Genomic DNA, 113,126 nt, shown 5'->3' with positions numbered 1-113,126 from the left:
CCATGTTCTGTCCATTTATTTAAAAGCATTATACAAATGTCTATGACAAAGACTATAACTTATTCTACTTACAAAATCACATTAACCAGTTCCTTGCTGTTCTGTCTGTTCATATTGAATTATGTGGTGGGTAGGTCAGACCTGCTCATCACGGACAACATAAATAACTGTGTTAACCTAATACTGATGTTTTTATTATTATCCAGGGCGCATGATAGAGGGGAGAAACTTAGTTTAAGTGACTTTGTCTGCATAAGGTAATAGAATAGGATCTCAAGAGGGTTAAATGCAAGAATATTATGCTCAAATTATGCCCAGTTTAACAGGGACAATACACTGTAAAGGGTTTACAGTGTTTAATGCACGGTTAACTGTGAAAATGGCTTTCACTAGCATTGGCCGGCCCTCCTCCTCGTTACACCGTGGTTTGAGACCAGCCAAACACTGAAGCTGACACGTGAGACGAAAGTGTTATTGAAATGACACAAAATGACACGGTTGCGTCAGAAAATGTGCTTTGCATGCTGCATATGCTTTTACAACACTCGGGTTAGGTTTAGATTTTGGTTTAGGTAAAGTATGTCTGTTTTGTTTACCTCTCATTTGCTATTGTAACACTATTGGTTAGGCTTAAGTTAAAGTTGTAGTTTAGGGGGTGTAGAGCCGAGGAGGGCGGGGCCGGGCTGGAATGAGACACACCCGGTCCCCAATCAGCCTGATGTGGCATGCGAGGGATAAAGGCGGCCGGGGACGACAGTTCGAGAGAGAGAGAATTACAGGCAGCTGTACTGTGTGTTTATGGTTGTGTGTTTGTTTAAGTTATTTATTAAATTATTATTTAAGTTGTCAAGCCGGTTCTCGCCTCCTCCTTTCCACTGAACCCCCTTACACTGGTGCCGAAACCCGGGAAGGAGGAGGGATTCCCGTCGCAGAGTCCTCGACACTGCCATCCACCCAGGGGTGCACCGCTGCCGTCCGACGGGGGACGGAGTAGCCCGACCACCCGGACGCGGGTAACGGCCGCCGTCCGCGAGGCGAGTGGGGACGGGACTCCCCGACCGCCTGGAGCGAGGGAGCCGCTGCCGGGGGTGGAGGAGTGCCCTGCCATTCCCCGGGAACGCGGAGGGGTCGAGAGAAGACCGCCGTCCGCGGGGGGAGGAGGGAAGCGACTCCCCGACCGCCTGGACTGGTAGGGCCGCTGCCAGGGGTGGAGGAGTGTCCCCACGGGATGCCGGGAACACGGAGGGGCGTTCTGTCCGCTGGGGGTCGGAGGTCTGACTCTGGTCCGCCCGGGGAGGAGCGGCTGCAGTCCGCCCGAGAGGGTGGAGTAGTGATCGAGGACCACGCGACGGCGCATCAGAGAACCGGTGAGTTTCTTTTTCTCTCTCTCCTCTCTCTCACTCTGTCGCTCCATGTTGGCCTTTCCCTCGCCATTTTGTTTTGTTGTTTTTCCCCTCCTGTCTCCTCCCAGGTCGAGGAAGGCGGGGATGAACCGCCGGCAGTCGGGGCATAAGGCACGCCCCCCCCGGAGAGGAAGGGTGGGGGATGTACGTCATGCCGGGGGCTCCCCGGCCTGAGGCAACGCTGGGAGGAGTGTAGAGCCGAGGAGGGCGGGGCCGGGCTGGAATGAGACACACCCGGTCCCCAATCAGCCTGATGGGGCGCGCGAGGGATAAAGGCGGCCGGGGACGACAGTTCGAGAGAGAGAGAATTACAGGCAGCTGTACTGTGTGTGTTTATGGTTGTGTGTTTAAGTTTTTTATTAAATTATTATTTAAGTTGTCAAGCCTTACAGGGGGGTATGTTAAAACCTCCATATACTCACCTTAAAAACTTTGTATGGTTAAGACACCATTTCACTCGCTTTTGGTGCCCCCCGCTGGACATTTCATGAGGAAACTTCAGCGCAACGTTTAATGAAGAACATAATTTTGTTTTGCAAAACTGTTGCCGTGGTCACGTAATGTTCATGAGATCAGGCTGAACTTATTCACAGCAACACCATCTTTGAAAACGAGGCTGTGAGGGATTGACCTGCTGTCCTTTCAATGCCATGCACTGTATAAACTATCAAAAAGCTCCAAGATCACATATTTTTTTCCACAACTCATGTTGTCTAGAGTTTTTTTGTCTACTGAAATTTCTTGGAAATATATTTTTTCAATGTTTCATCAGCGGAACGGTCCACAAACACTATAAACAACTGTACAATCCAATGAAGAAAATGTACGTCTATCCCTCACAGCCTTGTTGTCATTCCCGTCAAAAATCAAAGTTGTGAATAAGGTCAGTGTTTTTCTTAAAGGGGTCATGACATACTCTTTGTATTATCTTCCCTGAGGTCCACTTATGTCAGTAAAGTTTTTTTTTTCACCAAAACAGTCATAATTTAGTACAATTTTCCACCTTGTCTCTGGACCTCTGTCTGACGTGTCACGTGACTACGTTCACCTTTATGCTTTATAGGACGCTTGGCAGATTTGGTTGGATTTTTCAGATTGATGGAAGAGAAGTTTGGAGCAATGTACTTATATGTACTTTTTAATTATGAACCGATCCAAAATCATGCGTAATTAATAGGGATGTGCACGGTATTCAGATATCAAAATCAATATTCTGTTATTCTGCACGTGTTTAGAGGTCTTCAACCCAATCTCAGTTTGATGGTACCTGACAAACATACAGGTTTTGTGCCAGGTTCGGGTCACTTTTTCAAGTAGGCTATAGGGCGAGTTACGGGCTGTTCACACGCTCATCGAGGCCATGTAAACACGCACTGGACGGACGTCTTTAATCGTTGTGCCACAACTCACTGTTAAGTTTAAAAGAACTTAAATATTTATAAACGCATCTCACGACACCCGTGTTCTGTTTTACAATACGTTGTGCAGAACTGTCACATTATTTTAGACAATGTTAACTTAAAAATAATTTCAATATTTATTAACGCATTTTAGAACTACGCATTTTTCATTGATTAAGAATAGGCCTACTATGTTGCAGGCAGTGACAGAGATTATTTTTGTTCAACTTTAATGTGATTTTATCATTTGAAGATCTATGTTTTGTGCTATTTAGACTCATAGCTCACTGTGCACTTTATTCCCGGCTAATCTGATTTTGTGTTTGACGCATCATGGCAATAAATGTTCTTTATTCCCGAGTCCCGACAAATTACATAGTAACCTTTCGTGAACTCTTGTGGTTAACCAAATATTACAAAAGGTTACCATGCACATATTTAGGGTATTAAGGCATCTTTCGCTTTATAATTAAACATTAAATGCATGCAGGACTTAAACATTTTAAAGTCCTCCAAACTGTTGCACGAATTCTTTTGCTTATACGAAATTTAAACCATCAGCTTTGTACACAGCCAAGGTAAACTGCACCTTATCTATTGTTGGAACACTGATATACAGTATATTATATATCAGTGGTTTGGAAGTGTTTTGTAAATCAGACGCTGTTCTCTGTAGTCCTACAATTAAGCGTGCAGCACCTGTGACACGCAGATTCCCAGAGCACGCACTCGAGTGCAGGTGCTCACGTTGCTGTCGTCCAGCATGCATTCGGCCGAACAAATGGTATTTCACATAAGGCTGACATTTACATGGATCTATAATAGATATATCAAAGTAAATAAATAACTGATTTAGGTCTCAGGGCCCTTTGGGTTTAGAGGCGCCTGGGCAATGGCCCAATCGGCCCGGTGGTTAATCCATCCCTGCCGGTAGTGGTGAACCTCCGGCAAGCCTTTGGCAACAATAGACAATTTGCTGCAAGTTTGCCACAAAGCTCATTTAATAAATAATAATAATAATAATTCCTTACATTTATATAGCACTTTTCTAGGCACTCAAAGCACTTTACATAGTATAGAGGGGATCTCCTCAACCCCCACAAGTGTGCAGCATCCACCTGGAGGATGCGATGGCAGCCACCCACCACACACCAGCTACTGGTGGAGAGGAGAGTAGAGTGATGTAGCCAATGCAGGGATGGGGATTATTTGGAGGCCATGATAGATAAGGGCCAATGGGGGGAATTTTGGCCAGGACACCGGGGTTACATCCCTACTCTTTACGAGAAGTGTCCTGGGATTTTTAATGACCACAGAAAGTATAGTGTCCCCGTCACTATACTGGGGCATTAGGACCCACACAGACTGCAGGGTGAGCACCCCCTGCTGGCCTCCCTAATATCACTTCCAGCAGCAACCTTAGTTTTCCCCAGAAGGTCTCCCATCCAGGTATTGACCAGGCTCAACCCTGCTTAGCTTTAGGGGGCAGCGAGAGCTGCAGGGTGAAATGGCTGCTGACAATTTGAATGTGAACATTATCTGTGGCGAATTTGCGGCAATTTTGTAAGGGCTAAGGTGTCCTGTGTAAGTCCCCTTGCTGTAGATGAATCTCCCATGACAGGCTCTCTCTCCTCTTCACCTGTGACTGACTGAGCAGCAGTGGGTGGGGCCAAGGGTGCAATGCCGAAAAATAGGCATTGGTGTCTTGCTGAAGAGGCAGTCGTATGCAGATGTATTTGGTCCTTGTGACGTCACAAGTTGCACAAATCCCAAATGAGTCGTTTCTGGAGGTTGGTGTAAATAAATGCTCTTTTTGTATTAAGGAGGAAGTTTTCAGTTCTGACACTTACAATATGTTTTTATAGTACAATGAACTCTTACATGTCAAAAGATCAAGGGAAATTGATGATGTCATGACCCCTTAACTCATGGGGTTTGTAGCAACTGGCTACAAAGTATTGCTATTGTAGATAAAAGCCTTTAGTTGAGTGTGTCTTTGACCAAGTGTTTGATCATGGGATGCTGGTGTGTTGGTGTCCACCAGAAGGATTTGAAACTAGATAAACCAATCAGAAAACCATGCTGGTCAACCAGCTTCACCAGATTGGTTGATGTAGATGATTTCATTCTTTAGACTGGCTGAAAGATTATGATATTTGGCGGTGACCACACACTACTATCCTAGCATTGTGTTGTGACTGCAGTCCACAATAGGGACATTCCCCAGCTCCATTCATTTGATGTCCAGCTAGGTGTGGGAAACTGGTGGTCCATGATTATCTTGTGTTAATTACTTGATTGGTCTTCCCTGGAAACATCCTGGACTATCAGAAATATTCTGGACTGTTTTTTCAAGTCATAATGAAACCAAAGTTGACCATACTTACTTTCTTAACACATGTTCCTGGTCTTGGTGTGCATGTGCACAATTTATCGGTGCCACTGAAATGACTTTACTTTTCAGCTCACCAATTCCTCTTCTTTTTCGACCTCTCTCCAACAACCTGGCTCCATTCTGCAGAGAACTCCCACTTTTAGCCTTTAACCTTTTTCCGATGTATACATTTTTTTTTTTTCATTGAATATCATGTTTCACTCGGAAATATGACAGATTATGCAAGTAAAATGGGTTGTGAACTGAACAACATTTCATGTTGACTTTAAGGTAAAGTACAACAGCACACATTTGCAAGAAACCACTTAATTGTTGGATGCGGCCTCATGGAAGCCTCAAAGAGTTCTTGGGAAAATTACATTCTCCTCTCTTATCTCCTCAAATATGGCAAATCTGTTTAATCATTTAATCCCATTGGCATTGCAAGAAAGAATGCTTGTTTTTATTCCAGTTACGTCATGGAGACTAACTGAACCAAAGGTGCTATAATGTCAGAAAGTTGTAATCACCAAAACTAATTCAATACTAAACTAAATTCCTTCCAACAATTACAACATTAGATTTTCACAGAATCTGGGGTGAATTTTCGTAAACATAGTAGACGGCCAGTTGCCAAGTATGTAAGGAACTGGAGCAAAAAGATGCAGTCCAGGTCGATTTTAATTCATCTTAAGGCTTGAGTCTAGTGTAGGGTACATGCACATGGGATTCAAGTGAATAAGGCTATGTTCAGAATGGAATACAAGCATACTGCTTTCTGGATATATACTCACCGACCACTTTGTTAGGAACACTATGCTCAGCATCGTGGGAGACCTGGGTTCAGATCCTGTGTTAAAACAATGTAATCGTGTTCACATAATCAGTGATGATTATCTGTTTTATTCTGCACGAGTGAGATTCTGAGGTTGCATTTTTCCCTCTAACATTAAAATTGTACTCCACTGATACTTAGGTGTAGGTTTGGTGTTTGGGTTTGGGGGTACAGTTTATTTAATATGCATTCCTCTTCACTGTATTAGATCCAGTATTGCTGAAAACAACTCGCTTTACAACTCGCTTTTTGGCACCCCCCTGTGGATATTTCACCCGGAAAATGGAGCTCACACGTGTCTATAACACCAACAACACTTATAAACCGCTTTGGCCACTGGGGGCAGTGTTTCGCATTTCAGGAAGCACAGCAGACCAATTTTAACTAAAGAAAAGTCAACCTGCTGTTTCCGAGTTTACTATGAGATCAGTCTGCCTCATCATGTTTAACTTAAGGGCATCCAAATCAAATAATGTGTCAAGAGATGTTAAAATCACAGCTGATGTTACTGTACTTCCAAGTCATTCGTCACACTTGAAATGGAAGGTCGAACACATTGCATTGTTGGATACAGCACCCATGCAGCACAGTGTGATCTGTTGTATTCTGCACATTTTGACAAATGTAATCCAGGTATTCCATACAGATAGAAAAAGTGCATGCTGTGCACAGTATACACACTATATAGGGGAGACCTAGGCTAGTTGTCACACTTTTTACTCCAATGAATATTTCTCAGTGCCGATTTATTTTTTTAAAGTTAATCTCTGCATAGTCGCTTACTTTAAAGTCTTACAGATTAGCTGTGGAAAATATCCCAATTATTGCCCAGGAAAAAGATACATTTCATTGAACACTTTTTGACCTTGTGTGACAACTTCCCCTGGGGCATGTTCCCCCGTCATTCCACCACCACCAAAACAAAATCTCCACCTCTTTAAATTTACACCAGCATTAAACAGCCTTTTATTGGATTTTCTGCAACATTTAAAAACTATTATGAAAAGACTCATGAAAAAACTAAAATGGAAAAGGTATCGTACAAAAATATCAAACCATTGTTTTAAATAATGTAGATTAAGACAAGGTTTTCACCATACATTTTTGACATTTACGGGACAACCTGCCTTGATTAAAAAATAAATAATTCTGCCTTCATAATATAGTTGACCTTTGCCTTAATGTATGCCAGTGTGGCTTGATTATGTTCGCTTGTTTCTTCAAGAGCTAAATAAAATAAAATAAAATAAAATATGATGGGGAAAACATTTTTGGAGGGTAGAATTCACCAAAAAAATATTCTCATTTAAGAATGATTTGATCTCGGTGTTTGAAACCAACATACAAAACCTGCAAAACCACATTTGCGGACTTTTGAAGCATTACCAAGATAGCCCTTATGACAATTTCCCCATGTGACAACTAGCCCCAATCCATATGACTCCAGTAGTTTAATTCATGTCTTCAGAAGTGATATGAGATTGTAGGTGTGGGTGAGAAACAGATCAATATTTAAGTCCTTTTTTACTATAAATATTGACTTTCACTTTCACATTCTTCTTGTTTTTTTTGTTGTTTTTTTTGTGGTGATTCAAATTCTTCATGCATATCGCCACCTACTGGTTCGTGCTGGAGATTTATAATAAAATGGACTTAAATATTGATCTGTTACTCACCCACATCTATCATATCACTTCTGAAAATATGGATTTAACCACTGGAGTCTTATAGTTTACTTTTATGCTGCCTTAATGTGCTTTTTGGAGCTTCAAAGTTCTGGTCACCATTCACTTGCATTGTATGGACCTACAGAGCTGAAATATTCTTCTAAAAATCTTCATTTGTGTTCTGCAGAAGAAAGAAAGTCATACACATCTGGGATGGCATGAGGGTGAGAAAATGATGAGAGAATTTTCATTTTTGGGTGAACTATCCCTTTAAGTAAGTCAAGAGAGTTGTACAGCACCAGCTAGATAGAGATTTGTCACCCTCTGGTGGATAAATTGTGAACAGCTTGTTTGTGTTAACTCGCTGCTTGACTACGTCAAATGTCTGCGCCACCATCACTGTCACAGCGGGCACATGTTGAATCAGCACCGGTGAGGCTGTTTGACTAGCAGCAGAGCAAAACAAACAGATTAATATGTCGGTATTTCACGACGAGGTTGAAATCGAAGATTTTGAATATGACGAAGAAACAGAAACATATTATTTTCCCTGTCCTTGTGGGGACAGATTCGCCATAACGAAGGCAAGAGTACAATTCAATGGAAAATATCTTAAATATTTATAGGTAATATTTAAAAAGTATTTATCAGGCTTGTGTGTTTGATGAGGAAACTTAAATCCTTATGGTGTGCAGGAGGATCTGGAGAATGGTGAAGAAGTGGCCACCTGTCCGAGCTGCTCACTAATAGTGAAAGTAATCTATGATAAGGTGAGATGTTTAGTATGCTTTTGATATTTATGTTGTGAACTTGCTTGGTTTTTGATCTGTTATGCTGGACTGCCTAAAAAAAAAAAAAAAGGTTATTTAGTACAAATCACACCAGGCGTTAAAGGTTCTGTAAGTAAGTTTTTTTTTTTTTTTTTTATGCAAATTTTTTTTCCTCCTACTCGTAGATATTAATGAAATAAGTGTACTGAGTTATCACCGATCTCTGTGACAGCTGTAGACTTATGTGACGCTTTTCACCTGTCAATCATTGTGCTCGTTCTCATAGTATTGTATATGAAGGGTGGGGTTTTGGAATGAGGGGGCGTGACTAATTCAATGTCTCAGTCACATGAATTAGAATGCTAAAATCACTTACAGCAACTTTAACCCTTGTGCGTCAATAAACAAAAAAGTTACTCGGAGATCCTTCAAGGACAAAAATGTCCACGTCAAAAAACTGCCATAATAATATTATATATATATATATAATATATATTTTCAGTGAGATAATTATTTGAACCAACATCAGTCCTGATCATAACTACCAAATATTCATTCATTTTCAGGATTTTAACCCTTTAAATGTCAGTTGGTTTACATAATGCCACTGTTGTTTTTTACACACACACACACACACACACATTTCTCAATACACACATACAAAGCACACTCTGACATCCATACCAACACACACACACAATTTTATCTGCATCATTTATTCAGTTGTCCTGCAGTGCTCTATAATACAGCAAACAGAGAATAGGGGAAAAGCATGTATTTGCTCCATAGGCTAAACATGAGAAAAATGGTGCCATCTGGTGGAAAATATTAAAAATGTAAATTTTGAATCCAGGGCTCCAGAATGAAAGCATAATATCATAGAATTCATGATTTTATGCTTTAATGGCACTGGGATCAAATATTGCAGTTTTAATGGGTTTCAATGGGGACATTTTTGTCCTGAAGGTCCTGAGTGTAACTATTTTGTGTACACAGTGTATTATAGATGTATTATAGGAACTGAGCTTGAAATATCAAAATTCCCCCAAATATACACACCTTTGGCAAAATTTATGCCATTGGCATTAACACAGTCAAAATGATCGAAGAAACAAAAATGAAAAAGACAAAAATGTCCTGAAGGTCGCACAAGGGTTAATAATAATAAAATGGAAATTCTGTTGTAATTTATTGAAAGTGAATGGGGCAAGGCTCTCAATCTCTAACATTCTGACTAATGTCTCCTTTTTATTTTACATGAATGAAAAAATAAGGAAGTATGCTTTCACTGGAAATGTGGCTTTAATCGTGGTGTGAATTTTTTAGGTTTTGGAGAAATAAGATGTCCACTCTCCCTTTATATCTTTGGTTGCTCATGTCTATCAATAAAACAAAGGATAAAGAATTGTACAAAGCTTTAGTAATAAACAAGCTGTAAATCCACTTGACATAAAAAAAAATAAAATAAAAAAAAATAAAAATTTGTTTTACAGAACTAAAATGAATTGGAAAAGTGAAGGGCACCAGATGTAACAAATAATGAATAGTTAAGGAAAAATAAGAACCCTAAAGAGCTGCACTATAGGTCAGGATATTAATATACAGTGCATTCATAAAGCATTCAGACCTCTTTTTTTTCACATCAATCTGCACTCCATATTAACAAGCAAAAACCATATTTTTCACAACTTTGCAAATTTATATAAAAAAAAAAATGAAATATCACATGTACATAAGTATTCAGACCCTTAACTCAGTACTTAGTTGAAGCACCTTTGGCAGTGATTACAGCCTCAAGTCTTTTTGGGTATGATGCGACAAGCTTTGCACACCTGGATTTGGGGATTTTCTGCCATTCTTCTCTGCAGATCCTCTCAAGCTCTGTCATGTTGGATGGGGACCATCAGTGGACAGCCATTTTCAGGTCTCTCCAGAGATGTTTGATTGGGTTCAAGTCTGGGGTCTGGCTGGGCCACTCAAGGACATTCACAGAGTTGTCCCTAAGCCACTCTTGTGTTGTCTTGGCTGTGTGCTTAGGGTCATTGTCCTGTTGGAAAGTGAACCTTCGGCCCAGTCTGAGGTCCTGAGCACTCTGGACCAAAATTTCATTAAGGATATCTCTATATTTTGCTGCGTTCAGCTTTCCTTCAACCCTGACCAGTCCCCCAGTCCCTGCCGCTGAAAAACACCCCCACAGCATGATGCTACCACCACCATCTTCACCGTTGGGATGGTATTGCGCAGGTGATGAGCGGTGCCTGGTTTCCTCCAGACATGACGCTTGGAATTGAAGCCAAACAGTTCAATCTTCATTTCATCAGACCAGAGAATACTGAATTATTTCTCACAGTCTGAGAGTCCTTGAGGTGCTTTTTTGCAAATTCCAAGCAGGCTTTCATGTGTCTTGCGGAGAGGCTTCCGTCTGGCCACTCTGCCATAAAGCCCAGATCAGTGGAGTGTTGCAGTGATGGTTGTCCTTCTGCAAGTTTCTCCCATCTCCACACATGATCTCTGGAGCTCAACCAGAGTGACCATCGGGTTGTTGGTCACAGCTCTTACCAAGGCCTTTCTCCCCCGATTTCTCAGTTTGGCCAGGCAGCCAGCTCTAGGAAGAGTCCTGGTTGTTCCAGACTTCTTCCATTTAAGAATTATGGAGGCCACTGTGCTCTTGGGAACCTTCAATGCAGCCGAAACTCTTTTGTATTCTTCCCCAGATCTGTGCATCGACACAATCCTGTCTCTGATCTCTGCAGGCGGTTCCTTTGACCTCATGGCTTTGTTTTTGCTTTGATATTTATTTTCAGCTGTGAGACAGGTGTGTGCCTTTCCAAATCATGTCCAATCAATTGAATTTGCCACCGGTGGACTCCAATCAAAGTGTAGAAACATCTCAAAGATGATCCAGAGAAATGGGATGCACCTGAGCAAAATTTAAAGTGTCATAGCAAAGGGTCTGAATACTTATGTCCATGTGATATTTCAGTTTTTTTCTTTTTAATAAATTTGCAAAGTTATCACAAATCTGGTTTTTGCTTTGTCATTATGGGGTATAGAGTGTAGATTGATGTGAAAAAAATAATAATTTAAAGCATTTTAGCATAAGGCTGCAACATGAACATGGTGGCACTGTGTATGTGGCAGCCTGTTGCAGCAGCTATGTGTAGTTTTTATGTTTTGTTTTATGTGTTTTAGAGTGTTTTTAGAGTGTTTCTTTGTTTTTAAGTAATTACAACTCCTAGAGAAGCAATAATCATTTTGAATGAGATTAAAATGGACATTAAATTGCTTCGCAACTCCCGAGGGAGACTCAGCAGACCGAGCAAACATGACTCCATTGTTTACACCAGAGGTCAGCTACTCAAGTTGCAGAAAGTAGCAGCGTTTATGGGACTAAGAATGGAAATTCCCAGCGAGTTAAAGAAATGTACAAGGGGATGCATAGCGGGGGTTAAGTGTCGGAAGCAGAGAAGGAAGTTTAAACCCACTCTGCCTTCAGTTATTACTAGAAATGTAAGATGCCTCTCTAATAAGATGGAAGAGTTCATGACGCTGATAAAGAGTCGGTGGGAATATCGAGTGCAGTATTGTTTGTTTCACAGAGACTTGGTTGAATGGACTGATCCCGGACACAAACATGGCCATTGAGGGCTTTCAAATGGTGCGGGCAGATTGGAAACCTAAAGAAAGTGGTAAGAGGAGAGGAGGGGGACTGGCAGTGATTGTTAATAAATGGTGTAATCCAGGGCACATCACGGTCAAAAACAACTTTGTACAGAGGATATTGAACTGTTAACGGTAAGCCTGCGGCCATACTATCTACCCAGGGAATATTCGGATGTGATTGTTACTGCAGTGTATGTACCACCTACAGCCGATGCAGTCTTGGTGTGTGATGTTATTCATAACCACGCAGCTGGACTACAGACGTAGCATCCACAAGCACTTTTCCTAATAACGGGGGATTTTAATCATGTTTCACTTGCATCTGTTCTGCCAACTTTTACCCAGTTTACAACCAGAGACAATAAAACTTTGGACCTTTTATATGCTAATCTCAGTGATGCATACAGTGCCTCTCCACTCCCACCGCTTGGCAAATCTGATCATAATTTGGTTAATTTGCTATGTAGATATAAGCCACTTGTTCAAAAACAGCCAATTATGGCCAGAACAGTGAGGAAATGCTCGAATGAGGCGAATGATGCGTTAAGGGACTGTTTTGGAATTACGGACTGGAATGTTCTCTGTTATTCTCATGGAGATAATATTGATGAGCTCACTCAATGTGTCACTCAGTTTTGCCAACAAAGACTGTGCACTGCTTCCCAAATAACAAGCCATGAGTCACCAGTGAACTTAAGGCCCTCTTGAATGAGAAGAAACTGGCCTTTAGAGCAGGTGATAAGGAGGCACAGAGAAGGGTGCAGAGGGAGCTGAAGGTGAGATTTAAAGAGGGAAAGGAGGCATATAGGAAAAAACTAGAGGACAGGCTTCAGAACAACAATGTGAGTGAGGTGTGGAATGGAATGAGAAAGATTTCTGGATATAAAATGTTAAGCAGCCAGCAATGAGAACAGGGTCTGGACAGAGCCAATGAGCTGAATATGTTTTTTTAATCAGTTCAGCTCTGATACATCTATTGGCTCTGTACCAACCACTCTGTTACCATCACGTATTCCACTAGAAATGCCACCTCCCTCCTCCTCTCAAATATTGACATCACATTTACTGATACAATCCATTCATTCCCCACTCCCCATATGGCCTGTACATTACAACTGACCAGGTGGAGAGGGAATTGAGGAGGCTCCATGCTGGAAAGGCAGCCGGCCCTGATGGCATAAGCTCAAGGGTCCTTAAGATATGTGCCGAACAGCTGAGTGGAGTGGTGTTGCGTATGTTTAATATGAGCTTGAGTCTGGGAAAGGTTCCGGTCCTCTGGAAGACTTCCTGTGTGGTGCCAGTGCCAAAAATTGGGAACTGTAAAGATCTGAATGACTTCAGACCAGTGGCGTTGACATCGCATTTGATGAAGATACTGGAGAGGATGGTCTTGCCCCACCATAAATCCCAGGCTGGCACTTTATTGGATCCCCTGCAGTTTTCCTACCAGTCACAAGTGGGAGTGGAGAATGCCATCATCTACCTACTACACAAGGCTTATCTACATTTGGAGAAGCCAAGGAGTATGGTGAGATTTATGTTCTTTGATTTCTCGAGTGCTTTTTATTTTATACAGCCACGCTTACTTCAAGATAAGTTAAGGGCAGCACATGTAGATGTACCTACTGTAACATGGATTATGGACTATGTGACAGGCAGACCGCAGTATGTGCGTCTACAGAACTGTATTTCAGATTTGACAGCAATGTAGGTGTGCCTCAGGGGACTGTTTTGGCACCATTTCCATTCACTTTTTACACCTCTGATTTCAAATATAACACAGAGTCATGCCACCTCCATATATTTTCTGATGACTCTGTGATCATGGGGTGTATTAGTGAAGGATGAGGTGTACAGGAGCCTGGTGGAGAACTTTGTGGACTGGTGTAAATGGAACCACCTCCAGTTTAACACCAATAAAACCAAAGAGATGGTAGTTGATTTCAGGTGGGCAAAACCCTCTCCTGTCAGTATTCATGGGGAGGACATTCAGATAGTTACCTCCTATAAATATCTTGGAGTGCATTTGGACATTAAGTTGAGCTGGGCCACCAACACAGACATTCTATATAAAAAGGCCAGAGCCGACTCTATTTTTTGAGGAGGCTAAGATCTTTTGGAGTCTGCGGGGTAATGCTCCATTCCTTCTGAGTCTGTGGTGGCAACAGTACTCTTTTATGCTGTTGTGTGTTGGGGGAGCGGCATTAGGGCTGGTGACTTGAACAGACTGAACAAACTGATAAGAAAAGCCAGCTCTGTTTTGGGATCAGTCTAATTATATTTATTATTGTATTATGTTGCATTTACTGTATTGTTATTGTTCTGTTTTATGGTATCTATGTCTCTGCTGCTGTAACGCCTCAATTTCCCTCCGGGGATAAATAAAGTAGTATCGTATGACAAAATGTGAAAAAAATGAAGAGGTCTGAATACTTTCTGAATGCACTGTAGATCCTGGAGGCTTCCTGCAAACTGGTAGGCTACTGTAATAAAAGTACCAGACTGGCTAGTGAAAGAAAACAAAAGGTAATGTAAACAGGAACACATTTGCATGGTATTTTTAACTCGAGGAAGGCTCTGCATATAGATACAACATTAATTAATTCCCAGATAATAACTAGGCTCTTTGCTCCGAATGCTGTGCTCTATTGGCAACCAATTAAATTGCATGTTAAGTTGCATGTGATCATGCAACTCAACCATACCATGTTCAGCATTCAAGACTGAAAGGACTTTGTTTCCGCATGTTGAAGATCTAACTGGAATCTCCATAGAGATTCAAAACTATAGCAGCATTGCAGGCCTCACATTGTGTAATTACAAACTGTAGCCAGGATTATACAGTATGTCTGGTTTGTCAACTTCAAGCAGTCAAAACAACAAAGAGACAAAACCAAGTGCTGACGTGACATACCCAATGTGACTTAAAGAACATTTAAGGTTAAATTATGTGAAATAATGTTGCTCAGATAGACTTAAATATGTGCTCTCTTTGCTGTAGGAGCAATTCATGTGCGGAGAAGTGATTGAAGCACCAAAAATGTCCGAAAACAAACTGGAGCTGGCCCAGAGCTGAGATGTTCACAGAACTCCTGCACCTGACTCTAAGATATCATAATGGATTTAAAACACACATCTCTCATTTCACAGAGTTCCTGCTAGGTTTGCAGATCTTTTGTGAGGACAACTTACTGGGCCTCAGTGACTCAAGACACTTTTAGCACCAAGATTTTGCACATGAATTATCAGTCTGTTGTTAAAACTATTTATTTATTTTTTTAAAAAGACCTTTTTAAAAATATTCCCTCTGTTCTCATTTGAAAATAAATGTTCAGGAATTTTAATCACCTGGAGCTTGTTTGCAATGTAATCTTTAAAAAGATTTTTATTCATGCTGGTCATTGGAGGATACACTACCAATCATACGTTTGGACACACCGACTCTTATTTAATATTGCTGTATTCCATAATGAAGGTAACTCACAACTCAAAAGACTAACGGTTAAAAACAAAACACAACTTCCACTTCAAAATCAAATCAAAAAATGATTGCCCATGTAATGTTAAACTCAAAATCAACAGCATGTCATGCTCAGACTCCCGCTTTCCCAGAGCAGCATAATCTCTGTGAGCAAATTCTGCAACGTGAGCTACATGCTTTTGCTTTTTGAACACCAGGGTGTGCCATTGGTTCAACAACACTGATAAAGTAGTGTGTACAGAAGAATTCCCTATTTCACTGTAGGGGGAAGGTATGACACCAGTTTGAAGTTTACTAAATAGCCTAAGAGTAGCCCAGTTGCAGTGGTTGAGGAAAATATTCTGTGGTCCGACCATTTTTAATAGTAATGGTAGTAATAAAGAAATGAAATTCAAAGTAATATGAAAAGGATGAGGCTAAAATCACATTGCCCACACAATACCTACAGTGAAGTATGGCTGTTGTAGCATTGTACTGTAAGGTGCTTTTTATCAAAAGAGAAGGGAGCATAAATGCACGAAAGAATTTGTTTCGGTTCGTTAAACAACTGATGCTTGATAGAAAGATTATCTTTCAGCAGGACAATGATCATAATACAAGGCCAAATTAAGATTGAAGTGTCCCAAGAACAAAAAGGTAAACGTCCTATATGCCGATTCAAATGAAAATTTGTGCCACTAATTCATAATTCAAACATTCTGTAGCAAATCAGCCTACCTGGGAGAAAGGGCTGATACCATTCCTGCATATTATGCAAAGCTTGTACATTAAAAGCCCAAATATTTAATGCTGTAATTGCTGCAAAAGGAGGCTGTCCCAAATGTAGGGATTGTATTCTTACACAAACAGCATATTTCCGTTGTTAAGGGTAGTTCCTCAAAATTATGTCAGATTAAGATTAATTTAGAGTCTGAGCGCTTTGAAATAGATTTAGGGCTAACCCGAACCCATAACAAAACATATATTCAAGATGTGTAATTGTATTGAAGCAAGAGAATTCTGTATGCACAATGTAAAGTATAGCCAGTAACTTTAATATTATAATTATTATAATGATTTTATTATTTTTTTTTCTCCCCAATTTGGAATGACCAATTCCCAAATGCACTCTAAATCCTCGTGGTGGCGAAGTGACTCGCCTCAATCCGGAGGACGAATCTCAGTTGCCTCCGTGTCTGAGACCATCAATCCGCACATCTTATCACGTGGCTTGTTGAGCGCGTTACCGTGGAGACGTGAGCGTGTGGAGGCTTCACGCTATTCTCCGTGGCATCCACGCACAACTCGCCACATGCCCCACCGAGAGCGAGAACCACATTATAGTGACCACGAGGCGGTTACCCCATGTGACTCTACCCTCCCTAGCAACCGGGCCAATTTGGATGCTTAGGAGACCTGGATGGAGTCACTCAGCACACCCTGGATTCAAACTTGCAACTCCAGGTGTGGTAGTCAGCGTCTTTACTTGCTGAACTACCCAGGCCCCCCATTGTTTTTATTTTTTTTAAGAAATATATTTTAAGGTTAAAAATTTTGCACCTTTTTGGACCAGAAGGTCCCCCTTGTGCCACCAAAACAGCACCAACCCGCATCTCAGTATAGCATTCTGAGATAATATTCTTCTCACCACAATTGTACAGAGCAGTTATCTGAGTTACCATAGACTTCCTTTTGGTGTAAATTCTAGAGACTGTTGTGTGTGAAAATCCCAGGAGATCAGCAGTTACAGAAATACTCAAACCAGCCCATCTGGCACCAACAGTCATGCCACGCTCCAAATCACTGAGATCACATTTTTTCCCCATTCTGATGGTTGATGTGAACATTAACTGAAGCTCCTGACCCGTATCTGCATGATTTTATGCACTGCACTGCTGCCACACGATTGGCTGATTAGATAATCACATGGATGATTACAATTGTGGTGTGAAGAATACTATCTCTGAATGCTATTCTGAGATGCAGGTTGGCGCTGTTTTGGCGGCACTAGGGGGACCTACACAATATTAGACAGGTGGCTGATCGGTGTGTGTATATATATATACACTATATTGCCAAAAGTATTCGCTCATCTGCCTTTAGACGCATATGAACTTAAGTGACATCCCATTCTTAATCCATAGGGTTTAATATGACGTTGGCCCACCCTTTGCAGCTATAACAGCTTCAACTCTTCTGGGAAGGCTTTCCACAAGGTTTAGGAGTGTGTTTATGGGAATTTTTGACCATATTTCCAGAAGCGCATTTGTGAGGTCAGACACTGATGTTGGACGAGAAGGCCTGGCTCGCAGTCTTCGCTCGAATTCATCCCAAAGGTGCTCTATTGGGTTGAGGTCAGGACTCTGTGCAGGCCAGTCAAGTTCTTCCACACCAAACTCGCTCATCCATGTCTTTATGGACCTTGCTTTGTGCACTGGTGTGCAGTCATGTTGGAACAGGAATGGGCCATCCCCAAACTGTTCCCACAAAGTTTGGAGCATGGAATTGTCCAAAATCTCTTGGTATGCTGAAGCATTCAGAGTTCCTTTCACTGGAACTAAGGGGCCAAGCCCAGCTCCTGAAAAACAACCCCACACCATAATCCCCCCTCCACCAAACTTCACAGTTGGCACAATGCAGTCAGACAAGTACCGTTCTCCTGGCAACCGCCAAACCCAGACTCGTCCATCAGATTGCCAGATGGAGAAGCGTGATTCGTCACTCCAGAGAACGCGTCTCCACTGCTCTGGAGTCCAGTGGCGGCGTGCTTTACACCACTGCATCTGACGCTTTGCATTGCACTTGGTGATGTATGGCTTGGATGCAGCTGCTCGGCCATGGAAACCCATTCCATGAAGCTCTCTACGCACTGTTCTTGAGCTAATCTGAAGGCCACATGAACTTTGGAGGTCTGTAGCGATTGACTCTGCAGAAAGTTGGCGACCTTTGCGCACTATGCGCCTCAGCATCCGCTGACCCCGCTCTGTCATTTTACGTGGCCTACCACTTCGTGGCTGAGTTGCTGTCATTCCCAATCGCTTCCACTTTGTTATAATACCACTGACAGTTGACTGTGGAATATTTAGTAGCGAGGAAATTTCATGACTGGACTTGTTGCACAGGTGGCATCCTATCACAGTACCACGCTGGAATTCACTGAGCTCCTGAGAGCGGCCCATTCTTTCACAAATGTTTGTAGAAGCAGTCTGCATGCCTAGGTGCTTCATTTTATACACCTGTGGCCATGGAAGTGATTGGAACACCTGAATTCAATTATTTGGATGGGTGAGCGAATACTTTTGGCAATATAGTGTGTATATATATATATATATATATATATATATATATATTAGTATATATAAGGTCAGAATGGGTATAACAGGGTTACAAATTTAGCCCAAATAAAGCTTTCTCTCAGCTAGTTTGGGACCAAATGGAGATTTGTAGTTACAGTATAAACTTATATTTTGTCAAATTAAGGAAGCATATTTGATAACTTTTCTTACAGTAAATTTAGCAACAGGATTGAATGGTGAAGTTGTATGCAATCAACACTACTGCTTTGCTGTAGAAAGTTCCATGTAAAAATATTAATATTTTAATTGGACCAAAATAATGCATTGGTTGTGTACACAGTGTGGGAGACTTCCTATTCTATACTTACTTTCTATGCTATATACACATTTATAACCAATAGTTTGTATAAACATTTTAATAGAACATGGGCTTTGTGCATTTATTGCTTTAAACAAGTGTTGTGACACCAATTTGTATCCAATGCATGGTGCCTTTGAAAACAATGTTAAATATAATCTTTGAAAAGTAATTCCTGTATACTGTGAAAGTCATAAGTCCAGACCTGGACCAGTGCCATGAGTTCATCCTTTTTTGTGTTTGCATCCGGTATATTCACAAATAATATTTTATCTTAAATTGATTTTCTGTCATCTAAATTTTGTTATTTGGCTTGTCAACAGTCAGCCTTGGTGTGAGTGCCTGGTATGTGCGTGAGAGAGACAGAGACTGCTGTTTGCTGTCCTTCAGATGGTATTGAAAGGCCCATCTCTCTGATGACTGTGGCATCATAAGCCAGCAGCAGGATTTCTGCACTCAGTCAATAGTATTTTAACTCTGTCTCACTGAGCGAATCAGGAAAATGGGCCGCCACACACACACACTTCAGTTCTGACAAAGTCAAGGGTGATCACATAGACTTCAACAACATGACAAAAGCACATGCTCTGCTTGGACAATTGCCTTTAATGGTGACCTTTCTCATGAAACATGCTCTGTTGCATATATACAGATTTTACCAATTGCATGGACCCATTTGCTGAAACTTATTACACATTCTCAAAAATATAAACCCAAAATTTAAGAGTAAATCAAACTTTCTTCTTTAAACTGTTAACCTGACACAATTTAAATCGAACACAAAATACACAAATACAGTACGAGAGAAACACATTGTATACATAATGTAAAATCACATTTATTCTGGATCAGCATCATATCTTTGGTCTGGGTCCTCTCAATTATTCAAGCGAAGGTGTTGCTTGTGCTTTTTCTGCCATACTGAAGCATGGGCCAAATTTGCATGGTGAAAAAGAACAAAGTTGCATGTGAACAACACCTCTGAAATGCTTGTTTGCAACATGCATTTTTGCAGAATAGTGTCTAGAATTACTGAACAGGTGGATGAGGATTTATCTGATACACTGACATTCTTTCAATGCAACTTCAAATCTATAAAAATTCACAATTACAAATGCACAATTGTATTCATGTTTATTTTCTATGCAGTGCATATTCCTGTGCAGATACAAACAGCTCAGCATTTATTTGTGGATTAAATACCCTGTGTGTATGTGCGAGTTGTATTGTGGGCTATAAATGCAGTGTATCGATTTCAGTACACACATAAACAGTAGATGATACCTGGAATAGTTACTAAAATATTTTATATTTTTATGATGTATTGATTGTAATTTTATAATTCATATAAATATCGAGAACATGTATAAAAAACCTCCAGGGGCTTCTTAAGATTAGATATGGAGTCTTTTCCAGTGGATATAATTTTTTAAGGCTAAGATTGCATTGCTCAGTTATTTTTTCCCAATGTGTCTCTTTGAAAGTTATTTTGCATGTTCTCGGGGTGCAAAACCCATGCATACCAATATATATCAGTGTACCCACGGTCATGGAAAACCTGGAAATATCAGGGAATTTTAAAATTGTGATTTCCAGGCTTGGAAAAGTCATGGAAATTAATAAAATCTTCAAAGGCATGGAAAGATAATGGATTTAATTTTTTTTATAGTTCATATATTTTTTATTTATTATACTCTGTCCTAAAATATTGAATCGGGCGTTGCACTGGATTAAAAACACACGGTGAAGAGTTTAAAATACATCATGTTATTTATAATACCTGACCAATTAGAGACAATGACGTTCCGCTAATCCCCGCCCATTTTAGGATTCATGTTTTCAGGCTAACTGTCATTTTCCTGCTTATTTCAGTGAAGTGAGTCTCTCTTTGCTAATTTTCACGTAACCTACTTTAGCATGTAAAGTGAGCTTTTACAACTAAGTTTAGCATGCCAGGAAAGTGCACCTTTAACAATGCCTTGCTCAGCATGGCCAGGTATGAAAAATGGCTGGCAAAGGATCGGGATTCTACAGTGCCCGGGAAGGGACAGATTCGGTTCACTTCGTTTTGTCATTGCTACATCATAATAACTCGTGGGAACGTGATAATATGTTGTGGCCACTAGATATTATATTGAGGGAACGGCATCCTTATCTCATGGCCACAAGAAAATGATCTCGTTCCCTAGACAAAATATTTGTCCCATGACTTTGCTGATGTAAAGGGCTAAAAAAGACCTACTGTATATGAAGTGGGGTAAAGTTAGTTTTAGGCTCAATATTCGTTTTCTTTTAAAACAGCGACAGCTGGCCTAAAGTGTATGTAACTGTACTACAAGGGCCATAAAACATTGTACACAGTCAACACTTGGTGTGGCTGCAGAATTATGACTGAACATGCACAGATGTGCTTTCATTGCCTAGCATACTTAAGGGACCATCTGAAAATTCCACCCACTATGCTGTGTACGTGCAAGTTAACATATATAAATAAAAGCTAAATGTTTGGGCATGAAAATTAGCTTTCAGGGAAATTCATTGGTTGAAAAGAGTACAAACCCTGATATATGCAATGCATAGGGGTGCTACATAAAGGGCCTTTTCTTATTTGTGTTCACATAATGTGATTTTTCTACACAAGTCTTTTATTAATTGTGCAGCCATAACTAACCACGAACAAAACTTTTACAGCATTTATTAATATTTGTTCATGTTAATTTCAACATATAGCCTACTAACACATTTTTAAATCAAAAGTTGTATATGTTAACATTTAATGCATATTGAACTAACAATTAATTGTATTTTTATTAACTAACATTGCCAAAGATTAATAAATACTGTAATAAATAAATAAATAAATTTTATATATATATATATATATATATATATATATATATATATTGTTCATTATTAGTTCATGATAACTAATGCCTTTATTAATGTTAAATGTAACCTTATTATAAAGTGCACCAGTTATCCACCTTATTTCTATCCGTGTATCATTATTTCTCCTAAATCATTATTTATGCGATTTAAAATTATTATGCATTGTCATGTTTTATGTCCTATGTCCAGAGCTGGTCCTAGCCATTTGGGGGCCCTAAGCAAAAACTTATGTTGGGGGGGGGGGGGGGGCTACGCAACTTGCTTTGTTTGCCTATAAGGAGGACCACTGCCTATATCCTTAGTAAGATAGCAGAGATGATGATGATCCTTTGCTCCTTCCAACATTGCCTCTGTACACAGAAGCATATTCCAAACTGCTAAATTGTCATCATGCCAATAAAGTGTCGAATCTTGCATGCCGCTCGAATTTGAATCGTGAACAGCTCGCTGAGGGCAGTCCTGCCCTGGCAGCGGTGACGTCACCGAGCGCTGAGTTGGGCAGGAGCGAGAGATCGCTGCGGACGAAGGACCGGGAGAGCAACGAACGGCTCGCTAAACGGGATTTTCCACCACCTTCTTTTGCATGCATCCACTCCGAAGCTGGTCGGGATAAAGACCGTCTCCGTCTGCACCCCTTCTTTTCACCCGAACTGTCCAGATTCAACCTGTAAAGGTAAAGCAAGACGAGCGCATAAAGTTGGTGCGTGAGTGTGTGGCAGCTTTATTCTGTGTCTCGCGGTTCACTATTATGGAGGTTTCGAGAGAAACAGTCTATGCGAACAGCTTGTTTAAGTCACTTATAACTACTAAGGAGACTCTTGAACTCACATACTGTGACTGTATCTTCTCTTGTTGCTGGTGCTAAATACTGAATGACGCTTTTGTGTACCGACGCCAGTACAATAACAACGAGGTCAATAAGAATCGAATCTTCCCTCGCAGTGTCCGCGAATCAGCGCGCGCCGCTGTTGTTATTGCACCGCAACTAGTTGACATTTTGTAATATTAAGTAATATTGTCTTTTTTCGATTTTTAATAAATTGCATATATACATATATATATATATATATATATATATATATATATATAATATTTATTTATGATTATTTATGTATTTATTTCTTGGTCATGTTGATTATAATTATTGTAATTATTTTAAATTATTATTATTATTATTTACATTATTTCTGTCTGTCTTTCTGTTTAGTTTCTGTTAGTCTGTCCCTATCCTCCCATGGTCTTTTTGTGTAAGGGAGCATCCCTGGCTCTTTTTTTATAGCGTTCTCATTCTAGGCAGTGTGTATGCCAGAGATAAGAGAATTGGACTGCCTCTCTGAATCCTGTAATTCTCTCATTTGCTAAGACAAGGTCAAACATAGTGTGGACTGGCCTGTTTTCCTCTGTATTTTGGGCTGAAGTCGATAATGGAAATGTGGTTGGTCATTTATGCATTAAAAGGATCGTTCACCCAAAAAATGAAAATTCTCTCATCATTTACTCACCCTCATGCCATTCCAGATGTGTACGACTTTCTTTCTTCTGCAGAACACAAACGATTTAGAAAAAAATATACATAAGTCCTTTTTTTTTTTTTTTTTACCATAAATTTGCCTCCCTGACCAGTAGGGGGCGATATGGACAAACAATGCGAAGGGCCAAAAACACAAGAAGAATACTGTGGAAGTAAAATTGGACATTTATAGTAAAAAAGGACTTTAATATTGATCTGTTTCTCACCCACACCTATCATATCGCTTCTGAAGATATGGATATAACTACTGGATGCTGCCTTTATTTGCTTTTTTTGTTTTAAAGTTCCAGCCACCATTCGCTTGCATTATATGGACGTACAGAGCTGAAATATTCTTCTAAAAATCTTAATTTGTGTTCAGCAGAAGAAAGAAAGTCATACACATCTGGGATGGCATGAGGGAGAGTAAATGATGAGAGAATTTTCATTTTTGGGTGAACTATCCCTTTAACTAGTCGGTATCATAGGATTGAACGGTATTAGAGTTCAGTTTAGGATACTGTCAAACCTGTTAGAAAGAATTAGGTTCGAAGTAGGCATGGTTTAATGTGCTTCTCATATGACATGTATTAGAGTAACAGTGTGCCGTGAAATCCACATAAAAAAAAATAATTTTAGTGCATTTTTGAGATTTGCACATTTTAATTTCATAACAGAATTCCATCAAATTGAAATAAGAAATATTTTACAAAATTAAATGTATTAAACTTGAATAAATTAAAGTTGTATTAATACGTTAACGATTAATACGATTAATACTGTTAAGGATTAATTTGATGGAGTTTTGTTATGTAATTATAAGGTATAAATCTTAAAAATAGGCATATATATATATATATATTTTTTTTTTTTTTTTTTTTTATTTATTTATTTTTTTTGGTGAATTTTCAGTCAATGGCTCATTTTGGATTTCAGCGAGACATTAGCATCCCATAGACAGCACATAAATTAGCTACAGCTCTTTATTATTCATAATTGGAAGTTTTCTCTGGCACATTACAACAGGACTGGATCTCACCCTTATTCCAATATAAATGCTGAACTGTGTTTGTTAGGCCAGTTGAATGGAGAGGCACACATCACTGTCAGTGTCCTCTTTCTTGGAGGGGTTTCTTGCTGTTTCTTGTCTCTGTTGGTGTCAGCTCTGCCAAAAATAACATCTTATCCCCAGGTTTGAACTTTGTATTCTCTCCCCTGTTGGGAGTTTAATTGCTGATCGTGACATAGCATTTCAACGGCTGTCCTATTGATCTCAGATGATACTAATGAATCGGTCCACAGCAGTTAGGATACTCCTGAGAGATTTATTTATTTACTTATTTTTACCTAGAATAAAATGACAAAGGACATCTGCACATATCGCTGTCTTGTGAAGCTTATTGACTTATTCCTTGAGTATTATTTCCACATTATTTCCAGTGTTTTCTCTGCTCTGCTGAGCTATTCTCTGCCCTTCTCTGTTATTAGAACATTAGATTTCATATAGCAGTGTGTGTAGAATTGCTGTGAACTGTAGGTTATAACCTCATTAAGGAAAGCCTGTGTCTTTATATTCTAATATTGTCCCCCATGCAGCGCAGGAACGGAACAGTTAGCCACTCAGCGTGGATGATGCATAGTTTATTAACAGTCTGGGAGAATGTAGCATCTCAATATTTCATCAGAGCACAGCTTGTCATCAGTGCCAGGAAAAAGTATGAATCCCTCCAAAAATAGACGCTGTTAAAAGTTACTGCAAGGAGGACAAATGACATAAGTTCTGGCTCCTTGTCTCTCTGACAGGGCATTATTAAAACTGGAGCTCCTGAATAAGCTCCTGCTGAGCAGTTATCTTAGAAAAGACCTTGAGAAGAGCAAATTCTAAAACTCAGTTTTTTATTGCTCAAAATACTTTGAACGTAAAGACATCATAAGGCAACAGAGGCTACAGCAGCAATGTCTTATTCACTGTCATACAAATCATGAGTAAAACAGCTGATTATTACTTTAGAGACCCTATAAAAACTGCATCGCCAGTTTTATTCACGCTTTCTTTGTCTTTTTATGAATTTTTGCGGTTTATTATCATGCAGTAATTCACAGACATAGTGACTGATATGTGCCATCTTGAAATCAGAGACCCTCCCATTGAAATCCGATCACAAGTGGTCACAAGAGATGAATGTAAGCGACTAGGTGTAAACAGCGATGTATCTCGCTAGACCACATGTGATCGGATCACCCGAGACGCATCTTAATACCAGGTTTAAACAGCGGCAATGTGTCATGAAACCCCCCTAGTTCAGGCTAGATGGGAGGGGGTCAAGCACAACAATTCACTCACTCACAATAGAAATGGCTGAATCATGGGACAAAAGTATAAAAGTGAGAAGAGTGAAAATAATAAAATAGATTGCAAATCAAAGATACAAATATTTTGTTCAAACTTTTGAGAATGAAGTGAAAGCAGGCATTGCCACCAAAACCAGGACTGCTCCAAGACCTAATGTAAATTCATATATTTACTTGTACAGTGTAAATATAGGAAGTTGACAGTGTTTGAGGCATAATCTTGATTATCGCAGAAAATAATAATAATTTTCTTTTTCTAAAGAATAAAAATTGCATTTAGTACGGCATAATTAATGTAGACGGGTCAAATATGCAAAACATTAGCTATACACTGTTTCAAAAGTACATTCGCAATACTTAAACATAGTATGTGTTAACATGACTCTAGTGTGATAAAATTGCTTACTAACCTCGTCATTGTAAAATTGTATCCCCTTTTCTCCCAATTTGGAATGCCCAATTCCCACTACTTAGTAGGTCCTCGTGGTGGCGCGGTTACTCACCTCAATCCGGGTGGCCCGTCAGTATCACGTGACTCGTTGTGCATGACACCGCGGAGACTCACAGCATGTGGAGGCTCATGCTACTCTCCACGATCCTCGCACAACTTACCACACGCCCCATTGAGAGCGAGAACCACTAATCATGACCACAAGGAGGTTACCCCATGTGACTCTACCCTCCCTAGCAACCGGGCCAATTTGATTGCTTAGGAGACCTGGCTGGAGTCACTCAGCATGCCCTGTATTTGAACTCGCAACTCCAGGGGTGGTAGTCAGTGTCAATACTCGCTGAGCTACCCAGGCCCCTGAGTTATCCAGTATTTCAACTTTGTTGTCTTGGCAATGGAGCGCCGGTAAACCATGTAGGCCTGAATCCCGGTAACTTTGGCACAACTACTGTCCATTGTGATTAGGGCTGCAACAAATAATTGCTAAAAATGTATAATTATCACAAAAAAAAAATATCGATTATCATTGATAGAATTCTTGCTTTAGCCATTGTGGCTAGCAAAAACAATGACATCCATGGCAGTGATTAACCCACAAGGGCTTGCATGATGGAAAGTGTCTGTGGTCACATGAGAGATTATCCCAGTTGCATGCTTGAACCCATGAACAGATCACAGACCCAGTAACACAAAGTGCTGCATTACAAAGTTTCACTAGTATCAGAATAGTAGTATCCAAGACAGATTAGAGTGCAACAAGAATATATATATATATATATATATATATATATATATATATATATATATATATATATATATATATATATATAAATATATTTTTTTTGTGACTGTTTAAGTGCTCATGGAAAAGATGAGTCTGCTTCACGGATGGAGTTGGGAAGGTCATTCCACCAATGAGCTACAGTGAAACCGAAAGTCCAGGAAAGTGTTTTGGTGCCTCTTTGTGTTGGTACAACAAGGCACCGCTCATTAGCCAACCGCAGGCTTCTGGTGGGAACATAGCTCTGCAGAAATTATTTTAGGTATGCTGGAGCAGACCCAGTGACTGTCCTGTATGCCAGCATCAGAGCCTTGAATTTGATACATTCGATTATGTTTTCGTTCAAATGAAGATTGTAAAATCAATATTTTTTTTGAACCAGTCCCACATCTAACTAGATACATTATGAAAATATACATTTACAAATGTTATTTTATAATCTATTTTATTGTAAAATATTTGCTTTTTAAAAAATTCCATAAATCCATAAATCCCATTAATATGTATGATGCTCTCTCTCTCTCTCTCTCTCTCTCTCTCAATATATATATATGGGATGGGATGATATGGTTATCTCACGATTCGGTTCGATAAACGATATGAGGTTCATGATTTGATGTTATCTCGATTGGATAAGATAACAATTAAATGACAATGTATGGCAGAATTATTATTATTTTTTTTTTTAAATGTTTGTGCAAAATGCACATTATAATTTCTCATGAAAATAAAGTTCTTTAATACACAATATAAATGCTCAAAGTCTAAATAATAATAGTTTCTCATGTACTGTACTTTTCACTATAAGACAAGATCACAAAATAATAAGCCTTGAAAAATACTGGGCTATATTCAGGCTGATCAGGTGCAGAACAAGCAACAGAACTGAACAGAACCTGTCCCGAAAAAATATGTGAAAGTGTGTATATATATATATATATATATATATATATATATATATATATATATACACTATATTGCCAAAAGTATTCGCTCATCTGCCTTTAGACGCATATGAACTTAAGTGACATCCCATTCTTAATCCATAGGGTTTAATATGACGTCGGCCCACCCTTTGCAGCTATAACAGCTTCAACTCTTATGGGAAGGCTTTCCACAAGGTTTAGGAGTGTGTTTATGGGAATTTTTGACCATTCTTCCAGAAGCGCATTTGTGAGGTCAGACACTGATGTTGGACGAGAAGGCCTGGCTCACAGTCTTCGCTCAAATTCATCCCAAAGGTGCTCTATCGGGTTGAGGTCAGGACTCTGTGCAGGCCAGTCAAGTTCTTCCACACCAAACTCGCTCATCCATGTCTTTATGGACCTTGCTTTGTGCACTGGTGCGCAGTCATGTTGGAACAGGAAGGGGCCATCCCCAAACTGTTCCCACAAAGTTGGGAGCATGGAATTGTCCAAAATCTCTTGGTATGCTGAAGCATTAAGAGTTCCTTTCACTGGAACTAAGGGGCCAAGCCCAGCTCCTGAAAAACAACCCCACACCATAATCCCCCTCCACCAAACTTCACAGTTGGCACAATGCAGTCAGACAAGTACCGTTCTCCTAGCAACCGCCAAACCCAGACTCGTCCATCAGATTGCCAGATGGAGAAGCGTGATTCGTCACTCCAGAGAACGCGTCTCCACTGCTCTAGAGTCCAGTGGCGGCGTGCTTTACACCACTGCATCTGACGCTTTGCATTGCATTTGGTGATGTATGGCTTGGATGCAGCTGCTCGGCCATGGAAACCCATTCCATGAAGCTCTCTATGCACTGTTCTTGAACTAATCTGAAGGCCACATGAACTTTGGAGGTCTGTAGCGATTGACTGCAGAAAGTTGGCGACCTCTGCGCACTATGCGCCTCAGCATCCGCTGACCCCGCTCTGTCATTTTACGTGGCCTACCACTTCGTGGCTGAGTTGCTGTCATTCCCAATCGCTTCCACTTTGTTATAATACCACTGATAGTTGACTGTGGAATATTTAGTAGCGAGGAAATTTCATGACTGGACTTGTTGCACAGGTGGCATCCTATCACAGTACCACGCTGGAATTCACTGAGCTCCTGAGAGCGGCCCATTCTTTCACAAATGTTTGTAGAAGCAGTCTGCATGCCTAGGTGCTTCATTTTATACACCTGTGGCCATGGAAGTGATTGGAACACCTGAATTCAATTATTTGGATGGGTGAGCGAATACTTTTGGCAATATAGTGTATATATAATTTGTTTTTATTGATTATTATAATCACATTTTACTTTTTTTAATATAATAATTCTACTTTCTATCAATTAATATTATTTCTTGAAATTTAATATATAATAATAATATGAGCTGTCAATGTTTGAAATAATGTGTACAATTTGTGGAGTGCAGGATCTCATCTTTGATGGACACACATTACACGGAAGAAATGGTCCATTTTAATCTCAAGCACTTTCAACAAGGCGATTTCCCAGGTATTCCAGTACTTACATTTTAAGAGCTAAATTCAGGCACTTTAAGAACTTCAAGGACCTTGTGTGAACCCTGTAAACAGTGTAGGAAAAAAGTGCAGTAGGGGTAAAATTAAGCAATACAGAAATTATAATGTTTGATGGGTCATTTTATTTATGATCACATGGACCGAAAGCAATGTTTCAAATTTTGAAATATTGAGTTTTGCCTCGATATGGTTCGTCATTTTTTTTGGTTCGCGATATATCGAAATTCTGAATAATCATCCCTTCCCTATATACAGTATATATATATATATATATATATATATATATATATATATATATATATATATATATGTATGTATATATGTAACAGGGTTCAATGGAAAGGAGGCGGGAACTGGACGAAGCATCAAACTAATGTTTAATGAGAGATTAAACAAAAGCACACGAACATAAACACATACAGGGCAGCTGCCTGTAGCTCTCTCTCTCCTGAACTGCCACCTCCGGCTGCCTTTATCCCTCTCATGGGCTTGATTAGCCTGATTAGGGGCTGGGCGTGCATCATCACGGACCGGCCCCACCCTCCTCCTTGCCACAATATACTATATACATATATATGCTATTCTAAGATGTCGGTTGGCGCTGTTTTGGCGGCACGAGGGGGACCTACACAATATTAGGCAGGTGGTTTTAATATTGTGGCTGATCGGAGTATATAATGTATGTTACATGTTGTACTATTTACAAGTATTTACTTTGATTTGTAGTACACATACTAAACCAGTACTGTCTCTTTAAGAATAATGGAAATTCAGTGAGCATCTGACAGAAGTGTTTTAGTTGAGCGCACATTAACGAATGCATGCGGTGCTAAACATCTTTACTAATATACTACTCAATTACTGGTGAGTCGCATATGCGAGTGATATATACGCACTTAAAATGGATGGTTCGCACAAATAAGATCGCAGTGCATCAGAAAATGTATACATTATTTTTACATCTAACTGGAGGTTTCCTGCCCAGATATGTGTTTGTGTGACCACTTGCGCAGAAATGGTTGAGAATATAACCACACCTGGAGCAGAAGGGCCTTCTTCGGATGTTGGGAGGACTGAATAAATACACAAGAGGAGAGAGACGGTACAAGAGGTCTTGTCAGATCGTAAAACAGCCTGTCAAACAAAATTACAGCTTGTCTCTTTGGCTGGCTGTCTCTCCCACTTTTTCTGCTCCTTCTTTGATGTGAAGAGTTGGCTGGCTGCTGACTCTTTAAATGACTTAATTAAGTCAGATGACCTTAGCTCTTCCTGTGAAATCAGACACGGGCATTCTGTTCAGCTGCAAAAGCATCTCATCCTCTTCTCTCTTGATGATGTTTGACAATTTAAAGGCCTGGTGCTAGATCTGTCAAAATGATGCTATCATGCTAAGGCTAGAGCGCCACTGATTCCTGACATTTCCAGGAAAATGGAAACCGCAGAGGTTCAGCAGAACCCACGTTTTGGGAAGTGTTCATCATGTCTAAAATTTTAATGTCATTCTTTTTGCTCAGTCAGTTTCAGTGTTGGCAAGTAACTAAAAGTAGCAATGCTACTAACTTGTCTACATTTTTTCAGTAGTGTGGCAGTAGCACATCAAACCCAAAGCAGCCCCCTCTCTAATATGTAGCATTGTGAATGTATTCAAAACCCAATTCAAGTCACTGACAGGCATCAAATTTTTTTCCCTTGATGAAATATTTACAGTATGTTAAATGCTGCTGATCATTACTATGTTCTCATCTCAGTTATATAACTTAGGGTAGTTTCTGTTGTTGTTGTTGTATGTAATCGACACGATCACAAGGGAAGTTGGTATGTTGTTTCCGAGAGTTCCAATACCCTGAGATCGGCCACATTATGCCGACTCACTGAAAATCACCTATCAGACTTTTTTTATTTTTTTACTACAGACACTCCAGGAAGTGCGTTGCGTCAGCAGTGTGGGACGTATCCCGCGTTGAAACCAGGAAGTAATCGTGTTTACATAATCAGTGACAAGCATGATTCTGAGTTAGCATTTTTCCCTCTAACATTAAAATTGTACTCCACTGATGTTTAGGTTTGGGGTTTGGGTGTGGGGGTACAGTTCATAAAATATGCATTCCTCTTCACTGTATTACAGCCTGTACAGTTGAAAATAGCTCTCTTTTGGCACCTCTCAGTGGATATTTAACCCGGAACATGGAGCTCTCATGTGCCCGTACTCCCAACAACATTAACCGCTTTGGTCACTGGGGGCAGTGTTCCGAATTTTGGTAAGCACATGTAACTGGTCTTGCTCGACCTGCTCTGAGTGGGATTTGAACCAGCATCAGCTGGCATGGTGGGCAGGTTAACGAGGATGCTAAAGGCTACAGCCCCTAGCGTCAGTCGCTAGTGCACCTCTTGAAGCCAGTGGAGTGAGGTTTACACATACCGCACAGCTATTACGTACCAGCTGGCTTCCGTTACACTCACCCCCCTAAACCTCACTCCCATCCGGGTCACGGCACCACTGTAATGGCACTTTTCCATTGCACGTTACGGTTCGACTCTGCTCGCTTTACTTTTCTGAGCTTGCTTTTCCACTGCAGTTTAGTGCAGCCTCAACGTGGGTGGGATTATAGGCTGATCGTCATAGTTGCGCCGCCTCTACTGCCATGACATCATCTTAAACGCGACACAAACACACAACAAAGGAGCAATGGAGGATATTGTTCTTGATTCTCGGCATGTGGCTGTTTTTCACAGCATGACGACAAACTTTGTTTCAAAAGAAGCTGATGGCAACAAGACAAAATACCGCTAAAAAAAACAGGAGAGTTTGGGAAATCATACACCAAAGCGCAGACGAGGACATCACTGTGTTAGCTCAAAAGCGACGCACGATGGTAAGCTAACCTGCCATCTAGCTTGTAGATTCTCTCTGACCAATCAGTGATCTGCAGGGTTTGGAAGTCACATTTACTATCAGCTCGGCTCGCTTGGAACCTCGACCGAGGTGGTACTAAAAAAAGTACCAGGTACCAGGTACTATCCACTGTGGAAAACCCCCAAAAAGCGAGCAGAGTCGAGTCGAGCCGTGCAGTGGAAAAGCCCCATAACCGTTCCTGCTCGACCCGCTCTGAACTAAAGGCTACAGCCTTTACCGTCAGTCGTTAGTGCGCCTCTTAACACATACCAGCTGGCTCCCGTTACACACAGACCGATTTTAGCTAAAAAAAAAAAAAACTCAACCTGCTGTTTCTGATTTCGCTGTAAGATCAGTCTGATTTAGTGTAAATTGTTCAAGTTTAATGCTGTCACCCTAACTGAGATCACTTAGCTACTTTTTGTTGGAAGCTTGAAGTGTAGCTAACTGCTTTTTGCAATAGGATAACCTGACAGTTGTTGAACTACTTTAAATTATAAATAGCTTCAAAGTAGCTTCCGCAACACTGGTCAGGTCAAGTGTGGGAATGTCTCTGTAATGCTTGTGTGTTCATGACATTGTGATTCTACTGTAGAGTAGTAACACTGTAATAGTAATAATGTGGTGGTAAATATTTGCATAGGGTGTGAATAAAGTGTATTTGTGTTTGTGAGCAATGTGTGAAATATGTTTTGATTCTAAATGTGATCTTTTTGAAACCACAGCAGATGCAATAACCAGTTACAGCACCGGTGGTCATTTGTTTTTGTTTTTTTGTAAAATAAAATAGGATTTTGGCAGAGCTGTATACAACATACAATCATTGTCTTAAAACTAGCTGTTGAAATACAATTCTACTCTGGCAGCGTTCATTTATTTGAGGACCCTTAACTGTAAGTGGCTTTTCTGGTCACTCTCTTTTGTTTTTCTCTAAATCTAAAAGTAATAGTTTCTGTCTCAAACACCTAAATGCTTTATCTGGAGTGTTCATTTCAACACTAATACTTTGAGGAATGAAGTATATGAATTAAGACATATGCATATGTGAGAATGAAGCGAGGCAGGGGCGTTGATGGATAGGTGCTGTTCTGATTACTGTGACTAAGAAGAGTTCCAGCATTTCAGCGGAGGATTCTACACTACACTACTACTGCATTTCGACCAGCTTCATCATTTTTTTTCTTCTTTTTCCCCACTCAGTCATGTTGTTGCTGTATTTTTACCCACTTGTACAGTCTTAGACCAGACTAGAATGGAGAAGAATCGTCACCCAGTCTTGAATCACCCTGATGTTCCTCTTTCTAGTTTATTTCAGGCAGCTGATTTCTTCATTAGTTCACATTAAGAATTCACTAGATCTAAATGATAAATCTTGTGAATCATTCTATTCTGGGATCGCCCTCATACTTGCGTGACTGAACGATTTCCTAAACATGCTAGATCTTTTTTTTTTCTTTTTTTTTTTCTAATTTCAAATGATCTCAGGCACTTTTTCATTTGTTCATCTGCTCAGTAAACATTAATTGTTGGCATGTATGGCGGCGTTGAGGGGTGATTAAAGAACTACAGACCTATTGAATTAATTTCCTATTGAAAAGACATTTAGACAGAATGTATTGAAGAGCTCGTCCCTTTTTATATAGAACCATGATTTGTTACATACTTGTTGGTCGCAGGTGGTGTTAGGGGGAGGGTCATTCTTATTTTAGAGAGCATTTGATTGGACCAAATCTGTGTAGTTGGTCTGCTGAGGGTGCTGACGACCGTCATGACAACCCTAACTCGCACACTTACTGGAAGGCATCCAATTGTCTTTACTCATACAGATATTCTATAGTCCTAGGCACACATGCATGAACAGTATGTTTGCGTTTAGTAATCTAATGCTTTCCAGTATGTTTAAGTGTTTTGTTCTGATGTGGCCAGCTGTTATCGTGGACATTTAAGAGGCAACATGTTCTGCCCGGGGGTATGGTCCGCTTATGCCTTACTCGACTAAATGCAAAAAATTGGTCTCATTTAAAAAATAAATCAATAATACATTAAAAAAATCAAATTATTCTAAAATAATATTGTATGTGTTTATAATCTTATGATAAACAGAAACTTTTTTTTGTTGTTGTCCCAAGTTTTTAAACATGTAATTCTGGTTCTGTTCACTCTATCTCTCTTTGAAAAGTCTTATTTTGTTCCATTAGATGGCAGAAAGCATTTGTTTCTCCATCACATTCCATCACAATATACAGATCTGTAATGTAGGTGGCGCTCTAACGCATTTTAGCCCTCACAGATGTGCTCGTCCATAGACATTCAATCTAATTTTCAGTTTATGCACCACCCTCAACGTTTTATTGAATATCTCGGCCTCTGAGTGGACTAGAAGCTCAATCTAGGAGTCATTAGTAAGCTGAGATCCTCATTTTTGCGATGATACAACTTTTTATCATCAAGTCGAAAACATTTTTATGATGATTTATTTAGCATGCTTTTCCTACTGAATGAAATAATTTGTTCTGGACATCTAAGATATAACTTTGGATTATTCAACCAAGCTTGTCACTGTCAAGTAAAAACTGCTTAAGATAAAAGCAGATATAAATTTTGTAGCAATTTGGGGCTTACAGAAGCAATAATCGGTGCATAAAAGAGACATATGTACAGTATTTGATGATTACAGAAATTATATTTAAGTTTGTGATTCTTTTGAAAATCTTTTCACATTCCTGAGAATGAGAGCTTTCATTTGATATATGACTTGTCCATTTATGTGCCATGTAAAAAACTTTTATATTCAAATAAATATTTCTACCCCATTACCTCTAGGGGGCGCTAATTTGCGACGCAAATATTTTCAGGCCTTATTTTGTTATTTTGTGTAAAATGAATGCAAAAGTGACAGTATTCTGAAAAGTTCAGATTCATCTGCCTGATCTATGTATACAGAGACTTTAAAGTTTGAAGTGAATTTGTTTTTCGTGATATAGCGCCCCCCTGTGGACCCGAACTTCAGAGTTTAAGGTTAAAATGTGAAAATCCTCCACTGACTTCCATTTCGCCATTCAAAATGTTATGACAACAATTATATAAGTGTAATATTTGCATATTGTTGGTCTTTCTTAAATCTGTTTGCATGCTGAATTGTGAATGTCTTTTAAATGGCTATTTTGGCATCCAATTAACCGTATAGTCACCTTTACACTGCAAAGAAAATGTTGCATTGTGTGTTGATTTTATGCACAGCCCGCAGAAAGAAATGAAGACAATGGCAAAGTTATACTGATGCAACATTTTATTTACTCAGAATGGACTGATCGCACTCTGAATTCGGCAACAGAAGATCGAAAGTTCTTCTGCTGGAATTGGTTTGTGCTTAATTGAAAACGACTGCCCCCAGTGGCCAAAGCTGGAAGTGTTGTTGAACGTATGGGCAGGCGTGAGGTCCTGTTTCTCGGTGAAATGTTCACAAAGTGGTAAATGATGTAGTACAGTTACCAGCAATGCATATTTTAATAACCCTACTCCCTAAACCAAACCCCAACCCTAACCATCAGTAAAAATGTCATTTTAAAGCAAAAACACTAATTCTGTATTGAGCTCACTATTGTTTGTGTGGACATAATTACTTCCTGGTTTCCAAGGGACCAGTAACCGTGTCTCAGAGGTTGTGCCATCAGTAGCACCACAAGATGATGGACCCCAGTGAATTCTGACAAACATGTCTGAAGGGGGACAGAATTTGGCAGAATGGGGGTGATTTCAGGGTACATGAAACATTTGGAAGCAGCATGTTGATTTCCTTTGTGAACATGTTGGAACCAAAGCCTAAAATCTTGGCTTACCTAAAATTTTAACACAATAAATAACAGCCTACACACAAGATATGAAAGCAAGTTGGCATGCTCATACTAACTGCCCTGAGTCCAGACTGCTCTATTTAAAGAAGATACAGAATGCTAGTGTTATAAGTTCAAGATTCAATTTATTGTCATTCAGCATTTTATACAGTTATAAAAGAGAGAGAGAGAGAGAGAGGGAGAGAGAAACGTTTTACTAAGGGGCCAAGACAGCAACAGAAGAACACTTACAATACTGTTTATACTGGCTAAATACGCCTTCTTTTCTTACCGCACTCTCATTTCAACTCCTTTGTGTTTCACCCGTTGGTCAGAATCTAGCAGCTATACAACACAACTGGTTACCATTTAAGAATCAAAACTACTATCCAACATGATAGTTTATTCCAAACTTGAAATACTAAACTTTATACAATATTTAATAATGCTATTTCTCCCACTGCACCGCCAGACGGACTGTTTTGATCTGTGTCTCCCTAAAATATGGTGACGGCGCTTGTCCTGACGTCATTGGAATACTATCTATTCTCTTCCTGCCTTGCAAGCACTGGTGTTTCCTTTTTCGCAAATTATTCAAATCTAGTTTAAAGAGGCAGAAGTCGTCTGCTTTTTAGGTAGTTACTGTGATGTTTTGCATATTCTCCCCAGCAAAAGGAGTCAAGAGAAGACATTGTGTCTCACATATACGATCACAACCGTCTATTTTGTCATGAGAGGCAGTGCTTAACAATAAAATTAAGTGATGATAAAATGTACTGTAATGGCCAAACAGTCCTGTATTTCAGTACAGTCAAATGTATTTCAAACATTTTATTTGAGGTGGGAATGGATGCTCTTCGAAGCAGTTGGCAGACAGTTTTAAAGAGATAGTTTGCCCAAAAATTCAAATTCTCTCACCATTTACTCACCCTCACGCCAATGCAAGTGAATGGTGAATCAGACCTTTGTAGCTTGAAAAATCACATTAAAGAAACAAAAAATTAATCCTAAAAACTCTAAATATCCACTTTTAACTTTCACTTTCAGATTTCGGGCGCCACATGTAACTTTCAGATGTAAAAGTGAAAGTGGAGATTTAGAGAAAAAATGACTTAAATTTTGGTCTGTTTCTCACCCACATCGAAAGTATATATCGCTTCTGAAGATACGGATTTAAACCCTGGAGTCGTATGGATTACTTTTATGTTTCCTTTATGTAATTGTTGGAGCTGCAAATGTCGGATCATCATTCACTTGCATTGGCATGAGGGTGAGTAAATGATGAGAGAATTTGAATTTTTTGGGCAAACTATCCCTTTAAAACTGTCTGCCAACTGCTTCACTATGGACCTACAGAGTTTGATATTCTTCTAAAAATCTTCATTCGTGTTCTGCTGAAGAAACAAAGTGATACACATCTGGGATGGCATGAGAATTTTCATTTTTGGGTGAACTATCCCTTTAAACTTTCAAGATTAGCAAAGACATGATTGCTTTATGCATGCACTGCGGTTGCTGGAATGTTTACATTAGCTTGTCTATTATGCAAATATCAGGAGAATTGCCTATTCGTTCTCTCCTGAAGATTTTGAAGAATTTGGTAAGATTTGTTCAAATGGGCACATTTACTCTAGAACAGGGCTCTTCCACTACTTTCTTGCGGGGGGCCAGATAATCCAGATGAAAAAATGCTGAATGCTGTTGCTCGCACCTATTAATGCTTAGTTTTGCGCAGAGAGCGCTGTGGTATTTCAGACTATGAGGCAATTTTATAAAAAATCAGTCGGGGCAGGGGGGCCTGGGTAGCTCAGCGAGTATTGACGCTGACTATCATCCCTGGAGTCGCGAGTTTGACTCCAGGGTGTGCTGAGTGACTCCAGCCAGGTCTCCTATGCAACAAAATTGGCCCGGTTGCTAGGGAGGGTAGAGTCACATGGGGTTACCAACCATGGGGTGGTCACGATTAGTGGTTCTCGCTCTCAATGGGGCGCATGGTAAGTTGTGCGTGGATCACGGAGAGTAGCATGAGCCTCCACATGCTGTGAGTCTCCGCGGTGTCATGCACAACAAGCCACGGATTGACGGTCTCAGAAGCGGAGGCTTGTCCTCTGCCACCCGGATTGAGGTGAGCAACCGCGCCACCACGAGGACCAACTAAGTAGTGGGAACTGGGCATTCCAAATTGGGGAGAAATGGGGATAAAAAATAAATAAATAAATAAAAAAATCAGTTGGGGGCCAGATAAAGATGATTGGCAGGCCAGATTTGATCCGCAAGCCGCCAGTTGACTAACCCTGCCCTAGATGTTGCTGTTGAGAGCCACTATTTGACACTATTTGTGTGAACACATTCTTTTGTTGGCAGAATCATATAACATTTGCCTAAGAAGTAATTTTTTTTTTTATTATTCTTTGCTAATTGTGTAATGTTTTCATTTAAATATTTTATTGGCAGGTCAGTGTTTCGACTCAGTGAGTTACCTACTTGGACCGTTTACTCTGGCAGAAGAAAGTTTAGAGCTTTGATCTGTGAAACTGATGAGTTATTAAGGTTCATATTCATTATTGTGCCCCTATTTAACCCCAGGTTGCTTCATGGGAGGATACCTGCAGTTAGTTGTTTTAAATCAGTGCAACAGCAAATAACGAAAGTAACCAAAAAGTGTTCAAACTCCATTTCCACTGTGTTGATATGCAGGTGACTCCTGAGTCATAGAGAGAGAGAAGGAAAAGTAAACACAGGTGTTGAACATGAAGGGAGTGTCAATGTTTGCAAGTAAGGCTAAGACACTCCTGAGGCACTTCACTTCGAAAACTATGGAAATGAGTGACTGAAATAGAAAGAAAGGAAGACCAGGCACTGTTGCCAAGAGCAGTCAGCAACTTTACAGTCTTTTCACTTTTATTGGGTGTGCCACATACCGTATGTCCTATTAAAACAGAAAGTTGGAGGAAGCAGGGAATTTTCTTAAGGGGATAGTGCACCCAAAAATGAAAATTCTCTTCATCATTTACTCACTCTCATGCCATCCCAGATGTGTATGACTTTCTTTCTTCTGAACACAAATGAAGATTTTTAGAAGAATATTTCAGCTCTGTAGGTCCATACAATGCAAGTGAATGGTGACCAGAACTCTGAAGGTTGAAATATCACATAAAAGACATCATTGTTGGGTGAACTATCCCTATAAATAGGCAATAGACCTTAGTTTATGCCACAGCCATAAGCCAATAGTCATACTGGGGAAGGCGACAAATTTGTATATGTCCCTTTGTATATTTGGTCTATTTTCCAAAAAGAGAGAGACTGTAAATTTTAAATGCATATATCTGCTAAAGGGTAATTTGGTCAACTTTTAGGTGTACTCTAGTATATTGATAAACATGGATTAAAAGCCACTTTATGTCTTTTAAAAGGTAGATTATTATTAGTTCATGGAGTACAAAGCTAAGAAGCATGTCTTCTGCTTTGAAGTGTGTTCCCTTTTTCAGTTGCCAGTCGGATGCCAGCGCCCTTCCACATGGTTAATGAACAACACCAATCACAGTCATAACATCACAAATATAATTCAGCAGGAAGCAAAAGATGCAATGCAGGAACAAAGGGAAAAAAAAAAATGTGCCACTAAGAGCGTAAAGCAATCTGTACAGTGGGTACAGGGTTTATACTTATTTGTTTCTTGTCATCTATTTATAGTGTTCGACAAACCTGTTTTTCAGCTCATAGAATCAAAGAGGTCAAAACAAACAGGATCGCTCATAAAGCTTGTTCATGGAGCTATAAATGTGGCAAGACATATTTTCCTCATGAATCTCTTTTTGCAGGTTGTAATGTTGTATTAATGTGTTTTGACTCCTGCTGACCCTACAATAAAAGGGGAATTGTATTATTGCAACTTGAATAACCCCTTTTGAGGTACTGAGGGGTTATTCAGTGACATGGTTTGAAGTATTCCTCATTGCCAAGGAAATGATCTGGCAGACTGTCTCGAGACATGTTTTTATCTCTTCACAATGCCTGATTTCTATGGCAACTGCATTTCGGCGATATTTGGAAACTTGTTCAGAAATCCACAAAAGATATCTCTGAGGTATACATTGTAAACATTCACTTTTGATCAAATAAAATGCAGGAATGGGTCAAAATTCTTAGATTCAATGATAATAAAACTTGTTTAGCAAATGTTTGCAGATGGTAAATTATCCTCTCTGTTAATCGACACCTGCAGAACAAATGCTAAAATTGCATTATGACCGGGCGATACATCGAATATTCACTATATAAATGTGATGATTTTACTGGCGGTATAATATTAAGCAATATCGTGAATATTGTGATGATTGTTGTGTGCTTTTTACTTAACCACAACGTTTCCTATAGAGCGCGTCTCAGTGCTGCACAATTCATCAAAATAACACCAGAATCTCAGTATTGTCACATGTGATTATTAAACTGCAAAAGGCTGCAGTTTAATGCAGTGAATACATGGTCTGTGTGAACAGGTGACGCGCTGTTCTGTGTGCATATTGCGGGATCTTGATACGCTCTTTAAGCGGTCTGCCAAAGCTGAAGTGTTTTATTTTAGGTTTGCAAAGTTTTAAGACATTGAAATTGAGAATCGTTAACGTTAATGAATTAAAATCGATTAATCATTAACAATAACAAACTGTAAGTGCGTATTTGTCTTTAATCAAAGCTTAATTCATACAAAGTTTGACTTTTGTGTGATCAACCGTTTTAATACAAACTTGAAAATGTCAACATCGGAGAAAACATGAAACCAAGGGCATAGATTTGGCTTAAACATTGGGGGGGGTGGGTGCAGAATGAAGCATTTACATGTTTCTGTTGATCATGGTATAAATAATAGGGGTGTTGTACTTGCTTGTTTTGATTATTGGCGGGGGGGGGGGGGGGGGGTGTTACCTCCCCCCATCCCCTCTGGAATCTACACCCCTGCATGTAGCATACTGTTTAAAAATCATTTAAATAACTAATCCTTGTATGATGTTTTCCTCTTACTATATTTACAGTTTAGTGCATTTTTTATTTTTTTTTCTCCCCTTTTTCTCCCAATTTGGAATGTCCAATTCCCAGTGTGCACACAAAGTCCTCATGATGGCATAGTGACTTACCTCAGTCCGGGTGGCAGAGGACGGATCCCAGCTGCCTCCGTGTCAAAGACCGACTACTCTCACATCTTATCACGTGGCTCGCCGGGCGTGCCACCGCAGAGGCACAGCGCACGTGGAGGCTTCACGCCACCCACCGTGGCAACCACGCCCAACTCACCACGCGCCCCACCGAGAACAAACCACCTTATAGCGATCACGAGGAGGTTACCCCATGTGACTCTACCCTCCCTAGCAACCGGGCGAATTTGGTTGCTTAGGAGACCCGGCTGGAGTCACTCAGCACACCCTCCAGGGGTGATAGTCAGCGTCTTTACTCACTGAGCTACCCGGGTTCAGTTTAGTGTATTTTTATTACATTCAGGATGTGTTTTAGTATAAATTTGTAAATTCAAATCTACATTTTCTCCCAGCGATAACCGACTTCATTGTCGCTGTGGATGATACAGGGAAACCAGCGGATCAACAATGCTTGTTTTACACACTATCACGGTTATGCTGTAAATGACTCCATGTTTAGCAAGGAAGTAAAGGATGCACGCCTGTTTTTTTGTTTTTTGTTTAGTGCCCTTGACTGTATAGACAGTCTGTTCTCTATCTGCTGGCAAGATTACTAAATGCATTTGTGCTGAAATTATGGGATCTATGGTTTAAACCAGCAGATCGGGAAGCAGTCAAGTATTAAATTGGGGAAACAGATTTTACGTCCCTTGTGCATAAAAACCGTGGGATTTTGGAGAGAGGACAGGATACATTTAGAGAAGTCAAAGGCTGTATAAAAGCTGGCATGAAGTCTTACAATGTCTCAGAGTTCAACATTCTGATGATGTCTCTGGCCAATTCAGTGTCTGTTCAGATACTATGAACATTAAAGGGATTGTTCACCCAAAAATGGAAATTCTCTCATCATTTACTCACCCTCATGCCATCCCAGATGCGCATTACTTTTTTCATGTGATTTTGAAGAACCCTTGAGCATTTTGCCATCTTTCATGAATCAGGCTTATTTTGAAGTTGTCATTCACTTTCTCTTCCTGTTGCTCTCTCTCTCTCTCTCTCTCTCTATCTCTCTCTCTCTCTCTCTCTCTCTCTCTCTCTCTCTCTCTCTCTCTCTCTCTCTGACTTTCCAAGTCATTAAGGTCACATCTCTGACTCCCTGTGTGTCACACAGCTGGCCCATGTGGCTTCACTCCCCTCCTCCTCTCTCTCTCTCTTTTCTTCTTCCCCTTAGGGTCAAGGATTTCCCAGCAATTGGGTTACAAGAGTACTCAGTCACGTGATTCACCTTCACCAATGAACTCAGAAAGAAATAAGAGTATCCAGAGATGAGACTTGGGCAGCACACACACAAACACACACATAATAATCAATTATAGACAATATTTGAAACCGACTGCAGTGAGAATTTAACTCTGTGACCAAGAATGAATAGCAGTTTTTGATTTAATTCACCGATTCATTCAGTGACCATTTCTGCAGATTACATCCTTACACCAGTAATTGGTGACACATGAGTGTCTTTGGCTATGAGCGAGTCACTGACCGTGTTTATGCTCACAGCAGTACGCCCACATTTACATGAAATCATTGGATTGTTCTCTGCTTTTTACATCAAATCTTTATCAGGCACACCGGTAAAGGTGTTTACATGCACTGCAAAATTCGGGTAATAAGTAAAAATGTATGTGTGCCGATCGTTTTTTGGCTGTTTAAATCATTGAATGATCTTACACTTATTAAGCATAATCATGTAAGTTTGTGAGTGTAAAAACACATATTGACTTATTTGTTAAAAAACACTGAGTCATTCACCACCCTAACAATGGAAGTGAATGAGAATGATTAGTTTACTTAACCGCTTGTTATTTATATTATATTTTATTATATATTATTGTAACAGAGTAAAGGTTGGGCAGGGAGGAGGCGGGAACCAGCTGAACAGTCAACATAAAGTTTAACGGTCAACATAAACTTAACCAACATAAAACATAAGGACACACACACAACGTGCCTGCGTGCGTATCCCTCTCTCTCTAACCGCCGTCTATGGCCACCCCTTATGTCGCTCTCCCACTGATCAGCCGATTCATCGCCGGCCTTGCTCCATCACAGCCCAGCCACACCCTCCTCCTCGTCACATTCCTCCCCCACTCGATTCAGGCCGGGGTGCCACCGGTCTGACTAGCTCCCCCCCCCCATCTCTGGAGGGGAGCGCTGCCCCTCTGGCCATTCTGTCAGCCGGTGGCCCACCCTGCCTTCTGCGAACCTGGGGGAGAGACGAGGGGAGGTGTGGGGAGAGGGAAAGGGCAAGGGCGAGTGGAGGCACACAGAGAGAGAGGAGAGAGAGAGAAGAACTTGCTCGCCAGCTCCCGGATGTTTTGTAGCCCGGTCCTCAACCGCTCTTACACCCTCTGGCGGATGCCAGCTCACTCCTCCCCCGGCAGATGGCAGCGAGTCCTCTGGCCCCTGGCGGACGGAACTGCTCCTCCCCTTCTTCGGCAGACGGCCGGGGTTCCTCCAGATCTCAGCGGCGACCCTTCCGTCCCCAGGCAGACGGCTGTGGCTGCTCCCCTGGTGGATGGCAGTGGCGAGGACTCTGCGACAGTGCATCCCTCCTCCCTCCCGGGTTTCAGCACCACTGTAACAGATAAAGGTTGGGCAAGGAGGAGGCGGGAACCAGCTGAACAGTCAACATAAAGTTTAATGGTCAATGGATTTTTAGAAGAATATTTCAGTTCTGGTGGTCCTTACAATGCAAGTGAATGGGTTCCAAAATCCACATACAGTAAAGGCAGCATAAAAGTAATCCATATGACTCTGACATTGGCTAAGTCCATGTGTTCAGATAGGTGTGGGTGAGAAACAGATCAATATTTAAATCATTTTTAAAATAAATTCTTCTCCCTGCCCAGTAGGGGGCGATATGCACGAAGAATGTGAATCACCAAAAATAGGAGAACTTGAAAGTGAAGGAAAAAGGACTTAAATATTTATCTGTTTCTCACCCACTTATCATATCACTTCAGAAGACATGGATTTAACCACCAGAGTCATCTGGAGTACTTTTATGTTGCCCTTATGTGGATTTTGGAGCATCAAAATTTTGGCACCCATTCACTTGCATTGTATGGACCTACAGAGCTGAAATATTCTTCTAAAAATCTTTATTTGATTTCAGCAGATGAAAAAAGTCATACACATCTGGGATGGCATGAGGGTGAGTAAATGATGAGAGAATTTTCATTTTTGGGTGAATTAACCCTTTAAAGTGAATGAAGCACACATACACCTAAAGAAGCATGACAATTAATCGACATATTCGTGAAAACTCTTAAACAGACAATAAATCGCCCTAATCTCAAATATTTGTTTGACAATTAATCATTAGTCAGATTTTATAACATTTGTAACAGCCCTATTTGAGGTATTTTGGTCACTTCCAGAGCTGGATTAGTGTTCTAGTATTATTAGTATTGTGCGGTCTGTACTTGTGTAATAGTAATGCAGATCTCAAACAGATTTACAGGGATCTGAGAGCATCGTCATCTGAAAAGCATCTTTTTGTGCCTGTATCTGACAAATGCTAGATTATCTCTCTCTTCTAAAAGAGATTTGGCTGCTATTCAACACACACTCCACATCCCACATGGCATTTCTCTAACTAAAAGGGTTGAAGACAGCAAAACTCTCTCCATCTCATTTTTCACATTTCTCCTTTTATTTGTTTTCTGTGGTTTTCCTTCCATTTTTTAATGTTTTCACATTATTTCACAGATTTCACAGTAAAGTGCTTCATTGTGTATGCACAGCAGTTGAATACTATGGAGGCGTTCACATAAGAGCAGGTGTTTGGAGGAGAATGAGATGCCAGAAGTTATTTGTCTGAGAGCTTCTTTGCTTCTTCCTGATGCTGTGAGGCTGGGAAAGACTCTTTTTGGGGGAAGCTCAAGTGCTCTGTTGAGTTGTCGAGGTGATTGCATCTTCCAGGCCTTGCGAGGGACATCTGCTGAAAACATGAGCAGAACCAGAGCTCGCATAGCATCTCTTTGGTTCTACTCGTGGATACATTAGGAAAAGACCCGCGTGATGCTATAGGAGGAGAGATTACTTTGGATAAATTCGTCACACTTTTAGTTATTTAAAGGAATAGTTCACCCAAAAATTTACATTTTGTAATAATTTGCTTGCCCTAATGTCGTTACCTGTTGGACTATCTTTCTTGTGCAGAACAGAAAAGGAGATGTTTTAATAGCTCTCCATCTTTTCAGTACAATGGCAGTGGATTGTGCTTCACTTTAAAGTCTAGAGCTTGGTTTTAGGGCTAAAAAATGTGAGTTCTAATGTGAACGAGCTTCTCTTTTGCCGCTCATGAACGAGCAACGAACATCAAGATTTTTGCAAAAATAAATTGCATGGTTCATTACGCATATTGCATCATGTCCAGGTGGAATGTCCACTGTGGCACCAAAAGCGAGTTAAATGTTCTCCCAAACAGATGAGGTGAATAAGTTTACTGCTCAATCGAATTTTAGCAAAACCTCCACCCGACCCTAAATCTTAAACCTAAACCTAACTATTAGTGTCATTAAAAGCAAATTATGAAATGAAAAACAGATGAGGTTTTAAAGGTTAATGCTCTATCGAGTATTAAATCAACAAAATAGACCTCCCTACCCTAAACCTTAAACCTAAATCTAGCAAATAGTCATAAAATCAAATGTGAGGTGAAAAACACAATTGCTGAAGCAACCACATCATTTTGTGTTGCTTCAAGTACACTTATTTGGCTAACGTGTAAACTCGCATGCTCTGCGGCATTTATTCCCTGAGCCTTCGTGTTGCATGTACAACGCTCTATCAGTTGAGCTACCGCACACTTAAATAAGCTTGTAAATGTTGTTGACTGTATAAAACAAATGTTAAAATGTCGAGGTGATACCGATAACCTAGGTGTTTACCAAAGTAAGCTTGTTATAGCCTATATATTCATTAAATGAAGGGTTTTGTATATGTGTGTGTGTGTATGTGTGTGTGTATATGTTCACACCGCACATGAATACAGCATAATAAAAATGATGCATAGAAAACCGTGTCGGCATTCTCAGTGAGTCGCAGAGTCTAGTGACAACAAGTGACAATGTTGTTTGCTGTGTGAATGGGGCATTTGGCTTGCTTGACGGCAGCAACTGCACAAGATGTGTCACGGCTGCGGTGAGTTTGCTGGTTTGTTTTGTATGTTTTGTTATTTTCTCTCCCTCATGTCTCACAGGCGCGGCCGGCATGCATGATCTGTGTTTCCATGGGAACATTGATTGTTCCCGGGGGAACGCTGATCATGCCACTGATTAGTGTGCCGAGCAACACCTGTTCTCCTCTAATTCACTCCCTTCTTAAGCCCTTCGTGTTCTCAGTATCTTGGCTAGATTGTTGTTTGGTGTGAAGTAACTAACCTCACTCTCTCTGCCTAGTTGGTCTTGTCTTGTGTATCTGTTGGTTGCCTGTGTGTCGGGTGTGTGGTTGCCTTCCAGTTCGCTGCATGTCAGCTGGGTTTCCAAGGAGGATACCTCATCTTTGCCCGCGTGTCGGGAGCTAGATCGTCCTACCCTGCTGGGCATCTGCACCTTACTAAGCTTCAACGGAGGATTCCACGAATCTATTCTTGACTTCCACAACGCACACACTCATTCTACGATCACACTTTTCAAGGATTGCCCCGGGCGCGGCCACAGCACGCGTGCTTCTCTGTCATCTCTCCCCGCTGCTGCAGCCGGTGCCAGGATCCTCGACATCCACAGTGACTGCTCACATAAATAAATCCTTTGAACTGTTCGTCTGCATTTGTGTCTGTTTGTCTCGCTGTCGCTCGTTACAAGATGAGAATGTGTTCCTGCATTTAAACACAGCTGGACGGAGCGCAATGCTGAATGCAGGGATCTTGAGATGTGTTTTATAAGTCTCAAACTACGTTAAAGCTGGCACTGTGACCTAAAACAGTATGTTTATGACTCAGTGCAACCAAAGTAAGATGCTCCAAAAGCATCCATCTGAAACTTTTACATGACTTGTGCTTAGAAAAGCCCTCATGATAGATTGACAAATTTAATTGCTAAATAGATTGCTGTGAACATTTGTATTTTCTTATAAATTCTTTATTTGTCTGTCACAATAATGTAATGCATTTTATTTATCTGAATTAATTATTATATATATATATATATATATATATATATATATATATATATATATATATATACTGTATATCAGTGGCGGGCCGTGCATTTTAAGTCTAGGCCTTCAGTGTGATTCATACCATTAAGAAAACACAGTTTCACAATGAATAAGACACCCTATGCCTTTGGGCATCATACATTATGTCGCAGCTAACTAGTAATACCAATTGACATTTTAAAAACACGTCCACGCACGAAAGCCAGAACTTGAAACAACACATAATGCTCAAGCAAGCCTAATTTTAACTGCAGCATGACTGTTTGTGAAATGAATGTCAAAAATCATAATTTTTCATATGATTCTACCAAGGAGGTCTATAATACCTGGAAAAATCTATCTAATAATATCTGTGATTTAAATGTTGCTTGCAATAAATTTTGTTTCATCAGGGTACACGGTTATGCTGCGTTCCATTCAGACTGGATGTGGGATATTCCTACATGATATCTCCGACCATAAATGCATTCCATTCCCCGATATTCGGAACTGCAACGCTCCCGTTAGCTTAGCAGGGGTTTGACTCTCATTAGAGACGTCTCCTAGCAACCCAACTGATAAACAACGCTGCAGCGCTAGCATTTGTGCTTCAGATGTACGATTATCAAAAGAGATTATAATGTTTTATACATCTGTTTCTGCAGGCGTTTGTTAAACAAGCTTTAATATCATGTCATGTGGAAACGAACTCATTTATCGATATTACTTAATAAAGTGAATGTTCATCACTTTGTATATCTCCCTGAGTGTCGACATGTTTGTGTGACATCATGCCCCTGCATCTCGGCGAAATCAGAGTTGAGAATTTCTGCACGAGCCTACAAGTTGTAATTTTGACTTCAAGATGCATCCATTGCACTTTTCCTAGTAGTAAGTTGTAAAATCCGACTTTCCGAGTTGAATGGAATGCAGCACTACTTTTCAAAACTTGATCCGACACTGAATTCTCAAGCAGCCTAATTTACACTTAGAAAACTCCTGATGTTGCTATAACAATGCAAAAAGGTTTTTAAATCCATAAGGATCTCTTTCTCAATGGCGATGACAGCCGACTCGTCAGCAAGATCTCGCGCTCTTCGCTTTCAAATTACGTACATCACTTAAAGCGTGATTGCGTCACTCAAGGCCAGCTAGAAAGCCTAGACTGGGACATATCCTAAAGACCACACCCACAAGAACAAATAAATCAATCTGATTGGCTGATTAATCTGACAGTCTGACATTAGATGCGCATTCATTTGCACTTTTGAGGGATTCTGTGGAAATTCTGAAGGCCTGAGGGGGTGGAGCTCAGACTGCTTCAGCTAATGATCTCGGCTTCGGGCATGTGATTTGTGAAACAGTTGTCACACTTTGCTTGTAAGCATCAAGGAATAAATTCTGACTGGATAAACTTTTCGTTTTGCTCTATACAGTATGTTTGTAGATTAATTAAGGGTGGAAAGTGATTAAAAAGTGATTGGCATGTTAGGCCATCAGAGAAGGTTTTGCTGGCCCTGAGAATTTGCCACTGATATATATATATATATATATATACAGGGTTGTGAGGGTTACTTTTGAAATGTATTCCACTACAGATTACAGAATACATGCTGTAAAATGTAATTTGTAATGTATTCCGTTAGATTACTCAAAGTCAGTAATGTAATCTAAATACTTTGGATTACTTCTTCAGCACTGGTAGATTTTTTCACTTGTTTTGACTATAAAAACTCTGTACAGTAAGACAAAATACACGTTAAAAATACATTCTCTGAAAAACTGAAATATCTTATGCAGTGTTGTTTCTAAAACAAGATAAATCAAACTGATCTTGTTTTAAGGATTTTTAGATATTTTTACAGGAAAACAATACAAACATTTTTTGTCTTACTAGAAAAAAAGAAATTATGATCCAATGTGAATTTTCTTGATAAAAAAGTATGATCGTGCCTGGTAACGTGCATGTAAAATGTCTAGAAATAGCATTTTAGCTCAGCGTAAAGCTGACAATTTACACAAGGTTTATTTCTATTTCTTCTGCTCCAAACTTACTTCAAACGTACTTCTCTGTCTGCTCGTATGAATGTAACACATCATAAGAAAGTGTTTCACCGCTGTTCAAATGCACTTTGGATCACATCATTTATATGTATAAATGTTTTCCATCTGAAAGGACTAAATATTAAATGAAACAAATGACAATAAAATGCAAAGTAATCTCTTCAGTAATCTAAATACTTTTTGAATGTAACTGTATTCTAATTACCAATTATTTAAATTGTAACTGTAGTGGAATACAGTTACTTATATTTTGTATTTTAAATACATAATCCCGTTACATGTATTCCGTTACTCCACAATGTGTGTGTATAAATATATATATATGTATAATGTATATCACCAGATGACATTTAATGAGGAATAAAGTTTATTATTCAAAATGCATGAAGATGAAGACACAATGTTTGTGCTGACATGGGATGTTTTCATGTAGTCGCATTTTTCTTTGCATGCCCTCGCTTCAATTTAAAACACATTTATAGTCAATGTTGAAAGATTTAGATACAGCAAATCCCCATAAGGTGTCAGAGATTGCTTTTATTTTAAATCTGCCACTTTTATAAGGACTGTAGAATCGTCCAGTACTGACCACACTATAACATGGAGGAAAAAAAAAAAATACTATCAGCAACGATCGGCATATATTTTTGAAGATATCCGGTTGTTCCAAAAAGCAACTATCAGCACTGATTAATCGGTAAAACAGAGATATCAGTCTACCTCTATTAAAACATATTGCCTTACAAGTCATGTACTATAGTAAAAGTGTTTTGATTTCATAAGATAGCAATGTGTGAGGAACAGAGTGTAAAGTAAGTGATAATGAATTGATAATCTGCATATTTACTTTTTATATGAAAGTGAATAAAAGTTGTTGTTGTAGCGCCTCTCACCACGAAGCTGTCACAATATGTACAATGAGCCATGTACAACTCATTTTGCAAAAATGTAGTTAAGTGATTTTTGAGACCAGCTTACAAATATCCTGTGCCAGTTCAAGACTTTGATATGACACACAATCTCACAGACTACATTGATGTTAAAGCTGTAACTCTGTATTGAGGGAACAGGAAATTATTGGGTAGAGAGAGGCAAATGGGATCAGAGTTCGTTGCAGGTTGAACCGACATCTCCCACATGAGCACCATGGCTTAACTTCTCTAGAGCATGTGCACTAACCACTAGGCCATGGCTCTGACATGTATGCTGTGTTTAGAGGTAATGGAGATTGATCTAACAATACCACCTTGCCAGGAATGCTTTTAAAGTGTGGATTTTTGGTCTATAATCATGTTGCTTAACAGGTTTATGATTTAAGAGAACGTGACTGTTTGAGCTTAGCACCATAGTTGAATAACACTGCATTTCAAGCATCTAATGACCTCTGTTTAACCACATCCTATATGAAGGATTTTATGTACACTTTAGTTTGACAGGCGAGTGTCAGCCGGTAGAAAATAGAAAAGGTTTTCCGCTCTGCGCTTACGGTAGGCTTCCCTTTCAACACCACACAAGGAATGGAATGATCTCAGAGGGAGTGTGTTTATTGAAGACGATTTTATCCCTTGCTGTTTAAAATGCTGCTTGTGAGGCAGTTGTTGCAATTGCATCGCTTGGTGTTGACAGATGTGACAGGTTTATCTGCAAGTCGACAGGTTTCCTTGGGGAAATGGAGAGAGTGGAACGTGGTGATCTTGAAGCAGTCTTGGATGATGACTGCTATGTTTGTTTGCTCTTAAACTTCTAAAGTAGTAGTTTATATCTCTGTCATTTTGTATCTGCCCCTAAGTATAGTTAACAAGCCCTGTGATTTGTGGCGATACGGCCAACATACCACTTTAACACACTGGCATGTCTGGGGGTTTTTTTGTGTGTGTGTGCTGGCATTATGGATGAGGTAGGGTCACTGATATGGGGGCAAGATGGTGTTATAGGATCAGTTCACCTAAAATTGAAAATTCTCTCATTATTTACTCACCCTCATGATATCCCAGATGTGTTTGACTTTCTTTCTTCACCAGAACACATTTGAAGAAAATAAAAATAAAAAATATCTCCACTCAGTAGGTCCTTAAAATGCAAGTGAATGGAGATCCAATTTTTGAAGCTCCGAAAATCACAGACAGTCAACATAAACGTCGTCCATACGACTCCAGCTGTTAAATTAATGTCTTCTAAAGCAATACAATTGCTTTTGGTGAAAAAATATCAATATTGAAGTACTTTTTAACTATAATCCAACTGTTCCGGGAAGCTTTACGAGTGAGTGGAGATTGCGCGGTCTCTCGTGTGACGTATTCAAGTTGCCATGATACTGACTTAATCTCACGTTCTCCTCTCGGTTGAGACATTCAGGATAAACACACAAACGCACCATTGTGAGTAAAGAAACAGATAAATACAGATCTAAACCAAAACCAACCAAGCTACTGTACAGTAGTGTACACTACTGTTCCTCCTTCTCACTTGTAAACAGCGCTGCTCTTCCGGCTGTGATGCACGTGCTTCAGTTCTCGCGTGAATATGCCAATGCGATTACGTCACACGTGCATACCGCTGCTGACCAGAAGCATGATTTAGAGTTAAAGTACTTAAATATTGATCCTTTTTGCACCAAAAGCGATCGTGTCACTTTAGAAGACATTAACCGCTGGAGTCGTACGGATGATGTTTATACTGACTGTCTGTGATTTTTGGAGCTTCAAAAGAGAAATCTCCATTCACTTGCATTTTAAGGACCTACTGAGCTGAGATATTCTTCTGTTTTTCTTCAAATGTGTTCTGCAGAAGAAAGAAAGTCAAACACACCTGGGATATAATGAGGGTGAGTAAATAATGAGAGAATTTTCATTTTTGGGTGAACTATCCCTTTAAGCAATGAAGTGGTCAGTGTTTATGTATTGTATCATGATGTATCCACTGTTCCCTGCGACTGCCGTTTAGTTTTGTGTGTGTGTGTGTGTGTGTATGGGGGGGGGCAGCTGTCAGAGTGATTGGACGGCAACACGCTGAGTGTGCCCGGAGCAGGAAGCAGCCCTGTCACAGCACCATCATGCACCAATAAAGCCTCTTTCACTGACCCCCCCCCCCCACACACACACACACTATTTGCTTTTCTCTCATTTTTTCTTTTCTTTCTGTTTATCTGCTACAAATTGTGGTAAACTGGTTTCTAAGTTGCAAAATGTATTACTTATTCCTTAATTGTGTAATGTAAAGTATACAAATAATACTTTAATTGCAACTTATCCCACTAGCAGGGTGGGTTGTAACACTAATAGTTAACAACATTTTTTTAACTTGTGCATTAATTTATTGTGATGATCAAATGTATGAGTTCAAATGAATTAGGTCTAGGTGGTTCTCTCAAAACATGCTAAGAAAATGTCCTGGTAATATTTAACCCCAAATCAAATATGACATTTTATTACACGGCTCTCTGGAATACTTTCTGATTGGTCAATGGTGCCATCCAGTGGTCAGATATCGCTCTGTAATAACCGCATATCCGGGGATTAAGACGTATCAGACCGCTTATCCGGGTTCTGCGAGCCGTCTTTCCTGCTTCTCAGTTCACTGTGCGATTTCTTCAAATAAGCTAATAAAATCATTTCAACTCAAATCAATGTTTCATGTGCATTTATTTGTTTATTTGGCAAGTAGTCTTGTAATAGGCTGAATATTGAGGAGTCAGACGGTCATTTACAAAATAAACACCAACAGAACTCCGACGCAAACCGTATGTTGATTTTAGCTGTTCAGCGATTTCTTTCTTGTCAAATTACATAATTTCAATGCAAATCAATATTTTATGTCCATGTATTTATTTATTTGGTTAGTAGACTTGAAATAAGTGGGATAATATACAGCCAGACTTTTGACAACATGTAAGCGTAATGCAACTGAACTAATATAAATATAATCATATATAATATATACAGTATACAGTATATTTTAGTTTCCTTATAGATGATTTCACACAATCTATCATGCAAGATTATACGTTTTATTTTCATATTTCACTTTTGATCCTTTTAATCACATTTTAGCTTGTGTACAAATTTCACATTCTATCAGTTTATATGATGTCATGAATTTGCATATTTAATTATGATACAAGCTGTTGTCACTGTTTGATATTTCATACAAACTGAAAGGTTGGAAAAAAGGTTGGAACCTAATGAAAATAGAATTAATAATGATATTATAAAAATAATAATTTAAGTGCTACTATATCAAAAATACTATGCAAAAATTTTATTTTTTATATTTTTTGCCAAACCCTTGCATAGATTTGTTAAAGATTTGTATTTGTTAAATTCTTTAATATTTAGTGTTTTTTGAAGTTAAAATATTTCATAATGTATGATTTTGCCTTTTAAATATTTATGAATTTACACATTTATTAAATTTACTACATTACTATGTTTTGTTGAATTTTTATGTGCACTTGTGCGATTTACATTGAGTTTACATTGATATGAATAACAAGCACTAAATTGGTACTGTCTGTTTATTAGAAGTGTTTACGGTTGAATGAGCCCAACACACATTAACGAAAGAGAAATTGCACGGTTGTTTTTCCCTCATCCGTGCAATGTATGATTAGAAATAATGTTTCTTTTTATCTTTTTGATCATCAACTGACTGCCTAGGTCTCGTCTTTGGATACAAAATACACAGAATGAAGCAAAAGGAAACTTTTACTTGTATAATGTGGATGACTTGCTTGTAAAAATACTTATTGCACACGTTCTCAAATTCAAATCTACAAGCTCTCGAGTTTTGCAACACTTTTACCTTCTAACAGATGTCCAATAGTCACGTAACTGGTCTGTAGGCATGTTTTAATACGGAGAATGATGTGAAAACAGTCCGTGGAAAAGTTTAACCAAAGTCAGAGATGACATCGTTAAATGCAATGTCAGTGACATTTCAAGGCTCAGCTAAAGTGATGGATTCAGCGCGATCATGACAGATCCGGACACACTGAAGCCAAATAAGGTCAACTTCCTTCAGGGCACGCGCTCACGAGACACAACACGCTGTAAAAGATGAGACTGAATCCAGCTTCCTAATCGCCAGTTTCTTATTCACTAAAACGATCGTGGCGCTCATGTTCTTGTTCGCTATTACACAACTCGCAACTGGCTAATAAAATTCATATTTTAGTCTCATAGCATGAAATTTGGTCACATATGCGATGATTTACTCGCTATATAGAGGGCAGCACTGCTATGTTATAATAGCAAAACACTCTATACAACACGTGTAAATACAGACCCACCAACATTTACACACATATTCCAATGCGATTAGCTTCTGCAGTAGCTCACCTCATAGAGTGTTGGACTTTGAATTTGGAAAGCCCAGCCAAGCACATACGTGAGAAAAAAAGTATCTTAGAAGCGACACAAAATTGCGTGGTTGTGTCAGAAAATATTCTTTTCATATCGCATTTCCTTTTAGGACACTAATGGTTAGGTTTAGGTGTTGGATAAGGGTAAGAATGTCTGTTTTGTTCACCTCATTTGCTATGAGGACACTATTGTTTAGGTTTAGGTTAAAGTTTTAAGTTAGGGAGATACATTATACTCACTAAAACACTTTACTCATCTAAAATTAACATTAAAAACCTCGTCTGGTTACGACACCATTTTACTCACTTTTGGCGCCCCCTGCTGGACATTTCACTGGGAAACTGCAGCAAAATGTGTAATAAAGCACATCATTTTGTTTTGTAAAAATGTTGCCACAGTAACGTAATTTTCAAGAGATCAGGCTGCATTTAACATGATCGTAAATCAATTTAGAATCCAATTTAACTTTTTTATTTACCTCATTACCCCCCCCCCCCTTTATAATTTTACTCAGAGACATAGAACTTCTACTGTCACCTCAGGAGGGCGGTGGACATGTACTGTAGTAGTATCTCGCCTGTATCCTATTTCTAATAGGTTAAACTGATGGTGTTACAACATCAACCTATTTTACAACACTCCCTGGTGTCCCCTATTCCGACACATGCATGTTCACTCCCTTTCTTTCTGTCCCTCTCGCTCTCCTTCTGTGATTCTGTTGAATAATTCACTGTATTTAAGATGGGATGGTGAAAAGGGGAATAGCTTTAAAAGCTGTTTGAGGGCCACAGGACTTCCTGTCACTCAGCCCTGCCGGCGCAGCTCGGTGTTTGGGGATTGCCAGGCAACATCTATCTGGAGTACAGCTGCAGGCTGCACACTAGCTAGGCAATCTACACAGATATAGCCAGGCACTCTCTTTAGTCAAATAGCTTTCCTTCTGCTTGACGACTTGCTGAAAACATGCTGATGTTGATGGCATGTATGCATTGATACTTTTTGCTTTTTAGTATCTTATTTTTTTGGAACTGGCAGGGATTCTGATCTGTCTTTATTTTTATTTCAGAGGGACTCCATGAAAGATGTCAGAGGAGGCGATTGTTATTGCCAAGTGGGACTATACGGCACAGCAAGACCAGGAACTTGACATTAGGAAAAATGAGCGACTGTGGCTCCTGGATGACTCGAAAACGTGGTGGCGAGTACGAAATGCTTCCAACAGAACGGGCTATGTGCCATCCAACTATGTCGAACGCAAGAACAGTCTGAAGAAAGGCTCTCTGGTGAAAAATCTCAAAGATACCCTTGGTAAGAGACTTATCTATTTTGACATTTTTTTAGTGTTTTGGTAAAGCAAGAATTATCCAGTGTTGAGGATAGAGGTTGTCACGTTATGAAAATAACAGCAATCAATACCAATACCTATTTCTGTACCACAGCAAAAACTAATAGGTCTTGCCTTTCAACATTTTTTTTAATGTTTTTATGCATTTGGAATGCCCAATTCCCAATGTGCTTTTAAGTCCTCATGGTCGCCTAGTGACTCGCCTCAGTCCGGTTGGCGGAGGACGAATCTCAGTTGCCTCCGCGTCTGAGACCATCAACCCGCGCATCTTATCACGTGGCTTGTTGAGCGCGTTGCCACGGAGACATAGCGCGTGTGGAGGCTTCACGCCATCCACCGCGGCAACCACGCTCAACTCACCACACGCCCCACTGAGAACGAACCACATTATAGTGACCACGAGGAGGTTACCCCATGTGACTCTACCCTCCTAGCAACCGGGCCAATTTGGTTGCTTAGGAGATCTGTCTGGAGTCACTCAGCACACCCTGGATTCAAACTATATGTTGATATTCATGACTCAAAAATGCATGATATTTGTAAAAATGAATATTTATTTAAAAATATAATAAAAATACAAATATTTATTGTCTTAAAGTATGTTTGAAAACTTTTTTGAAATTAATGATTAAGTTGTGTACACTTATGTCACGTTTTTTAACATGTCACATGTTGACATGCTTTAAATAAAAAGGTGTCAATGAATACAAAATAAATAAATATATTAGTTGTTTCCAGTAAAAATAAATCTGTCCCATTTAAGACAAACCAACTGTGTTTACCTTTATTCCTTGCCAAGACAGACATTATGAGACAGCACATGGGCACTGTATTGATTTGCTACTCAGTACTACCAATACTGTAGAAAGACTCAAATTTAAATAATTTTTCAAAAATTATTTTAGTATTTACTTTTTATTGACGTACCTTTATTTTTCACATCCCTTGCCCAGGATGGTGTTGAATGCATGAGAAAACATTTGATTTGCAAATCAGTGTATTCAAAATAAACCTCCCTTAGTCTGAATTGTTCCCTCTTTTTCATGTGAGAAATCTTCAGAGATGCAAAAGGAAAACAATTCAACATCAAGGGTGTTTCAGCAGGAAGTTGTAATTTAAAAGCTTTTGTTGTAAAACCTAATTAGGTTCCCAACCCGATAATCACACAGGGTTGAGAGGTGAACAGCTCGATCAACCATGTCTTGAGGCATAATGTATGTGTGAGTTCAGAGTAGTCCTCTTCAGCTCTCCAGACAGTACAATGGGGACTAATGTGTCCCTGAATTCTCAGTTTTGATCATGCGACTATGACTTAGCAAGCTGTTATTATTGACATCAGAGTGATGACTGTTAATTTGTTGAGGACCATCATTCGGCCCCCCACAAACCTCACTTGTGATGCAGTGTTCCGCCCAGTGGTTTTGTTTTTGTAGAAGCACGGTTATCGTTGTTATTGTCGTGGAGAATGTAATTGTGTGATGCTTATGGTTGAACCACCTGGGACAAACAAGCTAAATGCAGTTGATATGCCGATGGCAGGAAAGGAGGCATGCTAATGGGGTGCCATCTTTTCCTCAACATCTTTTTTTTAATCTTTCTATTAAGCACACTGAAACATATTTCATGGGTAAACTGAATTGAATTGGTGATACTGTTGATTTGATTGGTCTTCGAGTAGGGATGTCAATTTTCTGACATTTTCATGATTGATTGTTGTGGAAATTAACAATCAATTAATTGTTAACGTAAATACCGCAAAACGCAGATGGAGGACTCCAAATAATGTGTACATGTGGTTAACTGTTTAACCTCGTATGTCCCCGTGTCCTCATGCACGCACATTGTGTTTTGTCTTCACTATATGCTATGCATCATTTAATTTCATTTAAACTGACTGATCTCAGTTCAGGACAGTCTGGGCTGTCAGTAAAGATTTAAAATTTCGACGCACAGAATCATGTGACAAAACAACATGGTGCCGATCTCAGCGGAGTTTGTCTTTGGGAGAAACACCAACAAAACTACATCTGGTAAGAGACATTGAAACCTTTTTGTATCAAAAGAGTAACTTCTCTAGTTTCATCCGATATGCTGAGCCCTGTCCACCACCGAAAGCGCCTACAATGGGCACGTGAGCATCAGAACTGGACTATGGTGCAGCTGAAGAAGGTGGCCTGGTCTGATGAATCATGTTTTCTTTTAGATCATATGGATGACCGGGTGCGTGTGCATTGTTTCCATGGGGAACACATGGCAGCAGGATGCACCATGGGAAGAAGGCAGGCCGGCGGAGGCAGTGTAATGCTCTGGGAAAACTTGGGTCCTGGCATTCATGTGGATTTTACTTTGACATGTGCCACCTACCTAAAGAATGTTGCAGACCACGTACACCCCTTCATGGCAACGGTATTCCCTGATGGCAGTGGCCTCTTTCAGCAGGATAAAGCATCCTGCCACAATGCAAAATTTGTTCAGGAATGGTTTGAGGAACATGACAAAGAGTTCAAGGTGTTGACTGTTCCTCCAAATTCCCCAGATCTCAATCCAATTGAGCATCTATGGTATATGCTGGATCCATGGACGCCCCACCTCGCAACTTACAGGACTTAAAGGAGCTGCTGCCAGATACCTCAGGACACCTTCAGAGGTCTTGTGGAGTCCATGACTCGACGGGTCAGAGCTGTTTTGGCGGCACAATGGTTACCTACATGATATTAGGCAGGTGGTTTTAATGTTGTGGCTGATCGGTGTATTTGCTCTTTATATATATATTTTTAATTTTATTTATTGCATGTTTATTAGGTTCTACTAGTTACAAATCAAAAAGAGAAATGAAAAACGCACACAACAGTCACGCGGTGGTCTCAGGAGGTTAAATATAATTTAAATGAATACACTGATGTAATAGACGTTTTGACACTTTCCTCTTTTAATATTCTTAGTGCGGTTTATTTTAAGATATTTAGGCTATGAATTTGTGAATCGCATAATTACTGTTTATGAATTACTGTTAATAATAACTTTTATACAAAATGCATATTTGAGTTCATTAAAACTTCACGTGGTGGATTGTGGGATATTTCTGACCTTTGGACTTATTTATTTATTTATTTATTTTTTTTTTCATTTGAATTTAAGTCATAACATGCTGCGTAAACACGTTACTTAACATACCACTTCTCTGGTGATGGTGAGATGCCAGCTGAATGTGCCTTCATGCTTTCCCGGCGGTCACTGACGTAATTGTAGTTTGGGATGAAATGAGGATCGAAACAAGGATATCACTGTTTTCAGAAAACAGTGTTCATTTATAGAGAAATGCTCCAACCCTGATTACATCAAGCCCGCTTCATCTTGTGTTTGGTTCTTCTTGTGTGATGCGGACATGCAGCAGATCTAGCGGCGGATGACAGTATAGACAGTCTTATCCAAGTCTGCTGGTATGATTGTATGGTATGCATGGTATGTATGGTATGCATACTGCTGGTATGATTACTGAACACATTTGGTCTGAAATTAATTAACCGACAGTTGATAAGGTTAATCGATCAGATTATTAATGACAATTAATTGATTATTGATTAATCATTAACAACACAGGTAGAATGCTGTGAGGCAGGTGGATTTGGAAGCCACACAAAAACACAGAGAGAATGAGGCATTTGTGAGTGAAAAATCATCCTTTTCGGACACGGGCAGAGTAACGGAGCATCGTCCACTCAAGTTGTTTTTTTTCAGATGACAGCTATTTTAAAAGTGCACACATACAGACACTGTACCATTCGTTGCTTGTCAGGCTAAATGGGTCCCAGCTCTCAGCCCCTTTGGCCTTGATCTCTCAATAACATCTTTCACCCCCTCCTTACTTCCCTTATGAAGTATTTTACAAGATACACTGAAGTACTGACACATGAATCTCTGCATGGACTCCCATGTCCAGGAAATACAGGAAATGGGAGGATGGTGGGTGAGAACCTCTGTGTTCTTAACCCCGTGAGACACTGCAGGCTCTGTCACTGTCCCTGGTGCATTTTAGACAGATGGATGTTTTGATGATTCGTGGTCTGTTTTTGGATCATTTGGATCAGTGGCAGACTGAGAACACGAGCTGTTTAAAATGTTTTGAAGCAGAGGCTGTCCTGCTTAATTATATGCCACCCAGGGTTTTACAGTTTGTACCTTAAATCTTGTATATTCAGTTTAAAAATTCACATGAAGCTGTAGCACTGTAGTGGTGGTTTGGCATAGCTGGTAAAAAAAAAATCTGGGCTGGTAACTGAAAGATTAGGTTCAAACCCCACATGACAAATCTAAATTAATCCCATGTTACTCCAGGGAACTGTCCTTATAATAGGCTAAGTACTGTATACTGTATGTTACTTTTGATACATTTATTTATTTATTTTACCTTGTGTTTCACCTTAAGGAGCTTTTTTCTTCCTGATCTGACTCTTCAAAAAATATTTTAGTTTCAGTGTAACTGTACAGTCAGGTCGATCACTAAATGGGTATTTACATGTCCAAGTTTATATCCATGGCCCCATGAATTTAAATTCCCTGCATTAAGCAAGATTTTTTTTTTAGGTTACCTATTTTTACAGTGAAGTCAAAAAGCGTTTGTGTTGTACTGACAATAAAAATGTAATCTGACGGTAATTTACCAAAGTATTTGCGGTTTTCTAGAGCAATAGATGTGTTGTGTATTAGGCAGAGAGCTCAGAGTCCACTCTTTTACCCTGGCTCTTTTGCTTCGCACTCAAAGCGAGGCAACAGCGTGTCATGACCATTGAGGCAGCCTCAATGCGTGGCCTCGGGTGTTGTGCTTTAAAAGCACATCCTTTTCACTGGTTTATTGGTTGATCGATCCTCACTAGACAGAGCTGTAGGTCCAGGTCATGCTCTTTGTTCTTTTAGCGTGCTTCGATTAACACTCTCATCAGCTCTCCATGCAGCAAGGTGAGACTCAGGTGTGTTTATGGGCTGCATAGATGAATACATTGATGAGGAGCATACAGTAGATGAGGTGCATAGATGAGTACACTCACACACACACACACACAGATGTGCTGATGGGGTATTGGTGTTTTTCACCTGCTGGCTTCATCATCCAACTCATCTCGGCTTATGTCTGAGGTCATTCAGTCAGTGCTCACGCAAGCATATAGTTACAGCCTTCGTCTCTGCTCCTGACTGGCTGTTGCCAAGGTTACCTCCCCTCTGCCTATCCATTGTGACAAGGTTACCCTTTCTCCAGCAGCCTTTATCTCTATAACACCCCACCCCCTGCCCCTCTCTCTCCTTTTCCTCTGTTTTTAATGGATAAATAATTTCTTTCCTCTGTATTAGAAAAGTTTAGCTCTCAGTAGGTTCAGAGATGGATGTGTTAAAGGTGAGGTGTGTAATTTTTGTGCCACAAGTGTCATCAAAAGGAATTACTGAAATGATGATCTTAACACTTCCCTGGGCTTTTATTGGTTGGACAAATGGGCACTCCAAACTCAATGGTTGAGCCAATGTTGCTATGTGAGGTTTGGTCAGGATGCTCAAACAGATCAAGGTTTTGCTAGTGCCACAGTGGGAACCAACCTACGAGTGGCTCATTTATACCTATTATAGTATTAAAATGGGAGAAAGTGTTTAAGCATCACCTTTAAAGGGACCGTTCACCCAAAAATGAAAATCTGTGATTAGGGCTGTCACGATAATGAAGTTTGGCTGACGATTAATTGTCAAACAAATAATTGCAATCATGCCGATTAATTTTCTGTTTTAGGGCTTTTACGATTAATTGTCATATAAATTGTCATTTTCAAATTACTTCAAATATATAAAGCAAATAATAAAATAAGGCTTTAAAGGCTTTAAAAACTTATGAATGACATAAAAAATAATGTTTTAACTATCAAAATATTTCTAAATACTTAAAATATATCTCTCTTTTTGGTCAACTTTTAGTCTTGGTCAATTTTACATTTACACTTGTTTTTTGAACTCATATATTTCATAATATTGATATTATGTGTTATTATATTATGCAATAGTAAAATATTTTTGTCCAAATTTCTTCACTTTCACACGTTATTTTAATGCTCTGATTAAACCCATGAGCCCTTATTTGTCACGAAGCAAAACCTTTGAGATTACGTTTCAGGAAATAGAAGAAGAATTCATCTCCTCTGAGTCACTGCATGTATGACCCAGGAACATTTGCCTTTACACAATTGTTTAAAGTGAAACGGGAGTGCTTTGCTTTCACTACTAAAGTTTATACTTGTTCGTTATATTTTCGCAGGAGTTTGGCGTGCGCATCACTGTACGCTTCAACTACCGTGAAAGAAATCCACTCAATGCCGCTCGCAACACTAGGGAACAGCTTGCTCCGCGCCACTCTCAATCCCACAATCCACCTAACGAGCGTGGCGCTCGGCTTCCATAGGAATGAAGTAAAAACGCTTGCTCAGCTTCGCACACAATGCGCCACTGGAAACGTACAGAGCACTTGAGAAGCTCTTCATGTGCTCTTCCGGACAAGAGTTGGTTGACATCCACGGTGCGGACTGAATGACACACAAACATGCTGTTCATGGCATTTATACATTATATTCGCTGATTTGGGAAAATGTGATTGGAATTGGAATTCCCAACGATCGCGGATATCTCAAATAACTGCGGTTAGGTCATATAACCGTGATCAGATGGTTATTTAATAATCTAGACAGGCCTATCTGTGATCCTTACCTCATCCTCTTACCATTGCAAACCTGTATGATAACTTTCTTTTGTCTAACACAAAAGGAGGACTGTTGTGAATAGGAATGGATGATGTCAGCCTCAAAAATGCCAAAAAAAAGGGGCCTGGGTAGCTCACCGTCTATTGACCGTGATTACCACCCCTGGAGTTGCGAGTTCGAATCCAGGGTGTGCTGAGTGACTCCAGCCAGGTCTCCTAAGCAACCAAATTGGCTCGGTTGCTAGGGAGGGTAGAGTCACATGGGGTAACCTCATTGTGGTCACGATTAGTGGTGCTCGCTCTCAATGGGGCGCGTGGTGAGATGCACGGATTGACGGTCTCAGAAGCGGAGGCAACTGAGACTTGTCCTCCGCCACCCGGATTGAGGTGAGTAACCGCGCCACCACGATGACTTACTAAGTAGTGGGAATTGGGCATTCCAAATTGGGAGAAAAGGGGATAAAAAACAAATAAAAATGGCAAAAGAAAAAGTACCATAAAGCAGTCCATATGACTTGTATATTCAAAGTTTTCCTAAGTTATACTATAACTTTAGCCTATGTGAAGAACAGAAAGAAATTTGTCATCAGTGACAAATGGTCATGGGTATGCAGAATAAGTTTTTTTTCTGCTAGTCCAGGATTTTTACTTGTCCTGCCAACATTTGGTGCAAAACCTCACAATTTCAACCCATTCTAATAACTGTTGCTTTCAAGACTATCATTTCAAGTCATCTATAGATTAATTTTATTTAAATCAGCCAAATTTCACATACATTTTCAATACATCACAAAATTCCAAATTTTTTAATTTGGCAAGACATAAAAACACAAGCACATGATCTCCAAATGTAACATAGTGAAAACACAGTACTGGCCTGATGTTGTAAGTGACAGTCCCATCAACTGGCCGCTAATTCTCTTACACTGGCCCGGGCCATCTCTTCTGCTAAGCTCTGGTTTGACGTTAGTGAAGGATGGTTACGGGACATGTGAAAACCAGAGATGTTTGATGTCATTGATGTCAAACCTGCCGAGGCATGTCTTGGTGTGCCATATTTTGATTTTCACTGTCATTTTATAGAAAACAGGTGCGGGACATTCTGCAAAATAACTGTCGAGCTGTGTAAGAATTGATGTGCCCTATTTCAAAAACGAAACTGGATATTGTCATAAATAGCAGATTATAGAGTAAATTCTATACTTGACCATTAGCTTTGTTTTTTCTTTACCCAGATTTTTTGGAAGCCATTCGGGTTTCATTCTTTTGGTTTTTAAGTGTTGTGCATACAATCCAAACACATAAAAATATACTCATTTTAGTATGTTTGGAGAAGCTCTGTTTTATGCACATTCCTTTTGTAAAATAGTGCACATTGTCATGAATAACATTACTGTTAAAAGCTCCAGAAGTATTATGAAAACAGCCTGAGGTGAAGGTTAATTTTCTCACCCATGTTCTGTTTTGTTGAAAGAGCAGTTTGTCCTGTTTGTCTCCACTCCTGCTGGGACATGCGTGACTGACTGCTTGCCTCTCTTCTTCTACATATACCCTTTTACCATGGATGCATGACACACCGCTTCAAGAATCGCCTCTAGATTCATAGCCAGTCATATTCATAAAGTCCATCAATCACGTGAATCAAAACCATTGTGGCTCATGTGATATGAGGTTTTTCAAAAATAGGTGCCAAGAGGAATTATGAGGAATTCAGCTGATTGGAAAAGTCTGCCAGATGACGTGACTAGAGAGAACAAGATATTGAATATACGGTAGCCATCTGGCAAACTACAGACGGCTTTTACACTGGCTTTGTGTGACTCAAAAGTACACCTGTTAGACAGAGTCCTGCTGTCCTGAGAAACCGTTTCCGTGGAAAACTTTGACCTTAAAGCCTCATAGCTGCTTTCTTAAGTGGATTCCCACTCTTTATCTGTTGTATGGGCCAGCAGTTTCTCATGTCACCGTATACTAATAGAGAACATAATGGCTCTAATGAAACATCATCACAGAAGCTGAGGGACAACATGTTTGAGGATTCTCATGAGAGTGTCGAGTGTCGGCGTCCCCTGGGAAGAGAAATATGCTTCACTCTCACTTGTCTCTTTCTTCTCTTCCTGTTTCTGTTATTAGTGCTAAAAAAAGAAAGCTCTCTGTCTTCTCATTCTTTGAGAAATGTGAACTAGGGTCAACCAGAGCGTAAACAAAACCATAATGGAGATTTGACATTGATCTGGTAGAATTTATAATTTCCTTATCCATTCAAAGGTTGTTAAACTAAAACTGATTCTGGATTGATTTTGAGTTATCAGTAAAATTGCATTTTAAACATTATATATACGTTTTTAGTTGTTTTACCTATTGTTTTATTATAACCTGGATTTCGCCATTAAAATAGCCATGGAAGCTGGCATGATTAGAAAACAAAAACATCAAACCTTGTCCTTTAATTTATTTGAACCAAAGTGTGCATTTCTGTGTCACTATGAAACAGAACTGCAAAAGGGTTATCCCGTGTCAAATCAAACAAATCTCAGAAACTTCCCCAGCTGATATTTTTAATTTTGTAAATACTTTTTCTGTAGAAAGATACACGTAAAGGATGATCAAAGTCAAAATATTAAATGCCACGGATGAATATTTACTAGTGATCAATTATTTTGTAGCGAGGGGTAAAAAAGACAATTGTTGCCTGTTTTAGAGGGAAAAAAAGGTGGAAGTGTCGTTATTTTATTTTATGGCAGTGGTGGCTCAGCGGTTAAGGCTCTGGGTTACTGATTAGAAGGTCAGGGGTTCAAGCCCCAGCACCGCCAAGATGCCACTGTTGGGCCCTTGAGCAAGGCCCTTGACCCTATCTGCTCCAGGGGCGCCGTATCATGGCTGACCCTGCACTCTGACCCCAGCCTAGCTGGGATATGTGAAAAAGAAGAATTTCACTGTATATGTGCAAATGTATAATGTGTGATAAATAAAGAAAATTATTAATTATTATGACACTTTTATGTGTTGTTTTTACAAAGTTGGAGTGCCTAAAACTCCAAGCGTATTAATATATTCTGGTTCAAAACAAACTTTCCTTCGGCATCTTCATATTTATAACCTTAAACTTTGCAAAAACAACAGTTTTTGTTTTTTATTTGATTTGATTTTAATTTTATGTTTGGTCGCTAGTTTTTCTTCTGTTGTTTGGCAAGGCGAAAATTATCATTTTCACCCACTCTACAAATTAATGGATTACTCAGTAAATATTGAAACATGACATTTAATGTTTTATCACCATTTATGTGTTTCTTTCACCAGGGAAAAAAATAAAAATAAAAACCAAATATTTGAGCCAGGGCCCTTTTGATTGAGTTGACATGAAATGACCTAAAAACAATTTTCAAGCTCAATTCCTGAACACTTCCCTATCTTCTATTGCTCAGCAAAACATAGTCCTGCCCTAAACATACACAACTGGGCTAGTGTCGGTACATTGAGCAGGAATCTGCAAACAAATAGAGCATTGTTTTGATTGCGAGTTCTCATAGTGTTTATACTTTTGAGAATATCACCCGTTGAATGGCTTTTTTTTTAAATTGTCTGTGCATTTTAATATGGGACACAAGAAGGTATTCATACATGAATGAAAAAATTACACACTGCAGCTTTAAAATTCATTTTTAAATAAAGCATTTAAGCACAGGTGACTAGATTTAGCACTGTTTGAGTGAGTCATTCTCAGTGCATTACTAAGTAATTAATTACTGTAATTAAATTACTTTTTCATTTTAAAAAGTAAAGTAAGGGATTACTCTTATTTTTTCAGTAATTTAATTACAGTTACTTTTGATGTAATTGCATTAAATACTGTATAGACTTTAGAACAATTCTATATAAAACAATAGTGAATTTAAAATCGAAATTTAACGTCTAATGTTCAAATAACTCTTTTCTAATTTAACGCTGTCCCTTTAAATCCTTTGGCCAGTTCATGAATAATTTATTTGATTGTATATGATTTATTTGAAAGAATTAAAAGAACAGTTTCATGTCTATCCTTATATTTTTCATCTGGTCGAGGTTGATAAGGGTTTTAAAAAGTAATCTTATTATTACTTATTATTAATAAGTAATGCAATTACTTTTCAGACAGAGTAATTAGTAATCTAATTACACTATAGTATATGTAATTAGTAGTTAGTAATTCATCGCTTCAGTAACTTACACAACACTGGGTTTTCCACCTCATTTGACAAGTTGAATGAAAACGTTTGAATGTACACCCTCATCCTTGGCATTCCTGTCTCGTCAGTCACCACACAACACACAAATACTGTATACACACATAGTATATCACACTGCTGTTTGCAGCTAAAACTAGGCCACCTTCACTCTTTCTTCAGTCGAGCGGACACCTGAACACCTGCTTTCTTTTTTTCTCTCTCCTCCTATTCTTTCAGCATAAAGAGGAAGTCATTGTCATTTAGTATGCTTTGCAGGTGTGTATTGAGACTGGGAGGATTGTGTGTGTGTTTGTTTACTGAGTGAGGCAAGAAGTGGTGAGATGAGCCATGTGTGCAACCGGGTGCAAAAGAGTGCACATTAAAGCCATGGATCATATGCTACATGAAGGAAACTGCTTACAGGGTACTATTATATGTGTGAGTGTGTTTATGTGTGTGCACGCCTTTGCATGTGAATGTGTATTTATGCGGTACACATTTAAGTCAGAAAGGTATTTTTTACATGCTTTGTAATGGGATCCCATAAAGGCCTCCAGTCTGTTGTTCTGCTGCTGTGATGATGAGGCTATTTCATGGTGGGTCTGTGTGCTTAACATCACAGCTAATGCTTTGATTGATTGTGTGTTTTTGGCTGTTTCTCTAACTAAGGGCACTTTCGGCCCTGTGGACTTTTACAAAAAAACAAACAAAAAAAACCACAGTTAACAAAAAACTGTGGACTTAAAAAACACTTTTTTGGGGGGGATTTTTTTCTCCCAATTTGTAATGCCCAATTCCCAATGTGCTTTTAAGTCCTCGTGGTCGCATAGTGATTCGCCTCAGTCCGGGTGGTGGAGGACGAATCCCAGTTGCCTCCGCATCTGAGACCGTCAACCCGCGCATCTTATCACGTGGCTTGTTGAGCGCGTTGCCACGGAGACATAGCGCGTGTGGAGGCTTCACGCCATCCACTGCGGCAACCACGCTCAACTCATCACGTGCCCCACCGAGAGCGAGAACCACATTATAGCGACCACAAGGAAGTTACCCCATGTGACTCTACCCTCCCTAGCAACCGGGCCAATTTGGTTCGAACTAGCGAGCTAGCGAACTCCATGGGTGGTAGCCAGCGTATTTTACCACTGAGCTACCCAGGCCCCTCTTAATAAACACTTAATGCTCACACTTTGTGTTTGTGTGTCTTTTGTGTGTCGTACATGCAACATTGGAGAATTCTGTCATTTTGTCATTTTTCCTAAAAGTCATGATTTCCATTTAAATTCCATCTTAAATTATGTTTTATGTTTAATAGCATTCAGTGATGGAGATGGCATTTTCAACATTTTTGGAATAAAATTACTTGCTAAGGCTTATTTCATAGGTAGCAATTTACATGCATGTATCTTAAATACAATCAATTTTAATTCATTTTACAGTTTTCTTACAATAAATTCTGAAATGGTTTATGTTCTCCTTTTTGTCATAGTTTTAACCCTTGTGTTACTTTTGTGCTCACGGTCAAAAATGACCGGCCCACTAAGATTGTTTATAAATCTCTCATATTGCATATATTATCACAAGATATTGCATTAGATCTTTTTTTTTTTTTCAGCAACTTCTTTTTATTAATTATAACAGGTTTTGTACTCCTTTTTTAAAAGGTGGTGGTGTAGTGGACTAAAGCACTGAACTGGTAATCAATCCCCACAGCCACCACCATTGTGTCCTTGAGCAAGGCACTTAACTCCAGGTTGCTCCAGGGGGATTGTCCCTGTAAGTTGCTTTGGATAAAAGCGTCTGCCAAATGCATAAATGTAAATGTAATTGAACTGCGCTTATACCGAGCCAGTGGGGCTACTCCCAGAGGAAAAATAATACAAATAATTACATAATAAATGAATAACTACTTGCTTTATCTGAACAAAATAGGTGTCATTTTAAAGCCTAGAATGTGGACAATGCATATAGCTGATCAAAAATAATGCTTTTTAATTTGCTGACAAATAAGAACTATTTCATTCTCATCATTTGCAAATTTGTTCTCACAACAATTATATTCAGAGTTGGTAAAACCATAAAAAAGATGAGATAGCCATGTGTTGTATATCGTTAGAAAGGTCTCAATTAGTAGAATGCAATGAGCAAATTTGATTCAGTCAGAGGCCAAACTGCAGTGAGTTTTAGTGTATGAAATTCCCACTGACACACATAAAGATAATAAACAGGAGTGTCTTTTTTTTTCATGTCTTTTCTTATTACTTCCCAGAGCATATATATATAACATAGATAATGATGTAGGGTAACTTACAGCAGACTTTACTGATTCAAACAAGCCCAAACACAACATAATATGATAATTAGGTCTTGAAATATTCCTCAAAGAGTGTGGAAAAGACAGTGGAAAGACAATGCACAAAAGGGGCGCTCAACACACATTGTGTGTTTGTGTGTGTGTGTGTGTGTGTGTGTGTGTGTGTGTATGTGTGTGTGCGTATGTCCGAGGAATTTGTGTGTGCAAACACACATCCACATATGTGCTCATCTAAAGGATTGGGACACTCCTGAACACTTAATATTTCTGTATTTTGTAGTCCATTCATTTCCAATGGCTGGTTACACAACAAGTGTAACAAAGTGAAATAAAACCAAAAGTAAATAAATTTATTTTAATTATTTTAATACTTTATTATAAGTTTCTGATTTGTTAGTAAATGCATTAGGTATCATGAACTACAGTATCAATAATGCTATGTAAATAATACAACCTAATTGTATAGTATTGCTCATGTATTTACGATGGTTTTCATATTTTAAGAGTGAAAGACTGGTACAAGAGTAAAACAATAAAATCTCTACATAAAAGGCATTTAAAAATAGTAAAAATAAATGGTGAAGAAATGTTAAAATGTTTCCAAGACAAAAAAATAAATAAATGAATAAACAAAAAATTTCTTCAACTCTGTGGTTCGGTTCCAGTCTGGCGCACAAGCTGACACGTGAGACAAAAACGTTTCATAGAAACGACACGGAATGACGTGGTTGCTTCAGAAAATGTGCTTTTCGTGTTACATTTTCTTCTAAGACACTATTGGTTAGGTGTAGGTGTTGGTTAAGGGTAAGAATGTCTGTTTTGTTCACCTCTTATTTGCTTTAGGACACTATCGGTTAGGTTTAAGTTTTTGGTTCGGGAGGTACATTTTACTCATTAAAACCTCTAACACTGACCTTTATAACCTTGTCTGATTACGACACCAATTCACGCGCATTTGGCGCCCCCCCCCTGGACATTTCACTGGGAAACTGCAGCGAAACATATGAAGTATGTTATGAAATCTGTAATATTGTTTTGCAAAAATGTTCCTACGGTAATGTGATTTTCATGAGATCAGACTTGAATTATACTTGGTCTGGTGGGCTGCCGTAATAGTATCCCATATCTCTCCTTTCAGCAGGAAATTATTAGTATTGATGAATTTACAGCACTAATCAATATCCCTGCTATTTCTCTTATATTTCTAATTAGCAGAGCTCAGAGGCTTTAGTTTTGATTGCTGTGTGTTCACTGAAATGTTTACCTAATGACTGTGTCTGATGTCTAATGCCTGTCTTTCTCTTTCACAGGCCTGGGAAAAACTAAACGCAAGACGAGCGCACGGGAAGCCTCTCCCACACCCAGCACAGATGAGTACTCATCTAATGGAGGTGGGGCCGAACGAATCTATGACCTGAACACCCCAGCAGTGGTGAAGTTTGCATACAACGCTGAACGGGAGGATGAACTCAGCCTGGTGAAGGGTGCCCGGCTGATGGTGATGGAGAAATGCAGCGACGGCTGGTGGAGGGGCAGCTATAACGGTCAGATGGGCTGGTTTCCCTCCAACTACGTCCTGGAGGAGGAGGTCGAGGACACCTCGGTCGACGTCCCCGTCTTCTCCTCACCGCCGGGCCTCAGTAATGGACAGGGCCCCAGGGTCCTTCAGACTGTTCAGACACTCTACCCCTTCAGTTCCGTTACAGAGGAGGAGCTGAACTTTGAGAAGGGTGAGACGATGGAAGTGCTGGAGAAGCCAGAGAATGACCCAGAATGGTGGAGGTGTAAGAATTGCCATGGGCAGGTGGGTCTGGTGCCAAAGAACTATGTGGTTGTACTCAACGACGGTCCGTCATCGACTGCCTCAGGCTCCCACTCCCGGCAAAACAGCCACACAGGGCCCTCCCACACAGTGAAGTTTGCAGGAAAGGACTGGTACCATGGCAACGTGACACGGCACCAGGCTGAGCGCGCTCTAAATGAGAGGGGGGTGGAGGGAGACTTCCTCGTGCGAGACAGCGAGTCCTCTGTGAGTCGGGTGTTTATCTGGATCTTGTCAAAAGGCGATGACCAGATAACTGCTTTTAATAGATGCAAATGGTCATTTAAGTGCTGTGCAATTTCTTTTTATGTCCATAGTGTCATGTCGCGTAATTGGGTCTAAAGACAGTGACCACTGTATAATAAGAGTCTTGAGCAGTGTTTCTCAACTGGCGGGTCACCACTCAAAAATGCATTCCAGGTCTGTCCTTGTTGGGTCGCGGATAGCAGGGGAAAACAATACTAAATGCAGATAATTAAATGCAACTAATCACATAATCATGCAGAGCTAGGATAGCAAAACAAATAGGCTTATCAACTTTTAAACGGGAGAAGAAAAAGATTTCCATATTTTTTGTTGTTGCCAAAGGCTGTGCGTCTAAGGTATTTTAGAAGGCAGCAACAGGTGGAAATTTATATCATTACCCAGCCCTTTATTTTAGTGTAGAGGTTGTGTGTCATGCATTTATCCTTAAAAAATAAATAAATAAATAAATAAAACCTGACCCAGGGCCGATGCAGTTCATTGTAATATTAATACATTACAGTGTTTGATTTTAAGGATGTCTTTGGCTACGTTCACACAGTCAGTGTTTGGGTTTGACAACCATATTTTCTTACAGGTGTGAGTCTTGAAATGTCCCGTTCATACAACAGTGTACATTAGCAGTTCGAACGCTCTCTGTTTGAACAAACAACCGAAGTCACAACCATATTCTAACAGCTGTAACCATAATGACAGTGACCAGTAGCGGTTTTAACCACCACGCAATTGCATGGGGCACCGGATGTCGGCGGGGCCCCCGCCCTGGTAGGAAAACTTGCTTGAGGGGTGACATGATGTTCTGGGTACACGTGCGAATACGCTGTTGTCAGTGCTCTTAGAGTGGTTCACGTTAGAGGTCCACCAGGTTCGGGACAGTTTTTCAAGTAGGACTTTGGGTTCGGGTTTGTAATTTATGAAAAAAATATACAGGACTTCTGAACATGTTTCGCCCATGAGTTAGGGGCCGTTCACACTGAATGCATTTTTGCGTGCGTCTGCTCTGTTTTTCCATAGTTTTCCTATGTAAACACGTGATGGATGAACGTCCTTGACTGCTGCACCGTGTCTCGCTGTTTCTTCAGTTTCTCACGCAGGAACGGCACATTTTTAGACACTGTGTCAAGTTAAAAATAACTTCAGGTCTCAAAAGCACGCGTCGAGGGGCCCGGGTAGCTCAGCGAGTATTGACGCTGACTATCACCCCTGGAGTCGTGAGTTCGAATCCAGGGCATGCTGAGTGATGTCAGTCAGGTCTCCTAAGCAACCAAATTGGCCCGGTTGCTAGGGAGGGTAGAGTCACATGGGGTAACCTCCTCGTGGTCGCTATAATGTGGTTCTCGCTTTCGGTGGGGCATGTGGTGAGTTGTGCGTGGATGCTGCGGAGAATAGCGTGAAGCCTCCACACGCGCTACGCCATGTGATAAGATGCGTGGATTGACGGTCTCAGATGCGGAGGCAACTGAGATTCATCCTCCGCCACCCGGATCGAGGTGAGTCACTACGCCACCACGAGGACTTAGAGCGCACTGGGAATTGGGCATTCCAAATTGGGGAGAAAATCCATGTCAAGACACCTGCGTTCTGTTTCATTCGTTGCGCTGTGTCTTGATTGTTTTTTAGTGCAGGTGTCACAAATATTTAATGTTTTGAACAAGTGTAAAGAGGTGACTGTTACAATGTTTAACATCATTCCAGATTATTCTGCACCAAGCAAAGTTTCAGCACTTGATAAACAGCAATTTTTTTCCCCTTCTGCTCTAGTGTGCTGAGGGGCGTTCGTGCCTTGTATGTTTACTGTTACTGTTAAGAATGTTGCCTATAGTGCTTACATAATATACAGCCTCAGGTTTGCAGAGAATGCGGTTGTGAGACCTGAAAATTTGCGGGTGTCAGTTCGGTTATAGAATGCGGTTGTCACACCCGTAAATAACCGTCCTGTGTGTGAACGTAACCATATTTAGCACTCAAAACAGGTCTGACAACCGTATTCTGCTGCTGTGTGAATGTGGCCTGTGTTTACTTTAGTACAATAAACCATTTTGGTATGTTTGGGTTACCCCTTAATGCCCAATGTCAAATCTGGTTCCGAAAGCAAAACCAGTTGAGAAGCTCTGGTCTTGAGCAATGCAGGACACAAAAGTCATTGTTGATTCAGGTCTTATAGCAGTGCATTAAAATAAAATGTTCTCTTTTCTCCCCTTTTCTGTTTTCTTTCTTTCTCTAGCCGAGTGACTTCTCTGTTTCTCTTAAAGCAGCTGGGAAGAACAAGCACTTCAAGGTGCAGTTGTCCAATGGGGTTTACTGTATCGGTCAGCGCCGTTTCAATACAATGGATGAACTGTTAGAGCACTACAAGAAAGCTCCCATCTTCACTAGTGAACATGGAGAAAAGCTTTACCTTGTCAAACCCCTCCAATGACCTTCCACACAAAAAAATTAGCCTTAGGACCAGACCTGACTGGACCAGACCAGATCAGACCTTGCATTGAGCCAAGTGTTATCTACAAATCCTGCTTAACACTCATTTCTCACCAGCAACCAGAGGTTGTTTTTTGTTTTTATAGAAGAGACTTACCAAGTACCAACTCAAACAATGGGGGTTACTTCAGGATTTAATGCTACTTTGCAGATTTAGAGAAATGGTGCAATGTGTCTTTTTTCACTGAGGTATCCTTTCTTTTCCTGCATCTCCATACTACTACTAGCACTGGCATTCTTCGTAAGAAGGGTTTGTAAAAATGAACATTGCCTTTTCTAACTTGCCTTGGCAAACAGCCCATTTTCTAGCCTTTATCTGCAGAAACGATTTCATCAGCACAATCCTCAAATCGTCACGAAGCAAGCACTGGTCCTTAAGAAGACTACAGACACAAAGGAATTACAGGAAACTGTATGTACATAGGAGTTGCCAAAGAAAGAGTTGATGACAGACAGAATGGTACTAGTCGCACCCTGGTGGATGAAATGGGAAATGCCAACATGATGGTCTTGATAAGATGAATGTTTTGTAGATGCTTAACCAAATGTGCCATCCTCACATTCAAGCACTGCTCATCTGATATATAAGAGAACTATATTAACCTCATTCCGATTCACTATTTGTACCAACATCAACATGTTGGCATAGACATATTACAGCAAACACTGTTAGAATTTCTGTTTCAAAAGGGCACCTTTCGAAGAGAATGGTTTTGTCTATTTACAAATGAATCCATTGATCGTTTAGTTTCTGAGCTTTTATCAAAGTTCAATATGTCTGTATGGTACTGAGCATTATTATTTAAAACCATGTTTATTTAACGGAAAGAAAAGTGCTACAGAGGAGGAAAATGTAGTGAGCTCCACATCCATGAAAGCTGTGCAAAAATGTTGAAGTACTTTTGTTTAATTAAACATTTTGCAATTGTAATGGCCAAGTAATGTCATTTTATTGTTCCTGGGGGTCATGTTATATTTCTTGTATATTTCTTTGTTCGGAATGGAGTGCTAGTGTACTACAGTATGTACTGCACTGCACACTATACTATTTTTTTTTTAAATAACACGTGGAACAGTATGCAGTATGGAACGCTAAAGGTTTCAAACAGTATGCAACATTGTCTCCATCACCTCACGCATGTTTAATTTCAGTGAATGGAGTTGAGTTAGCAATGCTTGCATAAAGTATGTATCAGTTCTAATACATTAGCTGGAACTCCTCTCTTGGTTTTACCTCGCGCTCTGTCTGTCTATGTGTGTGTCTGTCTGTCTGTCTATCTATCTATCATCTGTCTGTCTGTCGTCCCTCTGTCTATCTGTCTGTCTGAGACCGAGGATTGAGCAGGTTATGGAGCTGGTCACAATTGATCCCAAGGCGTTTCTGAGCCTGGATCCCCACGATGATGACTGTACATGTGACTCATTGCCCTGGTTTGGAGCTTCTCCCACACTTTTATAAACGATTATGGTCCAAGGTGCCTACTGCATTGAGGTCATCGTCTGGAGCACCTGGTAATGTGGTGGCTTGATGCTCTTCTGAGAGTGGGCAGAGGTCTGCGCTTGTGCTTCTGATGTGAAGTCCACAGTTGAATCAGGGAATCTGTTGAATCTGTCCTGAAAATCTTAGTGGCAGAGTCAGGCGATGGCACGTCAGAGCTCTTCTCTCAAATGGCTTCGATGATGGCGTCAGGTGTCGCGTCAGCTCTGTTCTGGGTGTTTCTTTGGCCATTGTTCCAGGACAGAGCGACTCTCAAAAGCCTTTTGCCCACAGTGTGGCTGTTCTTAAACAAAAAAAGCCTTGCTGGTATCATCACGGAAGGAGAAGGTGACGAATCCATAACCCTTGCTCCCATCTCCATCACTATAGCCCTAGTGATGCTCCCAAATGAACAGATCAAGGTGTGGAGCTCCTCGCTGCCCACGCGCTACGGCAGATTCTGGACATACAGACTCAATCCAGGGTGACTGATCTTGTTGTCCCTCTCAGGACTGGCCAGTCGCTGGCACCACATAATTCTCATGGGCTCACCCAAGAGGTGCTCAAGCATCCAAGTGTCTAATGCTTGTGCAGCATTGGCCTGGAGCACAAAGCTGACGACACCATTCCCCAGAGGGCGGTTAGTCACCCTGCATCTTCACAACCGCACAGCACTGATGGGACCAGCTGGGCTGTAGGTGGTAACCTGCAAGTCTTTGGTCACATTTGGGTCAGCCCCTGGTTTATGGTCCTTTTATAGCCTGAAAAATTCTAAATGAACATCTACACTATGACATTACAGTAAAAGTGCCATTCTGGTAATGTATGTTCAATACATTCAATACATCATTAAAGAAAAAAACTACTTTAAGTTCAGATAAATTACACATTAAAATGAATTAAACCTTTGAAAATATATTTCATATGTTAATTAACATTTAGCAAGTTATTATGCTTATTCACCCTAAAACATCACAATTAGGGTGATTCACATAATACTAAAATAAAACCAAAAACAGACAAAAATAATCAAAAATAAATCAGGCCCTAAATAATGTCATAAATTATTACATTGAAAAATAAAATGAGTAAATACAAGCCTTTAAAAAATAAAATTGGTAAACAAAAGCCTTTAAAATTGTTAATGTTTGTTAAAAGTTCAGTTATCTTTTTTTTTTATTTTTATGAAACACTACAGTCTTATAATGGGAAAGAAACAGGCAACATTTAATCTACAATACCCTTCTGGCAGTAAGTGGGACCCTGAATTCACTGCCTAATAATGGGGCTTGAAAACTGAAGACTTCTTTTGTAGATGATCTTTTGTTACATGAGGTATCTCAAAAGATTCTGGATTCTGGAAGAGGTACTGTACATAAACCTTGGGAGTCTAACCATGTTACCATAGCATTAACAATCACTGACAAATGGAGCAGCCTCCAGCTCTCAATATTTGATTTGATCAAACATACATTAAAAAGTCATAATCATTTGATTAGATGAAGATATGTAAGATAATCTTTAACTTTAATTGGCAAACGTAACATCAGAGCCCTTTTCTCCCAATTTGGCATACCCAATTCCCACTACTTAATAGGTCCTCGTGGTGGCGCGGTTACTCACCTCAATCCGGGTGGCTGAGGACAAGTCTCAGTTGCCTCCGCTTCTAAGACCGTCAGTCTGTGCATCTTATCATGTGACTCGTTGTGCATGACACCGTGGAGACTCACAGCATGTGGAGGCTCATGCTACTCTCCACGATCCACACACAACTTACCACACACCCCATTGAGAGCGAGAACCACTAATCGCGACCAGAGTCACATGGGGTTACCCCATGTGACTCTACCCTCCCTAGCAACCGGGACAATTTGGTTGCTTAGGAGATCTGGCTGGAGTCACTCAGCACACCCTGGATTCAAACTCGTGACTCTAGGAGTGATAGTCAGCGTCAATACTCGCTGAGCTATCCAGGCCCCATCAATGCATTTCTTAATAAATCTTAAAGCAAGATTAATTGTTTAGTTAAGCAATAAGGTACAAGAGGCATCTGCTGTGACTATATTCACAATATGGTACTGCCTCACGTGCTCTATTGCTTTCATGAAATGGTTACCACCACAGAATAAACATTTTGAAGACACAAATGTTCGTTAAATTATTATTTTTTTTTTAAAATGAAATCATTATATGCCATCCTTCCGGTATAGTACCTGAAAGTAAACAGTAAACAGAACGTTTTATGCAACAAAAATAACCGTCAGCTATGGGTGCTGCGCAGTGATACAAATAGAAGCTCGGTGAACAGGGCATAGCTGTGCTTTATCATAACATTTATATAGTAACATTTATGGTTTATTTAAACTGTTAAAATAATATTTAAAACTGGTCAGGTGAAATAAAATAAACTGATAATTAATTAATTCAATAAAAAAGTTGAAACTTCTGCATAGGATGCACCTGTGAATCCACACCATAGAGGATTTTTGACCCTATTTAAGAGGGCTTCTTCTCCACCCCCTACAAATCTGTGACTTTACAAACAGCACCAAAGTGTTATACAGTATTAAGCGGCACTTGTTTGAAGCGAGACTGCTTTGGTGGCGTTTCATACCTGTAAAGACTGACTAAAGTGTGAGATCATATCATTAGTTTGACCCACTGAATGAATACGCCCCATTTCCTCATTCGCTTCGTGATCGAGCGAGGATCAGCGACAGATGTCTCTTTTGACTGATTGAAGGAATGGAGGAGGGAGATTTCTTGTTTAGTTCAGTAATCTCGTTTAATATGGAGAAAAAGGGGCTGGATGAATTAGTGAAAGTGGGGGGTCTGGGTAGCTCAGCGAGTATTGACGCTGACTATCACCCCTGGAATCGTGAGTTTGAATCCAGGGCGTGCTGAGTGACTCCAGCCAGGACTCCTAAGCAACCAAATTGGCCCTGTTGCTAGGGAGGGTAGAGTCACATGGGGTAACCTCCTCGTGGTCACAATTAGTGGTTCTCGCTCTCAACGGGGCGTGTGGTAAGTTGTGTGTGGATCGTGGAGAGTAGCATGAGCCTCCACATACTGTGAGTCTCCACGGTGTCATGCACAACGAGTCACGTGATAAGATGCACGGACTGATGGTCTCAGAAGCAGAGGCAACTGAGACTTGTCCTCCACCACCCGGATTGAGGTGAGTAACTGCGCCACCACGAGGACCTACTAAGTAGTGGGAATTAGGCATTCCAAATTGGGGAGAAAAGGGGAATAAAAAAATAAATAAAAAAGAATTTGTGAAAGTGATTAATGAAATTATGTTTTGTTGTCATTTATTTAAACACACTGCTGAAGTCTCTTAGTAGTCACGCAGAGTTTTATAAAGTATATTTAGCCTCGTTTCAGTTATAAACGAGGTGATTTATCAGTAGTTTAATGAGTTACTCAAAACACATAAAAGGTGTGGATTGGTTGCCACCTACTACATAAAAGTGTGATTACAAAAATGCTTACTGAACAAATAAGTGAACAAATCTGAACTAATCTTTTTTTATTTTTTTTATTTTACACCTTTATTATATATATTTATATATATATATATATTTATATATATATATATATATATATATATATATATATATATATATATATATATATATATATATATAATGGTTCTTTAAACGATTTCAGTTATTATTATAATTTTTTTTTCTTTATAAGTGTATATAAGTGTAATAATATTTTGAATTAATATTAGCTGGATTTCTTGAATGATGTAAACACAATGATAATAATAAAAAATAAAAAAATCTATGCTAATAGGTGAAATACATGAAATGGCCACATCGTGTCATTGGGGGCTGAGCCCCCCCTAAGATCAAAATCCTAGAATCGCCCCTGATCCACACTCCTAGCCCCTCTGGAATCTTCCCTTGATGTCTCCTCTGTCCTTGCCTCCTCCCTGATTAATTGATAAGAATTTATGTACTTCATGATTGCTGGCTTTAGTCAATTTCTGGGCAGTGTTCAAACTAAAAGTTAACAAAACTCTTGAAAGAGCATATGCAACCATGTTTCTTATGTTGTGGGTACTACTGGAACACACTGTTAATTCTGTCCCTCAATAACCACCTTGCATGTTTGCCTGAATTTCTCAGTGTGATTCGAACTTGAATGAGAAGGGAAATATTCACAGTGTTACAACTGTACTCTGTACTCAGTCTAGCCTGCTTCTGGTTCACACAGGAAATTGTGGGTTTAATCGTGACACACTGCATTGTTGGAGACAGTATTCCATGCAGCGTGCTCTGTTGCATACAGCACATTTTGGCAAATGTAGGTCATCCAAGTATGCTACACATACAGAAAACGTTTATACCCTGCACAGTATACATACTACATACTGTAGAAATAATACAAGAATGCTGTTCTGAGCTTTTGTCTCCATAGACATCTTTGCGTTTACATGGGCTCGTCACTAGAGTGCGCTGAAGTATTCTGGCATTGTAGATTCATGTAGGATTAGAGCAGGGGTTGACAACCATTTGTGACCTGTTTGTGAACCAGGGGCGCTAATGCAGACTTTCAGCCAAGCCTGGGACTCATGGATTCACTGTGCCACTGCCATTGCCTGACAGAGAGAGATTTACATTTGTTTAATAATGGTAACACTCTAAAAGGAACTGAATCAACTAGAGAGTAAATAAGAGTTGTTGTTTTTTTCAACTATACATTTTATATATATATATATATATATATATATATATATATATATATATATATATATATATATATATTAGTATTATTAAGAAATTTGTGTTACTAGAGTTGCAAGTATGTGAACCCTTTGGACTGACCTATAATTCTGCATAAATTTGCCATAAAATTTAATCTTATCTTCAACTAAGTCACAACAATTAAATGCACACGGAGAGTAGCAACCGTGCTGAGCATTTAGACAGGGGACTTCAGCCTTTTTCAGGTCAAGGATCCCGTGGTAGAAAGTGAAGGGACCTCTTACATACTTTATACTGAGTGTTGTATTTTAGGCTTGGCCTATAATAACATGCATATACTGTAGACATGCTTATAATATCATGTGTATTTACATAATGTATGATATTTATATTGTAATTTACGATACTTGCATTGCAAAGTTATGTACTAATTTGCAGAGGTGGGACCAAGTCATTGTTTTACAAGTCACAAGTCTCAATTCTTTGCATTCAAGTCTCGGGTCAAGTCATAAGTCCTCAACTTTAAGCTTCAAGTCTTAAACAAGTCATTAGTGCTTTTTGCACAAATTAGTGTCTGAGCATGAATTACTATAGTAAATTTATACTAATTTATATCAGGAAGGCTTTTAAAGTATGTTCATCACTTCCCAGTTCAATTTCTTGTGAGAATATAGACTATCTACAGAATCTCTGTTCAGTTCAGTTTTTGTATAGAAAAGGCCAAATAAATGGACATGAAACATTGATCTGAGTTGAAATTATTTTATTCACTTGTAGAGACTGCACAGTGATCCGAGAAACAGGAAAGATGATTGGCAATACCTGGATGACCGGTCTGATACAGCTTTATTCCCGGATGTGCAGCTGTTACTCAGAGACATTAGACCACTAGATGGTGCCATTGACCAATCATAATGTAGTACTCCAGTGTAAAGCGTTACATGTTATTTATTATTAAAGAAATGTTCAATACAAGTTAAGCTTAATCAACAGTATTTGAGGCATTATGTTGATTACCACAAAAAAAAAAAAAACATTTTTAATAAAATTGTATTAAAATAATGCAGTTACAGTAAAACACTTATAATGGAAGTGAATGGGGCCAATACATAAACATAAAAATACACACTGTTTCAAAAGTAAAGTATATCCAGTATTTCAATTTCATTGTCATGACAATGTAACTGTGGTAAACCCTGTAATCTGGTAAACACCATAATGCCAGTAAATCCCTGATTTTACTACACTAAAATCTTATTAACATGTATAATGTTTACATCTAGTGGCTATACTTTTGAAACCGTGTGCATTTTATGTTTATGGACGCCCTCTTTAATTTCCATTTTTAAGTGCCTTACTTTAACTGCAATTTTTGTTCTTCTTTTTTAAATAAAAAAAAAAAAAAGAGTTAAAATAATTTTGTGGTGATCAACGTTATGCCACAAATACTGTCGACTGAGCTTAACTTGTATTGAGCCTGGAATATTCCTTTACAAGGGCAAAAATGGCACTGTCACTTTAAGGGAGCAATGAACGTCTCATAAACTCATGTAGTCTTGGTTTATTAACGAGAGATAAGTCTCTCTTTATTTTAGCGCATCCATGCTATTTGTGATTAAAATGTCTATTTTAATACTTTTTTATCTGACTGCAACAGAAAGGATGTTAAAAGACACATTATTCAGTGTGGAGTGCGGGATTTCATCTTTGATGGACACACATTACACGGAAGAAATGTTCTGTTTTAATCTCAAGAACTTTTCAACCAAACAAGGCGATTTTTCAGGTATTCAGGTATTATTTTTCTAAAAAATAAATTCAAGCACTTTAAGCACTTCAAGGACTTTGTGTGAACCCTGTAAACAGTGTAGAAATAAGCACAGTAGGGGTAAAATCAATTTAGAAAGGTTATGATGTTTGATGCAGATTTACCGACAAACCATATTGAGCCTCGATGGTTTGTCATTTTTTTTTTGGTTCTTCATTTTTTTGTGATATATCAGAATTTGATATATTGTCCCATCCTTAGTAGCTAGCTAGCTAGCTAGCTAGCTAACCCAGCTAACACAATAAATTAAATACTACTGAACCATATCTGGCATGTAACAATTAATAATCTCAACATACCTCTGTCTGTGGGTTTTCAGACGCTTCACAAATTTGAAGGTTGTTGTTAAAGCGTCTGTAATTTTGCCTTCGATATTGTTTTGTTTATATCCAAATTATATAACCTTTTATGTCATTTTGGCTGTGTCATCCTTGAATGCGCGATCTGCAAACTTGGTCCTGCTCTCGTGAAGTTGATTGGGTGGTTGTGTGATTGGTTGAATGTGGAGTGTGGAAGTACAGATTTGAAAATCAAATGAATTGTTTATTGGGGAAATGAATCGTTGATTTGCTGCAGATTTTTAAATGTACAACTCTGATCTTTGGTTTTAGAAGGTATAAAGTCTTTCCAAGTCATAGTGCTAGTCAAGTCACATGTCTTTGTTGTCTAAGTTGAGTCGCATGTCTTCTTTGATTATGTCGAGTCGAGTCGCAAGTCATCAAATTTGTGACTCAAAACCAAGTCAAGTCCAAGTCAGGTGACTCGAGTCCACAACCCTGCTAATTTGAGCTTTGATTAATATTGTATTTTTGTTAAATTCAGATATGGGTGTGTGTGTGTGTGTGTGAGTGTGTGTGGTCTAAATATATATCTAAATGCATAACTTGTGATAAAATTTTGAATTACTACACAGTAGGCGACTGTATAGAATACTGCAGCCATCTACTGGCTATTATTGTCATAACATGATTTTTAAGTCATGTTATTATTATTTTTTTCACCAGATGGCAGCAATCTGCCCTTAATACATGACTCATTGTCATACTTGCTTTATGTTTCAAATTGTAGAAGTGTCGGGTTTTACTGTAGTGAAGATAAATGGGCTAAATTGCATATGCAAACGAATGGTGAATTTTAGAAAAGTAAGTAAGATCTAAAAAATATAAAATCCCAAATGAAGTGCATAATTTTATTGTATTTACTTCAGGGACAAAGAAATGTTATAATTTCTTTAAAAAAAAAAAGAAGATATTACACCTGTACTGTGTCCAGTCAAAAATGTTCGCGAACACCAAAGTAAGCGGCCCTACTCGACCAGAATAGGAGGGTTAAGGCAAACGGCTCTGACGGACACCTCTAATTACGTCTCATTTATTAGACTCTGGACTCTTGACTCCAGTTAGCATCTGGAGAAGTCATTAGCCCCACATTGTGTGTAATGTGTTTGCCTATGATTAATTTATGTGGAAATTGCTGCTAAGTTAGGAAAAAAAAAAAAATTCCTGCAACTGTGCAGACCCCCTGTCATAGCACCGTGGGCCCCCAGGGGCATGCGTAGCAAAACCCAGGGTTTAGATAACCATCACTTCAGAAGAAAGAGTAGCCGCTGGAATGAGAACTGTCTAGCATCAGAAAATATATCCTGCTCTTTTTGTCGAATTATACCATTAAACACACCGCCACTTTCATAAACTGTCTGTGCCTTAATCCACAGTCAAGCCTGTGTGCTTCTTACCCAAACGAAGATGAATACACATGTAACATATTGTTTAAATTTCAAGAAATAGGTCACCCAAAAATGACAATTCTCTCATCACTTACTCACCTGTATGTTTTCTTAAACTCATTTGACTTTCTTCTGCAGAGCACAAAAGAAGATATTTTAATGGATATATGATGTCTTATTGTCCATACAATGCAAGTGAATGGTGACCAAATTTTCAAACTCCAAAAATGACAAAGGCAGCATAAAGGTAATCCAAATGACACTGTCATGATTCACTGTTGTTTGCCTTGTGTTTCTCCCCTGTCATCTATTCCTCCCGGACTACATTTCCCATAATTCTCTGCCCTCATCACTGCAAGCTGTCCTTGATTGTTTTCACCTGTCTTTCATTTACTCATTACCATTGTGTATATAATGCCCTGTTGTCTGCTTTAGTCCTTGTCAGTTGTTATGTGTTTTGACCTCCCGTGTATTACCTGTGCCCAACTTTGAGGTTTCCTTTGTTCCTGTGTTTTCCCATCATGGATGTTTTCTTTGCTCCTGTGTTTAACCTGTTATTCTGTACTTTGTTTATTTTATTAAATACTATTTTTGCCACACCTAGATCCAGCTCTCGTGACTTCCTTCGTAACATTACAGACACCAGTGGTTTAATCCATGTCTTCTGAAGAGATAGAATTGATTTTTTGGACGTTTACATTGAATTTTAAAGGAGGCACTTAGGCCAAAACCGAGCGTTTCAGACAGCTTGCCAGAGACAGGGTGGAAAATGATCATATATTACTACATTATGACTGTTTTGGTGCAAAAAAAAAAAAAAAGTTACTTTATCAGTGGACCTCAGGGAAGATAATACAGTTTATAAAAAAAGAGTATGACATGACCCCTTTAAATCTTGACATCAGCAGTCTCCGTGGCAATCATGATTTCAAGTTCGATTACACTTTCTAGTGCCTTCAAGCGTTCTGCACATGTGTCAAGCACTAAGAAGTGTAATCGATCTTAAAGTTTTCACCCACAACTGATTGGATTGCTTCTTATGGATTACCTTATAGTTTGGACAACATTCACATGCATTGTATGGATAAACCAACATCATATCTCCATCAAAGAAAGTCATACGAGTTTGAGACAACATAAGGGTGAGTAAATGATGAAAGATTTTGCGGTGAACTAGCCCTTTAAATTCTCATAAGTGAGGTTATTTTGTTAACTTTTCTTGCTACTATGGAAGGAGATTTTACCCTTAAGCTCACATTGAAGGATCAAGTAGGAATCAAAGGTTTTTCAGAGTGGACTGCATCATACTATAATATCAAGAGACTGAAAGACTAATAAGGTTGTAAACTTTTCAGTATTTATATGGTGTAACAGCCCTGTTTTTCTCCTAGTGCCATTCTGTAGGCGTGTATTGTTTCAGGCAACCTAGTCTCATAGAATGAGCGTTACTATAACTACATTTTTGCAAACTGACTTTTATGTGCCATGTTTTCAGTTTTGTTGCAGTTTCCTGGTGAAATCAACACTAGAGGCACTCCAACAACTGCATTGAAGCTGACATGTGAGACGAAAGCGACACAAAATAATGTGGTTGCTTCAGAAAATTTGCTTTCTTTTCTTTCTTTTTTTTTTTTTTGTGGATTTTCTCCCCAATTTGGCATGTCCAATTCCCAAAGTCCTTATGGTGGCGTAGTGACTTGCCTCAATCCGGGTGGCGGAGGAAGAATTTCAGTTGCCTCCACATCTGAGACAATCAATCCGCACATCTTATCACGTGGCTTGTTGAGCGCGTTACCACGGAGACCTAGCGCATGTGGAGGCTTCACGCTATTCTCCATGGCATCCATGCACAAATGACCACGCGCCCCACTGAGAGCGAGAACCACATTATAGCGACTACGAGGTGGTTACCCCATGTGACTCTACCCACCCTAGCAACCGGGCCAATTTGGTTGCTCAGGAGACCTGGCTGGAGTCACTCAGCACACCCTGGATTCAAACTTGCGACTCCAGGGGTGGTAGTCAGCGTCTTTACTTGATGAGCTACCCAGAACCCCCCAGAAAGTTTGCTTTTGATGTCACACTTGCTTTTTCCACACTATCGGTTAGGTTTAGATGTTGATTTAGGGTAAGGATGTCTGTTTTATTTAACTTTCCTTTTTGTTTACAACACTATTGGTTAGGTTTAGGCATTGGTTAAAGGTAAGGATGTCTGTTTTGTTTACCTCTCATTTGCTTTTAAAACCGTGTTGCTTACAATTTAAGTTACAATTTTAGGTTGGAAAGGTATGTTTTACTTGTTTAAACCTGATTTTTAGATGCACACAACTTTGGGTCTAACAAACAAAGAGAGATGAAAACAGAGAGAGGCTTCTTGGAGATCTGTTCTGTCTCTAGGTGCTTTGGACCGTAAGGTCTCTGGTTTAACAAGGGATTCTTTCAGCTTTGTGGAGGAAAAGTGTGAGAATGCACAGCAAACTAGAGAGGAGCTATAGACCAAAGAAATGAGGGGTGTATATAGATGGTCCATGTGAAAGGTAAACAAGACTGCTCCAGCCCTGAATTCGTTTTCTTCTTTAGGGTCTAGGTCTATGAAGAGACACCAGACACACACCAAAACAGACCCAGGATTAGCTGCTACAGGTAACCTCAGGCAGACAAAATAATGCAATTACTGTGAAGTTCAATTCTGTGGTTAGTTTCATACAACTGGTTTATATGGGGTTTTATGTTAGAATGCCTTTGAAGACTGTTTATACAAAAGGAGCATAGTTTGAAATGGAAGGAAAATTGTGTAATACCAATATATTGAGACTGAGTGTTGCTACTTTCAGCGGGTGACCATGTCTCGTCTATGTGTCTCATTCTTCCTGTGTGTGGTTTTGCTTGGACTGCTCTGTCTCACAGGTAAGCAAACTGGACACGTTTGTAATGGAGAGAGTGAAATGTTTCATAATTATTCATTAACTCAACAGGCAAAAACTTTAGAAATTGTGAGAAAAGAGTGTGAAACATGGCTGTTTATTTATTGCTCTCACACCGTTTCCAATGTCTTCGAGTGTACAATGACATTTTGAAAAGACAAGTTTAAACATTTAAATAAACATAGAATAGACAGGGTGTGAATGATAGAGGTAGTGTGAAATTCAGAGCAGTGCTGCAGGAACTCAAGCATCAGATAAAGACTGCTTTTGTCCGTTCTGTGTCCTCTACAACCATGACATGTGTACTGCATTGTATATGTATCTGACAAGATTATTATTGTGGTCCGATGACCTCCTCTTCTTTTCTTTCCTCAGTTTTGGATGAGAGAGAGAGAGAGAGAGAGAGAGAGAGAGAACGAACTAAAACCAGATTAGCTGCAGCATTGTGTAAACCAGAGAATCTTGGCTTTGGGATTTATAGTGACCTAGCTGGGCCATAAAGCTCCTTTAGACCCTTCATCGTATAATCTGAGTTTAGATACTCTGCTCTAATCCCACAAACACTATGTGCAGGTATTAAATGTTATCTGAACAGGCTTCAATGTCCATCTTTGTGTTTGTCTCCTTTACAGGGGCAGAGGAAAGCCAAGGTGAGTTTTAAATCTTTCCTTTAAACAATTTCATTACAACATTTTTTATAATCATATGACTATACAATGATGATTTAATGTATGATCTAACGCCTGTATGCAGTGTACTAAACCTGCAGTAAACCTGAATCACAATCATGATTCTGGGCTGAACATGGATGAGCAAGGATCTGTTTTTGGATCTGCAAATTTTCCCTCTCTTGCTTGGGTTACAGCTGAATCCAGGGAAAAAAGGGGTGTGCCTAACTGGGCACTAACATCTTCAGACTTTTTCGGCTGGATTGAAGAGCTGCGTTCTCATGCTGGTTATGAAAAGATCGAGGAATTGGCCAGAACCTTCTGGGCTCACTTCCCTTCTGCCAGCCGCCTGGGTTATGACCCTCCTGCTCCAGAAGAATAATGCCACATGAGTCTGTATGTTATTAAGACAGTTTTACATTCCATGTCTTTTCTATTTAGCCAGACGTGTTTCTAGGCAAGACTAAGTTTTTGGTTGGTTAAAATGACATAAAACCCATGATATAACAACATCCAAAATAAAATAAAGTTGTTGACAAAATGATTTTCTTCTTCTTCTTTCGGCTGCCCCATTAGGGGTTGCCACAGCGGACCATCCGTGATCCACATATTTGACTTGGCACAGGTTTTACGCTGGAGGCCCTTGCTGACACAACCCCCATTAGCTGGGGGACTCTCACTCACACCTATGGGGCAATTTAGAGTCTCCAATTCAAAATTATTTTATTCTTATTTATGCAAAATCATCATTATCTTCCCAAATACTCCTGCTGAACACAGGTAAAGCTAAAACAGAAGATACCCATTGTTCAGCAGTACAAGAGACAATACCTTCAGCATGCAAGTGTTCTGTTATCAGGTGGGAATGAAGTCCAGGTGCAGAGAGATGACCTCTGAGATTTGGTCATCCCCCTCAGGACAAGTACATGCAGGAACACGGTCCTTACGCATTTGACTGAACACTGGAATCACACCAGAATACTGTGATGAACCTTTCATAAGTGTAGGTTCTTAGACAATACTTGTAATAAGGAAGCGTCACCTCTTAAAGTATGAAAAACAATGTGAATTTTACTTGCAAGAAAGTGAGTAAAACTTTGTGACTTATCTGCACAGTTTATTTTGCAATAAGGACAATCTGAAAATTCTGGTTCATTAACCCAGTATAGCATGACATCATGATTCGATAAAGGGAGAAAATCTACCATGTGTCCCACAATTTTTTTTTTTAGAATGACTAACATCTGGTGTGTACTGTGCAACTCTGGTACAGACTCTGATGGTTTGCATTAAAGGTTTGCATTTACATAACCAGGAAGCAACTGCCATATATCCATATCTTGAGTTCCTGTGAAAAAGCCGAAAGCCTTAGCTGATGTCCTACAGCGTGCTGGCACTTCAAAGCTTTGACAGGAAATTGAGTTAAAAAGAAAAAATGTTTATTGCATCTGGAGAAACATCTGTATTTTCTTTTTTTTTTTTTGCTTCGGCTTCGAAATGTGCCCTCTAGATAAAACAAGAAGAAAAAAAAGCATAAAATAGGATTACTAAACTCAGCATGATATATGTATTAAAAAGCCGGTTTGCTGTGACTGTATGGGCACAAACAGTATAGTAAACAATCTTGCTGGATATTCCTTTAAGAAGGCTATAATAAATAATGCTGTTTCTTCTCATGTGCTGTTAACAGAGCTGATTTTCCTGTTAATGGCAAAAGGGTATTGATAGTGAAGGGTGGATCGATATTAAAGTATCGATACTTCTGATACTGATGTGTATCAAGAATATCGATCCTAACATAAAAATATCGATTCTGAAGATTTTTAGTTTATTTTTTAAACTAGGGATCTTATTATTTAGATTACATGAATGCATCTCATAAGCTTCAAAGTGGAAAAAATCTTTATATTAGTGAATAGTTGCATGGCACCAGAATTGTTTTTCTTCCGCTCATCTTGACATGCAGAAATGCTCAAATACACGAGCATTCACAGACGGCGCTTATCTTTCAGTCAAATAGGGAGCAGGGTGTGACGTATTATAATGGGCTTGTATGACCATTTTTACAGGTTTATTTAAATTCAAAGTTGTTAAAACATTGATAATGATCTGTAATCCTCATTAATAAATGATACCCTTATGAACACTTACCATGGATTTACTGTAGTAATATTGTATTAACCATGACTGTAGTAATCACGACTGTAGTGACCATGTTTTTCTTTTTTGGCAGTAACCACGGTCTTGATACAATTAACCATGGTTTACTACAGCATTGCTATAGTATCCATATGGTAACTTGATTTTAGTAATAGTAACCATATAATAATATCTGTGGTTAATTTTGAGGTTTTATAAGTAATCATTTAAGTTACTAATTTTATCCAAAGAATTTGTAAAAATTCAGTTAAATGGGTATCGGCATCGGTATCGATATCAGCGATATTGCCCTAAAAGTACTTGGTATCGGAACGAAAATAAAATAAGTGGTATCGCCCATCCCTATGATAGACTAAAGACATTGATCACTAAGATTCATTATATTTCATTAGTAATATTTTACAATAAGGTTGTGTTTGTTAACTACATTATCAACCATGAACAATGACCCATACTTTTACAGCACTTATTCATCTTGGATAATGTTCATTTCATGTTACCTTTATATAATGTTACTATTACAGTTTTAAAATAGAGTTTGCTCTAAAATAGTTTGCTTTAGGCCTTCCTAATTTGCAACACTGCCCCTGAAATGATCATTGAAATCGCACCAGGTCTGTCAAACACCATGCACACTGGTATTTAGAGGGACATGGGCCTTTCTGTTGGCCTCCGTGCACATTCCTCCACAAGCGCTAACAGGTCTCCTGCTGGAATGTTTGCTTGTTCGACTGGGACGGCGTCTTGACATTCATTTTACCCGACCAAATCCTTCCCCACCACACAATCCAGCTACAGTTGATGAAACAGCAGCATGTCACTCTACAGCATCTGTGTACAAGCGTTCCTTTTCATAAGCATCCTGCCTGTCTGCGCACCCTCAGGTATGTCATTTAAGGTCATTATTTTCATACCATTTATTTGGGCTCTCAGCCAATTTTTGTCACCACATTTTGGACATGGCTTTAGTGATAAGGGTGTGGTGATTTTATGAGTCTTGTAAACAGGGCTGTGTGAAAGTCTGTAAAGAGTTTCTGTTCACCCTACAATGCTTAAACTTAACCCCACAGGATGCACATCTGGATCAAAAATGTTCCATGTTTAATTTATATATATATATATATATATATATATATATGTATATATGTATATATATTGGTAACACTTTACATTAATTTTCCCTTCATTAAGTGTTCTTAAAGTGGGTTCATTTAAGACTACTAAATCATTTACACATGCATTATGAATCATTAGTATGCGGTTATAACAGCATAAATAGAAAGACATAAATAGCCAAATAATATTTTAACTTACATGTTATAAATGCTTAATAAATACACTTATTAATACTTTAATTACAAAACATTAAATGCCATAATTGAAGATTTATTTAACTATAAAGAAAAAAGTTGACTATCGTAGTGAGATTTAAAGGAATCATTTTGCAACAGTCTGCTTTGTGTTTATATTAATTACTGTAATGCATTGACTCACTTGTGTTGTCAGTTTCCTTGTCACATTGATATCAAAAGAATGGTGCTTCTGTACTTCAAGTGCTGTCCCATGCTTACCTAGTCCTAGTTACCTAAAGTCCTCTGCAAAAAGCCTAATAAAGCCTGATGACCATTAAACCATACAGAACGTCATGTACATAGGTTTAATGTAGGTGATTACTTAAATCCTTCATACATTGTGTTAATTTTAGATTAAAATATATTTGCATGGGTTATTCTAATGTTGAATAAGTGTTATTAAACATTTAATACATGAGATAAAATGGCTAACTATTTGGCAAGGATTGCATGAAAGTCTCCATTTTTATTCATGTTGTTATTAACGTATGTCAGTGATGTATAATCATTAATGAACTCCTTTATAAACCCTTAACAAAGGGCACATTCAAGTGTTTCTTATTTTTCAATAAATCTACATCAAATGAAACAAACAAATCAACAATATCAAAATATTGGTTGAGATGTCTTTTGTTCAATTCTTAGTATTATTAATTATTAATACATGATTGAAATACATATTTATATTAATCAAATATATAAATGCCCTAATACTTTAATTCACAATTCATCCTAATTCATCAAAATAGACTATTACAGTCTATATATATATATATATATATATATATATATATATACACACACACACTGTGCATAAATTGCAGTACATTGAATCTACTGAACGTACTACTTTTTTTGTAAATTTCAATTGTAACCTTTCATTGTACAAAAATGTTACAATTTAAATGTGAAATATTAAATTTAAAAATAATCATTTTGAAATCACCATTACAGCACGTGCAGTGAATCAATAGGGAGGCTAAACAAACACAAACAAATATACTGAAAATATTTATTATTAATATTGAGCTGACCCCACTGACATAGATATTACAGCTGACACTGTTGCTTTGAGCTTTGAGGTGGGTAAAGGAGGCAACAAGAGAGAAAGAGAACCGTGGTATGGCTAAATGGGTTCTAAGAATCAGACCAAAATATGGAATAACCTACAGTCTTATTAGGGATCAGTCCTTGATCAGATCCACAGCATTTCTTGGTTAAATAAATTAATAATGTGATCTAATTTCAACGTGAAGTATTAATTTTAAACAAGTATGTTTGTTTGCTCATTTTAGGTGGTTCATCTGAAAGTAGACTTCGCAAGATTATCATGAAACAAGAAGGTGAGATGACTTCAGCATCAGTGCGATTTTAATAAAGACATGTCTGGTTAATGATCCACGTTTTATTGACCCCGAGGTACTCGTTCCTCTCCCAGCCCACATTCCTAAAACATAATCACCCACCCTGCCCATCATGCCAACAGTTTAGCTGTTTACCATAAATCTATAATTATAGTCGGATGCCCCCTGATGTCTTTCCCCCATCAATTCTTCACATTAGGCCAGAATTACCCATCAGCTTCTGACCTACGGAGCTGACAGAGATTGATATCTGACATTTTCAAAGGGAAATGTACAGTACTAATTATAAACGAAAGACATCATTGATATTTATAACTTGGAGGTGCGGAACCTCAGGGCTCTACATGAGAGGCCAGAGTCTCTGCGTGTCATCGTCAGAGCAGGATAATTGGGCAGGGGTCCTGTCCCTTTGGGCTGTCAGCCTAAAACATTTGGAGCATTTAGTTAAAGTAAATGTAAAAATAGTAAAATTGGTAACACTTTAAAATAAGGTTACATTTGTTAGCATTAGTTAACGACAATAGTCAACGTGATCTTACAATGAACAATTTTTTTTTTTTTTTTTTTATTAAAATGAACTAAGATGAACATATAGTGTAAAAATACATTCTTCATTATATACCTAATGCATTTACTCAGTGTTGGGGAGTAGCTAACTACAATTGCAAAACTACTAAATTAACTACATTTTTCAGTAACTTGACAGTATCTCAGCTGCTTTTAAAACACTCTAGCTTAGTAGCGAACTACTTTTTCCAGCATGTAGTGGTGTAACGTGACCAAACGCTAGATCATGTTTTGGTCATATTATAACTAATAGCCTTCTTTATTGCATAGAAGCCAAACATCTACCTGCAAAACATCTGACAAACTTCAAGCGCATTCTGGCTGCTGCTCTCAGGAGGCTATTTCCAGTCAATATGATCAAAAACATTTCAAATCAGCAATAAAATTTTATACTATTGGAATCATAAATTGTGCTTCTTTACCTCAGATTACCCTAAAATATGCAATTTTCCCAGCTTGTATAGCTGATTGACAGGCGATGTCTGTATCTAAAAGGTGATTTGCTCTTTTACCTGTTAGGCGAGACTTCCTTTCTACATCCGTTGACCATTCCAATTTCTCCCATTCATTTTAATACAAGTGGCCCGTCTCTGCTATATAGTCTGTCAGAATAAGGCAGCATCTTTCTACTTCTTTTTCTTTTTTCTTTTGATTATTTTGATGCACCCTAAATAAGCATTTTGGACCGTCAAAAAATGTATTAAATACATTTAAAGTATTTAATTAATACATTTATTAATTAATAAATGTTATCAGTGTACATTTTTAGTTTGTTATTATTATTATTGGTTTGATAGTAACATTGTAAAACAAATTGCCTCGGTAAGTAGCTTCAATGTAGCTAGCTACTTTTTGATAGTAACTTGTAGTGTAGCTAACTACATATTCAAAAGAGCTTGCCTGTAGCTTAACTATATTATATTATGAGTAGCTTGTAGCTTGACAAACTACAGTTTCAGAGTAGCTTCCCCAACACTGCATTTACTAATGTTAACAAATGTAACGTTATTATAAAGTGCTACCGTAAAATTAGTCCTGTGATTGGATTAGCCACTGACCACACATTATACAGTATATTAATGTGTGAAGTTGCTACATTACTTGGCAATCACAAGCTGTCTACACTTGATAAAGAAATATTACATAATGTTACACAAATGTAACGAGTACTTTTTTTTTTTACTGTTAATCAAATTTGTAAATAATCAATTTATTTTTAAAATGGAAAGTTCTGACCCTAAATTCTGAATAGAAGAGTCATGTTCGAATTCATTGTAAAATCAACATATATGCACACCTGTGGCTGCACATTCTATATTTCACAATAATAATCATTCTTTATGGAAACTCTCTGAATATATTTTAAGGGTATTATAATGGATATGACAAGTTAGTAGGCAAGTACGTAGACTTGCTTCTGCTAGAACAAACACAGACATGCTGTGTCAAGCATGCAAAATACATTCAGAAATTATTCAGACACTTTCATTTTTGTCACATTTTGTTATGTTGCAGCCTTATGCTAAAATGCTTTAAATTATTTATTTTTTTTTCATTTCACATCAATCTACACTCCATACCCCATAAGGACAAAGCAAATTTTTTTGAAAACAGTTTTTGATAACTTTGCAAATTTATTAAAAAGAAAAAACTGAAATATCAAATTGACATAAGTATTCAGACCCTTTGCTATGACACTTGAAATTTTGCTCAGGTGCATCCCATTTCTCTGGATCATCTTTGAGATGTTTCTACACTTTGATTGGAGTCCACCGGTGGCAAATTCAATTGATTGGACATGATTTGGAAAGGCACACACCTGTCTCACAGCTGAAAATAAATATCAGAGCCAAAACCAAGCCATGAGATCAAAGGAACTGCCTGCAGAGATCAGAGACAGGATTGTGTCGATGCACAGATCTGGGGAAGAATACCAAGGAGTTTCGGCTGCATTGAAGGTTCTCAAGAGCACAGTGGCCTCCATAATTCTTAAATGGAAGAAGTCTGGAACAACCAGGACTCTTCCTAGAGCTGGCTGCCTGGACAAACTGAGAAATCGGGGGAGAAAGGCCTTGGCAAGAGAGGTGACCAAGAACACGATGGTCACTCTGGTTCTCCAGAGATCATGTGTGGAGATGGGAGAAACTTGCAGAAGGACAACCATCACTGCAACACTCCACTGATCTGGGCTTTATGGTAGAGTGGCCAGACGGAAGCCTCTCCTCAATGCAAGACACAAAAAAACACCTAAAGGACTCTCAGACTGTGAGAAACAAGATTCTCTGGTCTGATGAAATGAAGATTGAACTGTTTGGCTTCAATTCCAAGCGTCATGTCTCGAAGAAACCAGGCACCGCTCATCACCTGTGCAATACCATCCCAACGGTGAAGCATGGTGGTGGTAGCATCATGCTGTGGGGGTGTTTTTCAGCGGCAGGGACTGGGGGACTGGTCAGGGTTAAAGGAAAGCTGAACGCAGCAAAATACAGAGATATCCTTAATGAAAACCTGGTCCAGAGCGCTCAAGACCTCAGACTGGTCCAAAGGTTCACCTTCCAACAGGACAATGACCCTAAGCACACAGCCAAGACAACACAAGGGTGGCTTAGGGACAACTCTGTGAATGTCCTTGAGTGGCCCAGCCAGAGCCCAGACTTGGACCCAATCGAACATCTCTGGAGAGACCTGAAAATGGCTGTCCACTGATGGTCCCCATCCAACATTACAGAGCTTGAGAGGATCTGCAGAGAAGAATGGCAGAAAATCCCCAAATCCAGGTGTGCAAAGCTTGTCGCATCATACCCAAAAAGACTTGAGGCTGTAATCACTGCCAAAGGTGCTTCAACTAAGTACTGAGTTAAGGGTCTGAATACTTATGTACATGTGATATTTCATTTTTATTTTATTTTTTTATAAATTTGCAAAGTTATCAAAAAAAAGGTTTTTGCTTTGTCATTGTGGGGTATGGAGTGTAGATTGATGTGAAAAAATAAATAAAATAAGCATTTTAGCATACGGCTGCAACATAACAAAATGTCTGAAACATGTATGAACGCACTTGTAAGACATGCTGCTATTGCACAATTAGGCATATAATCAAACCCCCTGAAGCCACTCAAGGCTGTTCAGTTTTTTTACCATAGGTGTTTTTAGTTAGTTTAGACAGTCTTTAGGCAACCTCTTGCTTTTATAAAGCGACCGCAACGGTTGATAAAAACACTAATGTTAATCTCTGATTCTGGCCTTGAGTATCTCCCTCTTTCCGCAGTCAAGGAGCTGGAATCCAGGCCTAAAGTGCAGATTGCAGTGTCTCAGTCCAAGGCTAAAGAGTTTCTTTCAGCTCTTCACAGGTCTAAGAGAAACGTGTGGGATCGCAGTCGCCCTGACGTGCAGCAATGGATCCAGCAGTTCATGTACATGGGCTATGATGAGGCAGTAAGTGAAATCGTGTCTTCACTGCAACTGCACTTGTCTGTACAATCACACAAATTATATTTCAGTATGTCTAAGTAAATCAAGTAAATCTTATCACTTTTGCATATGCAATCTGTCTCATCATTGTATTAATAAGTACATGACAAATTCACTCAATTTAATTTTGATATGGGCAAGGGATGCTGTGAAATTATCAGCAAAGTCAAATAAATGTATACACAAGAGCCATGTCTATATTAAGATGCAGTTATAATGAGGACAGGGTGAGGCTGATGTCTGGGCTCAGATAGAAAGCTGGAGTGCATTATAGATTAAGTGTGATTAGCGGGAACTGACAACTGACACTGGATGCCCGATATAACATTGGTTCAACTGACACCTGTGTCCTGCTGGGCACAGCTGCTCCCCTTCCTGTTTATGTGTGACAGTTGATGGACATCATGTTTTCACCGTCCCATCATTAAAATATATTAAAATATAAGTTAATCTAAAATTCAAGAAGCTTTCAACTTTCTCAATTTCATTGTGCAACTTTTAGGGGGCATGTTTACATTTGCACATTTGGCAGATACTTAAGGAGAATTGTATTCAAAGTACATAGTCTTTGTGTGTTCCCAATTAATGGAACCCATGATCTTGGTGATGTTAGTGGCATATTCTACAATTTGAGCTACGGGAACTGAAATGTTTTGGAACTATACCCTTCCCTAGTATGCCTCCATTGTTGAATAGCAAACAATAATTTAATTCATTTAATAATTATTTTGTTTAAAATCATATAAAAAGTATCTGGCAATATATTATAGGGGTCTATGTTGTCTTAAAAGATGAAAATTGGCACTTCATTTAAAATAGTCTCAGAAGATTTCTTGGTAAACTTTAGTTTAGGGATCAGAAATTAGACAGTGATTCATGACACTTTTAAGTGACTAGTTATGGACTTGATTGGCACTATAAAGTATTTATAAAGCATTTATTGGCTGATTACTTATTCTTGCTTTATAGCCCCTTTATATTTGCTTTTATCAAAACAATGAATTTCTTAGGTAAAACAAAACAAATCAATAGCAAGTTTGATGCAAAATACATCTTTTTTAGGTTCTCAGTCCTCTGTGTGAATGTGCGGCCTATAAGTATGAAGTAGATGTAGAATGCATATAGTATTTCAACAAAGCAGGGAAGGTTAGGGTTAGGTTTAGGGGTAGGAGTTGGTGTAGGGTGTTTGTGGGACTCTATATAAACACAATAAACATGCTGCAGTGATGTCACTATACTGTATGGTAGTATTTAATTAGGGGTGCAGATAGCATCTAACACTATTTGCCCTTATTGCAAAGAGGATGCTTTTTGTTGCTTTTTACATTAAGCATCAAAAGTCTTTTCCTTTTATATTTATTTCATACTTATAAGTTGCATATTCACATAGTGTAATAAGAACCTATAAAGGATGTATATTGCACCTTACTAGCTATTGGTATCTTTAGTTACCAATTTCTCTAGTAACAAAATTATTTTATTTATTTATTTTTTTATAATAAACTAAGCATTAACATTAAGCATTGGTAAAATATTTTTCATCAGTTGTTCTTCATCCCTTTATTACAAAAATTACACTTTTACATCTGAATCTATATTTTCATAACAAATGTAATGTTTACTTAAATTGTATGAACTATGGTATAGTGGTTAGTGCAAGTGCTGGCATGTTTTACAGTGGTACTCAGGTTTGAATATGGTCTGCAATGTGTACAAATTCAATTTAATTTCTCTCACTAATTATTACCTCTCAATCTCTACTTCATCTGTCCAAGGAGAATGCATAAAACTCAAACATACATATATTTGCCATATTTGCTCTCATTTCACCATTAAATACTGTTCTTCCAGAGACTTGAGACTGATCTCTCCTATTGGATGGACCAAGCCAGATCACATGACCAGGGCCGGCAGCATCATCACGATGAAAATGCACCTATGAGCCAACAGGACCCCAGCTCCTACAGACATGGAGCTAATGTCAATTATGATTATTATTGAAGCCCACTTCTGCCTTCTCCAAGAGCTTAAAGTGACAGTTCACCCAAAAATGAATTATCGTACTGTATTGTTTTAAACCCATATACAATAAATGTCTTTCTTCCGTGGTGCACAAAAGGGGATGTTAGGCAGAATGTTAGGTGCTGATAGCCTGAGTCCCCCCCATATAATGAAAGTTAATGGGGACTGAAGCTATCAGTACTTAACATTCTGCCTAATCTTCTCTTGTGTTTAACAGAAGAAAAAATAAATAAAACAGGTTTGGAAAGACACGAGGGTGTGACCGATTATTATTTATTGTTTTACACATTGGAGACCTTTCGTGGACTTGTAAATAATTCCATTGCCCTACTGCAATGTGCACACAACATGACCTGATAATAACATCATCTGAGTTCTTAGTTTTGTCTCTTTTTTTAGTAAGTGAGCAGGTTTATGTGATTGTCAAGATCAACATCAAATCAAAATGTGAAAGAAATCCACAGTGTATTGAAAATGGGAGTGCTTGTTTTTCAAGTTCAATTTTGTATTACATCCTGAAAACAGTATTGTTTAAATATAATGTGAGTGGCTACATCTTAAATAAAACGTTTAAGTGATAGTTTACTGAAAAATGAAAATTCTCTCATCATTTACTGAACCTCATGTCAACCTAGGTGTGATTTTTAGAAGACTATCTCAGCTCTGTAAGTCCATTCAATACAAGTGAATGGTGGCCAAAAAGCACATAAAGGAAACATAAAAGTAATCCATTCGACTCCAGTGTTTAAATCCATGTCTTCAGAAGCGATATGATAGGTGTGGGTGAGAAAAAGACCACGTTTAAGTCCTTTATTACTATAAATCTCCACTTTCACTCTCACATTCTTCTTCCTTTGTTTTTTGGCGATTATTCGAGCACATCGCCACTAGCTGGAAAGGGAGGAGAATTAATTGTAAAGCAGGACATAAATATTGATATGTTTCTTACCCACACCTATCATATTGCTTCAGAAGATATGGATTTAACCACTGGAGACGTATGGATTACTTTGATGCTGACTGCAGCATTTCATGGAAAAGGAGGAAGCTGGGACCGACATAACAAACATGTAAAACATTTTAATCACACTTTTCAGTGTACAACGTAACGGGGTGCTTTCCAGCCCCACATAAAACACACGCACTACTTTTCAACCAGCTACGTCAAACAAATTAACACACACACACAGACAGCTTCGTGCGTCTCTCTCTTCCCTCTGCCGCTGTGTCCTCTCTTTAAATACTCCAGCCGCCCCCACTGGAATGTGAGGCCGGTGTGGCACACAGGTGGAACTCATTCACCACTTACCTTCCCGGCCTCGCTCTGCCTAGACGCTGCTCTGCCCCGCCCTGCTTGCCACACTGACCTTATGAGGTTTTTGGAGCATCAAAGTTCTGGCCACCATTCACTTGCATTGTATGGACCTACAGAGCTGAAATATTCTTCTAAAAATCTTCATTTGTGTTCTGCAGAAGAAAGAAAGTCATACACATCTGAGATGATATGAGAGTGAGTAAATTATGACAGAATTTACATTTTTGGTTGAACTATTGCTTTAAATGAGGTAACATTCACTGTGGAACTGATACGCTCACATGGACAGACTTGCATAAACATGCAAAAGGAATATGAAATGAGGATGGAAATTAATACAGATTAACATGACTCATTTAACTGCAAAATAAAGCTCAAATTAGTAGGCCTGATTATTTCAACTCCATTAAATATAAAGACCACAACAGCTGAGGCTCAATGCAATATAGTTTAAAGGATATACTTTCCTTGTGATATTTACCTAATTCTAAACAATTCAGGTGTAAACGTGAACTCTCCTGGCAGCACATTAGTGCACGACAGCACACTGGTTAGGAAATGCTGTGCGACAGGATAAAGGTCTCATATGTGAGTAAAATATAATATAAAGACCACTTATGTCTTTATTTCAGCCAAGATGAACACCCAAGAACAGTCAATGTTTATTGTTTTGTTTTACAGAACAGACAAAAGGCTTATGGGGCATTGAAAGTAATTGTTCCATTTTGTTGCAAGTTTGGTCTGGTCTATAAATAACTAAAGGGTAAAAGACCCATAGTTAACGGATGTCAGGCAGAGACACAGAAACAAATTGGATCCATTGGAGGTCATGCCTCACACTGCATTCCAACATTCTTTTTTGGAGATTTTTTTTTTCTTTTACCAAAGCAACATACTGAAGAAGCAGTGTTGGGTAAGTTACTGTCCTTTTAAGTAGAAGTTGGATGTAAGAACGCATCGTGGCACAGACATCTACAGTGACCACCAATTACTGGTTGGAAGCATCAGGTTAAGCTTGGCTGCCATCCGGAACCAACCTTTGGCTGCCTGTCAGTTCAATGTGAGCAGGCTCAAAGAACCAAATGTAGCAGCTGAATTTTGCTCAAGGATGCATGAGCTACTTGAATGTCAGCGAGTAGTAGACAAGTAGACAACATTGTGACATCATGCTGTAGAGTGGCTGAAAACACTCTTGGCTTAGAGATGCAAGAAAAAGAGCCATGGATCCAGGACACCACATTGCTAAAATTTCAATTTTAAAAGAATGCATAAGGTTGAAATGCCAGCTTAGATAAGATATGCACGGTGTGTTCCAAGCCATTCGCCAACTTAGCAGCAGAGATTTGAAGGTAAACCCAATGTTGAAGAGCTCTGATGGTCACACACTCACAACTGAAGAACAACAACTAGAGCACTGGAAAGAGCATTTCTCGTCTACACCTTCTGAGGCAAATGAGTTGAGTCCTCTCCAACTTCAAATTGTATGCAATGCTTGCTGAAAAATCTGCACAGACCCTCCTGATCTGTTTGAAGTGGAGACTGCAACTGAGAAATAGAAGTCCAACAAGGCCCCTGGCCCTGACAACATCTCAGCCGAGCTGATTATATGCAGACCCCACCAAATGGTGAAGCATCTGTGGCCCCTACTATGTGAAGTTTGGACCACAAAGCAAGTACTGGAGCATTGGAAGACAGGTGTGATCGTGACAATCCCTAAGAATGGTTACCTGAGCAAATGTAAGAACGGTGATACGGATCATTGCTGAGCAATCAGTTGAATGGAGATCACCACTGTTCCTCCTCTTTGTCAACTTTGAAAGAGCGTTCGACACTGTGAGCAGGAATGCCATTTGGAGTGCATTGGAGAACCTAGGAGTTCTGGATGACATCATTGCTATTATCTGTGAATTGTACAGGGATGGGAAGTTTAAAGTCAGCTACTCAGGCAGAGAAAGCGAGCTGTTTGAGATCCATAAAGGTGTACGACAGGGGTGTGTGTTGTCATCCTTGCTATTCCTTATTGTGCTCGATAATGTGATGAAGCACACTAATGCCGAGGCCCCCGATGGCATACAGTGGCAACTGACATCTCGTTTGCATGACCTCGGATACATGGACAACAAATGTTTGATGGCTCATTCTTTCAAGTCCATCAAAGCTAAACTGGAACGCCTTCAATACAATGCAGACAAAGTTGGACCGAAGCTTAACATCAAGAAGACCAAACGGTTCCGGATAGACCCAAATGACACCCAGCCATTGCTCCTAGATGGGGTACTCATCGAAGAAGTTGAGGAATTCTGTTATCTCGACCGCAAAGTGACCAAAGATGGTGGAACTGATGTTGACATTGACAATCGCATCAACAGAGCTCGCCAAGCCTATTTCACGCTAAGCAAGGTGTGGAAGTCATATACCATATCCAAGAACCTGAAGCTTCGCATCTTTGGTGCTTTGTAGAGAGTGTGCTCCTGTATGCCTATGAAACTTGGGGAATCACACAGCAGACCATCAAATGTTTGCAAGTGTTTGTCAATAAATGCCTTCGTCGTATCCTACATATCTTCTGGCCCAACTGCATTTAAAACCAAGATCTGCTTGAGCTCACCGGTAGAAATGCAATGGCCAATTAAATCAAGAAACGTAGGTGGCGATGGATGCCCGCCATCGGCCTCTACAAGACATCAGTATAACTGCGCTTGATTGGAACCCCCAAGGCAGTCGTAGACCCGGGCGACCAAGCAACACATGGCGCAGAACGGTAGCAAAAGAAGACGAAGGCAATGGCAAAACGTGGTGGAAAGTCAAGGCACTGGCGAACAACCGTGAGGCATGGAGACGTTGGACTGATGCACTATGCTCCTCATAGGAGCCACAGCAAGCAAGCATAGCAGAAAAAAATAATATACTTTGTAAAAATGCCATATATCACATCACATGACATCATATATGTGATTAGTTACCATGAATCACATCCTGGTAATTGCATATTTAATGTACTACAATAAGTCAAAAGCTATTTTTCTTTATTAATAGAAATATCTCCTCTTCACCTGGCTTTTTTCACTACTGTGTGAGCTTTAAGTGAATGTGTGAACAAGAAACAGTGATTGTGTGCACTTGTTTTGGGGATTGTGTGAGATTGAGAATGTTTATTTGTGCATGTCTGTGTGAGTGTACAGATGTCTGTGTGTGTGTTTGAACTGCAGGGGTGAAGTACAAGACTTCAGTGGATCAGAGCCCTGATTTAGCTTTCATCCTGATGTTATTGCTTTACAATCCCTAATTTATGTCCAGCCCTGTAAACTCATATTTTTTTCTGTCTTTATTACTGAGAGATTTTTTACATAACATTGCTACTGAAATTGTCTGTTTCAAGATCAAACACACCTGTGGATACCCTGTTCTATTGCAATGTCTTTAAGCTTCATCACACAATTTATCAGGCAATATTCCCGGAAGTTAATAGTAAAAACAATGAGGTTACCTCTACCAAATGTACTACTTACAGTTCAGTAAAGCACTACATTTTTTGTGTTCTGAACTTTTTAGTTGTATGCTTTCTTCCCTTTCTTGGATGTTTTAAAATCATTTGACAGAGGAGGCGGGGGCTAGTTGTTACACTTTTTAATCCTGTCAATATTTCTGAGGGCAGGTTTGTTTTTGAAAGTCAGTTTCTTTATACTGTCAGTACAGTATATACCTTAAAGTCTTGACTACCATATTGAACATTTTTTACTGTTATTTACAAGGAAAAGCAGATCATTTGTCACAGTTTACCATTTGTCTTAACATGGCCCTAAAGTGTCACATTATGTGTGTGTTTCTAATTCTATGGAATATTGTGTTCAAGCTGTTGCTATTTTTATTTTTTTGAGAATGATGACTGGTGCAAGGCAAACGGAAAGACAAATCTGGATGTTTTCTTTTAGAATTTGTGCAAAAAGGAACACTGCAGTGTTAGTGGCTTTTACTGTTCTTACCGATCGGCATCATAGTTTACTCAACAATGACGACTTACACTTCATGAACGTCGAAGTGTGAAAACGATCCATTACGCTTGCAAAGTTTTGTTTGAATAATCCGAAGCGTTGGCAAGATATATTTATATTTACTTGTTGGTGTCTTCACTATCAACTTTGCAAGCATGTTACTTAAGAATGGTTTCCAAAAATCAGTGACATGCTCTGTGTCATCTGGAAAAGGTGCAACTTTGCTGCTGCTGGGTTTCTGCATCACAAATCCACCAATTTGCAGGGTGATGTCGGCGTAAATAAAACAACATGTTTGATGTAATGTAACGGCAGTTCATGACATCATTGTTTGGAAAATTCGACAAGCTGTAATGCTACAATCTACTTGCCGTGTGCCATCGATCTTCTCGCCTGTGTACTGTAGATCTGTTGCTCTGTTGTGCTGTGAGCGTTCAGCGCCACCTCTCCGTGGAAGAGATTGTTTCTCAGCTCTCAATGTTGTGCTGCTTGGTTTTAATTACACTCTAATGTGTTTGTTTATGTATAATACGATACATATGGTATTATATCGTGATCCTCGTATCTGTCACCGTTTTCCTCTGCACTACGTTTCCCAGAATTCACTGCCCTAATCACTCCTATCTGCTCATCATCATCTGCACCTGCCTTCCATTCCCTCATTAGTTTCCTTGTGTATAAATACCCTTTAGTTTTCTTCATCATTTGTCAGTCCTTGATTTAATGTGTTATGTTGGGTTAATGAAGTGTTACTTAATGTTAAGTTTGCATTTTGAGCATTAGTGTTTGTTCCACTCCAGTGATTGTAATCAAAAGATTCCATTCCTGCATCTCCTCTCTTCCACTCCTAGACACCAACGTTACATTATCGTATGATACGATATATTCTTTTTTACACCCCTAGTCCCAATACTTGAGTTTTTTGCTACACACTAAAGAGTAGACCCTTTTCCATCACAAAAAGAGTGCACAATTTAAGGGCATAGTATAAGTAGGCTAATTGGGATGCAGCAAATTATTTAATTGGGATCAGAAGGAAAAAAGTAAAACCCAAAGGGTTCAAGAGTAAGCTGGTAAATTTGTGAACCTTGCTTGTGACCTCCTTACAGCTGTCAGAATGGCACCACAGTAAAGTGCTATTCTCTGCACATCCTAGAAGAAAGTGAGAAATATTATGGTCTGGTGCAAATTTAAAAAAACTCGACTCTTCTCCCATTCTGAGATCAGAGGAATGTCTGCTTAACACCAGGCTGAGAGGTATCTTATAAGCTTGACATGCAATGCATTATAATATACAACTCTGTATGCTTAAATAAATGCACTCTGTGCTTTTGCCTTTTTACAATTAACAGCTCCTTAATTTTGTGTATCATTTTGTGGATCATGGTCATTCAAATTCCAAGTCACAAAACAAAGGAAAATGCAGTGTTGTAATGAACATCACAACATGTAATCTCAACAGAACTCTATAGACCCCCACAGATGACAGTGTGTATCTTGTTCAACACTGTACATAAGAACAGAGACCCTGATCTTCATAAGCATCAGGTGATGAAGAGAGCAAGTAAGCCAAGGAGCACGTACATCAAACATCTAAAAACACAACCCCCAGATGTCTTGTGTGAAGAATATCTGCCCTGCTCAGTAATGCACAAGCGATGTTCCTGATCCCCCACTGACACTGAACTTGCCAGCATGGCGTCATTTGTGGCCTTTAGATGGGAGAGATTCATGGAGACAGAGCAACTGATAGAAACACACTGACATTTTCCTCTGGGAGCTTGTCACAGGTAAACATGCAGTAAACTCGTCCTGGCAGTCACTCTGTCTCTTATGTGCTGAAAATGTCAGCAAGAGTGTGAATCAAACACTTCACATGTACTCAAGAAAATAAGTTTGCTTCTTTTCTAAAATATAGTCTCAAATTGAGTAAAAACCAGGGAGTGTTTTAGCTGTAAAACCATCAGTTTAACCAATTAGAAATTAGCTTTAGGGGTGATATCACATTCGTACATGCCCACCGCCCCCTTGAAGGGGCAGTAGAAGTCTGTATTAAGGATTTATTTTTAAAAGATTTACTGGACGGAAACTGAGGTAGCATTAGAATCTTGAGAAAAAAAATGCCTTATTTATTTATTTATTTTAAATAACTTTACATTTAATAAAGAAACAAAGGCAAATGCACTTACACCATACTGTCAAACATGCGGCCATAAATTCATAAAGGTCTAGAGTAGACTACATATATTGTTTTACTCTTAAACCAAATATATTTCCGGTTGAAGCCGAGATTAAAAAGCCCAGAGTTAATAAACTGTAAACAGATATGGCTTTTGTCCCATTTTTGCTTGTTACTTTGTGAAATATAAACAGAATATAAAAACAGCAGATGCTCCCAAAAAAAGAAACCAAAGCACACACGAGTCCAAACACAATGTGACCCGATCACTGATCAGTGAATACGATGCATAGATCTTAAAATAATCTCAGAGAATATGTGACGCTTCCTCAGATATCTTTTTATCATCCTGGGGGACAGTATCTGGTTACAAAGCAGACCAATCACAGCTGTTGTTTTCTGCGTGAAAGCAATGCATGGTTACATTTTTGAAGAGGAGCACGTCAGGCTATGGCATAGGCTACCTCCGAAATGTAAGCTTATGGCATAATTTTGATGCAGAAGTATAAATCAGGCTTAACACTACATTTAAAATAACTTTGATTGGGCTCACAAAGACTGTAAAAAATGGGACAGTGTATAGCAGTGATACTCCAGCCAGCCCCAACGAGGTTATAATGGCCCGCCATTGTAACTCTTCATAAAGTAAAGATGTAAAATAATGTGATCTGAAGCACTGAACCACTCTAATACTCTCATATGGTGTGCGTTCCATTCACCCAGAAGGCCAGGGGGCACTCACGTGAATATCTCATTCTAAATATGTAGAATAAGAGATTTTTTTAGCCAACCTCAGTTCCCCCCAAAAATGACGGTTTGTCTATATTTTTCATTTTGACAATTCTGGAGCTGTCACTGCAGTAGAGCTGCACAGCTGGCATCTGCTGCATGCTGGATATTCTATAAATAATCTACTTTCTGCTTCATTCTATGAATTGAATCCACGTGAGATAAGTAAAAACAGCTGTTATAACAACTCGATTAAGATTGAAAGTAAGATGGATGCAGTAGATAATGTGTAATTTGTAATGTTCATTCTGCATTTATGGTGCTAATGCTAATGGATAATGCTATATTTATGACCATGTCATGCCAGAATCACATGACATGGTCATAGAAAAATTTTCATAATATTAAGACCCTGATTTACTAAGAGCCCAAATAATGGGTGCTACTGCTAATTTGCTGGTGCAGTCTATCAAACTGTGTGTGCGCATTGAGGGCGTATTGCAGGTGATTTAAGAAAAGCTGTGCAAATAGCTACATGTGCAGATATGTTGGACACATTCTGTGTATTTTCCCCCTCTGGGCTTGTCTTTGATAAGATGCCTCAGCTGCGCTTGTTGTCAGTGTTTAGTTTCAGTTTCATCAGCGGTCTTCATCAAATAAATGAAGAAATAAGTTCTGTCTCTTCTACAACATGCATTGGTTTCTTTCTTTGTTATTATTTACTGCATGATGCAAACCCTATGCAAATACTAGGTAACAGCTGTTACCTGTTGTTTCGCATTTTTCCTATGCAGCACTTTTTCGACAGAGTAAAGTTTACACAAAGTATGTGACTTGAGCATCCAGATGCATTTACACTCGACCAAGTTTTGTCTGGAATGCATCTCAAACCACCTCCAGAGGAGGTTTGGGTGAGCATATTAATGCCAAAATATTTATACATTGATTATTGATCAGCACATTATTTTCTCAATATGTTTTTAATGCATTGATTTATTAAAATTAAACAACATTTAAATAATAAGCCTAATTTGTATGCTTTCCAACTCACTGTCACTTGGCCTTCCATTTAGTATTGTCTGGCGTAATAGCTTTGGGAGACCACAAGGGATTGATATAAAATTAACTGTCCTTAATTTGAGAAGTGTATCACGAGTAGAATAAGGCACAGCTCTCACACACAGGACACACCGATGTGGTGCAGGTGGCAGTCCAAAGCTGTATGAATCTAGTCACCATACACACAAAAGTTACGAAGGATTTTGTTCTTCTTCAAGTATGAACAAAATAACGTTGATGAGTTTGCAGGTTAGTGGATGAAACTGGTGTTACTGCTCAAAAGTAACGATTAGAAATGGTGATGTTTATTATGCAATTTCTCTGTATGTTGCCTTGAAAAGGATTCATTCAAGCTGTCAAACCCCCAAAATAAACTGAAAATATAACTGAAAATACACAATATATCATCCAGTGATCACTAAGGTAAATAATATATATGCTGTGAAAATGGTTTGGGTAGAATTTAATGAAAAACTATGCGAGCTGCAAAATGTTGACCAGGATTCGTAGCTTAGCACCACCGACAAACACAGTGCCGGCTGTGTGCGTACCTCCATAAATAATACCTCCTAAATAATTGTTTTTAATTTAACAACGCACCATGTCATCAGCCAGATGCGACCCCCTTTAAGTTAACCTGCCGCTCACACTTTATCAAAATTGTGTATAGAAATATGTATGATGAGACATATGCCACATTTAAACCTTGCATTAGGATGCATTTCATAGCTGGATAGTATCTGGATATTTTTTAGCTCAAGCCCATCCCTAGACATTTTGCCACCCTAGGCAAGATACTGTTTTGTCACCCCACATATGGAACTTCCACTGTATCACTACTGTGTGAAAACACACAAACACACAGAGATGCATTATCCCTTAAGTCGATCCCCAATTGCAAAACAAAGAGCAAAAAGATTGAATACAACAGCAAAATAAACCAATTTACAAACTGAAAACCTAACCCTGGAAGTGGTATTAGGGAGGCCAGCAGGGGGTGCTCACCCTGCGGTCTGTGTGGGTTCTAATGCCCCAGTATAGTTACGGGGACACTATACTGGATAAAAGCACCGTCTTTTGGATGAGATGTTAAACCGAGGTCCTGACTCTCTGTGGTCATTAAAAATCCCAGGGCACTTCTTGTAAAGAGTAGGGGTATAACCCTGGTGTCCTGGCCAAATTCCCCCCATTGACCCCATTGGTCAGTCCTCCACTGACTGCAAAGCATTATCAAGTACGTGGTTAAAGAAGTTTCCTCGAAAGTATTCTTTGGGATCCATGACAGGCTCATCGTGTGCCTCAGTGGAAGACATCCTCTTCTTTTTTCGGGGGTGTACAGCTGTTTGTTCTGGAAAACAGGCCTCTGCATCCAACTCATTTGCCTGTTCTTTGGCACTGAAAAGCACCCTTTCAAATGACTGGTCCGTGTGGTACTCATTTAAGAACTGTTTGGTTGCATTATGTTGAATCACTGCATGAGACAAATCAAAGTCTGCTGCTTATAGATTCTTGGTGGTTATATTGATCTCAAAGAAAATGTCATACCAGACAGCAAGAGAACACATGAATGAGAAAGCCTTAATTTTCACAGCAATCCCACTCGTGCCTGACCTGGTTATTACAGCACATGCTCCAGTGAGAGAAGTGTCACTAGTGATTGATTGGGCATTACATACTTTTCCAATTTGATTGCGAATCAGCTTTACAGCCTCCACCCTACTTTCCCATCTTTTATCACTCAAAGGTATCACAGTAAACCCATGTACAGCTTGTTGTATGTGTTCTTTAGCACTTCCTAGTAAGAGGTAGATGCTGCAAAAAGTTGAAAACATCCTTAATAGTGCCAAAAAAGTCAACAGCATGAAGACAACAAGAGGTGGCATCATTATGCTCAAGATGGCGCCGAGCATGCTGCTGCGTTGAGAGCTCTGACTCAATGTTGCAGTTTTTTGTTTGTTTTGTCTACAATTCTTATGTTTTTTGTCTTGGATGTTGTCTGCCTTATTGTCTACAATAAAAAAACACTTTTGGACATTGGTTCTGCAATAGCACACTGAAAACTGGACTTTAAATACCTCAATGCCGACCTGCTGTTTACAAACATGCCAGCGGAGCCCTTTGTCTGGGCAGCCGGCATTCTCATCAAACTAAGACGTCACGCAAATCGACCCCCGCTACCCAGTATTCTACTGGCAAATGTTCAGTCTCTGGACAACAAGCTCTGCGAGCAGAGAGCACGGATCTCTTTCCAACAAGAGACGAGGGACTGCTGCATTAACTACCTAACAGAAACTTGGATGTCTGCGGAGGTTCCGGACTCAGCCATTGAACCCGTGGGGTTCTCAGTGCACCGAGTGGATAGAGTGAAAGACCTCTAAGGTAAAAACAGAGGTGGTGGTGTATGTTTTATGATCGACAAATTCTGGTGTGATCAGAGGAATGTACATTCTATCAAGTCTTTCTGCTCTCCTGATCTGGAATTTCTCATGCTTCTGTGTTGACCATTCTGGCTACCAAGGGAATTCACAGCAGTCATTATCACTGCTGTGTACATCCCGCCACAAACCGACACAGACTGGGCACTCAAGGAACTGTATGGGTGTATAAGCAAGCAGGAAACCACGCACCCTGAGGCCACGTTCATTGTGACCGGGGACTTTAACAAAGTCAACTTCAAGTCAATAGCACCGAAATACTACCAACACATCAGATTCAACACACGAGGGGACCGGGTTTTGGACCATTGCTACTTTCCCTTCCGTGATGGCTACAAATCCCTTCCCCACCCACCATTTGGCAAATCGGACCACTCTTCCATTCTGCTTCTTCCTGCGTACAGGCAGAAACTGAAACAGGAAGCACCCACCCTCAGAATGATCCAGTGCTGGTCGGACCAATCAGATACTATGCTACAAGACTGTTTTGATCACGTGGACTGGGAGATGTTCCGGTCCACCTCCGATGATGACATCGAGCTCTACACTGATAGCGTAACGTGTTTCATCAGGAAGTGCATAGAGGATGTTGTACCGATCAAAACAATATGGATCTACACTAAGTAGTGATGTTCGTGTGGTTCTTAATGCTCGGACCTCCACTTTTAGTTCTGGGAATGCAGAGGAGCATAAACAAGCCAGTTATTTCCTCTGCAAAACTATCAGAGCTGCCAAACGCCAGTACAGGGACAAGATTGAAGGGCAGTTCAACACCACCCACTCTAGAAGCATGTGGCAGGGAATTAATATCATCACAGACTTCAAAGGGAATAAAAACTTTGCTGCCTCACTCCTTGATGAGCTAAATAATTTTTATGTTTGTTTCGAGGGAAATAACACCACCCTCGTGGAGAGAGCTCCCGCAGCCGAAGCTACAGAGGTTAGTTCACTCTCCGTCTCCGTAGTGGATGTAACCCAATCCTTCCGGCGGCGAATATCCATAAAGCCGTGGGTCCAGACGGCATTCCGGGTCGCGTCATCAGAGCGTGCGCGAACCAACTGGCTGGTGTTTTTACGGACATTTTCAACCTTTCCCTCTCTTTGTCTGTGGTCCCCACATGCTTTAAAACATCCACCATTGTGCCTGTACCAAAACAATCCAAAATCACTTGCTTAAATGACTGGCGTCATGTTGCACTGACCCCCATCATCAGCAAATGCTTTGAGAGACTAATCAGAGATTACATCTGCTCTGTGCTGCCTGCCTCACTGGACCCATTGCAGTTTGCTTACCTCAACAACCGCTCCACTGATGATGCCATTGCATCTACAATACACACTGCTCTCTCCCACCTGGAAAAAAGGAACACATATGTGAGAATGCTGTTTGTAGACTACAGCTCAGCATTCAACACCATAGTGCCCTCCAAGCTTGATGAGAAACTCTGGACTCTGGGCTTAAACAGCTCGCTGTGCAGCTGGATCCTGGACTTCCTGTCAAGCAGATGCCAGGTGGTTAGAATGGGCAGCAACATCTCCTTATCACTGACCCTCAACACTGGAGCCCCGCAGGGCTGTGTTCTCAGCCCACTCCTGTATTCCCTGTACACACATGACTGTGTGGCAACACATAGCTCCAATGCCATCATTACGTTTGCTGATGATACGACGGTGTTAGGTCTGATCACTGATAATGATGAAACAGCCTACAGAGAGGAGATGCACACTCTGACACACTGGTGTCAGGAGCACAACCTCTCCCTCAATGTCAGCAAGACCAAGGAGCTTGTGGTGGACTTCAGGAGAAAAGACAGAGAACACAGCCCCATCACCATCAATGGAGCATCGGTGGAGAGCGTCAGCAGCTTCAAGTTCCTGGGTGTCCACATCACTGAGGAACTCACATAGTCCATCCACACTGAGGCCGTTGTGAAGAAGGCTCATCGGCGCCTCTTCTTCCTGAGACAGCTGAGGAAGTTTGGAATGAACCACCACATCCTCACACGGTTCTACGCCAGCACTGTAGAGAGCATCTTGACTGGCTGCATCACTGCCTGGTATGGCAACAGCACTGCCCTCAACAGCAAAGCCCTGCAAAGGGTGGTGCGAACTGATAGACAAATCAGCGGAGGTGAGCTTCCCTCCCTCCAGGACATACACTATATTGCCAAAAGTATTCGCTCATCTGCCTTTAGACGCATATGAACTTAAGTGACATCCCATTCTTAATCCATAGGGTTTAATATGACGTCGGCCCACCCTTTGCAGCTATAACAGCTTCAACTCTTCTGGGAAGGCTTTCCACAAGGTTTAGGACTGTGTTTATGGGAATTTTTGACCATTCTTCCAGAAGCGCATTTGTGAGGTCAGACACTGATGTTGGACGAGAAGGCCTGGCTTGCAGTCTTCGCTCTAATTCATCCCAAAGGTGCTCTATCGGGTTGAGGTCAGGACTCTGTGCAGGCCAGTCAAGTTCTTCCACACCAAACTCACTCATCCATGTCTTTATGGACCTTGCTTTGTGCACTGGTGCGCAGTCATGTTGGAACAGGAAGGGGCCATCCCCAAACTGTTCCCACAAAGTTGGGAGCATGGAATTGTCCAAAATCTCTTGGAATGCTGAAGCATTCAGAGTTCCTTTCACTGGAACTAAGAGGCCAAGCCCAGCTCCTGAAAAACAACCCCACACCATAATCCCCCCTCCACCAAACTTCACAGTTGGCACAATGCAGTCAGACAAGTACCGTTCTCCTGGCAATCGCCAAACCCAGACTCGTCCATCAGATTGCCAGATGGAGAAGC

At 39.4% G+C, this 113,126-nt stretch overlaps 4 protein-coding genes across 8 annotated transcripts; all 4 read left to right on the top strand.

The window, feature by feature from the left end:
• Positions 1–8,075: 8,075 nt before the first annotated feature.
• Positions 8,076–17,451, top strand: dph3 (diphthamide biosynthesis 3). The gene is made up of 3 exons (XM_051712563.1): positions 8,076–8,263; positions 8,375–8,449; positions 15,114–17,451. The coding sequence occupies exons 1-3, from the start codon at positions 8,156–8,158 to the stop codon at positions 15,186–15,188; spliced, it is 258 nt and encodes an 85-aa protein (XP_051568523.1). The 5' UTR covers positions 8,076–8,155; the 3' UTR covers positions 15,189–17,451.
• A 4,982-nt stretch (positions 17,452–22,433) lies between these two features.
• On the top strand, positions 22,434–77,374 carry LOC127449231 (cytoplasmic protein NCK2-like). 3 transcript variants are annotated; one of them, XM_051712545.1, is made up of 4 exons: positions 22,434–22,788; positions 56,250–56,491; positions 71,085–71,803; positions 74,085–77,374. In XM_051712545.1, the coding sequence occupies exons 2-4, from the start codon at positions 56,266–56,268 to the stop codon at positions 74,277–74,279; spliced, it is 1,140 nt and encodes a 379-aa protein (XP_051568505.1). In that variant the 5' UTR covers positions 22,434–22,788; positions 56,250–56,265; the 3' UTR covers positions 74,280–77,374. The 3 variants fall into 3 exon arrangements, with proteins under 3 accessions (XP_051568505.1, XP_051568507.1, XP_051568506.1); XM_051712547.1 differs by lacking the exon at positions 22,434–22,788 and adding an exon at positions 55,893–56,161; XM_051712546.1 differs by lacking the exon at positions 22,434–22,788 and adding an exon at positions 55,893–56,165.
• Positions 77,375–85,091: 7,717 nt separating this feature from the next.
• On the top strand, positions 85,092–88,185 carry otos2 (otospiralin 2). Of its 2 annotated transcripts, XM_051712561.1 has the most exons (4): positions 85,092–86,730; positions 86,922–86,994; positions 87,644–87,661; positions 87,877–88,185. In XM_051712561.1, the coding sequence occupies exons 2-4, from the start codon at positions 86,931–86,933 to the stop codon at positions 88,059–88,061; spliced, it is 267 nt and encodes an 88-aa protein (XP_051568521.1). In that variant the 5' UTR covers positions 85,092–86,730; positions 86,922–86,930; the 3' UTR covers positions 88,062–88,185. The 2 variants fall into 2 exon arrangements, with proteins under 2 accessions (XP_051568521.1, XP_051568522.1); XM_051712562.1 differs by having other exon boundaries at positions 85,092–86,994.
• A 2,383-nt stretch (positions 88,186–90,568) lies between these two features.
• ecrg4b (ECRG4 augurin precursor b) lies at positions 90,569–99,200 on the top strand. 2 transcript variants are annotated; one of them, XM_051712560.1, is made up of 4 exons: positions 90,569–90,723; positions 92,487–92,534; positions 96,463–96,557; positions 98,445–99,200. In XM_051712560.1, the coding sequence occupies exons 1-4, from the start codon at positions 90,654–90,656 to the stop codon at positions 98,592–98,594; spliced, it is 363 nt and encodes a 120-aa protein (XP_051568520.1). In that variant the 5' UTR covers positions 90,569–90,653; the 3' UTR covers positions 98,595–99,200. The 2 variants fall into 2 exon arrangements, with proteins under 2 accessions (XP_051568520.1, XP_051568519.1); XM_051712559.1 differs by having other exon boundaries at positions 96,391–96,557; positions 98,445–99,198.
• The last annotated feature ends 13,926 nt before the right edge of the window (positions 99,201–113,126 follow it).

The sequence above is a fragment of the Myxocyprinus asiaticus genome, chromosome 12 (assembly GCF_019703515.2).
Source record: "Myxocyprinus asiaticus isolate MX2 ecotype Aquarium Trade chromosome 12, UBuf_Myxa_2, whole genome shotgun sequence".
NCBI lineage: Eukaryota > Metazoa > Chordata > Actinopteri > Cypriniformes > Catostomidae > Myxocyprinus > Myxocyprinus asiaticus.
Note: the sequence above shows the minus strand (reverse complement) of the source record. Positions and strands in the feature narration are given on the sequence as shown.

Coding starts and splice junctions, on each gene's coding strand:
- dph3 (XM_051712563.1), top strand. CDS start 8,156: ATGTCGGTATTTCACGACGAGGTTGAAATCGAAGATTTTGAATATGAC. Junction 8,264..8,374: donor ACAGATTCGCCATAACGAAG/GCAAGAGTACAA, acceptor TATGGTGTGCAG/GAGGATCTGGAGAATGGTGA. Junction 8,450..15,113: donor TGAAAGTAATCTATGATAAG/GTGAGATGTTTA, acceptor TCTTTGCTGTAG/GAGCAATTCATGTGCGGAGA.
- ecrg4b (XM_051712559.1), top strand. CDS start 90,654: ATGTCACTCTACAGCATCTGTGTACAAGCGTTCCTTTTCATAAGCATC. Junction 90,724..92,486: donor GCCTGTCTGCGCACCCTCAG/GTATGTCATTTA, acceptor TGCTCATTTTAG/GTGGTTCATCTGAAAGTAGA. Junction 96,558..98,444: donor ACATGGGCTATGATGAGGCA/GTAAGTGAAATC, acceptor CTGTTCTTCCAG/AGACTTGAGACTGATCTCTC.
- otos2 (XM_051712561.1), top strand. CDS start 86,931: ATGTCTCGTCTATGTGTCTCATTCTTCCTGTGTGTGGTTTTGCTTGGA.
- LOC127449231 (XM_051712545.1), top strand. CDS start 56,266: ATGTCAGAGGAGGCGATTGTTATTGCCAAGTGGGACTATACGGCACAG. Junction 56,492..71,084: donor AAATCTCAAAGATACCCTTG/GTAAGAGACTTA, acceptor TCTCTTTCACAG/GCCTGGGAAAAACTAAACGC. Junction 71,804..74,084: donor TGCGAGACAGCGAGTCCTCT/GTGAGTCGGGTG, acceptor TTCTTTCTCTAG/CCGAGTGACTTCTCTGTTTC.